This window comes from Silurus aristotelis, assembly GCF_946808225.1.
Source record: "Silurus aristotelis genome assembly, chromosome: 5".
NCBI classification, from domain to species: Eukaryota; Metazoa; Chordata; class Actinopteri; order Siluriformes; family Siluridae; genus Silurus; species Silurus aristotelis.
In genome coordinates, this window is record NC_139578.1 from 9,380,306 (window position 1) to 9,506,721 (window position 126,416).

The following is a 126,416-nucleotide window of genomic DNA, read 5'->3' on the forward strand; positions in this document are numbered from 1 at the left end:
GCAATGCATAAGGTAAAGAATGTCAACATCTTGTTCAGCAGGAAGTGTGGGCAGGCATGGAGGAAGTAAGATCTAGTCGGATGGTGGGTTTGGAACATCAAGGAGCTTGGACAAGATGGGTCAATATTCGGCAACATAAGATCACCTGGGCTGACATCTGGAAAGCAAATTTTCATCTTATCGGGTTCCGTCTATGATGTCTTACCGAGTTTTGCAAACCTCCAGTTCTGGGGTAAAAACCTCCTTTTTTTAATGTGCTTTGGGAAGAGCGCATGGACAAAGACAAAGAAAGAAAGTGGTCTAAGTACCAAGAGCTGGTTGAAGAGTGTAGAAGGCAGGGCTGGAAAATTCGTTGTGAGTCTTTGGAGGTCGGCTGCAAAGGTTTTGCAGGGCATTCACTTTGCAAAGTACTTACGCTATTAGGCATCATTGTGGAGGCAAAAAGGGGGGTGATTAGGATACATCACTGCTGATGTGCCCCATTGCATTGTATCATGTACCTTTTAAATCTGTATCTTTATGTATACGTCTATATGTGTTTGCACAAATCTATATGTTTACAATTAAATACAGCATATGCTTGTTTTAATATTCTAGAAATAAAAAATAATAACCAGAAACATTTTTAAATATTTTTTTTTATACCAAAACAGACAAACAAGCAACACTACAAACCCAATAGCAGGGAATTTTATTTGGATTAATTAAATGTGAGAATCACGTGGGAATCTCTAATTTAACTTTATAAAATGTCAAAACCTATATATAATTATATATATATATATATATATATATATATATATATATATATATATATATATATATATATATATATATATACACATATATATATATATATATATATATATATATATATATATATATATATATATATATATATATATATATACACACATAAATACAGAGATGGGAAGTAACAAAGTACAAATACTTTGTTACTGTACTTAAGTAGATTTTTCTTTACTAGACTTTACTTCACTATTTTTTTTAACTTTTTACTTTCACTCCAAATTTTTTACACAAATATCTGTACTTTTCACTTCTTACATTTCCAAACCAGCTTAATCTATTTGGTGAAATGTCAATATTTCATCTTCTCATTGCACTGTTTTCAGCCCATCAACACCCAATTGCACAGCTTTTTCAATCTAACACTGGTGTATCATCTCCTGGCTCTCACACACCACAGACACAGGTTAGTTTACAAAGCTAAGAATGAGCAAATCAGAAGGCAACAAGAAGTATGGGGTTAACAGGAATGAGACGATGTAAATGATGTAAACATTCCTCATCACCTGATTATCATAATCTTTTCTCTGCTTGTGTTCCATATGGTGGATGTTCAGCCTGGGTACATTCATTGGGTAAAAAAATGTGATTTATTTTTTGTATGTAACATAATATGATGTGAGGTCCAGTGTGACACTTAAACAGATAGTAGTAATGGCTACTTTTTTTTACTTAAGAACATGTCAGAGACCAAACGCCTTTACTTTAATTTGAGTGAAAAAATGTAGTCGTTACTTGAACTTTTACCAGAGACTTTTAAAACGTGAATATCTGTACTTCTACTTGATTGAAGAAAAAAATTTATGTGACTAGATCTAATCATTTTTTCAGAGCTGGCTGAATGGGGTAAAAAAGCTTTTTTATACATAGCTTATCTGTGAGCTGATATGGAGCCACAACGACTGTCGTTGTCTCATTCAAACAAAGATAATATTTGTTTCAGGAACTTTGGGTGGGAGGTGAAGGATAATGTAGTTTTTCTTAGCCCTCCCTCTGAAATTGTGTTACTTACCTCAAAGCTTTTTATTTAAATAAACCCTATCCATATCACACATTCTCTTGTGCCTTTTAATAAATAATTTCCTTTTATCAGTTATTGCCGAACTCATTGCTAAAGGTTTGTCATTTGTTAAATATCAAAGTCCATAAAAAACATGCAGGAACAAGTTACATGCTACAATAACTGCCCTATGCATTTATTAATGCCATAATCAGACAGGAATCAGAAATGTATTAAAATGTCAGTAATGGAATCATACATGGCAAAAGCTATATGCTTTTTTGCCCAACAGTCAAAAATTGTAATTCATTCATTAACTTGATCACTACTACAATAATGGTTTGATACATAGTTATGATTCTTGTGCTTCTTTGTTTGACTGGTACCACCTTCTCTCATGGCAAGAGGTAAGTATACTTCAAGGCTCTTCTCTGTTCTGGCATCGAGGTGGTGGAATGAACTTCCCTGAGATTTCCAAACAGTCCTTGGCTACCTTCAAGCGACAGATGAAGACTTACCTCTTCCTGGAAGTTTGTAATCTAGCGTACCAGAGTAAATTTATTCATTAATAGAGAAAATAGGTGTGTATCATTTCTGTTCAGCCATAAGTCACTTCAAAAAGGAATAAAAATCAAGGCAGAAATGTTTTATGAAAAAACATGTAAATGGTAAATAAAAAACTGTCAAAATGTAGGTTGTTGAACTTCAAACAGATAAGAAAAAAGAGATCCAATGATATTAATATATATTTGCTGATCTTCTGGGGTTTTCACATATAAACACATACTATAAAACCTTCAGGTGAGTAAATGTTCTGTCAAGCGAAAGGCATTATTCATGAGAGAGGTCAGAGGAGGATGGACAGGAGCTGACAGGAAGGCTTTGATAACTCAAACAACCACTTGTAACAAATGTGGTGAGCAGAAAAACATGTCAGAATTCACACTGTGTGGTTTAACTGAAGGCAGCAGAAGTCTACCTAGGGTTTCACTTTTGTCAGCCAAGAACAGCAGCTATAATGGGAACAGACGCACAAGAATTGGACTGTTTAGTTTTCAGGGTTTTTTTTGCTGTGCTGCCACCCTGTGATTGCCTTAATTGACTAAATATTTTTGCATTCATTCCCAGTTTATTCAAACATCTGGCAACCCAGCTCCCATAGTTTCTGTGCTATTTCATCATCCAGATCAGCTCTTGTGCAACTCGAAGGTTTATAATGGCTATAAAGCGACAAGAAGAAAAATGATTACACGATGCTCAATGATTACACGTCATAGGCTTGTGCCTCGTGGACTCAATCATACCACTGGGATTTAGTAAACAACTGGAGACAATTAGCAACCATGTGGGAATGTAATCACCTGCAATAACCACCACTGTGTGAAATCCCTGCACTGTTGTCTTAGAGACAGGCTTGACCTTTTCCTACATGCAAAGGAGCTCAAGGTTCATGTCTTTTCAGTTCAGTGTAGATTTCATATTATATTGATTATATATGGCAAATGCTTCGTATAGCAAAAAAAAAAAAAATAATAATTTCCCAAGTGTCAGGGATTGAGGTAAAGCTGTAAATTTTTCAGGATGAAAAGTGTTTCTTGGTAACATGACGAGGATTGTCTTATTAACCTCAAGAGAGTAAAAAAAAAAAAAGGCTGGTACGAGAGTGATAGAAATTGTTATGAAGGACAATGGCATGCTCTGCAGCATTGAATTCAACTCTATTTGAATATAAAAGTTGTAATCACACTTTGGGACATTACTTCATCTCATCATCGATTATTTTCCAATAATGTCAGGATTATACCGTACGAGACACAGCAAATCCAAAACACAAATCATTAGCACTTGTATGTTTATCCTCACACTTCACAGAACCTCATTTTCTCCCACTTGTTGTTTTATGGTGTTTTTTCTCATGCTCAGGTTTGTTCATGTTTCTGCTTTGTGTTTTATTCATTACTTAATGATTTCTTTCATTTTGCTTAAAATACTTGTTCCCCCCCAAAGTGAATAGAATTGTTAGATATCAGTATATTGTTCATAATTACATTACATGACAATCGAGACATTATGATATATCAAAAGAAAATCTGTAATCAAATAAATTCTTACCTATGGCTTAAATAGTTATTATGCATGTGTTACTCTGCTTTAAAAAATATTTAGAAGAGCAACATCCAAGGAACAAGTGCACAGGATATTCGCTTGAGTGCTATCTATATGCCCTCCTGCCATAGTTACTCCTCTATATTGATGTCATGCAGTTTAATGGCACTCCAGCTAGGAGCCATAGAGGACAGGGTAATAGTTCTTGCTTGGGAAGACTTTTTGAGCAAATCGATCAGCAGGAAAGTTAGCAGGAAGTGACCTATGAAGTGGCACCATCTGTACTGTCAGCGCTAGCATGAACTACATTCAATTATATTTAGGAAGCGACTATAAAGTCTAAAAGTCAACAATAAATTTACAATTACAAAATTTTATAAGTCTGAGGCTCAACAACTCTTTTAAATGAAAAGAAAGGGAATTTAATTTTGTTTTACCCAATTGATTAACTCCAAATTGCATCTCAAAGCCATTTACAGGGGGTATGGGATCATAATGACTCAAGCATTGTTTATTAGAATATGTAATAGTTTCTCTTCTGAACAGGAAAAAAAATAAGAGCAAAAATAAAGATTTTGTGTTCAGTAATATATTTCTCATTATGAAAATAGTTGTATGTATTAATATGTTACATCATAAGATGTTGTAGCCCGTCTTCACTTATAATTGTTTATTTCATCAGCCAATCATTTGACTGATTTGTGTCTGACAGATCTATTTTTCTGATAATCACATTTTAGTTGCTTGACTCAGCAACAATCTCTCTTTAGCTTTGACAACATCTCTGGAAAACATGATAATCCTGGCCCCTGTCAGACAGCATCAAGAAACCTGACTGGCTGTCATGTGACAGGTTGTGATTCTAAACTTTCTTAGATGTTGTCTGATAACTATATAATCTTCTTCTTCTTTGTCTTTCGGCTGCTCCCATTAGGGGTCGCCACAGTGGCTCATCCGTTTCCATACCACCCTGTCCTCTACATCTGCCTCTTTCACACCAACTACCTGCATGTCTTCTCTCACCACATCCATAAACCTCCTCCTTGGTCTTCTTCTTTTCCTCCTTCCTGATGGCTCCATCCTCAGCATTCTTCTAACAATATACCCCATGTCCCTCCTCTGCACATGTCCAAACCATCTCAATCTCGCCTTCCTCACCTTGTCCCCAAAACGTCCTACATGCGCTGTCCCTCTAATAAACTCATTTCTAATCCTGTCCATCCTCCTCACTCCCAACGAAAACCTCAACATCTTCAGCTCTGCTACCTCCAGCTCCACCTCATGTCTTTTACTCAATGCCACTGTCTCTAAACCATACAACATCGCAGGTCTCACCACAGTCCTATAAACTTTCCCTTTCATTCTTGCAGACACTCTTCTATCACAAATCACTCCTGTCACTCTTCTCCACCCACTCCACCCTGCCTGCACTCTTTTCTTTACTTCTCTAACACACTCTTCATCACTTTGCAGATTACTATATAATCTACAGTATTATATCTTTGTACAGTGTTTGGCACCTGTATTAATAACAATTTCACCATAAAATCCTACTGTAGAAGAAGAAAAGAAAAGAACAGAAAAAAAAATGATTATGGGAAATGTGCAGTGGAATATGTTCATTTTTACAGTCTAGGCTAATGTGGCTGTCTATCTCATTATAAAAAAAAACTGCCCGTTTAAACAACTGTCCATGCAACACAACTCAATTAACTAGGAATGCAACGGTACATGTATTAGTACCGAGCCGTTTCCTTACACACCGAATGCAATTCTTTTGTTACTAGCAGAACATAGTCAAAATCTGAGTTCCCTCTTTCATGGACCACACGCTTGTTTAGTCTTGCACTTTGAGCGCAGTGTTACTGTGGTTACTCAATCCATACCGGAAACACGATTAGTAATGACCATGTGTGGAAATTCAGATTTTGTTTTGCGTATGCATGAAATCGCTACCACTTCCTGTCATCGCCATCCTTTTTACCACAGTCTAGAGATATGGATTCTTTATCATTTTGTGTCGAGTTTTAAGAATTTTTCTTAAAGGAGAAAATCCTGACAATTCCACATATCATGGGAGTGAATAAATGAGGAATAGAGAGAAAGAAAACATTTGTTAAAGTATGCTGAAATAAGTAGAACAGTTAAGTAGATCATATCTTTATAAAATGGAATATTAAATGTAAAACACACTATTTCATTACAATCTAATTTTATTGAATCAATTTAATTTGCACCAATTTAATGGATTACTTAAGTTAATCAACATAATGAAAAAAGTGGATTGCATTAATTTGATTGATTTTAATTTGTTTTTATATCTATATTTTTTTTATTCGAACCAAGCAGCATTTTATTTGAAATTGTTTTAAAAATGTAAATTGTTGATGTTCATGAATGCTAATAATAATAAACTGCGTTAATAAAAAATGACAAGCAATTATATATTTGCTATTCCTTCCCCCTTAACCATACCAAAATTAAACCAAACTTTGACTTCAAATCTAAGATACAAACTGAACTGTGACTTTTGTGTACCGTTATTTCCTTAAAATGAACACAGAACATAAGATGCAGAAGCTTAGTATATATACAGTAGTGTATATACAGTATATTGGCCATTTTGTTCCAACAACAGAATATTACATTCATCTAGAGGCAGAAAATGCTTATACACGCTTTCAGAATGTGACTTGCCATGTGTTGGTCTGGATTAGTGTGTATTTTATCCACAGCTAATCTCCAAGAGAAGGTTCAAAACCACTGCCCCTCTGTTCATTAAACTAGTGTGATTTCCAGATACGGCCTGTATCCCGAATGCCTCTGAGATCAGTCAGCAGTGGTCGCCAGCTAATACACTGCAATGTCATCCACAGGACGATTCCAGGCATCTGTGGCACACGGATGAAATAGATAAGGATGATTAGAAGGTCAGTAAAACGTTGTAAACTCTTGATCATGAATGTTTAAATCAAAATAAATAAAGATATAAATGAAGAATGGTGTCATTTAGTGCAGCGTGAAGTGCAGTGGATTATGTGGGATATATTACAGAAGAAACTAAGAAACAAAAGAGTGTTCTGAAAGTAAGAAGGATTATGTTTGTCTTATGTTAATTGTTTTCATACTTAAAAAGGCTAAACTATGAAGAGCATTTATCTGCATTACTTTTTACTGTCACATTCAATTCCACCCCCATTTCAGCATTCACAATGAACGTCTCTAGGTTACGTATGTAATCCTGGTTCCCCAAGGAAGACGTTGCATCAACAATGCTTTGGGAGCCACGCTCTGAACCACGTGTGTAATCAGTCCAACGTAAAAGCAAGACGTCACCCCATCGTTGACCAGCAAACCTCAGGAGCTTCCTGGGTGAAGAAAGGATCGGTATGTGGAAGTACGCGACCTTTAGATATTTAGGACAAACCAGTTCTCTGTAACACAATTTGTTTCAGCGTGAGCATCTTGAACTTGAGCCTAATTAGTGAGCAGTTCAGCTGACGCAGATCCAAAATGATACCCATCCCCCCATCCTTTTTGGGAACTATGAAGTACCGGCTGTAGAAACCGGACTTTATGTTGGGCGGAGGGACCACCTCGATGACCTGCTTTCTTAAGAAAGTTTCTACTTCTTGTTCCATAACCAGAGCCTGCTCAGGCCCCACCAGAGCACACCCCGTTGAATCAAGGCTGACGAGACCCGAACTGAATCATGTAGCCTCTTTCTACAGTGCGCAGGACCCATGGAGACAGGTTTGGCAGGAGTTTCCCGGCTATCTTAAGGGAATCAGTCTCTCGAGATCGACCTCTAACGTGCCTAGAGCAGCTTGAGCAGCCAGCCCCACCAACTCGCTGGAGCCCTGAAACGCCTGAGGTGGTAGGGTTAACAAGCCGATCTCCTGAGAGCACCGAGAAGAGCACTGAGTGGTCAGGACTCATTTGTCGAAGCCCTCTTGCTGAACATGACGGTCCTCAGATCCGTCACTTCCCTGGGCTTCAACCTAGGGCATTGCCTAGAGTCCATGGCAGAGGGAGTGCGAGTGGCAACAGCAAGTCTCTGGACTTCACGATGACCGCTCGTGCTGGGCTGGGGCTGTGCCCATCTAGCAGCCCCGTGAGAGCGATGAGGGAGGAAGTACTGAAATGCTGCCGACCTGCCGTAAAAGGTTGCCCCAGGACCTGGACACCTTGGAAACAGCACGAGTTGTTTCTCCTTGGAGGAAGAGAGGTGGAGAGCTGCATCTTCTCCACAGTGGGAAGAAACCACCAAAGAGTGGGCTCCCAAGCCCTAGGAGAAGGTGCTGGATCTGGCAGGTGAGAAAGAAGAAAGGGACAAGCCCGTCTCCATTCCCTCTGCCAGGTCCATTTGCAAACCCATGACCACAAATGACACTTTGCCTCGACGGAAGTGGGGCCAGAACCTCGAGTAATGCTAGCGAGTATGCCCTCCTCAAAGAGCCGTGAAACGTACACAAGGACATGAGAGAGCATGCTCCACTCTTTTTGCTTTTACTGTCTTACCTATACTTACCTGTGGCAAAACAAACCGACACACACACAGAGCGTTTCCTGAAGAAACAGAAGCTAGCATCCCTGCATGTGCTTTTATAACTTCCTGGTTGTGATGTCACCCTGCCGGTGACGTCACGCTTTTCCGTTGGACTGAATACACATGTGTTTCAGAGCGTGGTCACGCAGAGGCGATCCCAATGCATTGTTGATGCAGCTCGAGTTCCTAAAGCGTAATCTATAACCTAATCCAGGGTATTACCTTATGTTCAGTCACTTGTCGATTTATCTCAACTGTTTGATGTTAACTTCCTCATACATGTGGACAAAGTACTGGGACTATTTCAGCCATATGAGGTTCTTCCTCAAACTGATATCACAAAGCTGGAGGCAAACCTGAATTTACTCTCACCCTTGTGTCTGAATATGCACAAATCTCCACAACCACACCACAAATCTAGGGTTAGGGTTAGAAGAGTGGTTATTAGAAGACCAAATGGGGACTGAATATGGAATGGGGTGTTCTACAAAGTTGTCTACAAAGTACTGCATTTGTTTTAGTTCAGCATGGTGCTGCAGTTAGCTGTGTGTGTCTGTGTGTGTGTGTGTGTGTGTGTGTGTGTGTGTGTCTGTGTGTTGTGAATGTAAATACATACTTGAAGAAATAGTTCATTCACCACATGTCTTTAGTGGAGAGATTCAGATGGACGTGACCTCTAAAAAGTATTGAAAAAAAAATCTTGTGCTTTTGATGAAAATGTGATAAAAAAGAAAACAAATGTTCATTTTAATGTTCAATACAAATACTTTAAGCCCTATAAACAGTGTTTTAGAGCTACACATTTTGAAATGTTTTGGTATATGTATTCTTGCTCATGGGTGGATTGGCATGCTAGTAAAATATTACGGTCATGATGAAACCGATAATAGCGAAACGATCGCATATGGTAAATATATTTTTTATTTGTAAATGTTTTTACTGTCTTGTGGAAATGCAACATTGTTTTATAAATTCAGGATGAATTTGTTCTTCATGTATCCTTATTTTATTTATTATTCTCAAATAGCATCAGCATTGAATGATACTGGTTAATTATGTATACTTTGAACCTGTTATTTAGACAGTGATGCACACTGCTTTAAGCTTCATTCATGGTCTGAATAATGACCTCTACACTAAACTTACATCAGTGAAAACATAAGCAGTTTGTCAAGAATCCTTGCTACTTCCTTGAACTTCAAGTTTTACTGTATGTCCGTATTTATTCAAGATTAGTGAGAACCTTTCTGGAAGGAAAGACCAGCATTTGGATAGGGTTTAAAGTTCACGACACTGAAAACTCATTACTGCCTTATCACAATCTATGTGCAGTATAATTTTATGTTATGTCATGAACACTTGATTATCAGTCTTTTTTCTTTTTTTCCAAAATAAATAAATGTGCCTCTCATAAACGGACTTCTCTTTCAGACTCTATATTTTCTGTGCTGATTTGGTAAAATCACATTATATGCCTTAACTTTGTTCAGTGAAAAGCCATTGTTAATCTTCAATCTTTTTTGCAACACTTCCTCAAGTGCGTGGGGGCTGGCTTATGTCAGGACGGCAGAAAGAGACACTACATACTGACCGATTTGAATGATTTCCTTTTTTATTATTAAAAACACAAACTACTATTTCAAGTATGAATGGGTAAGTAATCTTTAATGTATAATATGTATATAATGCATACGTCAAACCATATACTGTACATTCTAACATATCATTTCATAATAAAATGTATGTTACACTTTTTTGGGTAATATTTGTTAAAACATTAGTACAATATGTGGTTTTACATAATACACTTGTATCTTAAGTATGCTAATTACATGCTGAGAAAATAACACTTTTAGAGACATTAAATGAATGATGTGTTCTGAGAGCAAGGAATGTGAGTATAGATGAAAACACATCAAACACAAGCAAGCCACTACTAAATGAGCTGTATGCACTACATCTTTGTGGGGAAATGTCTTCTTTCTGTTTGGATTTTATATATAAAAATGTCAGTCGATTAAAATATTGAATCACAACTTAATCGCACATTTTTGTCTGGTTTAAATGTACCTTAAATTAATACTTTAATACTCTAATCAACATGGGCATGGACAAATATTGATGCTTAATGCAAATGTATGTTTATTATTAGTGAAACCAAACTCAACATAGAGCACAAAGACAAAATTGTAATAGTTTTAAATTACGTAAATCATCGGGACACCAAACGAAACTTGTGCTATGTTTCCACCCGGATGATTTAAATTGCCGGACGTGTGCATCATGGCGGATTTTGGTGCTTGATTTAAGAGTTGGCCCATCAGTAAAACAAATGTTTAGTGATATATATATATATATATATATATATATATATATATATATATATATATATATATATATATATATATATATATATCCACATGAAGAAAGGACATTGTGAATAAATGTGTGTTGCGTTAAAGGTTTTAACTTCGCCTCTTTTATATTTATTTATATTTTTTAAGAAAATGGTCAAACAGAAAGGCTCACTGTATTAATTGCAAATTAATCAAATTAACGAAATTGCGTTAACTTGTTATTAACGCATATATATATATATATATATATATATATATATATATATATATATATATATATATATATATATATATATATATATATATATATACAGTTAATCAATATAACGGCTATAGCATCGAAAATGTGCAAAAGCTAATACACTAAGTACTGTGTGTATGTATGTATGTATGTATGTAGGTATGTATATAAGAATTTGTGCAAGATCTATGTAAGACACAGTATGTGTAAAAAAATGTCCTTATTGTACTTATTTGTGTACTCATTTATATATACACACTAGTACATGCATATTAGTAATTTATGTGTACATATACATATGTTTACATATGTTAGAATATGTAGTTATTCTACTTACTTATGTAGATATTGAACTGCTGATTCCAGATCTTGTCCTCCTTCACTGTTATAATATGCTCCAAACGTCAGGGAAAAATAACCACTATATTTTGGAGCATGGCTGAGCGGGATTGTGATCATTCACCCACAAGAGCATTAGTAAGTTAAGAGCGTATGTCCTGTAAAGTCTCGGGTGCAGTCAGTGTTCCTTTTTTTTCCTATAGGTATTCAATTGGGTTAAGCTCAGGTCTCTGTGCAGGACACAAGTTTTTTTTAACAATGTTAATTGTATTTTGATAATATGCAAAGACCTCCTATACATTTTATATATATTTTTTTAGAAGAACCATGTATAGGTAAAGCATATGTAATCAGGTGCCCACATACTTTTGATGATACATGTATGTTTGTGATTATTTCAGATATTCAGGTTTCAGTTTGCTTCTGATTACACTAAGCAATGTAGTTGTCTTTTTTTTTTTTTTTTACCAATCTATTGTATACATTTCCTACTGCTTACATTTTTATTAAAATCAGAGTTCCTGATTTGGGATGTAAAGGGAAGTGTATTTTAATGCTCTTTGCTACAGATAATACTCTTTCGTATTTATATTGCAAACAAGCATATAGAGCTCACATTCGACAAGCTGAGTGAGTTTGGTGGCAAAGGAAGTGTTTCACAACTTCCGCTTCATTTTTATTTGCATTATTATTGGCTTATATTTGCATTGTAGTCACAAACGTTTAGTTTACAAACGGTAATTTCCTTTTTTGTTGTTTTTTGAATAAAACACTATGATCTGCTCTTTTGCTGGTCTGGAGGCACTATCCAGGTACATTAAGGGTGTTTTGTACAAATATCCTGTATATTGTATGGGTAAAATGATGTGGACACCTAAAAAGAATGGCACCAATTTTTGCGCTTTTCAAACATCCAACTCCAGATTTAGTCCTATTTGGTGTTCCTCCAGCCTTCCAGGTTTCTCATTAGGATATGTAAGAGCTTCACTGAGGTCTGACACTGATGTTGTGTGAGGAGATCTGGGGTGCACTCACTGTTCCAGTTCATCCCTTAGGTGTTCAATTAAGTTTAGGTCACATTTTTTCATTTCTGTCTTGGTGTACATCTTTAAATCTTCAATTGACAGAGGAAGATCTACCTGTTCATGAAACACTTATCAGGCACGTTTAGCCCCTGTTTTTTTTTTTTTATATGTATTTTTGTTAAAAAAAAGCATGTGATGTGAATGATTTGTGCAAGATCTATGTAAGGCACAATATGTGTAAAGAATATGTACTTATTGTACTTATTTGTGTACTCATGTACATATACAGTACAGACCAAAAGTTTGGACACACCTGCTCATTCAAAGAGTTTTCTTTATTTTCATGACTATGAAAATTGTAGAGTTACACTGAAGGCATCAAAACTATGAATTAACACATGTGGAATTATATAAATAACAAAAAAGTGTAAAACAACTGAAAATATGTCATATTGTAGGTTCTTCAAAGTAGGCATCAAGAGAATGCAAAGAGTGTGCAAAGCAGTAATCTAAGCAAAAGGTGGCTACTTTGAAGAACCTACAATATGACATATTTTCAGTTGTTTCACACTTTATTGTTATGTATATAATTCCACATGTGTTAATTCATAGTTTTGATGCCTTCAGTGTGACTCTACAATTATCATAGTCATGAAAATAAAGAAAACTCTTTGAATGAGACGGTGTGTCCAAACTTTTGGTCTGTACTGTACATATTAGTATTAGAATGTGTAATTACATATTAGAGGTGCATGAGTTTGGTGACAAGGGAAGTCTTTCATAACTTCTGCTTCAGCCCACATTTCTGCTAAATTAATAGCAAGAATGTGAATGCTTAAAGTCTTTACTCTGAATACACAATAAGCTGTGTGCTTCACATTACATTATATTGACTGTTCTATAACATAAAATAGTTATAAAGATATAAGTTATAAATATGACATCTTTACAGTATTTATTATTTACAGTACATGGAATTGGATTTGCAATTGAGCGTTCTTGGACATGCGTTACATAAGAATCTGTTCGCAAGTGTATTATTTTCTGTCAGCTTATACGGTATTCTTATATGCTATTTACAAATCAAATCTCTTCAGTTGGAATTATACTCAATATGAACATACTAAAAATGACAAACACTTCCTGTCTTTTTTTTAGGAGCGAAATAATCAGCAACGGCACAGATTCCCCACCGATTGACCACACCCTACCCATCGAATACAGGATCACGCTGGTGGTGCTCTACCTGCTTGTGTTTATTGGTGGGATCATTGGGGTGATAATGATGAGCACTACCCTTATGTCCACCCTTATGCTGTCTGTCACCAGGGTGTCAATAATCAACCTGCTTGTGGTACACGTGATCTTCCTTCTCACGGTGCCCTTTCGTGTTTACTACTATTCCGTCAATAACTGGGAACTGGGCTTTAGCTTTTGCAAAGTGATCAGCAGCATGCTTCACGTGCACATGTACCTCAGCTTCATCTTCTACGCTATTATCCTGTGCACGCGATACCTAGCCCACTTTGAATGGAGACTCAGACTGGAATTCTACCGGGATCTGCATGCCGTAATAGCCAGTGTGGCCATCTGGGCCATCATTTTGGCTACAGTGATTTCTTCTACCGTCAGCTATGGAGTTGGAATGGCTACAAATAATAACCAGTGTTTTGCCTTTGGAATTGCTCTTTATAATACAAATGTGAAAGTGCTAAACTACATCATTTGCACTGTGGTGCTGTTGATTTGGGTGGTGTTGGCCTCGTGTCAGTGCTACATCCTGTGGCGCGTGTGCCGAAAGCACGGGAATCTCTCATGGGTTCATCAAGAGTTCTGGGCTCAGATCAAGAGTCTGTGCTTTGTGTTGATTATGCTCTTGTGCTTCGTGCCTTACCAGGCCTTCAGGATCTACTATGCATGCACATTTTGGCCAGGACTCGAAAAGGTCAATGAGGTTTTTCTGGCCATCACAGCTTTCAGCTGCTTTGACATGCTTATGTTTGCTGGGAGGGGTCTGTGGCGACCCGTTTACAAAATATGTTGTGTTTCATGATGTGTTAAACTCTGAGAGTGACATACTCTATACTCTTACACACATATACCTTTATATATACATATGTATTGTATTATATTTAATATGTATTTGCATGAATGTGTGTGTGTGTGTGTGTGTGTGTGTGTGTGTGTGTGTGTGTGTGTGTGTGTGTGTGTGTGTGTGTGTGTGTGTGTGTGTGCTTTTCCTCCCTTCAACTGTGAAATATTTGCATTATTAGTTGCACATGTTTAGTTTGCAAACGGTAATTTCCTTTGTTTTTGTTTTTTTGAATTATTATCTGCTCTCTTGCTGGTCTGGAGTTACTATCCAGTTACATTAAGGGTGTTTTGTACAAATGTCCTGTATACTCTATGGGTAAAATCATGTGGACACCTAAAAAATTACACCAATTTTTGTGCTTTTCGAACATCCAACTCCAGATTTAGAGACATTTGCTGTTCCTCCAGCCTTCCAGGTTTCTCATTAGGATATGTAAGAGCATTACTGAGGTCTGACACTGATGTTGTGTGAGGAGATCTGGGGTGCACTCACTGTTCCAGTTCATCCCTTAGGTGTTCGATTAGGTTGAGGTTAGAAAAATTATAATATTATAGTATACTCACAATCTGTACAACTGTGCTCTTTAACCTTCATAGCAGCATATGGTTGTGATGGTGAGGTGTCCACAATATATAGTAGAGTAGGTAAAGTTATTCTCTAATGTTGAGCTTTACAAGTAATACTACAGCCTTGGGTCTTTAATCATCTAGTGTTATGCTTTTAATGTGGTTAAAGCTGGGCTTTTACTGTTGGACTAAAAATGATTAGCACTGATAATGAGAGTGGGCCCTTTTAATCATCTTGTGGTTGGCCTTCGAAAACTTATTGTTGGGTAAAAAAAACATTAATCATCTGTTGTTAATCATTAAGTGTCAGCCCTTTAATCATCTAGAATTCGTTGGACAAAGTACACAAATCATGTGCTTGAGTTAAAGTAGAGATACACTCTGAAAAATTTTTACTCCAGTAATAATAATCGTGCTTTAACTTAAACTTTCACTTGAGTAAAAGTACAGAAGTATTTGCTTTAAATGTAAAGTATCCAAAGTACTATGATTTATTATGGCTATAATGTTTCTATCATCCTTTTTCTCAAAAGACTCTTTGCTTAATCAACTCAATTTATGTGAAAAGACTCTCATGTTATTCTAAGCACACATTAATAGAATAATATTAATGAGTCAAACACTGTTTCATATCTATTAATATTATCATTAGCTGAAAACCTTCTTTTCAACTACTTCCAATAAATTTTTGCCAATAAGGCCATAGGTGTTGTGGCAAGTTCGAGTCAGGAGTTATTTCCATAATTTATTCCATAAATATTCTGCTTGCTGTTGAACTGATGATGAACTGTATGTTTGTGTTAAGTAGAAACCGCAAACCAGCAATCAAAGCAAGTTCAAAACAGAGCCCACACTCTACTCTGATTGGTGGCTTGCTGCGTGCTTAACCAGTTTTTATGCACTCATTAATAAATAAGAACGACTGATTTTGCAAAATGTAGTTGAGTAAAAAGTAAGATATTTGACTGAAATATAGCAAAGGTAAAATCTCCCAAAATGGAAACAGATATAAAGTACAGATATGTGGAAAAAAAAACTACTCACTGTAAGTACAGTAACAAATGACATTTATTTCGATACTGTCCACCACTGGCACTGGGCCTTTAAACTAATCATCTAGTATTGTGATTTTCATTTACATACAGTTGAACTTTTACAGTAGTTTCCTGCTTAGACAGAAAACAAATGTTTAACAAAGAGATCAGGCTGCATCAAAGCATGAGTTTCATTCCCTATACTGACGCTATCCATTCCCTGACACCAAGTAATATATAAGTAATAACTCGCTGTGATCTGTAGGACATCCTATTAGTGTTTATGTTATTTACTTATATTACAGCCTGCATATGATGTGAAGAAAGCTGAAACATACAGTACATATCATTGTAATAATGAGTCAAGTAATAAAGTCAAGCTCCTGCAGTTATTATAAAAAATAATAAGGATTTGACCATTGAGGAACAGACCTGTTAAAACTGTTTAATGCTTATTTTCCTGTGTAGGAGAAATGTCTTACCTTGCTTCCTTTCTCACTCTGTCTGCTGTTTATTTCAATGCACATTTCCTGTTATGCCATTAATAGAATAATATGAGGTTTCACTCTCCAGGAAATGCAACTAACCTCATAGATGAGATGGCAGCTGCATTGATTTTGTTGTAATCATCCTGATTTCCACATCTTTCAACCCTTGTGCTTGATCCTTCATTACCTCTGAACTATACTGATGTCACTCAAAAAACAGTTGATTACTAATTAATTGTACAGCCAACTGGTGCATGCACTGAGGCTCCACTGGGGATTAAAGCTGTACTGAACAGTGGAAATCAAGATCAAATCTTTTTTTTTTACTGTGAATATTTGGTGGAATACACCAACTATAGTATTGTGTAAAGTGTCATCCTCCGTATAGCATGTACAGTGTTCATTGCTGATACTCATGTGTCAGGTTTTTTATCAGAAGCAACAGTATGAGAGTACTAGTAATTTGGATTTGTACTAGAACTACAAATCCACATTATTGCAAAAATATAAAGGAGCCTCGATATTCGCGACCTCGATAGTTGCTGACTCTTCATTTGGAACCGGACTAAAAGTAACTCGTGAAAAATCCGAAAGTTCGGAGTAACATTTCAAAACAGAGTTACATAAAAATGTTTAAAAAACTATTTTATTATTGTATTATTTATTTAAAGTAGTAAAAAAAACACATTTATGACAAATAATTCACAAAACAGTACAGTACATGTACAATTCCCCTTTAAAAAAGGAACCATCAAAGTTAAGGGGTAAAACCTCAAAACCCCTGCGAGTATCGAGGTTTTGCACTGTATCGTAATTAAATAAGTATAAGATATTGTAAGGAATTATCTCATCATCTGCCCCCTGGACAGGAACACCTTCTGTCGTATAGACAGGATACCCCCGAATTAAGGCTTTCCTCTAGATCTCTGCTCTCCAACAAGCGCTTGGAGAATGAAAACACACAAGGCAGCATTTAGAGAGTTCAGTGTTGGTGCGAATAGAGAAACGGCGCAAAAGAAGAAAGCAGAAAGAGGAACTGTCTAGGGCATATGTGCAGATCAGCACATACCAAAAGGCAACAGTCTAGGTATGCAAAAATAGAAAATAAAGACAAGAACTGAATGTTCGAGGTCACAAGTATTATTCTCGTGATTAATGTCTGACTAATACTTAAAGATATAAAATAATTCTCACAATTCCCCTCTTTTATCCATGATGAACAAGAATGGATAAACATAATATAAAACAATCAAACATGTCGCATAGAAATCGAATAATATTCAGAAACACGAGGGACAGGTTGATAACCGGAAAGCAGACGGGTATAAATGATTGCTTGTACTGCCCAGTTGGGGTATTGCCAGAAGGTGTTGTGTGGATGAGCCTGGGCGGGAACCCCTGCCCCAAGGCTGTCAATCACCAGGATGAGGGAGAGATGGACAGCCATACTGGTCACTGGCTGTGCTCCTTTTTGTATGATAAGAGGCTGTTTCTCCGTTCCCTGCAGTTTCACACCGTCCAGTGTTGAGAATGGCCAAAGAGTCAGCACCAGAAGGTCTGAGGAGTCGTTCCTGGGTTGCGGTGCACGGTGACAGAGGGAAACAGGAACCGATAGATGTCTTCTAAAAAATTGGGACATTTCTTGACTCTGGTAGCATGGATCCACTGAGGAAAAATATTAGTTAATATCACCTGTGCGTGTGATCACGACTATTTCTGCTGGCCCATTGTACTTACATTCACCCAATGGCTTTGGTTTTAGAGATTTAATCAAAACCATGTCCCCCACATGAAAGGGATGGGTTGGTGCTAGAGAAATGACAGGTGCAGATTCAGAAATTAATTCGTAATGTTTTGACAACATAACGATCAGGGCAGCAGAATACTCAGCGATGTGCACATCCAGATCAGTTGTACCTATTGCTGGTTTACCTTTTCTCCAAGGCATTGAAAATGGACGCCCCAAAATAATTTCGTGTGGTGATAAATGGACGTCTTTCTCATTTCAGCAAGGACTGCGGGTAGCAAGTCTACCGAATTTTTGTTACCTGTAGCCTGTATGGCTTTAGTATGTTGTCCTCGATTGTCTGGTTGGTTCTTTCTATAATGCCGAAGAATTGAGGGTGATAGGGAATGTGAAAACGCCTTTGTCTGAATCAACAACGTGAGGAACACCGTATCGCGGTATGATTTCTTTTGCCAAGATACGTGTGACGACTTTACCATTTTCCCGCTGACAAGGAAAAGCCTCAACTTATCTTGAGAACTTGTCTACCATAACCAGAAGATATTTAAATGGCCCACAGGGGGGGGGGGGGGGGGGGCATATTTTGACAATAGCCAGAGAGCAAGGAAGATAACAGGCAGTGATAAGGTCCTATACTAATGACAACTGAGAGATAGGTTTCCCTTCAGCCGAACGGAAACCACGAGATTGCCAGATGCGGCCAAAATCATGCGCAATACCAAAAGCGAATCGGGAGTCGGTATAAATCGTGACATCTTTGCCTTCAGAAAGGACACATGCGCGAGTCAGGGCGAAGAGTTCAACGGTCTGCGCAGAACAAAAAGGCAAAGAATAAGCTTTAACAGAGACAGGTAAAGAACAGACAGAGTAACCACACAGAAATTTACCATCATACGGTTTTGAACATGAGCCGTCCACAAAAAGTGACTCACCCCTATATAAAGGTGTGGAAGACAAATCTGGGCATACACTAGTCGAGTGAATGATCTCGGAGCAGCAATCATGTGTGGTGTCGTGCAGTGTGTTGTCTTGTGCTTTAATCAAGCGAGCAAGGGCTTGACCTAAAGTGTCGAAAGAGGAAGTGGCTTTATGTCTAAGTTACTAGTAGAACATAGGATAGTGTTATATCCTTATTTTCTCTGAGCAGTCATGTGTTGTGTTTGCAAATTCTGAAGAACCTGTTTCACCTGATGCGGAGAGTGCAAGATCATAGGATGAGACAACACAAATTTTTCAGCGTCTTGTACCATCACAGCACAAGCAGCCACCGCACGAACACATGCAGGTCAACCCTGAGCCACGGTGTCAAGTGTTTTGGACAGGAACGCACATCTCATGCCCCCCCCATGCTCCTGTGACAACACAGCAGAGGCAGTTCCGTCCTGTTCACACGCATAAAGGTGAAAGACTTTGTGATAATTCGGAAGTCCGAGAACGGGAGCGGAACACAGAGCTGCCCGCAAAGCCTTATTTATCTCAGGTGTCCACGTTAGTGGGTGCTGCATTGGATCGCTGTGTGAGATCCAAGAGCAGTCAGGTATCCATTGTCGGCAGTACTTGATCAGTCCCAGAAAAGCCATGAGAGCATGCTTTGTGGAGGGACGCCGTCTGTTGAGAAAGACCTGTACACGATCTTTAGAGAGCCTTTTGCTGCCTTGAGAAAGTTCGAACCCTTGATATTTCACAGTGGTTCTGCAAAACCGGAGTTTGGTTTTGGATACATCGAATCCCTTTTCAGCCAGATGACAAAGAAGGCAGAGGGAGGCCTGATCACAGAGGTCCTCAGAGGCCGCGGAGACCAGGAGATCATCTGCATACTGCAAGACAACAGAGTCAGAGGGGAGAGCAAGATCACAAAGTGCATTCTTTACCACAGCGGAAAAGACCGCAGGGGAGTCAATGAATCCTTGTGGCAGACGTGTCCACATGTACTGACGTCCCCTGTGCGTGAAGGCAAAAAAAGGCTGCGTCTGCTCTTCTGCAGGAACACTGAAAAAGGCAGAACACAAGTCAATCACCGAGAAGTGCGTATGATTGCACGGAATGGAAGTAATAATAGATGCCACATCGGTTACAACAGGTGCGACAGGAACCACAACATCATTTATTTTTCTTAAGTCTTGAGTAAAGCACCAAGTGCCATCCGGTTTGGGGACCGGATTAACAAGTGTGTTATATGAACTTACACACGGCTTGACCACTCCCTGTTGTAACAGGGAGGTCAAGATTTTGTCTATTATCTGTAACTTTGATTCAGAGAGAGGATATTGTTTGACAAACACAGGGTGCAAATGTTTTAGTTTTGCTTCATAAGGAAGACAATGTACCAAGCCCACATCATCCTTATGATCCACCCATAGAGGAGATGGCAACTCTCCCAGTGCAGAAGGAAGTGGTAATCACTGTGTGGCAGAGAGAAAACAGTCATTAATTTTTATATCAGGTAGATATGACAGCGGAGCAGATTCAGGAACTGAAACCGTGAGTTTAGAGCCAGAAAAGGTTAAAGAGACGTGCAGCTTACTCATGAGATCTCAGCTCAAGAGATTAAACGGACAATCAAACATAAAAAAAACTGATGTTGCAGGAAAATGTACGTGTCTGAGGGACATGTCACAAGCACAGACGGAGTAAATGGTGTCTCCCTTTCAACAATACCCAATATCTTCAATACCCACAGAGCTAATGGAATTACCTGAAATGGGTCCCTCATATTTTTTCCCTACTACTGACATTGTAGCCCCTGTATTGAAAAGAAAGGGGTACATCGTGCCATTGATGCAGAGTTCGAGAAATGGCATTTAGCAATAGGGATGGATTTGGTTTGGTGTTGGCTTTGGTTCGGGGCAGAGACTTAAGTTCTCTTTTGGAGTTTGGTATCGAATGATATTTATCACAGATCGGTTTCATATTCAACCACATTTTTTGATAACTATCACCCATATAAGAATAATCCCAGTTGGGATCACCCAAACGTTCATAAATTTGTGAATGAGCAGACGTCAAATATTCAAATACCACCATGAGGATAAGTCAAAAATTGAGGTTGTGGTTCAGTCCACCCTGCTAAATTGTCTAGCCAGGGGTAGTAAAAAAGGTGAGACCACAACGATTCATCCAGTCCCGAGAGGCTTCCTCAGGATCTGGTTTAGGATATTTTGTTCCAGAATTACCCATGATCCAACCTAAGTACAACTGTCTGACAAGGTTATATACAACGGTTGGAATTCTCTTACAACAGTGGCTACACTTTGAACGGTATGGCAAGATACCAAATCAGCACTTACCTGAATACTTATATCCCGGACGAGCCCCCAAAAACTGTAAGGAATTATCTCATCATCTGCCCCCTGGACAGGATCACCTTCTGTCTAATAGACAGGATACCCCCGAATTCCCCGCCTTTCCTCTCGATCTCTGCTCTCCTACAAGCGCTTGGGGAATGAAAACACACGAGGCAGCTTTCAGAGAGAAGTTCCAATGCTTTTTTGTGTCACACATGAATATATATCACAGATAAAAGGTGACAGAGAGGTCAGTGTGGGTGCGAATAGAGGAACGGCGCAAAAGAAGAAAACAGAAAGAGGAACTGTCCAGGGTGTATGTGCAGATCAGCACATACCGAAAGGCAACAGTCTAGGAATGCAAAAATAGAAAATAAAGACAAGAACTGAATGTTCGAGGTCACAAGTATTATTCTCGTGATTAATGTGTGACTAATGCTTAAAGATATAAAATAATTTTCACAGATATAATAATAATTTAAAAAAAAAATAATGTTTGCAAATTACACTGGATGGATTATATGAGAAAGCTTTGGATATGAGCTGTGTGGCTGTATAACCAAGCAGCTTGTAAACATTCCTATCTTGGCTGCATGCTGTGAATGTAAAAAAAAAAAAAATAGCACTTCCTTCGAGGCTCATTTCATCATTATTGCTTTTCGACCACTGTGGATAATAAAGGCTGTCTAATACTACTTTAGTTGCTGCTGACTACATTGGTGTTAATTCATTATAAAGGTTCAACCTTTGGCATTTGCTCCTTTGTGAAGGATAAAGCACCATTTCAAAGAGTCGACATTTTTTTCATTACTCTCATATTAAAGCTCTGGTTATAGTGCGAATGAATTCTTTGACAGGTCATATGTCGTAGGAATTGTATAATAGACCTAATTTGTAGCCCAAAATATATTGAGTAAATATGTGGTGTGAGCGTTTTTTTTCTTTTCTTATTTGTCTTCAAATTTAGCTATTAACCAGCATGGCGTATGCAAAAGCATGCATCTTATAAAACATGAACCTTATCATCGATTTAAAGTGCTAGACAGCACAGAAAAACTCTTTAAATGCATACCCAATGTACGAGCTGTTTGTGGTGGCTAGTGTCAGTGTAATCAACAAGGCAGAAAGTACCCAAAGAGGATGTCGACAGGAAGTGTCATTGTAATCTAAATCTTTTGCCATCATGTGCTGCAACTTCATGCCAGTTTAAGAGCCAGTTTATTCCAAACACACACAAACTAACTTAAAACATATTTGCTCCGAGCTGACATTTCTCCACATGTTTGCTCTGGCCACTCTTTCGACAACACTGCATTTAATTCCACAGCATTTAATGAAGTTCGAATAGCTTTAGGGGGCTTGGGACTGTGGCCTAAATCCATTCTTTTTTATCTTCTAATCTTCTGCTCAAGGTCACTGAGTGAATAGAGTTTTGTGTATCCGGTCCACAGAGAGCGAGCATTGATCTTCAGCTGAAGTGCGGTCATGGGTTTTGCCTCTCCATGGGCAAGATCAGGCTCGGCTGGGCATTAAAGCTGTTTTGATAGGACACTGCCTGTCGCACATGACATCATTCATTTTGCATTGGAACAAATGGGATTAACAAATGGGTTTCTCCACTTTCTGTCTGTGATCGCTGATGTAACTACTGACATATTGGAAATAAAAAGGATAAAGAAAACTGAATAAATGAGCAAATTTGAAGTAATGTTCACACCGTGGATATTTTAATGACAATATTGTAATCTCTATGCTTGAAATTTTGCTGTGCCATAAACCAAACATGCTTTGTGCTCCATTAAAAAAAAAATTTTTTTTTCTCCTTTCAAAATAATAAAAAATACCAAAATCGAAAAGATGAAAACCAGTCATAACATGCAAACCAGCACACTAATCATCCTAATTATTATATCAAAACTGCGTGCTCATGTCAGGTATAGCCATCCATGCTTTCATACTATTTTTGATCTAGAGAGTATAGTAGCATGCGTGCTTGTCGTGTCCATGGCAACCAGCGAGCAGCCTTCGATCTCACATACTACCTAAGTAAAGTAGTATGCGGGTTTGGTCGTTGCCATGGAGACCCGCATCGCACGCCTAGATATACTGGCTGAGACCAGGGTGGGGGGGAAAAGGATGGTCCAGGGTTGCCAGGTTGTATAGAAATATCCCGTTTGTACGCTATATAAAAAAAATAAAAAATAAAATAAAAAATAAATAAAATAAAATAATAATAATAATAATAATAATAATAATAATAATAATAATAATAAAAAAAAATAATAAAACGTTTTAAATCCCTAAAAGATGGTATGTGATAAAATAATGCGGAAACAAAACAAACGTTTATATTCCGAATCACAAGCGCCGTTTGATTATATTTGGATTAGAATCTGGCAACCAAGAGGAGAAGGTGTTAAATGTGGCCAGAAGATGTCGATGTGGTACCTCGGCGTGCTTTGCTGCAGTGAGGAGGAGGAGAGGAGAGGAGAGGAGAGGGATGCTACAGCATCACTGGAGGAGGAGAGAGCTGTCTCCGTTTCTCATCCCATCTCTCTCTCTCTCTCTCTCTCTCTCTCTCTCTCTCTCTCTCTCTCTCTCTCTCTCTCTCTCTCTCTCCGCAGTTTTTCTTCCCCCAGCTCGTTTCCTCTCCCGGCGGATGTGTATCGGATGCTTTATACGCCTCGGTTCCCCGGTGTTCTTCGGGTTTTAGGTGAAGATCAGTGTAGGGATGCTTAACGGATTCGGCCCCTGGATGAAGAACGGGCTTTAATCAGAAAAAGCGGAGGCGCGTCGTTTTCTCCACTCTGGATAGCAGTCGGTAAGGGCAATGTCATTCCAGCTGACACACACACACACACACACACACACACACACACACACACACATGCACGCACGCGCACGCACGCCCGCGCGCGCGCACACGCTCACCCTAACTACACTGCATTGTCGGCTGTGGTCATTAGACTTGCATTTCTTTTTTAAATGCCTCTTAAAAAAAGGATGCATGGGTTCTGTCCTTTTATTTCCCTAATGGCATTTTTGTCTTCCTTCTGTCCTTCTTCCTAATGGCATTTCCTCTTCCTCATGGTTTCTCGACTGATAGTGCAGACTGATAACGGACTCCATTAGAGGGCTGGTTCTCCATCCGAGGAGATGGAGATAAGGATGGAAATGGAGGTGGGGGTGGGGGTGGGGGTGTTGGTGAGAGACATGAAAATGGGAATTACTTCCCTATTGACCTCGATTGCAACGCTGTATTTATTCAGAGGGACAGACGGTGCACATAATTATACACAGGGTCCGAGCATGTTGTGGCCTTACATATAGCCAGGAAAAGAATCTGATAGTAAGGAATAGGGCATTGGTTTAGACTACAATGAAAGCAAAAAGCCTTATAAAAACAGCAAGCAGTATTTATTTGCACACACACACACACACACACACACACACACACACACACACACACACACACACACACACACACACACACACAAACACACACATCAAAAGTGTAGCATCAAATTCACACAGCAGTCTGGGATTCTCACAAACCAGGCCATATCATGTAATTGGGCTGCAATAGTTATAAGGGTCATGAAATCACACCATATAAGTGTTGTGTTGCTATATATCATACTATGTAATAGATAGCTGAATGGCACCTATATTTACACCCCATCTAACATACTCTGAGCAATGTAAAAAAAAAAAACAGACACGTTTTATTTGAAACAGCAGCATTTGCATTTTTCTCGGTGTTAATGTCTTCCTGTGCATATTCATTACTACAATTGTAGCAATTTGCAGGTTGGGACTGATGAGGACACCGAACAGCATTAACCTCTTTAATAGTGGATCGCGTGAAATTAATGAGGCGAGCTTAAGTCATGAATTTTTAAGATTACTGATGTATGTGTATGGAATTCACGACAGTCTGCTTTGTGTTTGGCAGGTCTAAGACATATCCTAAAATATATATTTTGAAGATATTCTGAAAATATACCAATTGTGCCGGGTTGTTTCATGCATCCTTAAAAAATAACATAATTATTAGAATTTTTTCATTACCATATTGGCTGTATAGAGTAGATAAAAAGCTGTTGCTGGAGATTGGGGCAGCAGCCTCTGTTGGGAGACTGATGTAACTGCTTGACCAGATGCACCTTAAGAGATGAAGGATAACAGACGGAAGCTCCGATCAACAATACAATTGCGAATATTTTAATACACAGGGCTGTTATGATCATGAATTATTTAAATAATGCATTCGCACCAGATCAAAAACACATTAGGGTTGAAAATAGGCATTTTTCCACTAATAACCTGGATTCATTCCCCATCGCTATTAGTTTCTCAGCACTACTAGTTGTTGTTTTGGGTGGATATGCTTGGATGAATGTGTGAAGATTTTGTCATTCAGTTCATTATATAGTGTATATCAAATGAATTACTTAGGATCCTTGTTGCAGTCAAGGCATTGGTTTAGTTTCTTTAAATGTCTTTTACCATAATCCAAATGTATTATGCTTTTTGACATCTTGTTTTCTGATTAAAGGAATTGTTTGGCAGTTTCCAATAATAGAGCTAGACTTTACAGGTGCTTTCCTTTCTCCATTTTTCTGTAGTGTACCTGTGAATATGTTGTTTTCTTTTGAGAGTACTTGGCAGTCTTGTGTGATAGCTTTGACCTGAGGTAAAGGGAGAAAATACACAATATTGGAGTCCAAATCCTCTTAAACAAGGACAGACCTAATTCCACTTGCCACTAGGCAGACGATGGAAATGACTGCTACCAAATTTGGAGCAAGTCGAGCTTAAAAAAAAAGGACTAAACTCTATAATCCATGCATAGATTTTCTGATATGGGACCAAATCCCCAAAGAAATCATCTATTTGATCAGTCCCGTCCAGTCAGTTGGTCACATTATGGTTCTTCTCCTTATTATGGTCCTATTAAAATTCAGCAATGACCATGATGGCTTTCATTGTCAACACAGCTGATTCTCTAAGCAGCAGATTGTCTGTGGCTCGCATGCATGGAATGACACGGCAGTTTTTTTTTTTTTTGACATTTGTGAAACTGTTCCCAATATGTGATGCCAACTGGGCCTTGAAATGTGTTGATTAATTTCAGAGCTTGCTTGTTATTTTTTGTCAAAGCCTTCACAAGACAAAGGGCTGTTTGAAACCAGAGCAATTCTTCATATAGATGAAAAAAATAATTTTTTTGTAAAATGTGATATCTAATAATATGGAGTTTAACGTATGTTTAATGCTTGCAAATTTATTTTATCCACCATCCTCCTGTTTTGTTGAAATGCCAGGAAAGTCTTCTTCGATGTCTTACCTCTTTTGGGGAAATCATTTCCATGCACTGTTTAATGCCCAGATCGAGTGCCTGTAGAAGATCTTCTTACCTGCTTTCATTTGATCAGTGTACCTTGGAAACATGCAATTATACCTATACCTACTTATGCTCTGCAGACTCAGAGCTAATTTTGTTTTTACGCAAACTGCCAGTGCTTAAGATAGTGCCGAACGAGAGATCAGAGGCAATGCGCACTTGGCTACCTAGAAAGAGGAAAAGCAAATTTTGTGCTTAGCGAGCTTTTGTACTTGCACAGAAACCCACTGACACATGAAATGTGAATTATGAGAAACAGCAGGGAGATTGCGGGTGTATTTATAGCTCGGTTGACCTCTACAGGCTGGTTTGTTCTTTGTTGTTTCGGAAAAAGTCACATTAAATGTAAATCCCCATATAGGTCGTTCTAAAGGATGTGGAAAGATGAGTGAGGAATGAAATTGAGAGTAGGCTTTGATGTCGTGTCTAACACTGAGTAGGACTCGATATATAAGAAAAGCAAAAGATGCTGTCAAATATAATAAGATTAAAAGGCTTTACATGCATTTTTTTTTTTTTTATACAGGTATTTATCTCAGGTGCAATTAGTTTTATGAAGAAATTAACTGGTACATTTTACTGAGCACGGTTTGCTTGGAGTTTGTATAAAGTACCACAATAAAAATGGCACACCTGAGATCTTGAGTTCTTTTGTTTTCTATATGACCCTTTTTTTGCATTCGGTTCAACCGTAATGTTAGAGTTCCTGCTTTGTGACATTGATTTCCGTGGCTGTGGTATCAATGCAGATTTATTTTCTTTCACTAGAGTTGTTGTTTATAAAGCCTCTATTACTTCGTAATTCCTGGGCACCTTGTTAATACCATTGTTAATCCACCTTTTAAGTGAACATTTAGAGCGTTTCATTTTTATTTCTCAGCCATTATACCACTCCTTTCCATCGATCAGCAATGGACTAAAGGCCATGTTTAAGTGTCCAACAGTGGGAGAACTGAACCCACACCCTCCTTGTTGGGAGCCTAGACCCATTACCACAGTATGACATCACGGCTAACGTTGTCACATGTAATATATTGCTACTCTTCGGGAGGATAACGAATTACACCAGGCAAAGTAATTACTTGTCGTGTAGAATCTAAGCACCAGTCTTCCAGCTCTCTAACTCACTTGGGTCTCTCCAATCCGGCAGAATAATTGATATGTAGGTGTAGAGAAGATTCCTAAGCCATATTAGACACTCAGAGACATTTCTTACCCACCCCATCAGAACACATTTTATCAGCTTAACTGCTATTTTATCAGCTCAACTGTTGTTTCGCTTATAATCCTATAAACCTATATTAACATGAGGCTTATGCATTGTTTGCCTAGCTCTGCTACAGCTGAATTTAAAGGGGTCGCTATGCTACTCTCTTACCAACAGGAGGAGTCTGTGCCAAAACTCCTTACCATGAACAATTACCATGACGCTAATCTTATTCTAGCCAGCTAATTTGTTATCTCCCATAAGCCCAAAAGAGCTTTAACGAAGCAAATGAAGGGAATATTCAAGATTCAGTGCAAGTATTTGAGCAAGATTTAGGTACCAATAATACCCAACTGTTATTGCATTGCCATTGGATTTCTCAGCTTCCCTCAAATCACTTGGAATAATTTATTGGAACACAAGGTCTCTCTTCATATGTGGAGCCCTTGGTGCCTGAACAAACTAAAGGCCAAGGGATCTGAGCCCTGTGCCAGTTCATAGATAGAGTATTGCTTTGAGCCATGTCTCAAAAACGGAATATGGTCATTAATCTAATGCATGCCAAATGTTCTCATAACAGAGTTGTTTGAGGCTATCATAACTTGATCCAGAGCTTACAGGTTTGCAGTTAAAATCCCACATCAGATTCTTGTAACAGTTTTAATTGGAGTTTAAGCCTGGAAGACTTAGTGCAGCAATTAAGACTGTGAAAGCAAGAGCAAGTATCTTAAAGTAGGTGGAAATCTGACAGAAACCTGATCGTTCGATTTCTATGCGAGTATGTGACACAGAGCCGGGATTTCTGCATCACTGCCAAACGACAAAGAGTGTCCTCTTTCGATTGGCTCAATTTGATTGGTTTAAATGATTCCTTGTACCAATGGTATGTGCGTTCCAAAAATCGTATAGCTTCCCAATTCATTTCCAGGTAAGTTTCATAATTATACAATAAAATAGATCAGATAGAAAACAATTGATATCGTGGGAATGATCCAATAAGGAAATTAATTTTGACAGTGATCCTGTGCTTTTATTTCATAAAAAAAAATATACAATTGCAAAAAGCATTATATATTGAACAGGCAATAATGCATACACTTTTTACTAACAAATGTTTGAAATATCTGACTAAAGTGGCAGTCATGTTAAAAAAAAAAGTAATGTTGCTAAAAAAACACTGTTATTTATCTGTTATACATCTACATATAGATAATGTGATGAAATTCTTTCTTGAAAAAACATCCAAGGAACAGCCAGGTCTACTCCTTGAACAGCCAAGGAGCATATGATGTCTTGCCCAGTTGCCCAGTGGTGGTATCTTGGCAGTCACAACATTTTAATCATTATCCCAAAACCTTAATTCAAATGATGTCAGTTCAGTGCATAGTGTTACAATATAATACAATAGAAACCTGTACAATGGCTAAATGTTTAAAGCAAAAAGGCACAAATATGAGTTTTGGTGTTGATAAATTCTAACAAAAATTCCATTGAAAACTCCACTGAGGATTTACAGTGCAACACAATTTAGGTGAAGACTGTAAAAAGCCTTGGGCCTCATTTGATCACAACAAACCCCACGTAATTAGTCTTTATCACCAATGTCATGCTCAGCTGTCCTTTGAGAACATTCCTGGAGGAGGACATTAATTGCCTTGGCTTTATCCTTTTTTTTGCAACATATCTATGACATTTTGGCTAGGTGGGCATATCTTGTTTAAACCTTACATTGCTCTGCCAAAGGCTTAATAGTCTGTAATTTGTTATAAGCAAAGGTTTTGAACAGAAAGTGACCATTTGTGTGTTTCTGCTATGGTACTGTATTATACTGAAATCAGAAGTGTAATAATATATTAGATAATTAATTTGAACATACAGTATTTAAATATGTTATTAATGTACGCCTTTTCCGGTATTATTTTAACTTGTTTATTTATAAACTGTAGTATTTTACAAGCACTGTGAATTATGATTTTGATTATGATGGTTATTAATATTAATACTTTTGGTTATTTTATTAGTAGTAGTAGTAAACATTTTACTGAATTGAAACCAGATAATATAACATTTTAAGTATACAGTATGTTTGCAGTATGCTTGTGGGCTGCTTCTAAGCTCCCATTTTGTTATTTAAGTCGTTAACTACATAATAGTCTTTAACAGCATTTCTTTTTTAAGGTTTAGTGTATTACTAAATCTAATCTGACATCTATGGCCAGGCTATAAATTCTGCATTATATGGATTATATTATATGCATTATACAACAGGAAGAGCCTTACAAATTGTCCTAGGCTTTCTAGAGATATCAGATATGTACATTTAGGGAAAAAAGAGCAAGTAGAGCATCACTTGCCAAATGTCGTGCTCCGGTTTGATTCAGGGCTTTGTGCAGGTGCTAGGGACAAACATACTGTCTCAGGGTTAGGAAGAGAAGGTTAGAATACTTTAAGACCTTAGTGAGCATTTTAATCCTTCCCTGTTCTATATCGCTTTTTTATTCTGAGTTTGTCTGAATAAAACCTCTGCACTGAGTACAGTGTTTGAAGTAGTAAATCTAACTCATTATTGGCAATCATTTTAAACGTTAGTACAAATGAAGTGATATTTTGTGATACAGCGATCTCTTCAGTCCTGCCTTACAGACTGTGTTCATTCTTAGCCAAATATGGAGGAGAAACAAGAGGTTTGTTCATCACCAGAAAAAAAATCCTCCCAAGTCTTGATTTGTGATTTGAGATCAGGGACCTTAGTAAGACACCTGACAGTACGGTGTGAGAAATGTTTAAATAAAAAATTCTGAGAATCTACAACAATTATCTAAAACCCTTCAATGAGAGCAGGGCATAGGAACTCATGGTCCACCTGTACATAGAGTTCTATTTCAAAAACATTCAAAACATTCGAATTCTAGCTCACTTAAGAATCCACCTGTTAATGCGGCACCAGTCTGGATCGCGTTGATTGATCGTAGCATGTAGAACCTTGTAATTGTCTTTTAAAAATTTCAACCCTTAAACATCCACCCCTGTGCTAAATAATCCATCCACTTGATTAGCTAGCTCAGATATACTGGATTAGGTTTGGATTCTCCAGGACATTAGATCTCTGGAAACAGGGTTAGCGATCGCTATACAAAGGCAGAAAGTTTTCGTTATAAGATCACACTCGCTTTGACGGACGTGTAGCATTGATACAACTTGGCACATTCACTCAGTCCCAGTGATGGTCTCGCACTGATGATTCTGGATTTTTATCTGATGTACTGCACTACACCCGGTGGAGTTTTATTCCACCGTGCTGCGGTCTGTAAGCACACTGGAACATCTGGTTTTATTGGAGCAATGCAGCCCTGAGTGCGAGACAAAATTTGGTGAAGTGGATTCACAGCTTGCTAAAAGACGAAGCAAACGCTGCCAGCAGAGACTAATTTGTTGTCAAAAGCATATGGCTAAGGCCTTAATAGGAGGTACTTGGGATAAAAACCAGCTCAGGACAGCTGTATCCAGCGACCAACTTTTTCACTAATAATAAAACAATGAACTAGAAGAAAATGCCACATACAGTGAATATCCATTCATGATTGCTTATCATCTACTTATAGTCCTTCTTCTTCTTCCTCTTTCAGCTTCTCCCATTAGGGGTCGCCACAGCGGATCATCCGTCTCCACACCCCCCTGTCCTCTACATCTGCCTCTTTCAACCCAACTACCTGCATGTCTTCCCTCACCACATCCATAAACCTCCTCCTTGGTCTTCCACTTTTCCTCCTTCCTGGTGGCTCCATCCACAGCATTCTCCTACCGATACACCCCATGTCCTTCCTCTGAACATGTCCAAACCATCTCAATCTCGCCTCCCTCACCTTGTCTCCAAAACATCCTACATGCGCTGTCCCTCTAATAAACTAATTTCTAATCCTGTCCATCCTCATCACTCCCAATGCATATACTTATAGTCCATATTAGTCAAATTTATTCACAGTGTGAGGTAAGAATGCTGCTCTAGGATTCAGGATGCTGTTGTTATTGCCGTTGTTGTCGTTGTTGTGTTCAGCTTGTAATTGGTATGATTTTGGCACTTGTTGTTTTTTAGAGCCCTATCCTAGAGGGCTTTGCAACAAGTCTTTTGGGTAAGCTTATGAGAGTCATTTGTATGGACTGCTTTAACCTTACCACCTACAGTAAAAAAAAAAATCTAAATCCATCACGTTGACTGTTTGGCGAGAGGATTGATTTATAAAGACTTTTTTTCTAAAGAAAGAAAAGATTTTGTAGACTGCAGTTAGAATGCTGTCAGAGCTGTCAAGAATCGCAGCATGACTGTGAAGTCATGCGTCATGTCTTTTAGAGGATCTGTTAATCATTTGGGCGATAGCGTGCTGATGGAGAGTGAGATCACCTGCAAGGACTGTAGCACAGGTCTTGTGATTCTGTGTTAATGTTAAAATGACACAATACACCTGTAGATAGCGTTACCTTTTTAGAGAGTGTGACATGTTCACGTTACAGGCCTTAAGGCTCAATACCGAATTTTGGCTCAAACACATTTTGTTTTTAGCCCTTGTCAGTTGTAAAATCATGTTTTTTTGGTGTGAAATTTGGCAGACACCCTTATCCAGAGCAACTTGCAAGAGTGCTGTGAGGTCTATAGCAATAAATACACTCTGATACTGGTTCATTAGGCCACAGCCTAAAAATACTCTCCATCTATAAACTCTGTTGGGAGAGAATATTGTTAGAAAAAGGAAGTTATTATGTAAGTAGTTCTGGAAGTGGCAGTTCTTTAGACATTGTTTGAATCCTGCTAGTGACTCAGACATCAAGGGCAACCTCCTGTGTGTCAGAACAGAGCAGAATCTTGAAGCATCTCTTCCTTGTACCCTGATAGATGGTGGGACCAGTCAAGCAGCAGTGGAGAAGAAAAATGACCAGCCAGTGCAGCTACCTGTTTAATAGATGTTAATGGTATTTAAAAAAAAGAAATATATAGATTGAAATGATATATATATTATGCCACCAGATTATATATACATCAAATTTCACATTTTTAATATTCACACTTTTAGGTCATTCAGATCCATGTGGTCTGTTAGTCAAAGCACTTAAATTTGAGCCACTTGTAGACATGAATTGAAGCTGTGCTTATACTAGGTAGAAGAAAATGCTAGCACTCAGGTGCAGTCAGTCAAGCTGGGAATGATACAATCTTACAAGACAAAGAAGGATTATTGACAACAATGCATGTAGAATAAAGCAACACAGGTCATTGATTATCTGAAGAGGCACATCAGCATGCAAAAAGAGTCTGCCTGGATCAACCTGTTATGCACTGAGATGCTGAAAGTGCTGCTTCCTCGATATTCATGTGCTTTTAGAAGCACTTGTAAGTGGTTCTTGACATATATGAGTCAATCTGGGTTGAAAATGAAGCAGGATGATTGACTATGTGCAAACACAAGGAAATTAATCTGGATTTACACTCGGTACCACACAGTCAATTGCTAAAAGGCACAGATCTGTGACTGTTCTTTTATCTCCATGGAGAGAATAAGGACGTAAACATTGTGGTCACTAGAGAGGAAGATATAAAAATACGAGTTTCAGAAGAAAAAATAGCCACATACATAATAAGCAATAGATAATAGTGTACACGATTCCTGCTTGTGAAGCAATATTAAGACCAAATCACACTGTAGAAAGACATAAATGAGTTACTGAATACTAAATAACGGTGCATCTCTGGATTCTGCAAGAGCCAGGTACTGTATCGTGTGTACCTGGTAGCTCTTCCTCCTATAAGCAATTTTCTGCTTTCATCATTAAAGCAAGATACTCAAAATAAAATGCTAAACCAATTTTTTATTACAAAAAACAAAATGGTGGAATTATCTATCTATTAAAATTGCATTCTCTGGTTTCCGATTGATCGCACAGAAAAGTATTTATTGCTCTTTTCGTCTGAGTGGATTATGCTGCCTGGTGACCCAGCATTAGCAGCAATGTGCCAAGAGAAAATGGAAAGAAAAAAATACTGTATCTCTTAAGTTTGCAACCGATTCGCTCTAGAATGAGGTGTTGTAAGCCCTTTCGTAAAATTTCATTTCGAAATATTTCATTACCTTTCTGGGTTTTTTTAGGAATGAGGTGTTCCCTCATTGGACATTTTTTTAAATCAAGATCAAGACTCTTACCAGTCACAGTTTTTTCCATAGCATTGCTTCATTGCTGTGTGCTTATAACGAGGTGTACCAGTGAAGCTCGGCTATTTCCATAAGCTTATCAAGGACTACAGTCCTATCAAGGTCTATCAACAAGACCCTAGTTAAGTAGAAATAACATCAGCTGTTTTTCAGCTGTTAATCTTTCCCAAAATACAAAAATATGGAAGAAATGGTCAAAAGATACATGGATGGATAGATGGATAGAGGAGGAAGGAAATATAAAAAATTAAACGTCAAAAATGGATGAATGGATGAATGAATGGTTAAATAGATAAATGAATAGATGGATGGTCAGAATGCAAGATAATTAAACAACTGGTCAAAAAAAGAATAGATAAAGAGATAAGCTCATGTTGCTACTTATACAAAATATTATAGATGTGTGATAGTGGCGTGCATTCACACCATCTGTCCTGCGTTCACATGAAATATCTGTGTTATGTCAGTCAACATAACACGTTAACAGCATCATCAATGGGGTGAAAAAAATCCCTTATTCACAAGCATATTAAATTGAATTCACCCTTTTCTTATTAGAACGTTTTTAAGCTCATCATTGGATTGTATTCATTTCCAGCTTGAATTCCTTTCAGATAATCTTTCTTATTTTTATTATTATTTTATTATTTTTTCCCAGAAAGAAGCTAAATTACCTGCCGAAAGAATAAGAAAATTATAACATTCTTCTTCTTTGGGCTTCTGCCATTAGGGGTCACCACAGCAGATCCTTCTCCATACCCCCCTGTCCTCTACATCTGCATCTTTCAAACCTAAGGAAATTCTAAACTTGAAATGGTAAAATATGCCTAGAAACATATATATCTTTTTATTTGTTATATAATCTCATGATGAGATACATTACCTAAATGTTCCTTCGTTAAAGATTACTTCTTAAACACTACTTCATTACTTGCTGCGATACTTCAACCCCGTCATCTCACGCCTCATTGTCTGTAATGTGCAACAGCACTATTGTATGGTGCAGCTTTCTCCATTTTGGATCTTCCTCAAGAACAGCATGCTCTGCTTTTGTCTTCCTTCTTGCTTGTGTCTGTCTACAATAAAGCTTGTAATAATCCTTTGGAATGGAATGGAAGAATTTCGAATGAATATATTTTAATGCTACTGGTCAGGAAACAGAAAACAGCTAGGATTAAATTACCAGGAGACAATCTAAAAGATTTGAACCGAGTGACATACCTTATATTTTCTATTTTCTATAATCATGCAGCTTAAGGGACTCAGGAAACTTAAATTCTGGTCAAAGAACAGCAGATTGCGCCCGAGTCTCCATTTATAAGAGATATACAGCAGGTTCTGTGTAGAATATGAAGAGAGTTTAAGTCGTTTTCAGCCTTTTTTCCTATTTGGTTACTCACTGCTCACTATTGCGAAATACCTCACATTTATTTGCCACTGAAAATTCATCGGAGTGAAATTTCAGACGGCAAATTTGTTTTTAATGTTCATGTACGGGAAGTGTGCGGTGTGAGTTGCCTGATTCAGTCATTTGGTACATTCTTGCAGGTTAGATAACCTTGTTAGGTGGGTCAATCCGACAGCAAAGCTGGTTTTCGGCTTCAGAATCCCAGGTTCAGCTCGGATTACTACCTGTGTGGATTCTTGCATGTAATTTTTGTGTCCATCTGAGGTTCCACTGGGTTCTCATGTCAGAAGGTGGACTGCTTGTTCTAAATTGCCCGTAGAAATGAATGGGTGTATATGAAAGTGTGCACTATAATGGAGTGAATCAAGATATATTGCTTCAATGGATTGGGCCAACTTGTGCTCAGAGGGGATCTAATTCAAATCAATACTTTAGATTAAGCAGTTTTATCCTATAATGAAACATTTCCATTTGGATGGGAGTGGTCACTTTTGGGATGGCAAGATCACAAGGGGTCACTGACGATACATTTGTGGAAAAAAATATGTGGATCAAATTCTGTGGTCTTCAGATCTTAGTCTAACTGTTATAAAAATGTGGCTGAGTGTAAAGAATGATTCATATGTAATGAATGACTACATTTTTAACAAATCTGAACTGGTGAATTAAGGATAAAGAAACAGCATTGTTTACTGTAATGGTTCACCAAGCAATATACTTCTGTATGATTTGGTTCAGAGTGTTCATTAATCTGAAGGGGAGGAGATGTGCATGGTCTAGCTATTTATCAAGAAGAAAAATGATCTGCTGTGCTTCTAGGTGCAAAATAATTTAATCAGTCCTGTACAACATCCTACATTTTTAACATAGCAAACTGGGGTTTTTTTGCATTGCATTGCATCGGCCCAAATCTACTTTATATAAAAGGTATCTGCTAAATATTCCTTTCGCATATTCTCTGTGTTATGTATATATTTTTAATATTATCAATCAAGCAAAGGTGCGTGATTAAGATTAGCACCGAGACGTGTAATCCATCAAAGCAACAGCTGGTGCTGTTATTAGTTAAAGCTGCCTTGCTTGGACACATTCAAAATGATCACATTTAACTGGTGGCAAGGCATCAGTTTGACCTAGAAATGTCTCTCTGTGCCTCCCTACGGACTACAAGGCAGGGAGAAGAGAGCTTTCTAACTTTGTATCGTCTCACTTAATCTTTCTCGGTATACACTTGTACAACGCGGGCTGTTTTTTTTTTTGGTAGCTTGACGTGCGCTAGCGACCCTCACAGGTGCACACGTTCTGCACATGAGCGGCCATTTTCTGGGCTGATGCTTGTTCCGGGGAGCTGACATTTGGTGAGCTAATTGCGAAAAGAGGGAGCAGTTAGAGAAAAGAGGAGGCAACGTGAAGAAGGTGGAGGAACATAGAAAGGACAGGGAGAGACATTAAAGGGGGAAATGCAGGAGAGAGAGAGAGAGAGAGAGAGAGAGAAAGAGAGAGAAAGAGAGAGAGAGAGAGAGAGAGAGAGAGAGAGAGAGAGAGAGAGAGAGAGAGAGATGGTGTTCATTTCCAAATACTGAAGCCCTTCAGGTTTTCAAAGGCTTTAATACCTTATGCGGAGGCCACTAGATATAAAATCTGTATGAAATCTCATCACATGGCACCAGATCAAATACTCATATCAATGAGTAAGAATTGTGTTTAGGAAAGAATATGAAATAGCTGAAGGAGAATCAGCATAACAATCTTTTTGTATTTTTTACCCTGTTTTAGCTAGTCTTCTAGCAACATATCCTATATTGCCAAAACGTGTAAGAGGTGTGTGTGTGGGGGGTGCTCTATTCCGTATACATGATTTAACAGTGGGATCCCATCCCATCTCTCCAACCAACAACCCAGGCCATATATGCTCTTTTTTACGCTGTGCTTTTCCAGGATTTGAATTTACATCCAATTTTAATAGGACTCTTGCTTAAACTATTAGCCTGTTGCATACTTTTAATAATATAATGCATTTCTCTTGCAGCAATTACAAAAATGTGTTGCTTTTTTTTCTAGGAGTAATGCCAGTTCCAGACCAGTCCTGTGACAGTGAGAACTCCAACATGCTGAGCCCAGTACTAAACGCCTCCAATGGAGATGGATCTGAGACCGAGACGACCTCCGCCATCCTGGCCTCCGTCAAGGAGCAGGTCATTCTGTTTCAATGGCTAATAACTGGCTTTATAAGTAACCTCACTTCAAAACACTGACACCGCCAGGGATGGTTATTTGTCCCTGTACTCCGCTGAACAATCGTGTGCATCAACTCTCCCCAGGCCCTGTGATTAGCTAGATTAACCAGACGTAGTGTCCAACCACTGTATTCAGTACCTTGTCATTTTATTTCCAAACACTTTTAGAATAAGCTCCCTAATGATCAAAGCTGTCACTGCATGCTGTAAATAGTAATTATGTGGGCCATACCGTTCCTGAAAACTTAGAAGCACATGCATCAAATTGCACCTGAATGAGTATGAGAATGTGTATGTAAATGTGAATGTGTGTGTGCCTGACTGATGGGCTTGCATCCTATCCATGGTGTATTCCTGCTTAGCTGCGTTATGTGTATAGGGTTTACAGCTGTACCCCTGTTCTTTAATGAAATTAGGCATTCATGTGACAGCAAAGTGTATATAAAACAGGCCAGAAGTTTCAGTTAAAGTTCATATTAAACACAAAATGGGTGAAAAAATGTGATCTTGACATGGTTGTTGGTGCCAGGCTGGCTGGTTTTAGAACGTGCAGCTCTCCCAGGATTTTATGCACAGCAGTCTCTAGAATGATGCAAAAAAGAAAACCAAAAAAAAAAACGTGAGTGGCAGCTCTGTGAGTGGAAATAGCTTGTTGTACCCCATCCACCCAGCCATTGACATGTCTTGTGCTTTTCTGCTCAATAAGGCTACAAAGACTGGTACATTTGAGTTAGCATATCCTTCCTTCTCAGCTCAGTTCAGTCTGGTCATTCTCCTGTGACTGCTGTCATGAACAAGGCTTTTGCTCTTGTAAAATTGTTGCTGTCTGGAATAGGGTTTTTTTTTCTGTATAAACTGTTGTGTCTTGAAATCCCTGTAAATACTCTTACCAGCCCATCTGGCATCTGGCAGCATGCCATGCTCACTGTTTTCCCTCATTGTAATGTTTGGCACGAACAGTAACTGAAGGTACCTATTTTGTTTCTGCATGATTTTATGCATTACATACATGCCACATTGATTGGATAATTGCATGAACGAGCAGGTGCTCCTATTAAAGTGTCACAGTGGTGTAAATGCAGGCAGCAAGTATCACATATGTATAACTTGTAATAACTTATAATATGACAAACCTGGTGTAATACATAATGTATCAGGTTTCACTTGTTCTTATTTGTATTACATTACTGATGGAAGTGTATTGTATGTATATATATATATATATATATATATATATATATATATATATATATATATATATATATATATATATATATATATATATATATATACGCTATCCTCCGAATGTATTAAAAGAGCAGAACCAATTCTATAGCTTTTTTCTACTATACACTAGGGTTCAGGTTCAAGGATAGATAGGTCACTAATTCCATCTATAGTCCAGATCAGGAGTGCCCAATACGTCGAACGTGATCTACCAGTCGACCGCAAAGGTACTGTGGGTGTGACATAAAAAAATATGTGTACCCCTGGTCTAGATACACTATATGGACAAAAGTATTGGGGTACCTGACCTTTCCTGCTATATTTGTTTCGTCTTCATACTGTTGCCACAAAGCTGGAGGCACACAATTGTATAGGACGTCTTTGGATGTGGTATAATCAATTTTGCGTTCACTTGAAACCCAAATCAGTTCCAGCATGGCGATGCCTCTATGCAAAAAGTTAGCTACATGAAGATTTACATGGTTTGGAGAGGAAGATCTTGAGTGGTCTGCTATAGAGCTCTGATCTCAACCCTGCTGAACACCTTTGGGATGAATTAAAATGCTGACTGCACCCCAGGCCTCCTCACCTCACCCACACCAGTACCTGACTTTAATAACACCCTTGTGGCTGAGGAACACAAATGTCCACAAGCACATAAAAAAATATAGTGGAACATCTTTCCAGAAGAGTGGAGGTTATTATAAGAGCAAATTGGCACTAAATGTGGAATGTGATGCTCAGGAAAAAACACACACCATACATATGACCAGGTGTCCGCAAACTTTTGGCAATATAGTGTATATTATACCATTTAAATCATGGCCCATTTAATGGCAGACCAGCCATCCAAAAGCATTGGAATTGACTTAAAGTTAATAAATTTTTTTAAAACCAAACAAGCAAAAAAAAAAAACATCTAACATTTCACATATACTGTACTTTGCTTGCACTGACTGCATCGAACCAGAGAACTACTGACATTATCAAAATGTTGCACTTTTCTTTTCTGATGCATTTCTGATGGCTGAAATTCTGAACTACTGTCTTGTATTTATCCTTTGATTTCAAATCCAAATGTCTTCAGGGTACAGCAAAAACAAAATAATTGACCTTGCTATTCTGATACCACTGGAGGTGTTTAACTGTTTTATAATTATAGCTGTACTTTGTTCATATTGTAATGACATTGTTTAGTGTATGGGCATGAAAACAAAGCATCCAGGAGTTCTAGTTTTATGCCTTTACACAACTAGGAACTAGGATAGTGTCTCTGTCACCAACTGTATGTAGGACAAATATATTCTCCATGTTATTGGTTTAGTAATATCATCAGCTGATGTCACAGATCCCTTAACTGGCATGATTACTCATTATCTGTTGTGCAGTTTATCATAAATTATCACAATTTTTTTGGGTGACATCAACCAACGCAATAGAAGCGAATTGACAGTTTGTGGGAATGTACAGTATACGGAGTTGTTGATAATATTTAGTGTTTCTCATGTTGTAAGAAATGACACACAATCATGTGTAGGAATGGCTTGAATCCTTTTTTTAAACACATTAACCCATATGAAGATTGAATTGTTCATGACAAGACCTTCACTTCGTGTCCTTGTTTAACTTGCTTTGGCACGTTTAACCACAGAACGGAAAAAAATACTTGACACACTCTCTGAGTTTGGAACTGACATGGGGAATGGTAAACTAGGCCACAGCCATAGGCTGCTATGGGCCAGTCTAATAGCTCTCTTATTAGAGAAGAGAGATAAAAATGTCAGCCATATTACTTTGCTCCAGGCTTCCGATTTTCTCTCTCTGGCTCACAGAAGAGCCAGATTTCCATCCACACCCCACTGGACTACAATGTCCTTTTATTTAATTTTTTTTTGTACTGTACCAGGCTTTCTGTAAATGTTGAGTTCATGTAAAATTCCTGTAGCTGTATATATTCAGGGTTTTTTTTTGCCACCAGGATGTCTTTGTCTTAGTATAAAAATGGTCCATTTGCTGCTTTATCTTTGTCGCATTTTTATTCAACAGTCTTTACTATAACTGCTTAAATATTAGGCAAAAAAAATCCAAAACAATTGTGTTAATTTGTTGCAGCAATTAACTTTCCGCTCTCACAAAAAAAAACCAGACCAGTTGCATCATTTTTAGACACATAAATGTTATAATTAAATAGTTATATGGCAATTTAAGTAGGTTAATTAAGTTCAAGTAAACAGAAAATAATTATAACATTTGCTCATGATATTAAAAAAGAAAACAACAACAACAACTATGACGTGGAAAACATTTAAAGAACCATGGACCAAAATATTCTCTTGCCCTCCTAATCGTAAGTATTCTCCTTCAACCAATAGAGGGCATTGTTCTGTTTTCTCTCGTTTGAGATGTGGGTTTTTAACTGAGGTAATCGGAAATTTGTTATTAAATTAAATATTAAAATAAAGTCAGTGGTTCATCCTATAATGTACAGAATAATATGCCAACTTGTGTTGATCTGTCCCTTCTGTTTTAAAAGTAGTATTCAAGAGAATGATACAGCAAATATTGAGGTATCTGTGGGTTCTCTCACAATGCTAAGCTCGCCTGCACTCCCACACTGTAGAATTGTTATAAAGTTTGAGTAGGCATATATAAATATTAACCCAAATGATAAAAATGCAAGGGCTACCTTTGCATTTCCACTTTATAGACTTTTATCCACAAAAAGTTATATCCTGAGAGCTAATAATGAATGATTTTATGCGAGAATATACTTCTTTTGTGTTAGGCAATAATATAGGGGTTGCTAACAATGATCAGGTTAAGAATTTTTAAAGATACTGACATACAGACATTTAACCAGGCTTTAATTCTTACTAGTTTATTCGTATGTTACACTGTGAAAATTTTTTCTAAAAGCTACCCCGAGCTAACAGCAGCCGTTTGTAATGTGGGAATGAAGCTGGAAATTTTTTTTAGCTTTGCAGATACCAAATCACAGTCTTTTCTACTGTGTTTAGATTTTCAAATTGTCACTCACAGTCATTTCTTTATTGACATGAATAATGATCTTAACAAATGACATTTTTTCAGAGCTTGAGGTAGTGAGTGTAGATCCTCTAGAGATTCTTTAATGTTCCATTTCATTCAAATGAGTGGGATAGTACATGGAAAATTGATTTTAACTGTATCTTGAGGATCCACCATGTGAGCTGTTTTCTAAAAGAAATAGACTTGTCAGAATTCATACTTCACTTTAGAGAAGTACTTTGTCTGAAGCAGAGAATTTGCAGCTAACAAAAGAAGCATTAAAGGAAGAAAAATCTGCCAAGCTTAGGAAAATTCTTGCACCGACACTATTCTGCAAGTTTGCTCTTCTCTCAACCTCCTGACAGTTTTCTTTCTTTATGAACTTGATAAAGACCATTCAATGATATAACAAAATTATATAATAAAACAAATTTCTAAAGTTACTTTACAGTGGTGCAATCTGCTGAACCATCACAATGATGCACCATCACCATTTAGTTCCAATAACACTTCATTTTCTCTTTAGTATTACAGTGTAGCTGTGTGGCTTAAGTGATTTGCTGGTGTTCATCTTTCCATTTTCTATAGCTCTTATCCGATAAGAGGTCATGGGGAGCCCGGAGCCTATCTCCTGGGAAAGGCAGAAGACAATCTGAACAGAAAATGTCTGTGTCCTTATGAAACTCGGGCAGAAAAAGTCTGAATGTAGCTTCGATAGTCAGTACCAAGGAAGTATACAATTATCTGTTGCCTTCAATTTTTCAGACATTTAGACATTCTCTGTATTAGTACAAGCCTTATAGCAGAGGCTGTCTACTTGATACTGTGTAGAATATGTAGGGGATTGCAGTTCCACGGTAAAGAATTACAGTCCAAGTAAATTCGAAAGACTTAGCAATAAACAGAATGTAATAAGTAGAGCGAGTACCAGCTTTATGTCTCTTAGCAGCACATTAGACAGTAACAAGCACAATGTGCAATGCTTTAATGCTTTTATAGTTGTTCTTTTAGTCGCAGGATTGCAAAAGCTGGTTTTCATGTCCACTAATGAGAACAAGAACCTTCTTGTTGAACTGATACAGGTTCCATAGGTTATTCTGCAAGATTACAACCACAGTTACATACTTACATATAATTATATCTTATCCAATTCTAACAGCCAGGAGAAGTGTACAACAACTGGATAGTATTTGCCACCTGTCATAAGTGTCAGGAGAATCAGGACTATTAAGGTGCTCATAAACTACTGATCTACCTACCACTGGGATAAGCTAGTAAAATCTGCATGGTGACACCTACCTGGACAGAGATACATAAATGGTAAAGTTCTAAATAAATGATTTCCTTAAAGAGACAGTGAGCAGTATGTCATAGGGATGGGTGTTTATGTTCTAAGGATCCAGCACAGATAGAAGCTCTTTGCCATATAAAGAAGGTAATAAGTCCATGGGACTCCACAGACATGCCGTGCGTTTTGAGGAGATACAATAACTGCTAACAATATACACATTTTGCATAGATAAAGATCCAGATGAAGATCTCCACACAAACCCTAACCAGACTTTTGCTTGAAATGTCCTGCACTGCTAGTGGGATCATTTTTGAGCTTCCTTTTACAAAGGCACATTTTAGTAGTGTTAATGATTCAGTCCATGACCCATCTCTAAAATGCCTGCAGTTCTAGCAAGATTAGGGCTCATTACTGATGTAGTCTTCATCATCCATCAAAGCATTCTAATAAGAGGCCGGCAATGACCTGGAGGAAACTCACTGATGAGTATGATGTAACCACATGCTGCCACAAACATTCTTGGTAAGCCTGGCTTCATGCCAGTTAACTGTGTGATTCGCTTCGATGTTGGATCAATGTGAGCTTGAGCATCACACTGTAAAACAGTGGGTGGATGTGTTCGGAATAGAGCGCTCCTTGGTTAGACGGCACAGAAACCAGTAATGTAATAGCAGTGGCCATCAGAGGAAGGTATGTACACATATTCCGAAAATACTTTGGAGAATTGGAGTGCTTGACCTAACTAAAGGCACACAATAGAAAACTGCTCCTGTGATATAAAATAAGCCTCAAGCAGGTCCAGAAATGTGAACTGCTCTTGTGAACACTTTGGCAGGCGATGTAGTGTCTTTTTTATTGAAACCACTAGTGGCACAACATTAACAGCAGGCATATGCCTAAGACTGATCTGTTTATGATGCATCATATTAGAAAAAATGTGCCAAGGAGTCGGTGTGTGTGAGCTGGAGCCATCAAAAGTGGTAGTGTCAGTTGTGGTGACTCAATGAGTAGGTAATCATCAGATTGCGGCCACTGAGTTATAAGTGGCACTGCGATAAGGAAATGCAAGTGTCTGAGTCAAATAGTCTAAGCTTCTGGGTAATTGATTTCACTCAAGCCATGTTAGATAAAAAAATTTTTTTTTGTCTAAATAGCATCTCAAGCTGCTTTCTTGTAGGTGCTTGTCAGTTGTCACTGGGACTAGGTTTCAAGCCACAAGCTGTTTAGACTGAAGGCCTGGGCCAGTATCAGCTTTTAGCCAGAAGTTAAATCTGACAGCCTTTGTGTGAGTAGTGACATTGTTGCACAGTCTATGTAGGAGATAGACATAGAATTAGACATTCACATATCTTCTGCTCAGAGTGTCTGTAAGATATTCAGTGCCAAAGCAGTGTGCAAATATCTGATGCGTTTCATTTTTTTTTTCTAAGGGGTTCGGGCATTGCCTGTATGAGCAAGAGCATTGTAATTTAGGAGATTAAACAAAAAGCTGCTTACTTGGTACTTTGTAGAATATGGAGACAATGCAGTTTTTTTTGTGTGGTGCAATACAGTCCAAATTTGCAATATTCTTAATTTATCAGGATGTAGTAAGAAGAAGAAAGTACTAGCGATATGCCATTTAGAAGGTGGAAAGCTTCAAGGCGGTAAACATAGAAGGACCAGAGGGGCAGAAAGAAATGAGCAATATATTCTCGCTCACTTGTAAGTAGCAGCAGTTACTCAGCTCAACAGAGGCTTCCCATGGTGAGTGTGGAATAAAAATATAGATAGCACTTAATAAACAGAGGGCAAATAGGCTCAGTGAAAGTATCGAGTAAATAATATACGCATGGCAAAGCCAAGGCCACCAATACCGTCATGATAACAGGAAGCTCTCAAAAACATGGCAAGATAACTTTCAGAATATTACATTTACTATAGTAAGAAGTGAGTACAGAGCTTTGGGAAGGTGGACAATGCAATGTTTTGCAGCATTTTACAATAATGCTTATAATATCTATCTATCTATCTATCTATCTATCTATCTATCTATCTATCTATCTATCTATCTATCTATCTATCTATCTATCTATCTATCTATCTATTTTTAAATAATAAATAACTGTATGTTATGTTGTTGAATTTTGTACGTGATGTTGGCCCATACAGCAGGTTATTCGGGTATAATAATAGATAATCTCATGAAATAGTAGATTTGGCTTCTGCCATCTTATGACTTATGCATAATGGACTTGAAATGACCCAGATTTTTACAGGCATAGAGCTGAGGTATTCATAATCATTCAAGGACAGCAAAAAGTCATTCATAAAGTGACCAGTTTATTAGACGATTGCGATAATCGAGCGCTAAAGCAGCCCACTCGAGATGTCCCACTCTAACTCATGTAATCCATATCTTCACGCAGCTCACTTTGTGCACAGGGGTATTGTCATGAGCTGGAACAGATTTGGATCTCCTCATTCAAGTGAAAGGAAAATGTAATTCTATTGCATTACATAATATTTAATTGTGCATATCCAACTTTGTGGTAACAGTTTCGGGAAGAAACACATACGGCTGGAAAATTCAGACGTCCCAATAATTTAATATACAAACTATCTCTAGTTTCTCTTTGTTAATATGGCAATTATATCACTGTAGCTAGAAAGACCAGGTTCTACCCATAGGTGCTAAAAAGATTCACTAATATGTTGCATTTCTTTTCTGTCATGACAATTGGAAATGTTTCGAAGTCACCAAAAATGGGCAAAATCTTTTTTTTTTACATGTAACCCCAACACTCGCCAAATAATGTTATTGGTAACATATTTAGTCATTGGTTATTATAATTAGCCAGTGATTATAAACACTGGCAATTTGAGAAGTAGCTTAATAACTCTTACTAATAAGGACTGTGCATTTTCTCTCTTCAGGGTTGTCAGGTATTATTGTTGTATTACAATAAGCAGTGGTGGAAAATCTACTTTGTTGCATATCTGTATTTTACTGAACTATTTCCATTTGGCTGGACTTTTATCAGTCGTTCCTATTCATTTATGAGTGGATAAAAATGTAACTGGTCAAGCATGCAGCAAGCCACCAATCAGGATGGAGCACGCGTTTCAAACTTGTTTTGATTGACGCTTGGTGGTATCTGCTTAACATGAACATACATTTCAGCGTCAGTTCAACAGCAAGCAAAATATTTTGAGAGGAATAAATGATAGGAGAAACTCCTGACTCTAACTTGCTACAACACCCGTAACCTTATTTGTACGATTTTTTTTGACGTGATCAAATTTTATTAGATATCAATCAGTGTTTGACTCATTAATATCATTCTTTTAATGGATTTATGTAAGAAGAGTAGAATCTTTTCAGGGAGTTTTTCCTTGCCACAGTCGCCACAGTTCCTTGCTCATCAGGGACAAACTTACTTATAAAGAACATATTTACTTTGAATCACCACATTATTTGTGTAAAGCTGCTGAGACAATATTCATTTTTAAAAGCGCTATAATAATAAAAATGAATTGAATTGAATTGAAATTGAATTTCAGACTTTGTACTCAAGTTAAAGTTTAAAGCGAACACGTTTGCTTTTACTGGAGTCCTATTTCTCTTAGTGTATGTATCTCTAGTCAAACTCAAGGGGTATAAGTTGCAATGTGTCTTGCTTAGTGATCGAGTGTTTAATTCATCAACTCATCATTTTATTACTTGGCTGGGACCAGTGACCTGCTAGACTCTACCTCTCTAGGTCCCGCAGACGAACATCTCTGGCTTAGTACTGTATGTTGTTTTTTTTTTACACCTTAAGGGTCTCATTAGTCTCTTAAGGGGTCTTGTTAGTCGGAAAGAACAGTGACAGTAATTGCAATAATTTGTCGACCAGTGACTGGTCGTCGCCTCTGGACTTCCTGAACTGAAGGCTATATTTACTCAGCTCCTGCCACCAAAACCCAGGCTATTGTAGGCCGCCGAGGCATAATAGGCACTTAGCATCCTCAGAGCGAGACCTATGGACCAGAGTGCTGCTGCTCTCACTCTCTCAACCTGGAGGAAAAACGCATCTTAGTCTCTCAGCTACAAAAGTCTGAGGAGCGTTTTCAGTTGTTTCCCCCATACTATAGTTCAGACTGAGCATCAAATGGCGTCAGAAAGGGGGCGGGGAATGTGAGCGCAGGTGGGCGGGGCCTTCTTTTTTGTAAGGCAAGCGTTGCATAAATCATGCCGAAGGGGGCTCCGAAATTGTCTGTTGCCATGGCGACCTTTGTGCCCGAGCGCGCAGCACGTCCTCGCGCGCTCCGCGAGGCTTTCAGCTCTCTCCGCTGTTGTTGAGTAGATGTTAAAGCGGTGTGCAGAGCAGTGAGAGAGGCGAGTCTGCTGCTGCTGCTGATGCACACTGTCTTGTTTCTTTATTATTATTTTTTTTAACTTATATATATTTGTAACCTGGAGTTTGTGGCGTGTGCATCGCGCGCAGCTACTAACGCGGCTGCATTAAAAAGCACGCGCCTGAAACAACAGGTGCTCGGCGTTAGTTCACGGCGCGCGCAAAAGAAAGCTTTTTGCAGAGGTCAGAATTGCATGCTTTTTTTATTATCAGTTTGCACTTGTCGAATATGTATTTATTATTTTGTGTGGGTGAGAGTATGCGCGCGTGTGTGTAAAATTATTTTTCTGAGGCTTCTGCATAAATAGCTACACTCACCCTGAATATGAGCTGGGTGTGTGTGTGTGTGTGTGTGTGTGTGTGTGTTGGGGGGTGTTAATACAGAAAGGGGTATAATAGAAAGCCTGGAAATCATGTCTGACTGTTTGCACAGTTGTATTTTAATTTGATTACCATCCGACCGGTTTCCGTGCTTGGTCAGTGGTGTGTGTAGTTTTCTCCATCCCAGTTCCGCAGTTCTGTGTGTATATAGAGAGCTCTCTTGTTCAACAAGTTGAATGGACATTTCTGTAGCCTTCATCTGGGTTCCTGCCCAGAAGAGCAGGTGATGAATTCCCCAGCACTCTTAAACTGCACACTGAGAGAGTGTGTGTGTGTGTGTGTGTGTGAGAGAGAGAGAGAGAGAGAGAGAGAGAGAGAGAGAGAGAGAGAGAGAGAGAGGATGGATGGATGGATGGATGGATGGATGGATAGATAGATAGATAGATAGATAGATAGATATATAGATAGATAGATAGATAGATAGATAGATAGATAGATAGATAGATAGATAGATAGATAGATTCAGTGCTATGTAATTTATATGCAGCCAAATCTACTGTATGGCTAATGTTTTGCTATTTTTTACTAATAATTATTACCTTGCTACACTGCATGCATTATTATTATTATTATTATTATTATTATTATTATTATTATTATTATTATTATTATGTGCATTGTTATACTAATAGGAAGGAAAGAAAAGGGGGTTGACCTTGTGGCAAAATGAAGTCATTTAACTCTTTCTTCTATGCCCCTCTCCCTCAACATGCCTCCTTCCCTTTTGTGTTCTCTCTCTCTCTCTCTCTCTCTCTCTCTCTCTCTCTCTCTCTCTCTCTCTCTCTCTCTCTCTCTCTCTCTTTTAAGCCTCCTTATTGGAAAGACTGACTTTCCCCTCCATATGGACAACTGGAGAACACAAAGTAATATAGTGGCATTTTTATTAACTTTAATGCCAAAAAAAAAGTAAAAAATAAAAAAACCAAGAGCGGAATCTCGCAGGGCTTTGTGTTTATGCGGCTTACATACCGTTCCTAATATTGTGTCAGCCCGCTACATACTGTCCTGCTAAAATCACTGCTGTTTTACACATTTCTCCTGACACGCCGGGCAGTTTGTAAGTGTTGGGCAATTGGGAGATTTGCGAGTGTGTGATGTGAAATTTCTCAAAATATATTTCATGCTAGGGTTTGAAGTTGATATACCCTCTCTCTCTCTCTCTCTCTCTCTCTCTCTCTCTCTCTCTCTCTCTCTCTTTCTCTTTCTCTTTCTCTCTCTCTCTCTCTCTCTCTCTCTCTCTCTCTCTCTCTCTATCTCTCGCTGGCTGTCTCTAACTGGATTTTCACAGTGCTTACTATAAAGAGGCACTCTGGGATTTCAGTCTGATATGGCATTGACAGCTTTGTCATTAAATGTTATGTGGTGCATATCCAATTAATATGGGAGAGGGAAAAATGTTGAATGCAGCCACTGAGCTTTTATTTTTTTTTTTTTACATTACATTGCATCGAGACCAAACATTTTTATATATGGTATTTATTGCAAGTGACCACTTTATAAGAATGTAGTGCATACTTTCAAAATTAAATGACTCAATAAAGAACTTGTCCTTGTTCCACTGTCTTTTTAAACAATGTTCTTCTGTAATAGAGAACCCCCATTGGAAGCTAAGACCCCTTAAGTACCCACTGTTTGGATAAAAGTTTGTGGACATCTAACCATAATATTCATATGTGCTTTTTAAACATACCATTCCACATTTAGTCTCCATTTGCTTTAATAATAACTTCCACTCTTCTGGTAAGATGTTCAACAAGATTTTGGAGTGTGCTCGTGGAGATTTGTGCTCATTCAGCCATAAGGGTGTTTGTAAAGCAAGGTAGTGATGAGAAGGCCTGGGGGTGCAGTCAGCGTTCCAATTCATCCCAAAGGTGTTTATTAGGGTTGAGGTTAGAGCATCTTCATGGAGCTCGCTTTGTGCATATAGGCATTAGCATGCTGGAGCAGGCTTGGGTCTCCTAGTTCATTTGGCAGGAAAGTCACACAATACATTTGGCTATATAGTGTATATGAACATTAAATTGAATACAAAATTGTATTTTTTGTGTTGCTGTTTATAAAATTCAACAGTAAATCAATGCACATCAGGGTACCCACTTTAATAAAGCAAAGTATTTATGTTCTGTTGTAGCAAATGTATTTGTTCGTTTCATTACATTACTTACAATTTCCCAATGGAATCGAATCGCAATGACTTGAATTGTATTTGTAAGCACTCGAATGTCTGCACATACACAAATGCAACGAAGCGATTTTTATATTCAAGGTTAGGGTGCACATTTATTGTGTATTCTAAACATTTGTGTCTGTTGCATTTCTTTTCTCTATGCAGGAGCTGCAGTTTGAGAGACTGACCAGAGAGCTGGAAGCCGAGCGGCAGATAGTGGCCACCCAGCTAGAGCGATGCAAATTGGGATCTGAGACTGGGAGCGTGAGCAGCATCAGGTGTGTGTATATCAACAGGCGGCTAGTGAACTTATCCAGTACTGCAACATTAGCCTAAGAGTAAAGACTCATGAATCACGTCTTCTAGCTTGACCTACACACTTTGTGTCTTATGCCAAGCAGCCCTTGTAAAGATTGCTAATAAAACGTATCGGCTTGTCAGTTGAATTATTATTCTTTTTTTGTTAATAGTTAAAAGTGATTGTGTGTGTGTGTGTGTCCTGAGTGACACTGGAAACAAAAAGAAAGGCTTCTTTTCTAAAAAACTAATTAGTAAGTATTTCCTAGTAATCTCTGTCTCTTCTGCAGTGTAGGCACCGAGTTATATTGTTCAACATTCCCCGAAAAGATGCTGACAAGATCTGATTCAGCACCCGAACACGATTTAGTCCTTTAGAAGCAGCGTTAATCAGTGTCTTTCGATGCAAATCGCTAATTGTATTTTAGCAACAAAGTCACAAGTTATCAACATAATAAATTGAATTCGAATGAAGAGTCTTTGTACCTATTTGTAAAAGGCAAGTTTTCCTTCATGTGTCTGTGCCAAGTTTTATACACTTTTAAACTCAAACACGTTTCTCCGAAGTTCGGTTGCTCTCTTCCACATGACGGCTGTGAATTTATTAAACCGAGTTCGAGTTCACAATTTGAGAAAGCGTGTCTTCGAGTCGAGGTTACTGAGCATTTCTTGTCATTCATTTATCGTAAGGATAATGTAGGAATCCATGATTTGTACAGTACATTAAGGTTCCGTTAAGATTTTCGGTTGACCACGAGCCCTCTTTCGGCTTAGCGAGTCGCGCAAGTTAATTGACAGAAAGCTCAAAACCGCAAGCATGCTGGCTTTTTGCAGATAGATTCACTCGACATCAGCCATTACTTGGGACATTGTATCGTGGTGGGTTTTCATGTCCTGCTGTCATAGTCAGCAACTTTTTTGACCTTCTAAGCTGAAATAATGTCAGTTCATGGATTTTATTAAATAGCATGTAGTTGCATGCACGACTATTGAGAAAGGTGTCTAATATATCAGGTTTGAATTGTGAAGCTTCAATATTTTAAAGCCTGAGTTGGTAAGTTTGCATAAACAGCATAATAATGATAAAATATTATGTTGGGAAAATATATTCTGGTCCTTTCGCTTCATTTTAAGTAGGTCACATTGGCTTATTTTGCACTATAGCGCTGCAAGAGGCCAAATTGTCGGCTATGTAGTCGACTATGAGTGCAAACTATTATAAAGAAAACAATGTTTTTGATGAATAAATTATAATCGGATTCTGCAAACATCATCTCACGTGAGCACGGCCTTCAACTTTCGGTTAAATGCTTTCTGTTGAGCTTCATCCTGCCATGTGGAGCTGTCTCACTAAATAGTGTCTGCCCAGCACAGTGAGGGGGTGTATTAAGCCAAAGCTGTTAGACTGCTATGCTGCCAGATAAGTCCAACAGGCTCTTGTATACTTGCATATAGCGACTCTGTGAAAGCACAGCACTCTGGGCTAAGGAAACTGGGATTGACAGGAACAAATGATTACAGTACACAGTGTTTTAGGAACTACCTATATACTCGGGACTTTAAGAAATAGAACTTTTAATGTGTTTCGTCTTGCCACAGGTAGAAGTCTTCACAAACGGTTAAAATGAGTGCACCTAGTTAACCGGTGTTATAAATATTCTTTGAGTGACGCCTGAAGGAATTAACATTTTCCATTTGAAGAGAATGGTTTATTTAGGGCTCTGTAAAGGTTAAGTTTGCAGCGGCTTGTAGTAGTCTGTTACTACATGCCCCGAAATGTAAACCCACAGCCAGCTGTTTAAAATAAGAATGTGGTGGTAACAGTCTAAAGTACACTATATGGATAGTGTATTAGTTTAATAAAATATTCACACACCAGACATTTCCAACGATATGTTTTTCTTCCCCAAACTGTTACCACGAATTTGGAGGCCCACAATTGTATTATGATGTCTTTTCAATATTTACTTGCTCCACCTGTTCAAACCCTGTGCATAAAGCCAGCTCCTTGAAGATATGGTTTACATGAATTGGAGTGGAAGATCTTGAGTGGCCTGCTATAGAGCGCTGACCTAAAACCTATTGAACACTTTTGGGATTCGTTGGAACGCTGACCACACCCCAGGCTTCCTCACCTCACCTACATCAGTACCTGCCTTTAGAAACGCCCTTGTGGCTTAATGAGCACAAATCTCCACACCCACACTTCAAAAGCTACTGGAACTTAATGGTAGTATTCGTCAGCATGGCTGCATTCCTAAAATATATTATAAAGAGTTCAGCCATCTTTATGCTTGGATGATGCATTTCATTTGTTGAAGTGATGGACTGTGAATCTGACATGCAGATGGCATCACAAGGTGACAACAGAGGTCACTCCACAGGATAGAAATACTACTCCGTTCCTTATAATTTGACACGCAGACTACGTAAACAAACTACCGATGAGCAGACACATGGGCGCGATTGTATCGAAGCACGATGTACCTTTTTTTTAATTACACTTGCCACACAGATGGCACAGTTCAGGCTTTTTGCTATTGATCTGAGGATGTGACAGGTTTGAAGGGTGCTGCGTTTGAAGTCCAAAAAGTAGGTGCTGAGAGCAATAAGAGCTTCGCAAATCCTCCCTTGTCTGCCTGCCTACCCCGGGGTGTCTGCACTCTGGATATTAGTCTTATTAAGACTGTCTGCCGCTCTGCCTGACTCATACTAAGTGCCTTGCGTACAGTAAAAGGGGAGTCAGAGCATATTGATTTGGCAGCCGATCTGTGTTGTTTAAGAGGAGATGAAAGCCTGGCTCTTACCAAGCTGAGTGACTTCAGCTTAACATGGCTGATTTAAGCCCAGTCTGTCTGCGAGGTAGCGCAACAGACAGCAGTCTTTCCAGCATCCTGTCTGCAGGGGCAGCCAGAACTGTGTAGAGTTGAGCAATAAGGTTTTATAGACTATAAGGTGTGAGAAGCTTTTAGAAAAAAATTTAATGAAATTAAATTAGTGACAAGGAATGAAAACAGAACAGTGCAGTGATAGTATAATAAAAAGAGTATGGTAAAAAGCCTCCAGCTTCATTTTACTCCTTATTCCTATTTCTCAAAATGTGTTTATTTAATTTTTTGTACTGATTTGAACAAAATAGTTCAACAAGTCTATAAGTATAGGTCTACTATGACCATCCACGAATGACATGATACTCAGAAATATAAGCCTTCTAACATTAGACCGCTTTAACAGCTCATTATCACGTCTGAAGTCGAGCCTTCAGTGGCATGTAAGATTTGCAGAGCGTGAGTCGGCAGCACACACACGGAGGAGTGGGTTGTGTGGTTGTTTGATAGCTTTACATAGCGGGAGCATGCCAGCTGGAACATCACTGCAGGGTGATGGCATGTGCCCTGCTTGCCATGTGACAGCCAGCGAGAAGGATTTTGCGGCGTGAGACAGAGCTGCAGCAGAGTGCCACAGTTCGAACGATGCCTGGAGAAGCCGTGAGACAAACCCGCATAGACCAACTGTTCGGACCAACTGTTCCTGTCCTGCATATAGGACAGTATCGCATAAAACTGTTTCACACCAGTAAATGATACCTCTTACTGCGCACATTGCTCGAAATGTTCCACTCAAAACAATTGAAGAGACGAGCATTTGTTTGACGGTTTCATCTCATCATAATTTATTTAAACATTAATGAATTGTCAATGCAAGATTTCACACAAAAGACACGACCAGCACAAGCCAGGCAATTGTTAAAAGGATGAAGCGGTAAAAAATATTGCTAAGCACGTTGAAAGCCATGATAAAAGGTTTCAAAAGTTCTTCTTCTTCTTCTTTCGGCTGCTCCCATTAGGGGTCGCCACAGCGGATCATCCGTCTCCATACCACCCTGTCCTCTATATCTGCCTCTTTTACACCAACAAAAGTTTCAGTATCAACTTATGCAAATCCACTGCATGTTTGGTGAATGGTATTGAAACACTCCCTATGTAAGTAGCTCATCATTGGATGCTGGTAGTCCAGTAACGTTTGGCAATTGGGGTCTTTTTACAAATGAGTCAAAATAACAAAGGGCTATTTATAATTTTAACGTTTAACCTTATTAGACATTGCCGAAAGCAGCTCAGTGATGTTCTCCACCTGATATAAATGGTCAAGCTGCAAAATAATGTGTTTAAGCCCTTAACCCTTGTAGCAGACTATTGATACTAATTCCAGTCCAAATCCAGCCTCATAGTTCTTGAGTTGCTCAGTAACTTCATGGATCTTTCTAAGGAACTTTCATGGAACTTCACGGTTCATGTCTAACCATTCCAAGCTGCACAGAGTGGTCTCTAATTGAAGAGAGCTTCATCCAGAGTTTGGATGTTGGCATGAATCATGCAGAGCCGAAGAGAAGAATGTACAGGAGCACTGGTCAGCTAGCTCTTTATTTGGAAAACCTATATGCTTGTTCATGAATTCAGTTATACAATCAGCCAAACATGTGGCAGCAGCACAGTTCATAAAAACACGTCACAGTCCAAACAGCCGAATGGAGAAAATGTGAACTCCGTGACTTTAATCTTGGCACGGTTGTTGTGTTTTGCTAAACTCCTCAGATTTTCACAGAGTTCCACAAAATGGTTTGACAAAACAGACCATATTTACGGCATTTCGGCAGGCACCCTTATCCAGAGCGACTTAAACTTATACATTTGGCACACGCCCTTTCAACTGAGAGGTTAAGGGTTAAGGGCCTTGCTTAAGGGTCCAGCAGTGACAGGTTGCTGGTGCTGGGATTGGAATTTGCAGTCTTTTGTTTAGAGGTCTAACATCTTTCCTCTGGTAAACACCCAGTGAGCAGCGGTTCTACAGTCAAGCACATCGCCAATGAGATTTTTGAGAAGAATGGCAGACTGTCATCTGTCAGGAAGGCTGTGGAAGCTTAAATAATCACTCTGTACAACCATTGTGTGCAGATGAACATCTCAGAACACACAATGCATCAAACGTTCAGGCACATAGACCACAAAAGCATGAGGCCACACTGACTTTCTCTTTTGTCAGCCAAGAACTGGAATCTAAGGCTGCTTTGGGCACAGGCTCACCCAAACTGAATATATCAAGCTTGGGATGAAAAAAACACCTGATTAACTGAATAATTCTATAAAGCACTTTATTTTCAATGCTGGCAATCTAATGTGTTTATGATTTTACATTGCATCCATTATTCATTCCAAAATGGATCAAATTTATTATTTTTCTTAAAGTCTAAAAAAAATACCCTTTAATGACAATATGAAAGGACTGTTTTTAAAATCTTTGCAAATTTATGCAAAATAAAAATGGAAAAACATCATGTACATAAGTTTTCACAACCTTTGCTCAATACTTTGTTGAAGCACATTTGGCACCAATTACAGCCTCAAGTCTTTTTGAGTATGATGCTATTTTGGGGCAGTTTCTCCCATTCTTCTTTGCAGAACCAGTTCCGTCAGGTTGGATGTGGATCATTGGTGCACAATCATTTTCAGATCTCTCCAGAGATGTTCAACCAGAGTTAGGTCCTGGCTGGGGCTCTCAAGGACATTCACAGAGTCGTCCCATAGCCACTCCTTTGTTTTTTTGGCTTTGTGCTCAGGGTCGTTGTCCTGGTGGAAGATGATGTCGCCCCAGTCTGAGGTCCATAGTGCTCTTGAGCAGGTTTTCATCAAGGATGCCTCTGTACTTTGCTGCATTCAACTTTCCCTCGATTCTGACTGGTCTCCCAGTTCCTGCCACTGAAAAACACAATGCTGCCACTACCATGCTTCACTGTAGGGATGGTTTCGGCCAGGTGATGACGCTTGACATCCAAACAGTTCAGTCTTTGTATCATACCAGAGAATTTTGTTTCTCAACTCCAAGTGGGCTGTCCTGTGGATCCTACTGAGAAGTGGCTTCCGTCTAGTCACCCTACTGTACAGGCTTGATTGCTGGAGTGCTGCAGAGATTGTTTTTCTTCTGGAAGGTTCTCCTCTCTCCACAGAGAAACGCTGGAGATCTTTCAAAGGGGCCATTGGGTTCTTGGTCACCTCCCTGATATAGGTCCTTCACCCCAATCGCTAAGTTTGGCTGGGTGGCCTGCTCTAGGAAAAGTCCTGGTGGCTCTAAACGTCCTCCATTTATGTATAATTCAGGCCACTGTGCTTATTGGGACCTTTAATGCTGCTCTGACATGCACTGTTAACTGCGGGACCTTATAAAGACAAGTGTGTGTCTTTCCAAATCATGTTCAATCAACTGAATTTACCACGGGTAGACTCCAATCAAGTTGTAGAAACATCTCAAGGATCATCAGTGGAAACAGGATGCACCTGAGCTCAATTTTGTGTCATGGCGAGGCTCTGAATACTTATTTAGATGCGATTTTACATTTGCAAAGATCTCAAACAAGGTTCCTTTACATTGTCATTATTGGATATTGTTTGTAGAATTTTGAGGAAAATAATTATTCCATTTTGGAATCAGGCTATAACATTACAAAATGTGGGAAAAATGAAGCGCGGTGAATACTTTCCAAATGCACTTTATGTTGTCATATTTCCACATGACAGTCAGGTGGGAAACATTTTTTACAACGCAACGGTCATGAGTTTGCACAGACAGTGAAGCCTGTTGATCGATTTTGATTTGCCAGGAATTTATCTTCATTGCCAAAAGGAAGCAGAGCTAAAGAAGATATAAAGTGTTGTGGCCTTTTGTTCTATAGCACATCATGACACAGTGGTGTCTGCCTTATTCACTGTTTAGCTCCTATTTTACTGCTCACATTTTTTGTGCTCAATAAGCATCCTTAGGTTTTTTTGCACATTTTTCTTCTAATCTTTTTTGTTGTATCTCGACCATTAAACAAGAGCGAATCCATCACTCACAACACTGCGTTCTCTGAAGTCTTGACATTTTGATCTTTGTTGTCTGGGTTTTTAAGAATGATATGTTCACACTGTTGACCCTGCAATTCCCTGTCCAGGAAACCGAAGCCTCGTTCTCAGAAACCGAATTATTAAATGGATTAAATGCTCGGATTTATAGTTCTGCTGGCATATTGTTCTCCTGGCATGCTTTCTGGTAAGCCAGTGTCCACATATAGCTCTCTCTCTCTTTTTCTCATACAGCAGCAAAACCCTAGACTTGTGTATCCTGCTGATCCATTGCTGGCTGATGGGTGGCCTGGCTTTGTTTTTCTCGGATGAAAGCTTTACTCATTAGTGCCATTATAAGAATCCTCTTCACATGCTGTATTAGGCACCAGTGGCTGCTGTGTGTCGAGCTTTAGGGTGGTTCAGTCAGATGTGACATAAGAAAGAGACTCTACCTCCCAAAGTATTGTTAAAGTCTGTCTTCTTCACGCCGATTATATGATCGGCAGATGAGTGTGCCATTCTCAACTGCATCCACTAGTCAAATTCGCTCACTTTTTTTCTGGTCGTTGGCACTCAGAGGCACTTTCTGCAGCTGGTCAGTTTTAGAATACGCCTCCCTCCATTCTTGTGTCTCCCTTTCTCTTTTTTGTTGCTAAAGGACCTAGTGACCCCTAACGGTACTGGGCCTGACTCTTTCTGTCTCCTTCTCCCTTATCTTCTTTCTCTGCCTTTCTCTCTCCCTTCCTTTTCACATGCAGTAGGAGCTTTGCCGTGGCTTGTCATAGCATACTTTTCTATTTTTTAGTCCTTATTCTTGTGCTTCTCCTCCCTTTAGCTCTTTTAGGAGTTAAAAAGGCACTTTTTTTTATTCAGTTTTAAGTTGGTAGCAGACAATAGGCTTTGAGATTTGCTAATGGAAACGCGATATGAAATTATGTGGAATTATTTAGAATGAGAACAAATTCTTTAGACAGAAATAGTCAATTTTAGTTTCCTTTCAATGTAAAATTGTGCAATTTTATATATCCAGTATTGTGTGTAAGAATTTGTCCGTGTGTTTATTGGAAATATCAGAAGTGCCAACTGACTTTTTTACAGCTGCAATACTCATCTAAACCTAAATATTATAGCTCTAAGTGGCTTTTGTTTTCGTGGAAATGAACAATGAATAACTGCTGACCACATAGTGACCCTCAGCGGGCCGGTGCTCTTATCTTATAAATAAATACATTATCCGGATAAAAGAAAAGAAACATTTTTAGCAAAAGACTTAGCGATTCACATATATTAAGCCGTATTTAGAACCGCTGACCTGCTCTCCCAGATGCCCAGATATTGATTGCTGGAGTAAATGATTATGATTCATCAATTTGTGTTCAGCACTGTTCAAACAGGCAATTTAGAATTTTTTTTTTGCATCTTTTATTGGCCAAAAAAAAAACCCCAAAAAAACCCATTAAGCATTTCTCATTAAGCCCAGTGCGTAAGCGTTTGGCGAAATTGCTTGTAGCTCATCTCTCTTCATGCAGGCAGGCTGTGTGGGAATTGTTGACTGCATAATTACTGATAAATAGCTGAACTTTTGGGGAGGCATGCTCCACAGACTTATTAACATGTGGCGTTTTTGTTTTCTCAGAACCCTCGAACAATTACGGAAAGCCTTGCAGTGCAAATTCACACGCAACACACACTGAAAAAAAAAATCAATAACGTGATTTAGCATCTGCAGCCTGGCTTAGGGACAATGAGCGAGTGTTTAACCTCTCAATGGCTCCTGAGCAGAGTTCTGTTAACTGTACACCCTTATTACAAATCATTGATCAGCAGTATGGTGCTCCTCAACCCCACATTTCCTTCTAATCTATAATCATGATTACCTTACCTACCTCTATGGGCTTTCAACGTCCTGTATTGATTAGTGAGTGGTCGTGTTTGAAAAAGTGTTCTGTACAAGAACATCCTTATTTTATGAGTCTCTTATACATAATCAGCATTTTTTTGGTATTTAAGTTGAATTTCTTGGATTCATGTAGACTATATGGACAACAGTATCAGGACACCTCACCTGTTTTTCCCCAAACTGGTACCACAAAAATGGAGGCACACAATGGGATAGGATGTCTTTATATGTGTTAGCATGATATTTTCCTTTCACCCCATTTCGCTCTATGAATATATGGTTTACATGGTTTGGAGAGGACGATCTTAAATGGCCTGCTATAGCGCTCCGACCCTCCCGACTCCCAACCCTACTGAACACCTTTGGGACAATTTGGAATGCTGACTGCACCCCAGACCTCCTCATCCTACATCAGTACCTGACTTTACTAACACCCTTGTGGCTAAACAAATCTCCCAGTCACACTGCAAAATCTAGTGGAACATCTCAGAAGCGTGGAGGTTATTATAAAAGCATATGAGGAATAAATGTGAAATGCAATGTTCTAAAAGCACGTAAGAATTTAATGGTCAGGTGTCCACAGACTTTAGTCCATATGCTGTATCATTATGCACCAAATTTGACTTGTTTACTTTCTCTTTTTTTTCTGCAGTTCTGCTGATGAGAAATTTCGCTGGAACAACCAAGGTGAAGTAGATGTTCTTTGTTACCGTTAACGAACAAATCCAACTCGTTTTGTACACGCTCAGGAGTAAAAAGTGAGACTTATATGTCATATGTTAAACGAGGAAGTGGTTAGCATACTGCTTGGAGCTGAGTGCTGACAGCTGTCACCATCTGTCAGGGTCACATGACAGCTGAACTGTACTCGTCAAACCCAACCACAGTCCCTTCTGAGTGAATTGATTGGATTATGGCAGAAACCTTAGCCAAAGACAGCAAAACAAGAGCACGGTCGAGACATGGCGCATGCCAAGCGTGTGAATTATTTATGAGAGCGAGTGGGTGGTCAACTCCACACTGTTTTTTAACTCTCAGCCAGGTATAGTGAAAGGGGCACATTAATCAGTGCAGTTATTAAGCAAAATAACATAACTGATGGGAGCTAGTGTAGCAAATGCAATTACTGGAACAGGATCCTGTAATGTCTCTTCCTAGCAGGTATGTAATTGAACGCCGCCATTTTTGAGGAGCTAAAGATTTCAGTAACAAATAATATCTGCTAATGTACTTTTAAACTTATAGCTTAATCCTTTTTAAATTGGCAGGATAGCAAATCCTTTATTTATAGGATTAAAAAAATATATATTATTTTAAACAGCAATATAAAGGAGCAAATCAAACAAATTAATAATCTCTGCTAATGTCATTCATATAAACAATTTTCTTTGCATTTATCTATTGGAAAGTTTGACACCCATTGAATCCTCACATTGACTCAAGAGTCCACTTATTTAAAAAAAATAAAAAATAAAAAATTCTGAATGACTGTGTCCCTAAAGCAATGCTTGGAGAAATCGTCACATTCATGATTTTTCGGCATGATTTTTACCGATGCCAGTTAGTTTGTAAAAACATAATACTGACCAATTTGATCAGTCATCCAATATATCAGTTGGGCCATTTTTTTTTTTGCATACACACTATATTGCTAGCTTAGATTCTTTTTGTGGTGATATTGGCTGGTAAAAGTTAAGTAAAATTTCATAAGAACTATTTTTTTCCCCCTACTTTTCAATTTTGTTGAAGTCCAGCCCAAACACCAGAACCGTTGTCATTTCCTTCTCTTCTTCTGTGACTTTGTGCATAGATGGACAAAAGGACATAGAAGAAGAGCTCACTACTGGCCTGGAGCTGGTGGACTCCTGCATCAGATCACTGCAAGAATCCGGAATTCTGGATTCCCAGGAGTTTGCAGCAGGTGAAAGTAAGAATTGTACCTCCTATGAAGTGATTCTTTCAACAATGCATAACATAGTAGTTAGGTTAAGGTTGTAAATGTTCACTTGGACTGCGATCCTGTTGGAACCAAGTTTTTGTTTTATTTCTTGTAGACTGGTGGTTGACAGGATGTCAACACAGAAAGGCCATGTTTATTGACACAAGAGTGTGCATCGTGGTTTTGCCGCAAAGTGTGATAGATTTTTTTAATTCAGAGGAACAGAAAGTGAATAAACACCTGACTCAAATGATGTAGGCCAACACATGCACATAGAAATGTAAGTGTTTTAAGACATTTTTGGTAGAATGAGGTAATCAGGTAGAATGAGTTTGAATGGCAGAGCTAACAAACATTTAGTGACAATAGAGGTTTGTGGCAGTAGTGATGTCGACACATTGTTTAATGAATTGAAGGTTGAGTAGTACTGCGGTAGAGATTGCATGGTAAATGGTAGAGGTAGAGGTTGTGTGGAATCAGTAAGGTAGTAACTAGAAAGCAGACGTGGGGTGGAGGTTGTGTTACAGTAGAAAATAGAAAACTAGTAGCAGCAATGAGGTAGAGGTTAAGTGGCAGTACTGAGGTAGCAGCTGAGTAGCGGTACTAAAGTAACCATTGCATGGCAGTACTAAGGTAGAGCATTGGCAGTACTAAGGTAGAGTGGCATTAATTCAACTCAAGCTTTATTTTCATTCTATCACATACACAGTGCAGGTAGTTGGTGTGAAAGAGGCAGATGTAGAGGACAGGGTGGTATGGAGACTGATGATCCGCTATGGCGACCCCTAATGGGAGCAGCTTAAAGTAGAAGAAGAAGAAGACATACACAGTATACAAAAGAACGAAATGTAGTTACTAACGGACCAAGGTGCATAGACTATGAACAGTAAGAGTAAACATTAGACATAAATAAAGAGTAACCATGAAACAAAGCAGAGTTAAAGTTCGATAAATATGCTGTAATTGGGATAAATATGTGGTTGAAATGTAAGTAATGTAAGAACAAAGGAAATGAAAGTGTTACTGCACAGTCAGGTGATCGTGTACAAATGTGTGCAATGTCTAGTGTGCATATTTTGACAGAATGTAAGGATGTGTATAGTAACCATTAAACAGGTAAAGTCCCTAAATGCAGCTGTCTGCATGTGTGCTACAATGTGCATTTTTAATGCGTGTGTGTTTTAATGTTCATTGAGTGACCATTAATGTCCATAGAGCTTAGTTAAGGAGGTGGGAGGAAGGTCGTGGGTGGCAGGGCTCTGACAGCTTAGTGAATTGTTCTTTGAGAAGCAGCAGTGAGAAAGAGGTTGAGTGGCAGTACTGAGGTAAAAACTTGGTAGCGGAAGGAAGGTAGAGGTTTTGTGGCATCAGTAAGGTTACTAAGGTATTATTTGAGTAACAGTAGTGAGGCAGATTTTGAGTGGCAGCAGTGAGGTAGAGGTTGCAAAGTCAGTATAATGGTACACATTGTGTGGCAGTGATGAGATAGAGATTGAGTGGCATTAGTAAGTTATTATTTTAGTAGCAGCAGGGAGGTGAAGGTAGAGTGGCAGTAGTGAGGTAGAGGTTGAGTGGCATTAATTAGGAAGTAATTGAGTAGAAAACATTGAGGTAAAATGTGTGTGGAAGAATTGAGGCGTAATTGTATAGCAGTACTGAAGGTTGAACAGCAGTAATTAGGGAGCAGTTGAGTACGATTAGTAAGTTAGAGATTGAGTGACAGGACAGCAAACTGGACTATCGTCCCGCACCTCCAGAACAGGTCCTATGTGCACTTACCTGAAGAGCTATGGTTATAATCTTTACTTATCGGTGGATATGTTTAAAGAATATCATATAAAATGAAAACTGAATCTGAGTGATGGTAGTGAGAATTGAATTTGCCAGATGCAAGCAGGGATAATGGAGGCTCGCAGGTGTTCGCCTTTCTGGGCTTGCTCTCTATGCAGTTGCTATTCACCTCTTTTCACTGAGAGAATCATCTGCCCTCTGCTGTATTCAGAGCATGTGGCACGCAGCACTACCTGTTATGCTACATTATGAATGTCAATAGCTTCATGTGTGAATTGCTGCTCTTGACCGTAAGTGGGCTATGACATTGCTCTCAGTTTGTGGCTTTTCTTCATGCCTACAAATCGGGGCACAAATAATATCATTCCAAAGTAATCACATGTGCATTCATTGCGCTGAAAAGATTAGGCTGGTCTCATGTAAAACAGGCAGATGCTTATAGCGCAGCATGAAGGGTAGACATTTTAGAAAGGTTCAGAAAAGTCTTCAAATGTTACTGCTTGAGTTTTGTGACTATAGGAAAGAAAATAAATCTTCTCTTTAAATGCCATTCCTGAGCTAGTACCTTTATTAATACCTTTAACATCATATTTACACTATATTTTCAACAAGTTCAGTTGTTTTGTATGAGAATGTAATTGTCCAGATGGTCAATAGAAAAAGAAAAGAAAGCTGATGAAATCTTGACAGGCTTAAATTTGAAAATAGGTCAAGCAGAACCGTGATCAAATACCACAGAGATGAAACTTAGGTAAGTCATGCCCGGTCAACAGCTACCTAAATAAACAGGTCTCACAACTGCCATTCTATATGACAGCAGGAACTCGGCACAAATGGACTTTGTGTGAGCGAGCGAGCGAGAGAAAGAGAGAGAAAGAGAGAGGCAGCAACCTAGGGTTAAACATTTATGAATCCCGAAGCTTACTTCTTAAAAGCTCCAGGGAGTGCTCTCTACAGTGTCTGAAGTAGTTTAATAGTATAGCAAAGCCATTACCAAAAAAAGCTACAGTTGAACTGCTATTGTGTTTTTGGGCTGGTTTAAAATGATCTAGATGCCTTTGTCATGTGATTTTGAAGTATGCTATTAAAAATGCAATATTGAGTTTGCCGATTGTAAACCTGAGTTATGGTAAATGTGACAATTCCAGAATGACTCTAGCAAGGCAGACAACTCTCTGCTGACCGGTTTTTGCTTTTTCAGCTTTGTCAATAAAGTCATTTTGTACAGCCATCTTGTCAAACAGAAAGCCCTCTGTGGCACTGCCTAGCACCTATCATTTTTGAAGCATGGATTTCATTCGAGCAGAAGCTTTTGTGGCCGAGTTTGTGCCTCCGGATCAGCATGAGCCCTCAGAACCAGCCGAGCTGCTCAGTTTCCTTCTGTGTCTGAGAGGAAGAGGTGGATTGGCAAACGTGATTTCTGCTCCTGCTGGGCCCATTCTTCATGACATGAGCTCACTGACTCCTCCAGTCCTGATTAATTATACATGCTCACTACATCCATCTCCATTCCTGAAACCTGCAAGGGAGAGGGCTGAGAGAGGGAGAAAGAGAGAGGGAGAGAGAAAGAATGCATCAAAAGAAGCAGGGTAGATAATAGTGAAAAAGAGTGAGAAGGGAAATAAGCACAGGGATGGTGAGAAAGCAGCAGAGTAAAGTACATGATGACAGTAGCCTGCAAATCTAAACAAGCAAGAAAGCAAAGACATACATGTTTTTTCTCCCCCACCCAGGAGCCGGCATCCTGTCCCAGAGTGCTTTACAGCTCAATAACCAGGAAGGCACCTTCCCCTATACTGCTGGTTACCATAGCAGCCAGACCCTGGCCCTGGGAGACCCGGCGACCTCCCAACCCCTAGCACGCGGTGCTCAGGTGGGAGGAGCCGTGCACTGCTACAATCAGGTAAGATTCTGAAACTACTACAATGCTAGTTTACACCCCCAGTCATCTGACTCAGGGATGCTTTGAGTTGCCTCTGTAGGGTTCCTTTAAAACGTCCATTCAAATTGTAACGATTCAGCATTCAGCATCTGAATGAATCTGAATAATAATAGGCTTACTATCTAATGTCATAACACTTTATTTTGATAATCCACATTAGACAATCAACCTAAAACTTGAAGTTGGCATCTGTAGACCTGTCAGATGGCTTTCATTAAGCAAACTCTTAGCGCATTTTCAATATGTTAATGGTTTGCGATTGATCTTCAGTAAAGAAATCTGTACACACTCTTTACATTATGAAATTATTTTCCTCAGTGCTCCCTGGAATTACTTGAGTTGCTCAAGGAATCATTTCAGCCCTTAAAAATAACCTTATCATGAGATTTTTTATTAATTTCAGCTGCAGCTACAAAAAACATCACATCACAGCATATCCATGTTTATTTCTCACTTTATCTTTTTAAAATGTCTTTTTTTTTCCATCAAATTTGTCATCTGGTTGTGACCTACTTTCATTCCAGTATAAGTTCATTTTGTTTGTAGAATTGCTTGACTCTGACTGCTTTATGGTTTTAAATAGCTGCCTAAGATTCACATAAAACTCATCAAATTGCCTTCATGTAGTAATCATATCTATTTAACCTCATTTGTGTTTAACACACAGGCTGAAAGGCAAATCTTTATTTATTATATATGCTTTCTAGACACAGCACAAGGCCATTACATAATCAGAATCATCCAGAATCAGAATACTCTATTGATCCGCTAGGGAAGTTGTTGGGTTGCAGTTTAAAGGTTGCAAATTATAATAAGAATTAAAGTAAAATAAAATAAAAAATAAAACCATTTGAAAAAAATATACATATTAAATGATCTATTAAGTGAAAAAGTGTAGCAGCTTGAAATCGAATTTGGAGCAGCAGTGAAAACAGATTCTAGAAAAGTCAGACTTCAATGATAGCTATACAACTTATTGCACATATTAAAAATTATTCTTGTATTATAGCACTAAAATTATTGCACATAATAATAGTTATTAATTAAGTAATAGATAGATAGATAGATAGATAGATAGATAGATAGATAGATAGATAGATAGATAGATAGATAGATAGATAGATAGATAGATAGATAGATAGATAGATAGATAGTTCAAGGATTCACTGGTGGGTTTTTTTTTGGTGTTCAGTTTTCTAATGGCTCTGGGGTAAAAACTGTTCCTGAGTCTGTCTGTGTGTGATGTGATGGACATGTATAAAAAAATATTTTATTAATAGCACAAAAAGACTATATGTAATTAAATAATTAAAATAATAATGGATATGGAAAGGCTCATTATCTAGATCCATTTCTATGTCCAAGTGATAACGGTCATTAACTCGAAAAAGTAGTTTCATTTGAATATGCAAATATTAAATTCAGATCGAATTTGAATTAGGAAATTTTTCTTGGCAGGTCTGATACTGTGTATTCGATTTAGCTCATTATCTAATTATATAGACCTTCATGAGTCGAGTCACACATATCAGAGCTGCAAAATCACAAACTAGCAGCTTTTGACTTTCACTTGTGTCGATGCAAACCCCGTCTGTCCTCTCTCGTATAGTATGTTTCACCATGGTCCTAGAGACATGGTAGTTCTTTTTCTAACTTCGCTCGGTGTTTTACTATGGGAATCGCTTTGGGCGTGACCAACTACGGAAGCTCTTATGACACCACGTCTGTCTTGACAGACAGGTCGACCTGAGATCAGGCTCCGCCCCACCTTTATCCCTCAGGTCGACCCCTCCTAACATCATTCGCGCTTTCTTCCCGTGAGGGACTACCCTAAGCTCTCTCAGCACTTCCAGTTCTCGGCTGATTTCGCTTAACTGTTCATCGTGCGGACCGTCATTGGATTCCGCCACCGAACGCGAGGTCAGTCGTACGGAATCGTGCTGAGCAACGTCACGGAATAGCGTCCGCGTTGAGGCGAGCTATTCCTATTCCAACCTGCTGGGTATTAAGTTACACGGTAGGGACGTAGTAGCATCAAGCTATTACAAGCTTAGCGCGTCAAGGCGAAGCCTTCGGAGGGCTAACTACCCTGGGAACATCGGCAGACTAACGTGTTGTGACGAGTCTAATATTCCCCGTACTCAGCCATGTCGACGATCACCCCCCCCCACCAAAGGGAATGAGTCGAAGTTCAGGGAGGTTGCATCCCGCCCGTGTCCATCATCATGTGGAGCAACCATCTCGGGCAGGGACCCTCACCTGATGTGCATCACGTGCGTGGGCCCGAAGCACGATCAGACGTCGCTCGCGGACCCACGAGCATGCGCTCACTGCACGTCGATGCCGGTGAAACATTTGGAGAGACGGCTAAGAGTAGCGGTGGCTAACCAACAGGACCCGTGTCTGTCCGGCGCCGCCGCGAGGTCTACGGCCATCGAACATCAGCCGCAAGCTACCACGAGCTGGGCAGACCTGATGGAGGCCGAATTACCGGTCATGCCGCCTCTGTTTGATAACCTCCTCGCGGAGGATGAGGAACGACCGTGTGACGAGGACGCAGATGCGAACTCAGACCTCCTTGACTTGGATATGGAGGACGAGGATGAGGACGACAGTGGTCCCTTCCCGGCCCAACAGTCGAGACCCCAGAGCGCGGGCGATGCAACCTCACAGGCTGAAGGTAACCTGCACGAGGTATGCAAACGAGCCGCAGCGAAGCTAGGACTAGCTTGGCCCGCGGCCCAGGACGCGGAAAAGGCTGCCGCCTGCTCAACCCGCTGCTAGACAGCTCCTGTCCGCCATGCCAGCTTGCATGAAGGAGATGTCTCGTTACTGGTCTAGCCCCTTCAAGAGCAAGCTTCCCGCAAAAGGGTGCTCCAAGCTGGAAATTCAAGGGATGGAGGAGCTGGGGTTGGCCGGACCCCCAGCTGTGGAGCCTTCGGTGGCTTATCACCTCCATCCGAACCGGCGTTCGATATCCGCCTCCTCTCAAATTGCGCTGCCTGGGAAAATCGAGAGATTGACGGCGTCCATCCATCAGAGGATGTATAAATACACAGCGCAGTCAGTGTGCTTGCTAAACGCGGTGACTTTGCTGTCCGCGTACCAGGCGGAGATTTTAGAGGAAATAGGACGACAGCTCGACACGGGAGTACCTAACCCGGTACTTTGGGACGAGATCTGTGTGGTGAACGACCTAATTTTCCGCTCTTCACGAGGCGCAGTTTAGGGCTGCGGCCACGTGATGGGCTTGGCTGTGTCAGGTGAGAGAGCATTGTGGCTTAACCTGTCAGGCTTGGTTGACACACAGAAAGCGGAAGTCATGGATGCTGCCTACGACCCCGCTAAAGGTCTGTTCGGTCCAGCTCTAGAGAAGATGAGAGAAATCAGTACTCTCAGGAAACAGGAGGACGAAGCATTCAACCTCTGTTTGCCTCGTAAGCTGTCTCAGAACACGCCCCCTCAGCCAGCGCGACGGGGTTTTGCCGCAGCCGCGGCTGCGAAAGGGAGACCGATGAACGTGAGGAGCACAAGATCGGCTCTCGGCGGACAGCAAGCTGATCAACGCCCGAGATCGGATGGCTCGGGACCATGGGGAAAGCATTCATTTGCGGCCGTGGCAGCTAAAAACTGTCCGCCCCACCCCGAGGAGCGGAAGAAGAAGCGTGCGACCTGACACGCGAATGTTCTCCTATCCTCCTTTCTCCGCTGGCGAAGAAAAGGAGAAGAGAACGCAGCCCGGTTCTAAGTTCCGTAAGGGCTTCCTCTATAGTTTCTCCTCGGTTTCGAGGAATGAGGGAAATTTTCAGTGTCACCAAGCACTCCCGACATTTGTTCACTCGCACGTCAGTTCCGACGATTGCACAATAAATCTCGAGAATTCGGCGTGCACCCCCCCCCAGTTTTACCACTGGAGTGCGCGCTCGCTCTACCACCGGAGCCCAGCGTGGCGACGGTTGTGACGTCATTAACGCGCGACCAGAGTTGTGTACGCGGGGGTTCTCTTTATGCGCTGTTCCTTCGTGGGTCTTAAGCACGATTTCACGGGGATACAGGCTTCAATTCGCAATAAAACCACCCAGATTCAACGGTGTGTTGGTCTCGGTGGCCGAAGGGGAGTCGGCTCGCGTCCTAGCGACCGAGATCGACTCTCTTTTGAGCAAAAGGCCAATCAGAGTTGTTCCGGAGGCAGAAAGCCGTCAGGGTTTTTACTCCCGGTACTTTGTGATCCCGAAGAGAGGAAGCGCATCTCTTCGTCCGATCTTGGATTTGCGTGTGTTAAACAAGCACCTGAGGGAATGTTCATTCAGAATGTTGAAACACAAAGCACTCTGTCAGTCGATCCGTTCAAACGATTGGTTTGTGACGATCTATCTATCAGACGCGTATTTTCACATAGACCTTTACCCGTCACACAGAAAATATTTGAGGTTTGCGCACAGAAGCACTGCCTACGAGTTTCAAAGCATTCCGTTCGGACTGTCTCTCGCTCCGAGGACTTTCAGCAAGTGTGTGGAGGCGGCACTTTTGCCGTTGAGAAACAGCGGGGTTCGGATTTTGTCTTATATAGACGATTATCTGATATGCTCCTCGTCAAGAGAGCAAGCGATCAGAGATGCAGAGAGCGTAGTCACACATCTCTGCGACCTGGGTTTCAGAATAAACAGGGAAAAGAGCCGCTTGTGTCCTGCGCAGTGCGCGGAATATCTAGGGCTCAGTATAGATTCCCTCTCCTATCGAGTCACGCTGACAGAGAGGAGAATCGCATCTCTCATTCAGTGTCGCTCCCGTTTTCGGGCGGGGACTATGGTCCCGTTCCGAGTATGCCTACGAATGCTGGGTTTAATGGCCTCAGTGATTTCTGTGGTGCGTCTGGGACTTCTCATGATGAGAGAGTTTCAGAGATGGGTCAAAATAACACATGCTTGCGTCTCAGCGCTCCGCCAATGGGGACGCCCCGCAACACTTCGGTTGGGGATTCCCTTGGGGGCGGTGTCATCGAGGGTTACTATGACGACGGACGCGTCTATGGCGGGCTGGGGTTTGACCCTTATGGGCAGAGCTGTGATCAGCGTTTGGCCTCCACAGCTAATCCCGAGACATTTAAACTACTTGGAGTTGTTGGCAGTATTTCTAGCGCTGAAACAATTTCTGCCTTTTATAAAGGGCCGACATGTGTTGGTGAAAAAAGACAATTCCACAGTGGTCGCGTACATCAATCGGCAGGGAGGTGTGCGCTCCCTCCAGCTGCATCAGTTAGCGAGGAAACTGATAATGTGGTGCGACACGAGGCTTTTGTCCATCAGTGCGACTCATGTTCCAGGCATATGGAACAAGGGTGCGGATCTGTTGTCCAGGGGAAACCCCCTGTACGGGGAATGTAAACTGCACACCCATGTGGTGGAGCAGATATGGCAGAGATACGGCCGGGCTGCCGTAGATCTCTACGCCTCGAGAGAAAACGCTCAGTGTTCTCTGTTCTTTTCTCTAAGAGACGAAGATGCACCGTTGGGTGTGGATGCGTTAGCCCACCTGTGGCCAAACGTTCTTCTCTACGCTTTCCCTCCACTGAGCTAGATTTCCCCCACCCTGGCCAGGGTCAGAGAACTTAGCTTGTCACTGATTCTGATAGCGCCACGTTGGGCATCCAGACACTGGATCGCAGAAATAGTTCAGCTACTGTCAGATCAACTGTGGCCGCTCCCTCCACGGAGGGACCTTCTGTCCCAGGCGGGCGGGGACATTTATCATCCGCACCCGGACAGGATTGCTCTCTGGGCCTGGCCCGTGAGAGGTGGAACTTGAGTGTGGCAGGTTTACCCCAATCGGTTATACACACTATCCAGAGTGCCAGGGCCGTGTCTACTCGCACGCTTTATGACAATAAATGGCGAGTTTTTGAGGAGTGGTGTGGCCGTGGTCACATTGTCTCCTTCCAGTGTTCTGTGGGAGACATTTTGTGCTTTCTCCAGGATTTGCTGGATAAAGGGAAAGCTTTTTCTACTTTGAAGGTGTATCTGGCGGCTATTTCTGCGTGTCATGTCGGGTTTAATAACGAACCTGCGGGTCGGCACCCTTTGATTAGCCAGTTTATGAAAGGTGCACGCCGTAAGAGGCCGGTGTCTCGGCGGTTAGTGCCTCAGTGGGACCTATCTTTAGTTTTGGAAGCCCTTTCTCATCACCCCTTCGAGCCGGTGGACGGCGTAGGGCTGAAATTTCTTTCTCTTAAAACGGCGCTGATTGTGGCTCTAGTGACTGCTAAGCGTGTGAGCGAGCTGCAAGCCCTGTCTGTCAGTCCGTCCTGTTTACAGTTTGCCCCTGGGCTCACGAAAGTTTCCTTTCGCCCTAACCAGGCGTTTGTACCTAAAGTGGTGGATTCTTCTTATAGATGTCTCGTTACGGAACTTTCGGTTTTTCACCCACCTCAGGAGGAGGAGGGATTGGGTTCCTTGTGCCCAGTGCGGGCCCTCCATACGGATGTCAAGAGAACAGCGGGTTTCAGGAAATCTGACCAGCTGTTTGTGTCTTGGGCTACCCCTCACAAAGGGAAGCCGTTGTCAAGACAACGGCTGTCCCGCTGGATTGTGGAGGCTATATCTATAGCGTATGAATGTTGTGGTTCTCAGGCACCTGCGGGTCTGAGGGCCCACTCTACTAGAGGGATGGCGACATCATGGGCCCTACTTAAGGGAGTTTCTTAAGGGAAATTTGTGCGGCGGCTGGCTGGGCTATGCCACACACCTTTGTGCGGTTTTATAGACTGGATGTGTCTGAGTCATCCTTGGCACATGCGGTGCTGAGTGCCAGATGCTCTGAGCCCATGTGATTGGCTTGTGCAATCCGGGAGCTGTCTATATCTCCCATAGTGAAACACAGAGCGAAGTTTAAAAAAGAACGATGGGTTACTTAACGTAATCCCGGGTTCTTTGATAACAGAGTGAGGTGTTTCACCAGCACTTCCCTCCTTGCACTTGGACGGGAAGAAATCTCGCTGCAATGATGTTAGGAGGGGTCGACCTGAGGGATAAAGGTGGGGCGGAGCCTGATCTCAGTTCGACCTGTCTGTCAAGACAGACGTGGTGTCATAAGAGCTTCCGTAGTTGGTCACGCCCAAAGCGATTCCCATAGTGAAACACCTCACTCTGTTATCAAAGAACCCGGGATTACGTTAAGTAACCCATCGTTTATCCCAGTGTATACACTTATACTACATTGTACTATGTTTAATATAGTTGATACTTGTGTAAAAAATCAAGTCAAAGTTAATGGCAGTTTACTAAATGAATGATTATTTATTGTATTTTATGTTGTATTTTTTCTTGTGTAGTGGTCATGAATCTGGTTTAATGATGAATGGTGGGATGATTAGCCTAGAGCATGTCTTGGTATTATATATTGAAAGACAAAACAATGCAATGCTTCTTTGGCACTCTTAGATTTTTCAGTTTGGCTGCATGTGCCAGTCATTAATTTAAAATAGACAACCACAGAGAACATAACAGTTTCATACCTTGTACTTGGATTCGTTTTTTGTTTCATTTACAAGAGCAGCTGAATGCTAGCAAGGCTGATAAAACAAAGGCCTCTGTGAAAGTAGTATGCATGGTGTAACTCGGCCTAACTTGATCATATTAAGGTTCAAATTTAATGAATGTTCTATTTCCATTTTTTTTTTTTTTTTGGTAAAATGAAAAAAAAATAACGAAAGAAATGAATGATATGTGAATCAGTAATGTGTAAGGATTTAGAACTCCTAGTGTAACTCTTCTCTTACTGTTCACTCTGTTAGGTGACATCTAGCCGTGCAGTCCAGCTGGCGGGCAACGACCCGGGCACACATGCCCAGTCCCGAGACTCACTGGCTCAGAACCATGGCAGTGCTTTCCACTTGCCCGACACTCAGCCCTCAGTCTATTACTCATGTGCCACCCTGCCAGCCCAGCGTGTGAGCTCTCCACTGTCCATGCAGCCCCTGGGTTCACCCTCCAAACTTCAGAGGCTTGGCTCTGCCTCGGATATGCCCAGCTATGCCACTCTGCAGCGGGTATCCTCACCCAAGCAGTCACCCAGCCGCCTAGCCAAATCCTACAGCACCAGTTCGCCCATTAACATGGCGGCTGGAGGGGCAGCTTCGACCTCACTTGGGCAGGCCAATGCCACTGGCTCCTCCCCCCTCCACCAGCTCAGCTCAGCTGTGGGCAGCTACGCCACACTTTCACCTGCTAAACGCATGCTGCATTCCTCCGACCAGTACAAGATTTCCCATGAGCTCTATGCCAATGCTACCCTGCAGAGGCCTGGCAGTCTTGCAGGTATGCACTATATCCCTTACAGCACATACAGTGTACATACATTAATACCTGCCAACTCCATAATACATTAATTTGTTTGTGTGTATGTCGTGTCCAGGTTCCAGGGGCTCATACAGCAGTCAGCACAGCCACCTGGGCACAGAGCTGCGCCCCCTGCAGTCTCCTGAGCACCACATCGATCCCATCTATGAGGACAGGGTCTACCAGAAAGCACCACTGAGGAACTTCACCCAGGGTCAGGGTAAGACAGCACATGACAAGTCTTTCAAGTTTCTCTTTTTTTATTTATTTATTTATTTTTTACTTACTTTTATGCAAATGTGATGACAAAAGAATTCCATGCTGGCTTTCAGTTTTTTTTTTTTTTAAACAGAAATCTCTTTCACACCTCAGGTAGTGACAGGTAGTGTTTGAAGCTGTCTGAGCAGCGACTACAAACAAACTGACTTTATTACTTCAGCATCAACATATTGTGCAAGAAGATGATTTTTGTCACAGTTTTTCTTTTTTTTTTTGGAAACTGTTAAGCTCTTACATACAAATGTACCACCTGTGAGTATTTATTATATATTATTATCATATGATTTTGTAAGCCTATTTTCACCGCACAGACGCAACAATCATAGTATTTTCTTAATAATGTTTCTACCAGCAACCAGTTGTTGTGACTTTCAATTGAGGTTTTCGTTTGCTTCTTAAAAGGTCTTTTTTTTTTTTTGGAAGGGGGGGGGGGTGAATTGAAGAGGCAAGTTCAGCTTTAAAAAAATCCATCCAAATTGTTTTTTTTTTTTACTTGCGCACAGCTTGAGTTTTCATTTCTTGTCCGCCATCCAATAGTTTTCTGTTCATTTTTTTTGTTACATTAGGTAAACAGGGAGCTGAATGCATGTCATACTGCCACAATTTATTTTCAATACATTCAACAGGCCGCTTAATAAAATGGTGTAATAAACTCGGCACTTAATCAAGCATAAACTTTCCTCTGAAAACGAAGCTCCCTCTTTATTTCGAGAGGTTTAAGGGTTCAATTGTATTTTTTAAATAATTGCTATTTCTAATCATGTCATGTTTCACGAACTAAGCATACTACCTTGTGCTAAAACTTTACATGCTCTCTCTCTCTCTCTCTCTCTCTCTCTCTCTCTCTCTCTCTCTCTCTCTCTCTCTCTCTCTCTCTCTCTATCATTCTCTTTCTACTGCTTTAAGAGCACATTTGCTGGCTTATTCAATCAGGTTAAAGAAAGAACTCCATTGATACGCAAGGTCAGCAGCAAATATGAGACAAGTGATTTAAAAACTCCATACTACATAATGCTGTGGGTGGCACAGTTTTTATATCATGATGTCGATGCACAGCTTTTTTATTTGTATATGGTGCCAAGCGTCTGATTAAATCTGCATACTGATATCAGCCTTTAATAAAACGTACATTTTAAACGTTCGCAAACTCTATGCAAACATAGTGTCATTAGTTTCAATGATTGTTCTTCGATATTTAAATCTTTTCATAAAGAATACCTAAGGCACGTTCAGGCAGTGTCTATATTTCCATTGACAATGCAGAAATCGCTCTAATGTATTGTATTGAATTGTGCACTGTTATGCTCCTGCAATAGTGTATAATGACATTTGAGTTCACAATCAGGTGCACAGATTCTTGTATATTTTGTCTCTCTTTTTTATTTCATTTTATTTTTTTTACGTTGTGCGATAAAGTTAGCTTTCAGACCCCTTTGTAAGACCTGTCATGCACCTATCATTATGTGCCCCAGCTCCATCGTCCCCTGGCGTCGAGCCCATCCCCCTGCAGCGCACAGGCAGCCAGAACGCCACAGGCACCTTTCCTCGCTCCAATTATGCCGCCGCGCCCGACTACGCCAACCCATATCGCACGCTGCAGTTCTGCCCCTCGACTGACTCGCCCTACAGCAAATCAGGACCTGCACTGCCGCCCGAGGCCACGCTAGTCAGGTCACCCTCTGTGGACAGCATCCAAAAGGACCCCAGGTGAGTAGAAGCCTCCATTTCACATTCAGTCGGTGACTGAAGAGAGATCATATGGCCTTAGCAATATTGTCTCTCTCTCTCACACACACACACACACACACACACACACACACACACACACACACACACACACACACACACACACACACAGTATAAATGAAATGCTGAACAGCACAACTTACTTATTAATTCACTCTCCAGCTGCCTTGAGGTCACCCTATTTTAACTGCACAATGCATACTCGCGTGACGAAAGTCAGCTAGTCAGTATACATGATCCTTGCTGCCCTTCTTATTGCTGTACAATGTACATTAACGCCTTATAAGAGCTACAGTAATTCCTAAGCATCAAGGGGTGAAAGATATAGAAGGGGCTTTGTTTTTTTTATTTTTTATTTTTTTATTGTTTTTCCTTGCCCTTGTTTGTTTTGTTGATTTTTTTTTGCCATCTCTTTTGTTTACCCTTCATGTTTAAGTTTTTATCTCGCGCGCACAATGTCAGTGGAGCGGAACCCGAATGGCGTGTGATGCGTTGTATTTATCGAATGCAGCCACAACATGCACATTTGATTTGCTACTTTTTTCGAAACGCTCACCAAGATTTATATTTAAAAAAACTTTGCACAAAAATTTAAGTACAGATACACTATTTGGACAAAAGTATTGGGACACCTGACTCTTCCAGCCATATGTGGTTCTTCCCCAAACTGTTAGCACACAGTTGGAGGCACACAATTATAAAGGACGTCTTCGGATGGAGCAGCATTAAGTAATTTTTTTCCACTTGAAGACCCAAACCTGATTAAGCATGACAATACCCCTGTGCACATGGGTTGAAGTGGAAGACCTTGAGTGACCTTCCTCATCATACATTAGTTTGTGACTTTACTAAAACTCGGTGGCTGAATGAACACAAATCTCCACAGTCACAGCTTCAGTATATAAAGGAGAGGTGGATGTTGCATTATCACTTCTGTCACAAACGAATCCTTATAAACTTGCAGGTCTTACATAATTAACACATTAATTTATAAACCTATTACTAAGTTTTTAAAATTGCTATATTAATAATACCCATATGAATTAGGTTTTTAAAAGAGAGGAAATTACACTGCACAAATGTCATTTCGGCAGCTAATAGACCTTTTTCACACTTCTGTGTTACGGATGAAGAAGCTGGCTGGCTTGTCGAACGCATTTTGGCGGGACAGCACATGTTTAATCTGTTCATTCAAATCGAGAGGGTGTATTTCCAAGTTTATGGCATTTACACCCAGTGGTTTTTGAGTATTATGATTTTTTTTTTTTTTAATGACTACAGATTTGCATATTGCCTCTTAAAATGTAAAAATGCTGATCTCATGAAGGCGTTTCTTTCACACAAGAACTCCTGGTGGGAAAGGGGCGAAAGCCAAAGTACGAATGTTTGCGTGTATTATTTGTGCATTCAGGGGCACTGCAGTGTTTTCCGAGCCGTGTTCGCTGGCATCGTTTGGAACAGTACTATTTCCCCTATTTGTAACACAGAAGTATTGAAAAAAGTCTTGGTACACAAAATACTCTTTGCTTAAATTGTATTTCAAATGTGCTGTTCTTCTGCTCACTAATGGTCCAGTTGTGTAATAATTACATTTCAATTATCCTTGGGCCCCCACACTGTGTGTGCAGTGCAGTGCACATCCCACCTCTACACCACTGGTGAAACCTAATTGCTTTGAGGTGTTTGTGATTCTTGCATCCAAACGGTGCGCTGTGTGTTTCAGCATTTGTCGCAAAAAATCGTTCAATTCTTTTCAGCTTGATGGAGTCAGTTTGGTAAGTCGTTACCAAGATTGAACATCAGTCAGGGTCAGTCTGATGCGCCATCCTACGTTTCCTGTATCTTTAATGTTTAGATAACTACATATACTCAGTAGAGCACATACACTTCATTATTATTTATTATTAGGGTTATTGCAGGGACATCTTCAATAAGCCAAAACACACACTGGCAGTTTTATTGATAAAGTTGTAGTAGTTTTGTATACTGAAGACTGTAGTCCATGTTGTTGCTATACATTGAAAACTTATTGGAAAGGGAGCGAACCAGGGAATTGGGCCACCAGGTTTTATTGAGGTAGAGGATTATTCTCAGCAAAGCAGTGACACTGGATCTGAAGTATGTGAGTGTGGGTGTGTGGAGTGGGTTTATAAGGTATAAAGGTATAAGATGGTGGAAGTAATTAGATTTGAAATCCTGACACCGCCATCAAGCATGCTATAGGATATCCCACACCAAACTACAAATGACCGTCCACTGCAATGATGAGATCTTCTTGTTTAAACACGCAACCTGATTGTGCATGCCCAAAGCCAATTGTGTGCAAGTGTGGAAGAAAGTTAAAATCAATACCTTTTTTTTTTTTTTTTTTTTTTTTTTTTTTTTTTTTCTTTAAATAAATGTCAAACCCCTTTGTGCTAGCCACCTACCCTTTCTCTTTTTTTCTCTCTCTCTGCCTGTCTCCTGATAGGTACGACCCCGAATTCCTTGTCTGGAATCAAAATCAAGCCGAACAAAGAATGACAAAGTAATGCAGCTTTTTATTTTACATTCTCCTTTTCATCTATTTTCTCTTCTCTCCTACTCTAAAGCTGTTATATAAAAGGCACACTGTTGGAGCACACCACTGCATGTAAAAGGAAAGAAAACAATCAAATACACGAGTCCATTTATAAATGCAGAACAGATCTGAAACCCTCCAGTGTGTCTCCAGCATTTTGAATAAGATTAGGGATCAAATCACTCCTAATGATGTTAATTAATGTGAGTAGATCAGAATCGGTAGACTGAAGTGAGGTTTTATGGATGGTGTTTTGGATCACCTAAATATTTTTTTTTTTGCCATACCATCGCAATAGCGCCATCGTGTTCTCCATTGTTTCTTACCATTTCATATTTTAGCATGATTATTTGCAAAAATGTGTAAATATCTATTATTTTGGAAGTACCTCAACCTCAAAATGTTTGAATATGTATAGCAGAAAGAATATAAATAGTCAAGTAGTGGAGTTGGTGATGTCAATTTTGATGCCTTGCAAGTTTCTTTATAGTTTTTACATTGAACTCATTTAAGCTGACCTTTACTGTTGGTAAGTCAATATTTTGTGTAGAGTGCTATTACATTCTTTAGTTACTGTATTTTGTTCTTTCTCAATCACGCGTAACTTTATGACTACTGAGAGGTGAAGTGAATAACACTAATTGTCTCTTCATCGTGGCACCTGTTAGTGGGGGGGATATATTTGGCAGGAAGTGAACATTCTCAAAGCAGGAAAAAATGAGCGAACGTAAGGATTTGAGTGAGTTTGATGAGGGCAAATTGTGACGGCTAGATGACTGGGTCAGAGCATCTCCAAAACTGCAGCTCTTGTGGCATGTTTTGCGGTCTGCAGTGGTCAGAATCTATTGAAAGTGGTCCAAGGAAGAAACCGTGGTAAACCAGCGACAGGGTCATGTGCGGATGAGGCTTATCGATGCAGGTGGAGAGAAAAGGCTGGACCGTGTGGTCCGACCCAACAGACGTGCTACTGTAGCTCAAATTGCTGAAGAAGTTAATGCTGTTAATGATCGATGGATCAGAACTGTTTTGACAGCAAGAGGGGGACCAACACCATATAGGCAGGTGGTCATAATATTGTGCCTGATTGGTGTATGTAGTCTGCTACATAATAAAGACAAATACACCATTGTTTTTTTATTCGTCTTAAAAAAATTACGTTTAAAATATAATGTTTCATGGTAGAAATGCTGCGCCACGCATCCATCCTTTCATGTGGGTTTTTGGTTCGGAGTCGGTTCAGATTATACATGGCATCGAAAGGTAATCCCTCACAGTTGACAGCCTGATGGAAGCTCAGTCCTGATCACTTCACTTGAACAGTTGCCCTGTGGCACTGTTTACACGTGTACTAAATTGCCCATGGTGTGAGCTTCTCCATCTCTTAAAGAGGGGTCAGGGTGAGTCAGAACTTCACAATGCACCCGAATCACTTCTTCTCCTGCCAGCTCCGAGCGTTCAGAATAATAATGTGTGTTTCCCCTGGGAGAAACACTTGTATTCGTGTACACTACTAGGATGGAGTTGAAATGAAGAAATCCGGCTGTGTAGACATTGAGCATTACATGAATTATTCAGGAATTGATACAGTTGTGATATACAGCATTCAGTACTTGAAATGACAGTTAGCAAGCGATTTTTTGTTGTTATTGTTGTTGTTGTTGTTGTATTCTAAAATAAATACATTTACTGAGCATAGAAATCTCGAGCACTAAATAATGTAGGCAGGTTGTGCAGTAAACCGGCAGAGTCACCAGACAAGAGCAGCCACATGCTCATTAGCGTGCTTGTTTCTACACTGTGCTCACTTCAGCGGCTAAACCACAAGGCACAGTTTCAGCAATTACATGGACTGATAAGCTCTCTCCTGTTTACCATGTTAAGTGTATTCAGCGTGTCGCTCAGCATGACAGATCACCCCGAGCTAGTTGTACATTTGTACGACGCACAAATATTTTGTTTCCGTCAATCCGCCGTCAAGTGCGTAGTAAATTTTCAGAACATGCACTCATGGCTCGAAGTGAAACGACAAACCAGATGTCAGCACTATTTACCGTGAGAGAGAGAGAGAGAGAAAGAGAGAGAGAGAGAGAGAGAGAGAGAGAGAGAGAGAGAGAGAGAGAGAGAGAGAGAGAGAGAGAAAAGAGCAAAAAAAAATTTCAAATCATTGCCTTAGTGATTCAGCTGTCTATATGCCTTTTTATGTTCAGAAAAGGCATATCTGAGTGGGACGATGATTCATCGAAACATTTTTTTTTTGGTCTTTTCTTTGCTCATTTTGGTGTCTTTTAGCATTTTTTTTTTTTCATCATGGCTGCATCAGAGCATTTGCACCCACCCCCCTTCCCCCAACCCCTCATGCATCCTCCCATCCAGGCTGCTTTTGATATACATAGACGTTGTCCTTTGCAAAATATCGCTCCATTTGATCCATTTCTAAACATTATATTCAGTCAGGCATCTTCCAGACATGCATAAAAATCAGTCGCACCCTGCCGGAGCCCCAAGGGGTTGTTTAGGATGACGGGATGCAGTCTGGCAGTGGGTATTGTGTTGATAATGGTTTGGCTATGGGGCTTAAAGATAGGCTCACCTGACTGAACCTGAACAAAAGCCTGAAACAAAGAGCTGCTACAAACAGAAGAGTTAGTCTCAACCCACTGGCTATCCAAATGTTTCATTAGTTTATGCTCAGGGATTTCAGCCTACAGGCCTGCCCTGCCTACTGTTGCACAGGTCTTTCCTCTTTCACTCCCTTCCTCTCTCTCTCTCTCTCTCTCTCTCTCTCTCTCCCTCTCTCAGTATTGTCTGTCTCTCTCTTTCTCTCTCTATCTAATCAGCTGCTTTAATAAGAAGCTGTGCTTAATTCAAAATATGCTGATAAGAGGACTCCTTTTGTAATTTGGTCATAATTCAGACCAGGCCAGCATAATTGTAGTCTCCGTCTGGGAGGCTGAAAGGACGTGACGCACTTCTGGTGCGCAAGCAGTCTGCTAACCTTATCTTTTGGGAGGTGAGGTAATGGGAGTAGCTTCTACCAGCACACAGAGCACTTACATATCCGACCGCAAGAGAATGAAATCAGCGAGCCTGTAATGAAAAAGTGCTCGGCCCTCTGTAGCGTGAAGATGCCATTTCTCAACCAAAGTGCTCCCTGGCCACCAAAGAGGAATGCCATCATGGTGGGACTGTGTTCCCACATGGCATTCGATTTTTCATGCGTGGTTCATCTTTCCTTCCCGGGCCAGTAGAACAGCTTTGGATTGGTGCTGCTGTGGATTGGATTGGTGCTACATTTACAGTAGAGAGAAAGAGTAAGAGAGTAGAAGAGAGAAACAGAGAGGGGTCTTGCATCACCTTTCTGCTCATGTTATGCATGTTTCTGTTTGGCTCCTCTGCTTGAGAATGACTCAGCAGTCTGCTTTATAATATCAGACAGAAAATACAGACTTTGTCTCTGTTTTGTCTCAAACTAGACACTAAAGCAACAATTACAGAAGATTGAGCATATAATTATGCCCATGGTAAGAAAAGTATCATATAAGATGATGTTGATTATGATTACTCTGGCTAATAACCTTCAGAATTGTAATAAAATGTGAAAGGTCAGCAATTATGACTGTGTCCTTTTTGAGAGCTGTTGGACCTTCTGTAATATACCAATTATATATAGTATACGATACGATTCCTTGAGTAACTCAAGTAATTAGAATACAATAAAGCTCTGGGGTCTCATTTATAAACGTGGCATACACCTAAGGATGCAAAGGATGTCCACGCAAAGGATGTGCACACTATCTTATTCTTTTTTAGAAATCATAAAAATAGAAAATACATAAATAAATTATAAATGAGACCCCTAGACAGGTAAACGAAGAAAATAGAAAAATAGAGGAACGGAGAGAAAACAGAAAGTTTCCAAAGTTTTGGATCATTTCCAACTTAAACATAAAGAAAACACTGTACAGTGAGTTTACTTCTTTTTTTTTTTTTTTTTTTTTAAAGTAATTGGAAATTGAATTGTATATATTCTTTTAGATTTTTTTTTATTTACATATTTGTATATTCATTTTGATGTAATATGGCAAATAAATGCACTAAATGGTTTTAGTTTTCACAGATTGCAATTTGAGCAATAAAAGTGTAAATTTTTCTAAAAAAGGAAAGAAAGCACAAGTACTTGATTAATCTATGGACTAATCGGTAGAATACTCGATTAAAATAACAATCTAAATAATCGATAGCTGCAGCCCTAATATATACTCTATAAGTGTTTATTCACTTAATTAGTGCATACTTACTTTTCACAGCATTTAATGAGACAATAATAACCCCAAATTGTCGCATGGATTCACACCAGTACTGATCTCTATCTGGAGACCATCTGGTTCTCTAACCCTATTTTCTACTCTAGATAATAATTTGGCCTGTTTGATGTAACTGGGTCACAGTGTGATTGGATAATTTATCAGAACTTATTTACTACATTAACATTGAACATTTCCCTTTTTTGCGCTTAGTGACGCCATTTTGACGGCCCCCAATTCTTTGAAGCCCAGTTCAATACAGTGGGATCGTGTGCCAAATTTAATTGGATTTATTCAAAACCATGCAGTGCATCTCGACTGTTATATCTAACCAGTAAATTGTGGCCCACATGTGCACTAAACCCTGCATTCAATAAGATCATCATTTGTATGTTCGAAATGTAGCTGAACTTTAAAACACACGCTAATTCAGCAGGCTACATTAAAAAATATAAATATAAATTCCTAGACTAGATTATGGACAAAATGCATAAATATTGTATTTTGTGTTGTTTACAGCATGACATAGACTTCATTTAATGCTGTCTATATGCATTCAATTACATTATAAACAGTGGTGTAAAGAAAATCTCCAGTGACCCCATCACTATTCTAGTGAGGTTGTGATTTTTTGAACAACATCTGAATGAAAGTGTGTTTGTGCCACCGACACTGCCATGCTGTCATACTCTCATCAGGTTGCCTGCAATCTTCACTAATAAGAACTGTGAGCATGAAGCACTCCTCTGAGTTCAGCACACTGGCTGCTTATCACTGTGTGTGATCCTGTGTACATGACTCCGAGCAACACTGCAGGGTCTCAGGCCTCATTTACATTGCTCTTTATAGCCAAAGGGTGGAGTGTATAAGTACATGAAGGAGAGAAAAAGAGGGAAATTAATCCCACGTGTATTTTATTTGCTCTGTTCCCAATAGGTCATTTGTCGTTTATGGCTGCAGTTGAGCACTCAGAGTAATTTTGTTGGATGGCAGTGAAATGGGACACTAGAGTTTTCCCAGGGCTCCTGTTAGCTGTTGGTCCGTCTTAAGGCTTTCCTGCAAGCTCACATCCTCTGAATCAAACAGGATGACACTTTTTCTTTTTTTTTCTCTTTTGTAATCTGTCCATACCCCCAACCCATGGCAGTTTTTCTCTCCACTGAATCTCCTTTTCATTTCTTTTGCTTTCTCTTTCTGTCAGTCCAGATTTTTTGCACTTTCACTCACACTTTTTTTTTTAATGTAAATTGCAACTCCTTGGAGTCTTTGACATGGAAAAAGACTGTTTTGTCTGCGAGCAAAGCAGGAAGAAAGACAGAGAAAGTGAAAATGAGAAAACAAGAAAGGAAAAGATGCCTTGTCCTGTTGGTGTACAGCATGTGTGTTTCTCTGAGCAGATGTCAGAAAGGCATGTTGCCATTGTCTTTTCAGCCTGCAGTCTGTTTCCATTAGAAAGATACAGGTACATGATCATGGGTTCTGTGCTGCATTGCTAGTACCCTGTGCATACAGCACCAGTCAGAGGCTCAGCCACCTCCAGGTTGCTGTGGGAAATGATGAGGCTAGCAGTGGCAAGGAGCAATCATACAGGGCTAGTGCAATCAGCAGTGATGGAGGATGTCATTGCTGAAAGAATGTTATACCGTGAATAAAATTTTCTCCAGAGAGGAAAAAAAAACGTTGTATGGCACATTTCAGTTACTCATGTCTTTTTTTTTTTTTGTCTTTAATTGTTACCCAAATTCATTCTACTCCATGTTCACAGCTTTATTGGTTTTGTTTCTTAAAACCATTCCTGTATCAGTTTGTTTGGCATTTATTTATTTATTTATTTTTTAACTGCAAAGGAAAGTTAGAGTCAAGTGCAAACGCCTAGCAGCCACAGGTACCTTGAGATGCAGGCGAAAAAGAAAAAAGATAGTCCTTTATGAGCATTCCTTAAAAGACAAATGCGCCGATTCGTTCCATCACAGTAATGTTTTGCGTATTTGGCACGGAGCTCTTCAAATTGTTGCTGTTCTTTAATGGTGTGGGATTCCTCCACATGGTGTGTGTGTGTGTGTGTGTGTGTGCGTGTGTGTGCGTGTGTTGCTGTCTAGGGAGTTTGGCTGGAGAGATCCTGAGCTGCCTGAAGTGATCCAAATGCTACAGCACCAGTTTCCATCTGTGCAGTCTAATGCTGCAGCCTACCTGCAGCATCTGTGCTTCGGAGACAATAAGATCAAATCAGAGGTAAAGCACACAGACACATACCGCAGACGACATGTTACGATTTCCTCTTTCGGCTTCAGAATTTTTTTAACTGACCGAATTAAGTAGTGAATTTATATATAATTCATTACTCAATTATACTCAATTTGATACTATAATTAGGTCCTCAGTATGAGGCCTAAATTCATAGATTACATTGTCGAGTGTCTGTGTATCTGTATTATAACTGTTCCTGGTGAGCCATGCCCTTTGTCTTTCATTTAAATTGTCAATTGGGTATATAGCAGCAACCTTTTCACTTCATTTTATCGGGTCAATCTATCATATAGTAGGTCATTTTTAAGATATACATTTACTGATCGATGCCTATCTGAACACCCTATGCAATATTTATTTGGGTGGTGGAGCATTTTCAAAACAGCAGTGATAGATATGAAAGTGTGTGTGGTGTTTGTACAAGTGTATCAGCCACAGCAGTCTGTAAATAAGTGGTCTGATGCACTTATTGCAGAATGCTCTGAGGATATTATAAACCCTCCCACGGATGAACAGACAGAGGTTGATTTTGGAAGAAAAATGGTCCGGTAGAAAAACAGTAGTTTTTTAGTAGTGTGCTTTCATGTACTGTTTGCTTCAGATACGAAGACAGGGAGGCATCCAGCTGCTGGTAGACCTTTTGGATCATCGTATGAGTGACGTGCACCGTAGCGCTTGCGGTGCGTTGAGGAACTTGGTCTATGGCAAAGCCAACGACGACAACAAGATCGCACTGAAGAACTGCGGGGGCATCCCAGCCCTGGTGCGCCTCCTTCGCAAAACCACCGATGTGGAGATCAGAGAGCTGCTCACAGGTATCTCTCGCCATCTCACATCCCTAAATCTCTTAGTCTTCTATATCACAATGCATTTGTGTCATCATCCCAGTATTGTGAACGAAATGCATTTTTTAAAAAAATGCCTGATTTGTTCATAAGCTCTCTAAATTAGCTGTAGCTGAGCACAGCAACCTTTCGATGCATAGTTAATGTTCTGCTAATTAGTGACAGTTCTGGAAATTACTGACAGATAATACATGTACTGAAAGTCACACCTTTTAAGAACATTTTTCTAATGTGTGCAAAAAACAGGCATTTTTCTTAAAGCTTTGTTTAAGGATTTGTGTAAAGGTCAGTCCTCTGAAGTGGTTCTTTAAAACATGAAAGAAAACACGGCTTTATTTTTCTAGAGTAGACATTTCGTAAATGTCAAACACAAAATTAAAAAAACACTCGTGCAAGAGAGCATCCTTCACAAGGGTTTAACACGGGCAGTAATCAACACGTCCATCAACATAATAATGAAGTTCAGAGCAACAGTCAAGGCACTTAAAATTGATAGAGGCAAAATGCATCTGAGCCAAAGGGCTTCGTTTCATTAAAAATCCCTGCAGCGTTTAACCACCGTTTGCAACACGGCACAGGAAATTGTTTTTATATACAGTTTTAGCTGATTGAGGTCTTTTTTACAGACTGTCAGGCGCTTTTCAAGCAATCAGTGCTTTGAGCACCAAAGAAAATGTAGATAAAGTCTGTTAATGGCATTTACAGTTACATTTTGAAAGTACTGGAATGGCAAAGACAATTTTATATGTGTGTGTGTGTGGACAAAAGGTTGTGGACCACCTTGACCCTAAGATTTGTTTGCTTTTTAGCATCCCATTCCACATTTATTCAGTATTTGCAGTTATAATACCCTCCACTCTTCTAGAAAAATGTTCCACTAGATTTTGGAGTGTGCTTTGTCATGCTGAAATGAAGAGAAAATGTAATTCTACTGTATCCAAAGCCATCTTTTATAACTATATGCCTTCAACTTTGGGGAAGGACCATATATATAGCTGGGAAAGTCAGACGTCCAAATACTTTTGTCCTTTAAGTGTATATAAACAATTGTCCAGCATTTTAGCTTTTATTTCATTAAATTTACATCTAGATGTATTGAAAAACTAGGACTTTGCCACTTGTAGTGGCAGAATTACCCAATTTTTAGGTAAGCAAAAGTATTGGAACAGATAGACAAATATAAATAACACTTAGTAGTTGTTTGCACATCCTCTGCTCACAGCATTATGCTGGTCATTTACTGACATCACCACACTGTTGTATTATTCTTGTCCCTTAGCTTCTTTCAGTTGTTTGTTTTAGGAGTTGGAATGAGTTGAAATGCATGCATAGTTAAATTTGGGCTTTTTCTCCCTAATGTTGTGTTGGCAGCGTGTTTTCGGTCATTTCTTGCTTCATGATTAAGTTCCTCCCGATTTGATTATTTTCTCTGTGAATTAGTGGACATGTTTCTGTAGACGTCTGAATTAATTCTGCTGCTACAATCACGAGTTACATCATCTAAAAAAGACTAGTGAGCCTATTCCAAAAGCAGCCAGGCAAGCCCAAGCCATGACACTACCTCCACCATGCTTTACCAGCAAGCTCATATGTTTTGGATCTTAAGCAATATAATTTCTTTCTCCACACATTGGCAGAGGTTAATCTCAGTCCCAGAATTTTTGTAGCTCATCTCTTAAGTTTTTTGAGAATTTCAATCTGGCCTTCAGATTCTTACTGCTGATGAGTGCATTTTATGTTTTGGCCTCTATAAATCTGCTCTCAAAGTCTCTTTCAAGACCTGTTCCATATCCGGTTGTTAGTGCACCAGTTTTTCTTTTCCTTTTTCAGGACATTCCAGTTTGGTATTGGCTTTTCTCAATGCCTGTGCACTACTCTGATTGATTGTTCCTCTTTTTTTTAGCTTACAAATGGCTTGCTTTTCTCCCACTGACAGCTTTCTGTTTTTTTTATCTTGGTTTATCCATTTTAACGACAGGTGAAATTCGGGGCATAAAAACAAAGTAGTCATTTAGAGCTACTAATTGTTTAAACAGTCAGTCTAACAGGACAGACACCCAGGACACAAAGAAATGCTTGTCAGTCACATTGTCCAATTTTTTTGATCACTTGAACTATGGTGGGTTTTAAAAAAGTTGTTTACACATCTAGATTAAAAATTAAAAACAAAAAAAAAACTCGATCTTATCTCATACTAATCTTTTGTTCACAAACCCAAATACCTTGACCTTATTGTTTCAATACTCTTATGTGTGAGCTGTAAGTCTTTTATGTTGTATTGGTGAGATTGATATATTTGACTCATGGTTATTTTGGGCATGGCTATGTGCAGGCGTGCTTTGGAACTTGTCTTCATGTGATGCGTTGAAGATGCCTATAATCCAGGATGCTCTAGCTGTGCTCACCAACACCGTGATCATCCCTCACTCTGGCTGGGACTCCTCCCCACACCAGGACGAGCGCAAACTGCACCTGCACTCTTCACAAGTGCTCCGTAACGCCACCGGATGCCTCAGGTAGCATTTCAAATATGCAATACACACACGAAAGAGTAAGAGATTTGTTATCCACACAATTATAAAACTGGAATCTAAAATGGGTTGTGAAGTAAACCATTATGATATTGATGATATGATTCATACCACATAACCTCAAATATGAGCAGAAGGTACAGTATTTAATAATTCCAGCTGTAATTCAAGATACAGGACTGCATTGATTGGCTAATTGCAATAGTTGTTCTTATAGTTACCACTCATTCAGGTGTCACATGCGTATTTAACTGTCTTTATCTGAATATTGATTTACCTCAGACACTATTACAGCACTGTTACAGATGCACAAAGTGAACAAAACACACTGAGAGTTTTTTGTTTTTAATTAGATCTGTAGTTTAAATAAATCCATAGCACCAACAGAAGATTTATGTAGGCAGTGTGTAATTGGAAATCGTCTTCGCTGTGTACAGCTTTGTACTACTGCTTATCCACTAGCTTACTGGCTTAGTCATTGTTGTTCTATTAGGTGTGATTTTGGGTGTGTGTAAGCACTCTGTACATGGAGTCCCTTTTTTTTTTAAAGCTAGTGGTTTATACAGTATTGTGCCTGAGAGAAATGAACTTTGTACATCCGAGAAATGTCACTGTGTATTGAGTTCTCATTGTACATTTTACATTCGCTCAATAGTGGCTCTAATTTGCTAATGAGCTTGGTGGCCTTTAGGAAACACTGCTGCTAAATGTAATTGGTTTGACTAACTATGTTTAAGCCACATTTGATGGCTTGTCTCAGCATCGATTATGATGACAATCCATTTTCATTGTACGTACGAAAATATAAGCGATCAGTAAATTGGTGGATTGGATCAGTAGTAGGTGGTATCTGGGGTAATCCAGTTCGCCAGTTCTTCATAAGGTATGTATTTTTTTTCCATTCCATTTATAGTAACACTTTTGCAAAAGAGACTAATGTGAACTAAAATTGTGTGGTTTTTTGGTGGGTTTTCCACACCGGTCGTGCACAATCAGGAACATATAGTGCGACATCACTCAGCTGCGAGAAATAGCTCATCGTGTCCATTTTGCACTTGTCTAAACTGACCTCTATAGTGCTATAATTAAGGAATGAATAATCAGATGCACTGGATGCAGTGTTATATAATTGTATATTGTAATTGTATTCATATTGATGGGAAAAAGCTAATTGCTACTGTATGTAGTCCGGCTCCATGGCTGCCATGAAGTCTACCGCTTTAGCTGAAATCATCACAACACCCAGTGCCAGATATGGCTCATGATATCTAAATATGTAAATGTGAAATCTAAAAAAGTATAGGGTTTGGCTATTCTTTTTGATAACAAGAAGACCATTTCCATCAAACTGTCCAATTAAACCAGGTTTGAGTGTGTTAGTAGGCTAGTGGATTAGATGGTCAGTTATATTAGCCAGGTTCATGTAAACTATATGCTTTACTTTTTCTCTCTTTACATGACTAAAATTAGAGTATGCTCTGAAGGTCACCAGACACCAGCGCGGTGTTCAAGATCAGGAGGGGTGATTACTTTCAAATCAGTTTGTTGTTGCTTGATTTTTTTTTTTTAGTCAGGTTTGCTTTCAGACATCGAAGATGATGTAAAATGTACGTTTATTCCAATGTATTAATTTTTTATAAAGTTCATTGGTAAATATTTGGCTTGTTTTTATCAGAGGTGGAAAGAGTAATCAAATATTCTACTGAAGTAAAAGTACTGTTAAATCCAGGGCGTGATTTTTTTCTTCAATTTTTTTCCAATTGCAACATTTAGATTTAAATTGTTTAACTCAGTAATGGATAGGATTTAAAATAGAGTTAAGTACAATACTTTAAACAAACATAAGTACAAAAAAAAAAATTTTACGCTGTCAATCGATTATAATATTTAATCGAAATTCATCGCATGCTTGTCACGAGTTAACTCGCGAATAATCGCACCTTAATCGCACATTTTTACCTGTTCTAAATGTACCTTAAATTAATACTATCACTATTAATTAATTACTACTATTAATAGTATACTTTAGAAATACTCTAATCAACATGGGCATGGATAAATATGGATGCTTTATGCAAATGTGTGTTTATTATTAGTTACACCATCCTCAACATAGAGCATGAACACTACACATGCTTTAAAGGTCATAGATATTTTTTTAAGGAACTTGTTCATGTCTATTATACACATAAAAAAAAATAACAGAAATACCAGGTTTCTATTTTTTCTTTCTGTACACTGAACCAGTTGCTCAAACTGACAAGCTTGTTTACATTTTCAGATGACCGGGCAGCTCGTAAAAATATTCTTGTACATGTTTTAAAGTAATTATTCATTCATCCTTTCATTCATTTTCTCCCGCTTATCCGTAATTCGGGTCGCGGGGGCAGCAGTCTAAGCAGGCCCCCGCCTTCGACTGCTGCCCAATCCTCACAGCACCGTCCCTTACGGTCCCTTCTGCAGGTGGTGAGCCCACGGGAAGGCGGCCCCACGTCACTCCGACACGTCACTCTTGATATTTCCCTCGTAAGGGACCCCCGGAGCATAGAGGGTTAAGGGCCTTGCTCAAGGGCCCAAGAGTGGCAGCTCGGCGATACCGGGGCTTGAACCCCAGACCGTGTTTTAAAGTAATTATTGTGTTTTAAATGACTTAAATCGACATCAAAAGGAACTTTTGCAATGTTTCCACCCGAACTGTTTTAATCGCCGGATGTGTGCACCGCGGTGGATTTCGGTGCTTGATTTGAGACTTGGCGCATCAGTAAAACAAATGTTTATTTATTATTTTTTAGGAGGTTTTTAATAGGAAAGGATGTCGTGAATAAATGTGTGTTGGGTTGAAAGTTAGAATTTTGCCTCTTTTATATTTTTTTATAAAAATGGTCAATCGGAAATGCACGCGTGTTAATAAAATCAGTGCCGTTAAAATGAATTACTATTAACGCTTTAATTTTGACAGCCCTATAAAAATTACATTGGGAAAAAAGCGACTCAAATTCACTAATGCGAGCTGATGTCATTTGTTACTTTCCACCGCTGTTTTTTAGAGATGATCAACTACAAATGATTCTGTTCACTTAAACACAGAAAATAGTGTCTACACAATGGTTAGCATAAATGGTTTTTATTTATAAAATAAATCACATTTTTGTCTTTATTTTTGCAGCAACCTCAAGCAAAAACATTTCTAACTTCACTGAGATAAATCTTTTGCCCTCTCAGTGTTTCTTTCCCCAGATTTAGGATGTTTCATCCTCCTATGAGATCTTCTTCAAATATTGGATAGCTTGCTTGAACGCTTTTATTAGCTCACTATTGCAGCACCTGCATGCGTTAGGGGCTGTTTTGTTGTATATGAGAAGAATTCATATGCCTTATGCATATGAAATTGAGAGATATGACCAGCGGCTGGATTCCGTGTTGCTGATTTATTATTTGCGCTCACATCACAGATTTCATGTTGTACGACAGCGCTCATTAAGCAAGGCACGCGTTCTTTTGTACGTCATTCGGCACGCGCAAATCTGCATTTGTTTCTGGGCAGCTTTAATGAATAAGGGCCAATGTGATTATAGAGCTGGCACTGGGAATCAATTGGCACTCTTTCAGGCATTTTTTCGTTGTTGCTGATATATGTGGGCTGGCCAGAATAGCCTGTCTACAAAGAACAATGAGATCACAGCCAGTGCATTTGCCTGCTTGTGCATTTTTTTGTTGGGGGGGGTTATATGTTTTAGCCATATTGAGCATGACTGCATTTTTTTGATGCATGATCATTTATAATGCGGTAGGCATGTGTACTTTTTACATTCTGGCGTGTGCATAGCGTTTTCACCTATTGATGTTTCGTTTTAGTGCTCAGTTTACCAATCAGATACTTTTACACATAAATTTGTGCTTTCCTAAGCTTCTGAACAATGCAGAAACAACAAAGTCCATTAAAGACAGCTCCCATTAAGGTTTGAGGCAACTGGACAGTGGCAGAGGAAATGCAGAGTCACACTGGAAGTGAGCTGGCTGGCCCGAGCTATCCCCTAAGCTCTGTGTGCTAATTAATCTGTTTCACGGTTGACCGAGGCTCTGGGAAACCAATTGAATATTTAACAGTCGAGCGCCGCTGCCACAGCACCTGCAGGAATGGCAGGATTTTTCTAGCGCCAAAGGAATGATGATTTAGCCTTTGATTTGCCACGTGGTAGGCTGTACACTAATGAGCCCTCCAGGACCACGCACCCTCGAGATTAACAAAATATTCAGATTGCAGTAGATACCACGCATCTTTTCAATCACAGATTCCAGCACAGCAAGTTATTTTTTTTGTTTGTTTTTTTAACTGTATTGGGGCCCATCGTATATAATTTATTCCTTGTGACTTGTTGGTGTCTTGCAGCACATGAAACACTTGCTCACTGTCGGAAGAAAGGATAAAGACTTCACTGATGTTGAAAGGTAGTTGCACCAAACGCTGTTACGTGTGCTCCGCAGGAACGTGAGCTCCGCAGGAGAGGAGGCTCGGCGCAGGATGAGAGAGTGCGAGGGGCTGACGGATGCACTGCTTTACGTCATTCAGACCGCACTGGGCAGCAGCGAGATTGACAGCAAGGTCTGGAGCATTATTGTTTTTTTTTTGTTTTTTTTAACATAATTCTGAACACCAGGTACATTAATCTTCATTCAATCAATTAGTGAATCAAGATAAAAGACAGTGAGGTTGAAGCACAGATTTGACATATAATAGGCTAAACAGAAGATTCAGGATCTATTAGAGGCATAGACACAGATATATACACGTCTAGACATTATATGAACCATTTAGAGGGAGATTTGAGAGAGATACAGCCTCAATATGTTTTACTCATTCCAGTAGTAATTAGTATTGAGTGTTTGTGCATTCCTTCCTCACCATTGTATTCATAGAGTATTTCAAGAACACAATGGTAATTGGGCAGATTAAGTTGAAGGCATGTTCTTCTATTCAGTCTTCAGCTTTCTTTGCATCTTAAGAGCTCTTAAAAATTTCTGTAATACATGAGACCAAGTCAGAGAATTAGGAAAAAGCAGACTGTCAAGATATTTAAATCCCCAAAAGCAATTCAAAGTCTCTTCCATTGCTTTGTCCTGCATCAATGCTCAGCAGAATAGGATTAGCTCTCAATCTAATAAAAAAAACTATTAACAACATTGTTGCAGTAAAACATCGGTTTTGCAAATGTCTGAAAAAACTTTAGTTTGTACTAAAAATTCAATAATTTGTTAACCATCACGTCAGTCATCAAGTCAAATCGGCTTTATTGTCATTTCAGCCGTATACAGTGCAGTACAGCAAACAACATAAATCAACAAAAGGAACACAGAAGTACACATGACTTTAAACTAACAAAACAAAGTGCACATGTGCAACATTTAGTGCAAAAAAGGAGAGGGGGTTTTATTTAAAAATAAAACAGACAAGAGACAACCTGAGACAAGTAAAAACAGTTACACAGTAGTGCAGAGCAGTACAGTAGGTTGTGCAAGAAGGATTGTCCATAGACAGTATGAAGGTTGTGTGCAAAAAAGGTTGTGCAAAAATACAGTACAGAAGGTTGTGCAAAAATAATTGGCCATATGCATCAAAGAAGATCGGTTGCAAGCCTCAGAAAATGCTAATTCCAGCCTGGTCGTCATCTTTTTATCCTGGATTTCTTTCTTCTTTGTGTCATTTTTTTTCTAAAAGACTGTTGAGAACTGCGTGTGCATCCTGAGGAACCTGTCCTATCGGCTAGCAGCAGAGACGTCTCAGGGGCAGCAGCTGGGCTCAGACGAGCTGGACGGGGTGCTATGCACCGACGCCAGCGGGAAGGACGCCGAGAGCTCTGGCTGCTGGGGCAAGAAGAAGAAGAAAAAGAAGAGCCACGATCAGGTGGGCCACAGGCACGAGCACCACAGCTGCTAGCAATTAGCGCCACTTAGCAGCGCTGCCATTCAGGCAGCCTGCGTCGCCAATCAACCCTCTTCCAGTAGATAATTACTTACTTTAGAGAGCTGATTTCATTTAGGCTCTGAAAACAGTAGCAATAGTGGGGCCATTGGCCGCATTCTCCCGCAGCCACTAGGGTTCAGCGGGAAGCTCCAAGGTTGCATTATCTTCTAGCCCGGTGGCTTTTAAATTAAATTGCCAAACGCAAACGCATTTGAAGTGATTTACTGTGCTGCACAAGCAAATCTGAGAATGTGATGATGCAGCAGCTGCCTTACGGTACACCTGTTGCAGCTAACTTCGAATGGTTTTGGAAAATCTTTTTTCGCTTTCTGTTTACTACTTTCTATCAATAAGGCACTGAAGTTGCTGTTCTTCTCTAGGGTAGTTTATATAAATCGAGGGTTTAATGAGGTCCGCTCTTCCTGTGCTCTCAGTGGGACGGCGTCGGTCCTTTTCCAGACTCCGGCGATCCTCCAAAGGGGCTGCAGATGCTCTGGCACCCGTCCATTGTGAAGCCGTACCTCACGCTGCTGTCAGAGTGCTCTAACCCGGACACGCTTGAGGGGGCTGCAGGGGCTCTACAGAATCTGGCAGCAGGCAGCTGGAAGGTAGGCCCCACCCCGAAGCCAGTGAGTAATGCCACCCTCTCAAAACCACAGCCACACTGGGTCAACTTGCACTCCTATCGACACAAACACATTCGCATAACTTGAGCTATGCCTTCGCGGTGCTCCAACACGCATCCTAGCCTTCCAGCCTTCTTTCTGTATATTTAATATTATCTTCTTTTCAGCTAAGTTAAAACTACTGTTATATAAAAACTATGCTAGCAGTTAAAATTTCGCTTATTCACTTATACTCGCTAGCCACTTGGGAAACAGAATTGGCTGCGCTCCTGCTCATTCTCACAATTCTTCAATCAGCCAATCCTGTGGCAGCAGCACAATGCCTAAAATCACAAAAGTTGAGAGGAAAGTTCACGCACAGCACTATAGAGTTTACACAGAATCCTATAGAGCTTCAGTTCTGCTGGTGGAAACATCTTGTTGATGAAAATGGTCAGAGGAAAATGATCGGAATGTTTTATTTCTTACAAGAAGGCCACAGTTAGTTACATAAACACTCTTTACAGCCACGATGAGCCGAAAAGCATTTCAGATTTTTTGGTGAACGATCCCATTAAGCTAAAAATTATTTTATTGGCTGTAACAGGGAAGAGAGCCTCATACACATAAAACCTTTAACTAGCCTTGTGCTGTTGTCACTCATCCTCCTCAACGGTTAATGCGTAGTGCATTTTGAGATGCTTTTTTAGCACACCGCAGCTGGGAAAAGTGATTATTCGAGTTGCAGGTACAGCCACAGCTCGAACCAGTCTGGCCTCTCTGCCATCAACTGTTTCTGCCGCTCACCGTATACGCTTAGTTTTTACAACATGCTGCATGATCCCTGGAAACTAGTGTGTGGGTAAAAATCCCTGAAGATCACCGGTTTTATGGAAAACTCAAAACAGCATTTCTGGCGGCAAAAAAACCTCCCCAAAAAACGTGCCATTGAGATCACATTTTAATGTGAACTATAAACTGTTTTTGACCTGGATGTGCATGATTTTACATACTGCTACCACATGATTAGCTGAGTGAATAAATAAATGAATGTGCAGGTTGTTGGATTAAAATGGCTTGCAATTTTATATATAAATACAGAAGCTTTTTTAGTCTAAGAATATTTCAGGAGGGAACAGGAAGCAGTTCAAATAAATATTTCACATTTGCATATTTATTTGAAACTGAAAGGCTAATGTAGCTAAGACATAATGGAATCATATATATAATATATATACCGTATTTTTTGGACTATAAGCCGCTACTTTTTTCCCACATTTTGAACGGAATCGGGAGAAAAGAATTGTTTTTTTTTAACGCACGACGATGCCAAAAGATAAACTCTAAAGAAAAATAGTTGTGAAAGGAAGGAGAAAGACAGTGAACAATGACTTTCTTGGTAGGCTACTGTTTAGATACAAGCCGTTGTAACGCGTTGAGTCTGGGTGAAGGGAGAGCTCACTAACTCCAGTTGCAACACAAATCATATAAGCACAGACAGGTTTCCAAAACTCGTTCTTTTTGTTTTTCTTGGCAACAGCGTTATGGGTTAGTCAAAGAAACTTAGAAATGAGCATCAGAAAATAATAAGGACATAATCCTCGTCTTGAACACATGCAGTAATAGCGGAAAAATGCAGTGCCAGGCTATTCCCAAAATACCGCTATGCTCCTAAAGGAAGCGCAACATATTTCACTCGTTACACCGTGTGTAACGTGTCTTTCGTTAAAGCCTGTGTAAAGTTCATTATAGACAGGTGCGGCTTATTTATGTTCAATATAAAAATATTTGTAAAATTCAGTGGGTGCGGCTTATATATGTCCGGAAATTACGGAATATATAAAAGCCTAAACTATCATGCACACACTAAAGAGGATCTGCTGTTTGAGTGGCTCGTAAAATGCCTTTTTTTCCCCCAACTGTGTGTTTTGTAGTGGTCAGTGTATATCCGGGCAGCTGTAAGAAAAGAGAAGGGCCTTCCAATCCTGGTGGAGCTGCTGAGAATCGATAACGACCGCGTGGTGTGTGCCGTGGCCACGGCACTCAGGAACATGGCTTTGGATGTGAGGAACAAAGAGCTCATCGGTACGTTTAGGCATTGAAGAGCTGAATACTTTCGACATTTTGTAGTTGATTGTTCGAAGGGTGAATCGTGCACTCATACAATAACGGTTCTTTGTACCACATTCATTGTATTTTCTAATTACTTTTGCTCTGTGGATTGTAATATCTGTGAGAGTGCTCTGTGTGTGTGTGTGTGTGTGTGTGTGTGTGTGTGTGTGTGTGTGTGTGTGTGTGTGTGTGCATAGCAAGTAATCTCTGTTATTTAATAAATCCAGCAGGCAATCTTGGTTATTTAATAATCGTATTCTAGCATAAGAGGTGCCACGTTATTGTTAGAAATGTTGCAGCAACAGACAATTATCGATCTTAGCAATGGTTTGGGTGCCGAGGTGCGCCTCGGCGTCTCCATGGCAACCAGTCAGTCTGGTCTCGGTCTAAGGCAGAGGCATGTGTGTCATGTGAGAAATAAAGAGCTCTGAAAGCATGCTGAAGTGGAGGAGCCTCTCCTGAAGTATTCCATTACTTAGTATGCAGAAATAATAACGTTATGAAGCACTTTGGTGCACTCCGGAACATAATTGGCTCATAAACACATGAAAATGTTTCACATGATGTTAATACTGTTAATCGCATGGTTGTGCCTCTGCAGTCTGAAAGGACTTAAGAGCAAATGTGGAACTATTCGGACTTGAATTGTTGAAACGTGTCTCGGGAAAACACAGATTGTACACACCCACCTCCTCAAACGGTCTCTGTTCCATCTGCCTATAAACCTCCCTCTCTCTTCCTGCTCCCCCTGAAGGCAAGTACGCCATGAGAGACCTGGTCCACCGCCTTCCAGGAGGCAACAATAACAGCAGTGGTGGTGGCGTGGGAAAGAGCATGTCCGACGACACCATCACAGCCATCTGCTGCGCTCTTCACGAGGTCATTACCAAGAACATGGAAAACGCCAAGGCCTTACGTGACGCTGGAGGCATTGAGAAGCTTATTGGCATTGCACGTAGCAAGGGAGATAAGTATGTATCAGAGCTGCCTCACAGATCATGTACATACAGCACACAAGGGACATTTTGCATGCATTTTCATACAAAGGCTTATAGAGAACCAAAAAAACTTATCAGAGCAGCTATTGGAGTTATTATACATATCTTGATATACAGAATGCTTGAACAGGCTATTTGTTATGAGTGTTTTCTTAAAAGGGCTTTTAAATAAAATATTACTTTAATGCTAGCTACAGATTTAATGTCTTCTCTAGTCTGTAACTCGCCCACGGTGCTTTTCTCATTGCAAGGTGCTGTCTTATCTCCAGCTCGAATCGTTATGGAGAAGTGCCTGGTAATTCGTTCGCCTCTGGCAGAGATGTTAACATGCGAGACCAATGAGAGCGTGCTGTTCCATCATTTGCTTTAAGAATTCCAATAGATTTTTTTCTTTATAGGAAGGAAAATTACTTTTTACTGGCCCATGGGCACAAGTCCAACTACAGACAGGATTGAAGTCATTTTTCATTTATCTTTGTCAATTGTGCAGTGAACTGTGGGTGTTTCTTTCGAGAGCATTCTCAGTGATCTATAGGACTTGAACGACAGACGTTTCTGGCAGGCTTTGGAAACATTTCCATTAAGTAATTAAAGCTAACATGAGCTCAGGTTACTAAAAATAATCAAGTTCTCTGCTTTACTATACTAAAGCATGAGCCACTCAGTCCTGGCACAGTCCTACATATACACTATATGAAGAGAAATACTGGGACACCTGACTTTTTCCAGCAATATGTGGTTAAATGCAACTTTCCGTTTGCTTGAACTAGAAGACCCAAACCTGTTACAGCAGGACAATACCCATGTGCACGAAGTCAGCTCCATGAAGATATCATTTACATGGGTTGAAGTCTGAGATTTTGAGTGCCCTGCTATAGAGAATGAATTGAGTGCCCTGCTATAGAGAATGAAATGAGTGCCCTGCTATAGAGAACGAATTGAAACACTTTCATGTTTCCATACCCTACATCAGTACCTGAGATAACTATCACCCTTGTGGCTGAATGAGAATCCATGAGCACACTCCAAAATCTAATGGAACATAAAAAATAAAATAAAAAAAATGTGGAGGTTAATATAACAGAAAATTTTGATTAAATGTGGAATGGGATGTTCAAAATGCACCAATTTTGTGGTCAGGTGTCCACATACATTGTTTATAAAGCGTACATGCATGACCTTCCATTTTTTCTTACTGGTTGACTATTATGTAGGTAAATGTGTAGAAATATTAAAATGTATCATGTCCATTTCTCTCACCTTTTTTATATTTTTTTTCTGTCTTGTACAGTCTCTAAAATGAACTTACTGTTGTTCTTTCGGTTTTGCAGAGTGTGCGGTTTTTAACCATTTTCACCCAAATGTTCCCCTCTAGACACTCCCCTAAAGTGGTGAAAGCCGCATCTCAAGTTTTAAATAGCATGTGGCAGTACCGGGATCTGCGCAGCTTGTACAAAAAGGTAGTAAATTATGAATTATTAGTAAATATATTATTAAATATTATATACATAATACAGTGCCCTTCAGAAATATTGGCTCCCTTGGCAAATATGGGCAATGGAGTGGACTCAGATCTATTATCTTAGGCAGGTAGCACAAATGATAGACTAATTAAAGTGCTGATAGATAGATAGATAGATAGATAGATAGATAGATAGATAGATAGATAGATAGATAGATAGATAGATAGATAGATAGATAGATAGATAGATAGATAGATAGATAGATAGATAGATAAACAGACAAGTCTTCTATGATCATATTTACTAAGGGTGCCAATATTAATGGACCGGCACTGATAATACATAAAAATCTATGATCCATGATTCTTAATTTACAGCATTTGTCAGACACCATTATCCAGAAGCAAGTTTTTTTTCAAAGGAAGTGGATTTGTTATGTAGATATAGTTTTGATTATCCATGAAAGGACAATGCAGTGTTAAGTGCTGCAGTATTAAACATTTGCTTATGCAGGATAGCTGCTAAATGTGTTGAGGACACGTCCGTTGATTTGTTTCATCCCATCCGAGGCTCTCATCACAAGTACAAAGATAGATAGATTTCGTAGATGAAACGGGTTTTAAGAAAAGATGCAGTGTAAGGCTTTTCCTGATTGGGACAGTCTAGTGACCACTTTATAGGATGATGAAGAGAGCTGCTACAAAATCTGACCTGGGCTGCAACACAATTGGGAGAAAATTGCTCCACGAAGTATTTCAGAGGGACTTCAGTGTTTTATTTCGAGTTAGTTAAAAGCAACACTCTAGCTGCCACATTGACTGATTTGCATTGTTTGCAGGATGGTTATTCCCAGTACCACTTTGTGGGCTCATCCTCTACAATAGAGAGAGACAGACAGAGACCTTATTCTTCCTCTCGCACTCCATCCATCTCTCCGGTGCGGACTTCGCCCAATAACCGCTCCGGTGAGTAAACGTCTGACATTTAATGCTAAATAAATATGAATAAAAATGAAAATAAATGTTATATAATGAATACAGAATAAAAATTCGGTAGCAATACTGTATCTGAAACGTGCGTCTTCATTGGCATTAATTGCGTTTGGTAGAAGATGCCTCGCAGGAGGAATTACTAATGTAAATGTGTAAATAGGCAAGTTGTCCTACTTGCTATAAACATTGGGTTATTTTAAATTTTTCATAGCAGACCTAAACTACAGGAAGATCTCGAAGCAACTTTGATTTATGCATCCTAGGCAAATTTCACAATGGTCATTATTCACCTGGAAATTGATTTTGACTTCAATATTTTTCACACGAGGCCCCGTTTTATTGACACATATAAATGGAGCCACCGGGAGAGTTCCCGTTAAGAAAACACCCTACATTTCCTCTGGTATATACTCTGATAAATCCAGTTTTAAATGAAATGTGTATGTAAATGTTTTTTGTGTGTGTGTGTGTGTGTGTGTGTGTGTGTGTGTGTGTGTGTGTGTGTGTGTGTGTGTGTGTGTGTGTGTGTGTGTGTGTGGGAACTAATCTTTGAAAAACTTTTTATTAAATATTGCCTTCTGCAAAGACTACATTACTATATGAACAAAAAGAAATTGCTGCTCAGTCAGAGCGGAAATATGCCTATAGACTGCCTCACCTAAAATGGAATTATTCTATATTTTCACCAGTATGATTCAGAGCTAGATAGTGCAATCTTTACAAAATAATAACATGTACACCCATGATGAATAGGTGTCTGTATAGAGTTGTATTTAATCTCACCAGTCCTGGGACAGCATACAAGCAGTCAATTGTCTTCAGTTTTTAAGCAGATGGTGCAATCATTAAATTCACAAGTAAGCACTATATTAACCATCGCATACATTCTGATATGTAAATAAATACATGTATAAAATATGTGGACAAATGTATTGGGATGCCTGATTTTTCCAGCTATATGTGCTTCTTTCCCAAGCTGTTACCACAAAGATGGAAGCACACAGTTGTATATGATGTCTTTGGATGTAGTAACATCAAAATTTTTCCTTCACTCGAACTACGAGACCCAAACCTTCCAGCACGACAATGCACCTGTGCACAAAGTGAACTCCAGGAAGATATGGTTTACATGGATTGGTGTGGAAGATCTTGGAATGCTATAAAGCTCTGACCTCACTTCTGTTGAACAACTTTGGGATGATCTGGAACACTGACTGCACCCCAGGCCTCCTCACTCTACATCAGTAGTTGCTTCTTAGTTGCATCTTGTTGCTGAATGAGCACAAATCTCCACACTCTAAAATCTAGTGGAACATCTTCCACTAGCACATATGAATCTTATGGTTAGGTGTTCACACACTTTTCTCCATATATTCAGTAGAAAACTTTGTTCATTTAGGATTTTTGACCACACAATGATACCGGAGATACCTAAAAAACTTTATTTTTTTAATCCTCTACTTTTTCTAAATCAGCAATCAGATCAAACGTGAATGAACGATGATACAGCAAATGGTTCAGGGCACAGGAATTTAAAGGGGTGCCTTTGCTTTTGATTAAGGTTAACTGTATATTCATTGATATTTGACTAAAAGGCACATTTGGAAAAAAGCATGCCATCCTGTCACCATCCATTTATACAGAACTTTGGAAGCCTGATATAAAGTAAAAGATTGCGTCAGGACAGGACAAAAGTCACGGAGAAAATGTAACTGTGACAAACACTGAACAGTCTCAACTCTCTCTGCTGTAGAACTTCCAAGTTCTGAGATCTGTGCAAGGGGTTGTACTTCTACCTTTCATAAGACTGTGGCAAGGTTTATCTGCTACCCTGGCTATATATCAATGCCAGGTGGTGGATCACCACCTCTTCTTACCCTACCTTACATGATCCTATTGGGCCTTATATGCTTATGGCAGGCTATCAGATTTTCTGGGGGAATACGAACTTTTCTATTAAAACAGCGTGAAAGTGGATTGAGTGCGCAGAGAGTTTTTTTTTTTTCTGTCGACAGCTGCAATACACTTATTTAACTCATTCATCGGGTAAACTTCATTCGTGGAAAAAAAGGTAATTATACCTCGCGAAAAGAAGAGAAATCTCAATGTGCTCTTCTGTTGCACATGCTTTCATCATGGAGAGGTCACTAGAGGTCACCGATACCCTGTACACCACTGTAACCCTTTGTTAGACGACGAGTCAGCGTAATTAGCACGCAAAGGGATGAAGCATCCTGCCAAATTGTGTTACTACTTTGTGGAGATGATCTGAGCATTTGTTCTTTTTATGTGGATTCCAAAACTATCCTCCTACATCTCCCCTGAGAAACTACAGTCGGAAGATTTAGATCATACTTCAAGTCCAGCTTAAATGAAATGCTTATGACATTATGTGGATTATATCTAGATCAGGTTGATTTAAAATTACCTTTATACACGATACGGTTAAAAGTATATGGACACCAGACCATCACACCCTTATGTGGTTCTTTCTCAAACTGTTGCCACACAATTTCCTATCCAATTTGTATGCTGTAGCATTACAATTTCTCTTCACTGGAATAAAGAGGCCCAAACCTGTTCCAACATGGCAATATTCCTGTGCTCAAAGTCAGATAGATGAAGACCTGGTTTCACAAGTTTGAAGTAGAACACAGAGCTCTAACCTCAGTCAGACTGAACACATTTGGGGTCAACTGGAACGCCAACTTCACCCCAGTTCTCATTCCCTGAAATTAGTACCTGACCTCACTAATGCTCCAAAATCTGCTGAAAAAAGCCTTTTCAGAAGAGTGAAGATGATACTAACTGCTAAGGAGGACTAAATGTGGAATTGGATGTGTGAACAACACAAATGGGTTTGATTGTCAATGGTCTGTTAGCAATCTAGTGTATTTTTTGAACAATAGATCAGCTATGAAGAGACAAAATAGCCCATATGGATAAAAGTACTGGGACACATGAACATAGACTTTATGGACAAAATAATTGAAACCTGACTTTTTTAGCCATGTGCGGTTATTCCCTAAACTGTTACCACAAAAAATGGATGCACGCAGTTGTATATGATGTCTCTGGATGTGGGAACATTAGATTCTCCATCAATTTTGGGAGGATCCCAAACCTGTTTCAGCATGCCAATGCTGACAATGCCCTATACACAAAGCAAGCAGCATGAAGATATGGTTTACATGGGGTGGAGTGGAAGATCTTGAGTGTGGCCTCTTTAAAGGTTCTGACCTCAACCCTTATGAACACCTTTAAGATGAAATGGTAACTGCACCCCTGGCCTCCTTATCACTACATCAGTAAATGCACACTCCAAAAATGTGTAAAAATGTGCAGTTGCTTAGCTTTTGCTTCACTTTAAGTAATTTTCTGGTAGATCTTGTCATTGTTACTTCCCTGCAATGTTTATCGACATACATGTGACGAAAGAGATGAGAGCCAGGGAAAGACAACCAAAACAGCTAATAGGTGCAGATAATATTTATAGACTGATGAAAGTAAATAGTGATAGTAAACAGTGATATCTGCTCATCAGTCTTCAAACATCATCAGTCTCTTCTCTGCACTGGCAAAAGAGCAGCGCTGTTCCCACATTCACATGTGTAGCTTGTGTAAATCTAGAAGATAAATAGTCACATTTACTTTCCTTAATATTTATATAATATATATAATCTCCTGAAGACTGGTATTGACAAATTTGGCAAAAAGGAGTTTTTTTAAGCCTTAACCCTCAATGAAACAGAAAAGCCTAACTTAAATTTTTTTTGGCCCAAGATATTTGTTCCCTATACATGTTTATTGTACGGGTGTTGACCCGTTTGTTTGTCTTTTTTTTTTTTTTTTTTTTTTTTTTAAGCGAGTGCCCCCACCTCTCCACGAGAGATGATGAGCCTGAAAGAGAGGAAGACAGACTACGAGTTGACTGGAACTAATCTCGGTTACCATGGCAACAAGGGCGAACACACCTCCAGGAAGGACACTATGGGAGGTAAGGCTGAGGCAATACCGACTTGTTCTTTCTCAAAGAAAGAAAGAAATGACACTCTATGGACAATAGTTTATGACCGTAAGATTCATGTCCCATCCCACACTCAGCTGTGTCTTGCTTTTATAATAATCTCCACTCTTCTGGGAAGACGTTCCACTAGATATTGGGGTGCGGGTGGAAATATTTCTGCTCATTCAGACACAATGGCATTAGTTCAAGGGTCAGGTGATGATGTAGATGGAGTCTTCTACTAATGTAATGGGTAATGGGGAAGAACCACATATGGTTGGAAAAGTCAGGTGTCCCATTACTTTTGTCTATATAGTGTCTCGTATTTCTTAAACAGATGATAAGCAGGTATCATCAGATATTCATTCATCTGGGCAGCTTCATGCAGTAACTATTTCTTGCTGCTTGTTCATTTCCCTGCATTAAGGCAGATGATCTCAGCCAATATATACACTTTAAATACATTCACGAACCTGTCCTCGTATGTTTGCAGCTCAAATTTCCAGCGGGACTGCCACGCTGTTCCGGGGTGCTTACGTGTCTCCCAGTGACGACCTCAAACATAACCAGGTAAGCAGTTTTTACCAGCTGGAAATACACTCTCCACCACACTATTGCAGATCTGAATGTGCAAAATGGTCTGAAGATAATACAAAATATACAAATGTTCAGCAAATGTCCTGAAATAGCAAACAAATAATAAAAAATGCAATTCTAACTGAAATTCTTTCAACTGAAGCATTAAAAAGCAGCTTTAATGTTTTGAGATTATGTCAGGGACAAAAAAAAAGCCGTTGAAAACCATTAAAAGTTTTCTACATTTTGTAGTGTTACTGTACAACCTGTAAGTAAAATGGACATAATTGTTATTTTTAGTGAGTCTACACAAAATACAAATAATTCTGATGTGGGAAATTTCCAATATCAATTGCTAAAAAAAAATTCACAAAATTATTTACATATTTAGATTGAGAAATTATAAAATATACCAGGTTGCATATCTAAAATACTTTTCAGCCTCATTGTTGCGCAACTGATAAATGCAATCTGTTGCAACCAGCTGGCATCAGACAACACAAAATTACTGGAATGGAGACCACCTGTGTGCAGTTAAAGTGTCAAGTCACCCCAATATAAATACACCTGTTTCTGGGAGACGCAAAATTATTTTAGAGGACATACCTAAACTAAGAGCATCATAAACACTAAGGATCTACTGAAACAAAGATATGGAAAAGTATTAAAGTTTAGTTTAAAAAACCCCTCGATGAGAAACCCTACACATTGAAGCATGGTGAAGGTAGCTTTTTGTTAAGAGGATGCTGTATCATACAAACTACCACACTGGTTGGGATTGAGGATAAAATAGTGGACGCAAATGCTATCAAATTACCATATGCAAATTACAAAACTGTATATTGGGTTTTTTTTGGAAGGGGTTAAACACACACATCCGAATTCCTGCCCAGTCCTCAGTCTAGGCAAATAAAGTAAATGCTCATGTTTATTCCTTTTCGTCCAAATGCTTATCAGGTGTCTGCTCAAGGTAATCCATCAGAGGCCTACCCTCCATTCCAGACTCCTCCAGGAGCAAATTTTGAGGAGAATTATTACGAGGACCAAGCGCACCAACGCCCCCCTGCCACCGCAGACGGAACCCTGCACCTCGGCCTCAAGTCCACTGGCAACTACGTGGACTTCTACTCAGCGTCTCGGCCCTACAGCGAACTCAACTACGAGACGAGTCACTATCCTGCCTCGCCCGACTCCTGGGTGTAGAAGCAGCAGGCAGGGCCGAGGGTTCGTAGGCACGAAGACATGCAGACAGAAACCAGCCCGCATGTGCATGAACACTATCGGACACAAACTCACACACCGACACACACTTTCAGTTTGAATAGAAGGCACCTACTGAGCTCTTGATTCACAGTGAAGACACTCACAGAGAAAAGAAACTGATGATAAATGCAAGAGGAACGTCTTAGTAAAAAAGAACATTTGACTTTGCAAGGACGGTCCACGAGGCAGAAATGCGGGGAAGCAGCGAGGGAGAACCTGAACTGTGGGATGAGGGGACATGAAGCACAAGAACATGTCACACTACAACACAAGCTGAGGAAATACGTAGATCTGACACATTTTTAGGACATCTCTTTTGCGTTTGACCTGCTTTTTATGGAGTGCTTTCTTCACAAGGAGATTTTTATCTTTTTTGTTCATTCTCTTTTTTTTGTATCTCCTCTTTTTAACTTCTAGTGTAAAGTATTTGTTGTATATTGCAGATGTAGATACAAGTTACATTGTGTATATTACAGAAGAAAAAAAAAAAAACACTGATGTGTCCTCCCCCGTGGCTCATTATATAATTTTTTTTTTTGGGTATATCCGGAAAACAGACAAAAGGATACTCGTACATCGTCTTCTATCAGTAAGGTTGTTTTCGGCACCACAAAACAGTAGGCTTCAATTTTAAACGTGTGGTGTTGAGAACAACTACGGTGATATCAAAGAGCATCATCATTCCATACACAGGGTGCTACACTGCCTGGCAAGAGTTTACCAATCGACATATTACGTATTTTTTTCGCTTTTTGGGTTTTGTTAATGACCATTTAGTGACCGGTTGCATTTAAACTCTGTCGTTCCACTATGCTTCCAGTGATCTGTGCTGTTTTTTTTGTAAAAATGTGCCAAATGCGGTCGTCCTTGAACCAGCGGATCACCACTGCGCCGACACTGACGTTTACGTTCAATCCCATCATCGCCGATTCTAAAGATATTCTTTTGTTATTCCATTTATTTTTATTTTTTACATAAAAACTGCAAAAAGGCCCGGATAACAATCGGAGGGACTCGGCCTTTCAGTGCTGGCGTCCCTTTCAAAGATGTATCATTCATATATGCTGTGTTGTAAAATAGATGACTGAGAAAAGCAGCTTTTTTTTTTTTTTTTTTTCACAGGAACCAGTGGTTTTTAAGTTCATCGTAGGCTAATCTGTCAATAGATTATGAATATATATTATATAAATACAAATCTCTCTCTCTCTCTCTCTCTCTCTCTCTCTATATATATATATATATATATATATATATATATATATATATATATATATATATATATATATAAATATATATATATATATATATATATATATACTTTTTATGTGCCGATGTGGATGTCACCTAATGCAGAAACCTTGCAAAGGAAAAGAAAAAGAAAAAATACATGTAGGATTTTGTTCAAGTTACTTCTGGTCTTAAATTTCCTCCAGGCTGTTGCCCTTCTGTTGTCATGTTGTTGCTGTGTGTGGAAGGTGAGACCAGGGCTCCAGACACCCAGAGCAATTATACAGCCAGGTTTCTAACATGGAAACGGTGCTAAATCACCCCACACACACACACACACACACACACACACACACACACACACACACACACACACACACATGCACGTCATTTTTAGCATTCAGTATAATGTGTTTGCTATTTGATGTCACTCTCTTACAGAAAATTTAAGCTGATTTCAAACGTGTTTCATCTCCAGAGTAAAACTGTGGCGCACTTTGTGACTGCGAATTCATGTTTCTAAAAAACAAAAACAAAAAAAATGCAACATTGCAAAAAACTTGCCGCTAGTCTAGACATGCCCGTAGAAAGAGTTGTTTTCGGTCACAGTTGCCCCTTCTCTTTTTTATCTCAGGACATCTCAAATTGGTTCTGTAGTGGCTCCTGGGAAAGATCCCTCTGTCAGAAAGCAGGCCAGACAGAAAGACATGGAGTGCAGCAGTCATGGCCTCAGATCAAGCTCTTATTAAACCTGAAGTAGTCGAGGACGAGTTCTGAAGTGTGGTGGTACGCCCTGGTCTTCCCTCCATATCATTTTGAGCTTAGAGGTAACTGTCAGAGGCAAGGAACCAATTGATAATCTCTTGAATTTGTCTCACATATCTTTCAGCACTATCAGTAGTAAACATCGGGGAGAAAAAAAAAGGAAAAAAATAAAAATCATGCACAAAATATTTGTGGAGAAAAAAATAAAGTAGACATGTCTGAAGAAGGAAATGTAAGTACATTTTTCTGTTGCTAGACAAAGTGTTTGAGAGAATTGTGAACCTTTTTATTGCCAGATTGCAACTGCTATAAGATATAAACTGACTATCAAATCATTTTTGTGTGAATCATTATTACTAAAACAGTTCTTGGTGAGATTCGTCCCAAAATGGACCTCTGGCACCTGTACCATACTGTGTTTGTAGTATTCGAAGTATTCTTTTGAGTGGAACATTTTGGAAATGGTTGTACAGTCCACTTTAGGTAGAGTTTTCTATTGGGAAATAAAGTGCCAGTGGAGCTAGCAATAGATTTCCAATAGAGCTTTTATCATATGGCCAATAGTTTGTGGACATCTGACCTTTATACTCATATGTGATGCTTTACAAGAAAAAGCAATTTATAGTTAATCTCTTTACTGCACCTAATGAACTCGAACCTGTTTCTGCATGACACAAAGCATTAGTCATTTTCACTCTTTACAAAAGTACATTGTGCAGACAAATGAAATTATGTATTTCATGCTATTGTTTAATTATCCTTAACTATAGCACGTAAAGTTCTGGCCAGTAGTAAGCATCGGTGTAAATGGTGTGACGTACACAGCCTGAATTAGGGTACAATACGCGACAATGCTCTGATGAGGTACATTAGGAATTATGCTTGATTATTGCCCTTTCTAATTGCCTAGATATTCATCTTTGTTGTTTAATTTCTGTGTGATAAGAACATACCAGAGAATATGAATTAAGATATAATTATAGGGCCACCCACCAGGAGAATGTAGATGAGAATATTTCTGGGTTAAATGCTTCCAGGCTTTGTAGCAATCTCTAGGTACATTAGCACCCCCTGCTGGAGCCACTATACACCACATACTTTGCTATAGGTGGAAGTGCAAGCCTGTACAAATATAACATTTGCATAGCTAAATACAAATATCATTTATTTGTCACATATACATTAGAGCACAGTGAAATTTGTTCTTCTCATATCCCAGCTTGCTTGGAACCTGAGGTCAGAGCACAGGGTCAGCCATGATACGGAGCCCCTGGAGCTCAGAGGGTTGAGGGCCTTGCACAAGGGCCCAAGAGTGGCAGCTAGGCGACACCGGGGCTTGAACCCCTGACCTTCTGATCAGTAACCCTTAACCACTGAGCTACCACTCCCCAATTGCAATACCCCAGTCAAATTTGCACTATATGGACAAAAGTACTGGGACACATGACTTTTTCAGCCATATGTGCTTCTTCCATAAAAAGGTTAGCACAAAATTGGAGGCACACAATTGTGTTAGCATTATATTTTCCCTTCATTGAATGACGAGACCCAAACCTGTTTTCTTTCCCTTGCTATTGGGCTCTGACCTCAACCCTACTAAACACTGAATTGGAACGCTGACTGCAGCCCAGATCTCCTAAACCTACATCAATACCTGACTTTACTAACAAATCTCTACAAGCACACTCCAAAATATAGTGAAACATCTTCCCAGAAAAGTGGAGATTATTATACCAGCAAGTGGGGACTACATGTGGATTGAAGTGTTTAAAAAGCTCATGTGAATCTGATGGTCAGGTGTCCACAAACCATGAGAGAAGTTATTCACAATGAGAGAGCAAAAAAATTCATCTGCATTGGTTTCAAATATATATATTCCTCTGTAATGTGTCTGTTTTGTTAGACAAATATAAGCCTAATCTTTAATTATATAGGAATCATTAGCTTATCTTTGGTAAAAGACGAGAGTTTCCCCTTGCTATTATGCGTGAACAGATAAGAGAAACACAGTGGAAGATGAATCGCATGAAATGTTCGGCTCTGCCTCATCTCTTCTTCACAGTAGGAAGTCTGAGCTTGTCATTTTGCTTTTCCTGCTCTTTCAATAGCTTGTACTTCCACCTGGGCACCTGCAGGTGCTGTGAATTCTTGCTCCTGCACCGGTTCCTCTCAGGTATGTAGGTTGGTGGTGGAGCCTTGCACATGCGTACCCTGGGCACCACAAGACCTGGGCACACGCTTCTCCTGCGTATCATGTGCAGTGGCAGCAGGCTGCTCCTCCACAGTGTCATGCTGGGCGCTAGTACCACATATGGCAGCGTTGGCACTTGCTGGCAGGAACCCTTTTCCCTTTCCTTGACAACCAGTGGCATGCAACCATTTTGGAAGAGACACTTATATTTTTCCATTCCCTTAAGATCCTCCCTTCGCTTGTCACTGTCCTGGAGCATATCAGGAACAGCTGGTCGATGTTTGCCTACACATGGGGGGCTGCCTGGGCATACTGTACTGCAGGCAGTGGCCACAAGCGGACTTGCCAGCGCTGTGGTCAGACGCACCATGTAGTCTAACGCACCCTCCTCCAGAGGGTCCATCCTCATCCTGAAGTTGAAGCTGCCGCACATGCGCTCCGACACCTCCCTCCAGCATGGTTGGGGCTCCTTGGCCTGGCACACCAGTTGAGACAACTTGGGCCACTCCATACAGAATGAGTCGCAGAACTGCTCGGCACATGGCCGGTCCATGAGCTTCTGCATCATCCGCGCTGTCTCATAGCGACCTGTGAAAAGTGCCCATTCAAGCGGCATCAGCTTACGCCCATAGTCCCTCACCTTAATATCCGCACCTGCAGGGGAAAGCCAGGGAGTCGGAGAAAACAAGATGCCAAAGAAATATTCACTTCTTAGGAAATGTTAGTGACAAGGAACCAAGAACTAGACATGGAAGACTGAATAGGTAGAAAATATTGCACTATATGGACAAAAGCACTGGGACACCTGACCTTTTCCCTCTCCAAACTGTTACCACGAAGCTGGAGGCACACAATTATATAGGATGTCTTTGGGTGCGGTTTAATAAAATGTTGCGTTCACTCAAACCCAAACCAGTTCCAGTATGACGATGCCCCTGTGCACAAAGCAAACTTCATGAAGATATGGTTTACATGGTTTTGATAGGAAGATCTTGAGTGGCCTGCTATAGAGCTCTGATCTCAACCCTACTGAACATCGATGGGATAAATATGAACATTGACTGCACCCCAGGCCTCCTCACCTCACCTACATCAGTACCTGATTTTACTAACACCCTTGTGGCTGAATCTAGTGCAACATCTTTCCAGAAGAGTGGAGGAAATTATAAGAGCAAATTGGGACTAAATATGGAAAACGATGCTCAAAAAGCACATACCATACTTATGACCAGGTGTCCGCAAACTTTTGGCAATACAGTGTAGTTAAATCTTGAAAAGGATTCTTAGATTTTTGCCTTGTGGTTGTTTAATGGATCGTACAACAAAGGGTTTGCTTTATAGAAGGGTACCAAGTAAAACCACCTTTTTAGGAAGCAAAAGAACATTTTAAATCAGTAAAGGTGTAATTGTAGGTGCATTGTAGTTGTTTTATTTGTTTATACAATGGAGTGACATGGAATTGAATACAGAAAAATGATTTTCAAAGCATTAACAACCTCTGAACTAGAAACCAATGACAATGCTAAATAATTATGTAAAAAAAAAAAAAGATTATAATTTAAATAATGTTAAAGTGACCACGTGAGAAGAGTGACATACAATACCTGACATCATAAGGGCACGGACACAGTGGGCGCGGCCCTGCATGGCCGCTTTCATGATGGCCGTGAAGCCGTGACAGTTCCTGAGTTCAATGTCCACCCCAGCATAGTAGTTCAGCAAAAAGTTGGTAATCATAATGTGACCTAAATTTACAAAAATGTAGACAAAAAATTAAAATAAGCAAAAACAATTTCTTCCTGGTCATATTGGGTCTGCCCACGTAATTCAGCAAGAGCAAAAAAAAATACAAATTCTACCAAATATGTGTTTTATTTGCATCCATTGATAAAAAGTTGTACCTGCTTGTGCAGCTGTCATTAAAGCAGTGTTGCCCTCGCTGTCTTGCCAGTTTACATTTACGTATGGACACTGTGAGAGGGCGATGACGACGTCCACGTAGCCCTGATAACACGCCACAATCAGACCAGTCTGGGAATCAGAAGCAAAGCACTGAGATGGCGGTAAGATAAGGAATGCGAAACCTAACCATGACATTCAGGATTTTTTTAAAAGTCCACAATTTAAAAATCCAAATTTTAAGCATCAAAAGCATTAAATTCGCTGTTTTGGGTTTAAAATAATTTCAAACAGGTTTTTATTTCCTGATGTCCAAGTAACTCTACCTCCGATTCTCATAAAATTGCTTCTGCAGCACTTTAGAAAGTTTGTTTGTTTCTATGGTGTAGTGTGATTTTCTTTCACTAGTCCAAATATAATTCACTGTATTAAGACTACAAATAACACCAACATGCAGCAGCCAATCAGCTTTCTGTTATTGGCGCGAATCTCTCAAATTGTACCTCAGAAGTCAAATGGATTTTTTTTTTTCAGCTACGGGAAAAGCAAGTTTAGCGATACTTTACTTGACTTGGTTAAGGCCATTTGCTAACAACATATTTGTGTGTTTTTGAGGTCTTAAAAAGTCTACAGTGTTTTAAAAAGAACCTCAGAAAATGGAGTAAAAATGAAGTGTTAAGTCAGTTGAAGCTCACATTTTATTCCATGAATAAATGGCATGCAGGTATGTATGGTATTCACGGTTACTCAGCTGATTAATCAATAGCTTTTAAGCTATAATATACAGTATATGTTTTATCCAGGGGACTTGAAGTTAAAGCATCTCTCCAGTGCGAGGCGAGTAGGCATGAAGTGCAAGAATTACAATAGGTGAGACTCAGAGGTGGGAAGTAACGGAGTACAAATACCTCGTTACTGTACTTAAGTAGACTTTTTACTTTTACTCATTACATTTTTACACAAATATCTGTACTTTTTACTTCTTACATTTTCAAAACAGACTCGTTACTTTAGTTTTAATCCATTGATTTGGTGAAATATTTTTTTTATTTTTACTGCGTGCCGATTTCAGCAGAACAACCGATTTCCTGTCATTGCGCGTTCAATCCACTGGTGTATAAAGTCCTGACTCTCACTCACCACAGAAGGCAGTAAGAAGTTTGGGGTTAATGTGGATGAGACAGAGGGAGTCAGTGATGTAAACATGACTGAGAACAGACACATTTCTGATCATCATCATCTTTTCTCTGCTTGTGTTCTATATGTGGATCTTCAGCCTGGACACATTCATTAGGTAACAACATTTTTATGAGTTTTGTATTTATATATATATATATATATTTTTTTGGCTGTCAAAATTAAAATTATTTTAAACGGCACGAAATTTATTCCTTTCTTTACTTAGATATAAAATAAATAAATTAAATTCAGATAAAAATATTTTTATTCAGTAAACTTTTGTTTTATTTCTGAGTCTCAAGTCAAACACCAAAATCCGCCATGATTCTCACAATTTACCCTCTTGGTGGCGTTTTGTGGGTTTTTCCCTCATAATGGCGACACAAACTTAAATTACTGTCTTTATTGATCGTGCAGATAAAAACAATACATCATTTAAATCTGTAAAATGTCTATAATTTTATACATATAAAAGCTTCCTGACTTGACTTGAAGAGTGCATTTTCTCCAGTATCACCTCATTAACTGTCCGTGTGGAAACATAGCAAAGGCTCTTAATGATGTCCACACGTCTCTGCACTGATACAGCCTTTATATTTAATCACATGCTGTACATATGATACATGTTTAACACCTTTAAGCTGCCAGTTTTGGGCACCTGAGCAAGCCTTTAACTCACTACTGCTCATTTAGTAAATGAGATCATTAAGAGTCGCTCGGGATAAACACTTCCAACAGGAAGTGACTATATCTCGCTAGCTTTGTCTCTCTATTTTCTCTATCTAATTGTCTCTGTGTCTCTTTTAGTAAATGTCTCTGTCTCACTGTATATGTCTCTCTCTTGCTGTTTTTCTATTTGTTTCTCACTCTTTCTAAAGCTGTGTCTGTGTCTCTTTGTCTTTGTCTCTGTCTTTCCTGCTTATTTACATGTCTAACAAAGTTTTGAGTTTTGAAATAATGCCATTAGTGATCTATGATGAAAGACCTCCCTGGTTCGATTCTTACCTCTAGTTTCATATTGAACATTATAAGAAGTTTTTAAAAACAGAACAATGAAAGATCATTAAAATTGGTTGCTGGCAAATCATGGTATATCAGTGGTGAAGGTGTTGGAGATGTGGTTCTTGTACCTGAGTCACTTCTCATAGACTTTGAGTTACTGAGAGAATGTACAGGAAGAAGTTTTGACCCTCTACCATCATGATCTAAGAGAAAACACTGGTCTCCTAACTATAGAAAAGCCAAGAGTCCAATAAGCAAAGGCTTGTTTGCCTCTCCTGTGTTGGTGTAATGGTCAGTGAAGTGGTTGCTGCTATCTGACTTACCTGGTTCGATTCCTACCGCTTAGCTTTACTTTAAATTCTTTAAAAAGTTTTTAAAAAGAACCAAAAAAGGTCCTAAAAATCAGGTTCTTGCAGGAGATCCTGTGGCTCAATTGGAAGAGCTTTACCTCTGGGTTGAGAGGTTGCCGGTTCAAACCCCGGCCAGGGCTCAAAGTTAAGAGTGTGGAAGGTTCCGGTGGCCGTAGTAAGGAAGGTGTCAGAAATGGCTGCGTGAAAGGTTGGATGTGGTTTCGGAGGGTGTATCCTGAAGCAGGGGGGCAATATCCGGGCATCTGCCCCCCCCGGTGTCTGAGTAGCTGAAAACAGGGGGTTATGAAGCAAAAAGGTTCAAAAAAGTATCGACTTAGTTTTGCATATATAGGAAAAAAATTCTGCCAAAAACCTATCACCCTAACTTTTTCTGAGGCTGTGAAGCAGCCAGTATTCACAGCCTTTGTTTAGGGTCAACTACCTCATTGCTCACCAGACACTACTTTCCACACAGCTTACCCAGTGTGGGGACAAGCCAGATTCGAACCAGCAACCTCTGAGCTCAGAGGTAAGGCTTTTATCACAAAGCCATCAAGTCCCACAACACACCTTCTTTTTTTGGGGGGTTTATCCTTCGTTTCATGCTTCAAAGCAAGAAATTCAGACCAGACAGAAACACAGAAAGCAGGATTCGAACCCTGAACCCCACCAACAGCAAAATACCAGTCTTAACCCACTGAACCATCGGGAAAGACCAGCTGCGACGATTGTTTAGAGCAGGTCTTTTCTTTCAAACCATCAACACAAGAATATCATGCTAAAGACAGACATAGGAAGCAAACCCATGACATGACTAGCAGGGACAAAGCAGGATTCAAAACCTGATTCACACCATTAGCAAGGCACCAGCATTAACCCACTGAACTATCAGGAAGGACAAGCTGGGAAGCTTGTTTTGAGCAGGTTTAGCTTTCTTTTTAACCCATCAAAACAAGAATATGAAGATGTAGGAATCAGGAATTTAACCTACCTCATGACTAGCAGACAGAAAGCCAGGTTTGAACCCTGACCACCAACATTAGCAAAGTACCAGCCTTAACCCACTAAGCCATCAGAAAAAAACAGCATGGGAAGCTTGTTTAGAGCAGGTCTATCATTCTTTTCAAACCATCAACACAAGAATTTAACGGTAAAGAAAGATGTAGGAAGCGAATACAGATGTAAGTAGCACAAGTTGAACCCACATTGTAAATAACAGGAAGAAAGCAGGATTCGAACTATGAACCCCACCACCAGCGAGATACCAACCTTAACCCATTGAACCATTGGTGAGGACAGGCTAGGAAGCTTGTTTAGAGCAGGTCTATCTTTCTTTTCAACCCATTAAAAACAAAAATATATTGCTAAAGAAAGATGTAGGAAGTGAATCCTGATCGTGACTGGCAGGCAGAAAGCAGGATTCGAACCCTGAACCCCACCAAAAGCAAGAAACCTGATTTAACCCACTGAACTATCAGGGAAGACAGGCCAGGAAGGTTGTTTAGAGCAGGTCTATCTACCTTTAAACCATCAACACAAGAATATAAAGCTAAAGATAGATTTAGGAAGCAGGAACATAACCTACATCGCAACTAGCAGGCAGAAAGCAGGATTCAAACCCTGATCCTTACCATCAGCGAGGTACCAGCCTTAACCCACTGAACCATGGAAGAGGTCAGATTGGGAAGCATGTTTAGATGAGACACAAGCCTTAAACCACTGAGCGACCGCTGCTGAAAAGCATGTGTGCTTTTTGGAGGGTTCATACTTTGTTTCATGCCAGCGCAGTAAGAAAGAAGGCATGTAGGACTGGCTTTGAAACCTTATCACCAGCATGGACTATATTAAGGACCATGTTCAGGCACAAGCCTTAACCCACTGAGCTACCACAGAAGTGCTTTTTTTTGGTGGAGTTATCTTTCATTAAAGACCAGGAAATCAAGAAATTAATCCAACACAGAAAGGACAGAATTAAATTGATTTTAGAGGGGACAAGGTCCAGAAGTTTTATTTACCAACACAGCAACCAGGAATCAAACTCTCAAACTCATCCTTGTGGGGATACTGACATTAACCCACTAGGCTATTCCATCCATCCATCCATCTATCTATCTATCTATCTATCTATCTATCTATCTATCTATCTATCTATCTATCTATCCATCTATCCATCCATCCATCCATCCATCCATCCATCCATCCATCCATCCATCCATCCATCCATCCATCCATCCATCCATCCATCCATCCATCCATCCATCCATCCATCTAATCATGATGTGAGGTCCAGTAAACAGGTAGCAGTAATAAATACTTTTTACTTAAGTACATGTCAGAGCCAAAACTTCTTTACTTTCACTTAAGTAAGAAAGTATAATCAGTACTTCAACTTTTACCCGAGTATTTTAAAACATGAGTATCTGTACTTCTACTTAAGTAAAGGATGTGTGTACTTTTGCCACCTCTGGTGAGACTACATTTCTCCATGTCCCTGTTATTTTTACATCTGAACGATATGCAGTGAGATTTGTATCCGGACTATTGATTTATAACCCATTACATTATATCTAAAATAAAATTATTTGTAACATTTCACTTTTCCTGTAGGAGATTTGAGGTTATATCAAGCAAAACCCAACAATGGGATTTTACATATATTTTCATAATAGCTTTAGGCAAGCATTATTTAAATTTGGAATGGCAGAAGACGTATAAAAAAAAAATATTATTAATGAAATACAGCTACAGTTCATCAGACAGCAAAAGACCCAAAGGAAAACATTTTAGGGAATAAAATGCCATATTAATCTAATAGAACTGTACAAAGCCATTAAAAAGTATATAAACAGCATTTTAAAACTCTATTAGGTGTCGAACATTTCTGACAGTAGGGTTTTTTTATGATGGTTCTTGCAGGATTAATAACAGTGTAGTATTTAAGCATGAATAAAGAGTGGCTGCTAACACTTTACGGGTGTTACGGGCCAGTCTGAGCGACCCTGGGAAGGGAAATTTCAGACTGATTTATATAAATGGTATTTTGGCTGACACTATGAAACCAGGGACATTTATAATCATCCCATTCATACACGAGCTTCCGATCAGTTACGCCTTAACCAGTGGGCTGCAACTTTGACAAAAAAAAGCAGCTACTCAAACAAAAGGTCACTAATGTGGATTATTTTTAACTAGATTTGAACAGTGTTAGAAAAGGAATTGCTATAAACATGAGCGAATCATCATTTGTTTACATATGAGGTTAAGTGTGCTGCTATGTCTTTGTGATGACTCACACAGCTCAGTGATTTGAATTGCAATCACAATAGAAGGTAACTACATGAGATCTTGGTGGAGAACAACAGATTTGATGCCTGTACGAGGTAGTAAACTGTGAGGGTGATTCATTTACTAGCAGTGCAGATTTTCACTGCAGGACTGTCGAGAAACACAAAGCGGTAGGTCGCGGAGTGAAGCTCCATTTTGCGCAGACAAAGAACCCGTTGATGAAAATGTTAGTTTCCTTGGTGAAAAAGCAAAGTCCTTACAAGTGCTTATGAATCCAATGTGACAGATTTGTTTTCTAGGTGCTACATAGAGGTGGGTAAATCTGTTCCTGGTAAAGGCGTCTCTATGATGTATATTATATGCATGCAGCTGAGATGTAAAGAACTTAGGCATGGATATAATGTAAAGGTACGTGATCCCAAAACAAGGTCTGTCAGATTTCCTGTCTGTTCTGCCATGTAATCTGAATTCAGAACAATAAGCTGCTGCTGACTGCAAATGCCTTCTAGTTAAAGCTAAGATTTAAGGTAGGAGGATTAAGGTCACTTGATGCTATTATTAAACACACCCCATTCCTGGAATGGTTGTGTCAGTTATGTCTCTGTACTAAGGGTGTAATTCAGTGCCACTCTCTGTATGTGTGTTTGTTTAGTGCTCCAAATATCCATATTCGTACCGGGAGTGGGTGTGGCCTAAACCGGAAATGCCCTTGGAAAACACTAGGGACATAAACCCAGAGATAGAAATGCTGACACAGTTCCTCGTTCTCAATGCATTACTCAAGTTGGAAATGTACACTATATGCACATACAAAAGTAGTGGGGCCGCTGACTTTTCCAGCCATATGGGGTTCTTCCCCAAACTGTTACCACAAATGTCTTTGGATGTTGTAGCATTACAATTCCCTTTAACCTGCTGGCAATTCCAGTGTGAACAAAGCCAGCTCCATGAAGATATGCTTTAGATGGTTTGGAGTGGAAGATCTTGAGTGTCCTGCTATAGAGCTCTGAAAACCTTTGAGATGAACTGGAACACTGACTGCACCCCAGGCCTCCTCACTCTACATCAATACCTGACTTTACTAACACCCTTGTGGCTGAATGAGCACAAATCTCCACAAACACACTCCAAAATCTAGTGGAACATCTTCCCAGGAGGATATTATGAAAGCAAATAGGTTGAAATGTGGAATGATGTTTAAAAGGATTTGATTGTCATGATGCAACATGTTGACCTCTAGTTGATTTTGCAAATTATGAACTCATAACCTTATATAATCCACCACTACCCTGAGTAGGCAGTTATTAAGGACTACCACACATTCATGTCACATGGCCTCACATTCTTTGTTTGGCAAGCTTCTGACTTTATATATATATATAAATATATATGTATATATATATATATATATATATATATATATATATATATATATATATATATATATATATATATATATATATATATATATATTGTATCTTTATAGTCTGTCTCCAGTGTAGTTCTATCCTTTAAAAATGGTCTCATACTGTGTTTTTAGTTGAATCCTTTCATCTAGGATTTCATATTTCCATCCCTAATATCATTGTTGCGTTTTCCAGAACAATCTTACGCAAATGACTTGAAGTTAACGCAGGTTATTGTGCAGAGCAGCCCAAAAGGAGAGAAGCAGCATTCTGCATTCTCAAAAGAGCATTCCCCAGAATGCTAGACCTCTTTGATATGATAATAACCTTTGCATAAACATGATGCTGTTATCCACACCTATCATCTCTAACGTCATAATCATAGGCTCCTCAGTGCTTCGGTGGAACAGCAGGACTATTCCCAGTTCAAAACACCATTCTTTAGTCTCTGTCGACACTCACTGTGTCGTAAACAGCTCCTGGAATATTATGCAGTTTATTATTGTGAGATTGTCTTTTTTTTTTTTTTTTTTTAATAAGCAGCCATGTAGTCAAGCGTGTATAATTACACATTACTTGGGAGGAATCTTTATGAGTACTCGGTGGCCATCCGTGTTCAAGATAAAAAAAAAAAAAAAACAATGTACATAATAAATGTAATAGATTTTTTTTAAATAAGCAGGTTAACCTTGGTGATGCCCCAGAGAAGTACTCGAGTTTAGCAGCTTAATCTCTTGATTCCTTCGCTGTTGTAGCCTTCAGCAAGGGCACTTATAATGAAGTAACAGAGGAAAAAGAAATATCTAAATGTCCCAAGTTTGGTGAAGGTCTATGAGACTCACAGGCTTGGGTCAAAGTGTGCAATTTGGTGTAAGATAAGAAATTGGTTTATTTAAACATGAATAGAAAAAGAGAAAAGTTTCTTTTCAGGGGATGCTGGATTATAAAATTAAATATGTGCTGTGTGCCAAAAATCCTATTCCAAGGACCTCAAGTTCATTTGTAATGGCAGAGCAGGTAGGCTAATCATACTTCCTTTCAAACTTACCCTGTTGTTTTTATCCACTTCTCGAACTTCCTCTTTACTGACTCCTTGCCTGATCATAATTTTGACAATGATGGCATTATTACTGCAGCATGCCATGAAAAAAGTGAGATGCTCTGGACCCTCAGGGGTTGGGGATCTCTGAGGGACAACCGAATTATCAGGTGGATAGAAGGAATCGTCCGAAGCGATGCTTTTGGCATCAGGTAACTGAAAGAAGTCCAATTCCTCAAATTCCTGATAGATATAATCATCGTCGTCATCATCGTCGTCGACCAGGTACAAATTGTCGTCGTAGTCTGGATAACAGGAGTCCTCGTTTTCCTCTGCATCCCTGCCGCTGCTGCTGTGTGCAAAGGTTTCCATGACGATGCGGGAGGATCCCCCTGCCATTTTGATCTTGTCCCAAAATTAGGCCTTATCAGCACCATTTAATCAGCGGCTCCAGCGGATGCAGCTGGAGCAGGAACAATTGAATAAATAGAAAGCTGTGAACTACTTTGGAAATGACGAACATTCATGTTCTAGCAAAAGTAAATAAAAAAATGTTCTGCGCTATAGTTCATAACCATTACTTCATGTCTAGTGTGTGTAAAACCAGCTTTTTTTTTTAATACTGATTTTCTCTTTTTGATGCTGTCTGACAAGCTTCACTCCTGATATATGAATTATCCAAAAGATGTCATCAGGTGAATTCCATCGAGGAAGAAAAAAAAAACTGGTAGGAGATACTACAGTCCAGGGAGAAGCCTCTTAATCAGATTAGCTTGTCCCGGTGGAGACAGTAAGACAGTAATCCAGTAATCTGACTGCTGTAAAAATTGCAGCACTTTGTGCTCGGCTGCTCATGTAACAAATAACCACAAAATCACATATTTATAAGGTTGTCCATAAAAGCATCCTTCAAGGGGAATCAGGCCATTTCCCCCCCATAGAGTTGTACAGTCACTGTTTATTACGTCATCATGTTCACTGGAACACTGTTGACTATAAGATGTGATGAATGTACTGGAGATTATGTAATAGAGTGACCTCACACATTTGCATTTGACCCCGATCTGTCACTAGCATCGTCACTAGGAACCAATTGATGGACTAGGGATTAAAATAACATGACAGATTTTTCAATTTACCATTTTAACCCATTTAAGAGAAACACTACAAATACACAACTAGTGAAATCTTTCAGAACTTCTCAGAAGTGTGGAGATTATCATAACAGCAAACAGGGAATAAATGTGGAATGGGATGTTCCAATAGCACAATCGAAGTTTTTCAGGTGACCACAAACTTTAGTCCATTAAGCATACAATAATAATGCAGCTTGTTTTATGTCGAAATATTTCTTAGATATTTTCCTTACAATAGACTGAAAATCTTTTCAATCTGGCGTATTTAGTACTGCACTTCAGAAGCAACATGTTGCTTGCACGTTTTCCAGAAGGCAAAATAATAATACAAAAAACATCATGCAGTTGCACTGGGACACATCATCAGTGATGTATCCTGAGGTCATTGGATGTTACGGGTCTTTCAACATCAGACACCCTCGTCCAGGCGACCCAGCCGGTGTTGATCAGACTGTGTCCCAGTAGCAATTAATAAAAAGCCATCTAATGTCTTTCTCTGCGGCTTCAGTTGCGGTTTTAATCGCCTTCCTCTTTGCCTCCCCAGTAATTCCTAGTAGAGTAAGTACTTTGCAGAGTGTACGCCCTGCAAAACCTCTACAGCCCACCTCCAACAGCTCACAACGAGTTTTCCAGCCCTGCCTTCTAAACTCTTCAACTAACTCTTGGTACTTCCTCTTGTTGGCATCTTCCATGCGCTCTTCCCAGGGCACAGTGAGCTCCAATAAAATTAATTGCTTGGTGGAATCTGAGATAATGATCACGTCTGGACGAAGTTGTGTAGATGTTATTCCGGTAGGGATCTTCAGCCATTTATCTAGATCCACCTGCAATTGCAAGTCTGTAACAGAAGTAAGAAGACCAGACTTTACTCTGGATTGTGGGTGGGCTTTCTCTCCGGCTATTACAAACTGGATGGTCTTCGGCTTGAAATGGCCTTTGTTGACATTAATGGCTATGGCTAAGCTCTCAGCAATTGCCTTAAGCACTTTGTTCGTGGCGCCAACGATAGCGTCCATCTCCAAGGGCTTTAAAGCAGCTGCTGAGGATATGTTCTAGCAATCCCCTTCCCAAACAAAGGGGACAGGAGGGTGTTTCGCTTTTTCCCCAGAGGTGGAGGTTTGGCATACCAGGCATTGGTAAGACATCATAGACACTTTGGACTAAGAACCTGATATGATAGAAATCTACTTTCCAAATATTATCCCAGGTGATCTTACGCTGCCGAACATTAACTCATCTAGTCCAAGATCCTTGTTGTCCCAATCCAACCATCCGGCTAACTGTTACTTCCTCCACGCCTGCCCGAACTTCCTGCTGAACAAGATGTTGTCGTTCTTTACCTTGCGCATTGTCAATTCTCACAACTGGAAAGTAGCCAAAGCCTGCAAGCCCTGTTGCTATTGGCCCCACCAGTGCCTTGTGCCTCAACCATGACTCAGCCACTTCTAGGGATTTCTCTGTGCACCATTTCCTGCCTGTGGGCACCTGCTGCCACCTTGGGTTCCCTAGACTCTCTATACTGCCATGCTTCCCGTGTTCTTGAAACCATGAACTCATATACACACATATACATACATATAGACATACACATACGCATACTGATCAAATTTATTTACACAAAGTTTACACCTCTGACTCTAAATCTACGGTGTTGCCTTCTTCTGAATTTTGCACCTAAGAGTGCAATAGTGTATATTTGTGAATCAGTTTTGTCGAATGTTTCTTACTGCCACACATTGGAAAAAATTGCATCGACAGCTTTGAAACTGATTGCGGAAAATAAGGAGCCAGAGTTTCCACTGTGTCATAACCCGGGCACATATAACTCCCAACCCTGTGTTTAATCATTATAATCATTATAAGCTGCTACTGCTGAAGCGGTGCGAGTTTGTGTGCACAGGATTTTTTTCAATGCATTGCATGTGACAGTGATAAGGTCGAGGTTGTTGTGCTTCCTTGTATCTGACTGGTTTGCAATTCCTTGATATAAAATCAATAATTATAGACTACTAAATTTAGGATTTTATTCAAGCTGATGCAGGGGTATGTGTAGGCATGGTCATGTACAAGAGGTTTGCCAGACAACATAAAATCTACACACCTTTTTTGAAATGGCAAATTTTTTGTTCTGTTCTGATCTGGATTGAATTGGTTGCTTTGGTTCTTATTGTGATTAAAGGGGTCAATTTTTTCAACTGAGAGATTTATTTATTTTCTCTTTTCATGCATTAGTTTTTGTGATTGTTTTATAATGAGAAGGGTATGCACTAAAACTCTAAGGTTTATACTTCTCCTTCTTATTATTATTATTATAGACAGTATGCATTCTAATTTAGCAGTGTCAGTTATTACTCTGCTTTTCAACAAGATTCTGGAAGGTGAGAGGATGCCTGAGGAATGGAGACGGCGTGTACTGGTACCGATCTTTAGGAATAAGGGAGATGTGCAGACCTGCAGTAACTACAGGAGAATAAAGATGATCAGTCACACCATGAAGTTATGGGAAAGAGTAGTGGAAGCCAGGCTGAGAGAAGAGGTGACCATCTGTGAGCAACAGTATGGTTTTATGCCGAGGAAGAGCACCACAGATGCCTTATTTGCTTTGAGAATGTTGATGGAGAAGTATAGAGAAGGGCAGAAGGAGTTGCATTGTGTAGTTGTGGATTTAAAGCCGCCAGAAAGGAGCAAAAGAGGAAGGCCAAGGAGGAGGTTTATGGATGTGGTGAGGGAAGACATGCAGGTAGTTGGGTTGAAAGAGGCAGATGTAGAGGACAGGGGGTATGGAGACGGATGATCCGCTGTGGTGACCCCTAATGGGAGCAGCCGAAAGAAGAAGAAGAAGAAGTAGTTCTTACTCTGCTTCAGCACTTACATTAAAGGATGCAGTAACTGTATCTTTATCTGCTCCACAATCAAACCCTGTGTTAGAAACGATACGCTAATTAAAAGCCCACTGTGAGGAAGTAGCCTGTGTAAAAGACATAACTCTCCTGCAGTGCAACTCAATCTGTTAAACGCATAATGCAGTCATGGGAGTTATAATTTTTTTCACATCACATGGTGGCCCCCTGTGACTGTGTGATACATAAATCTTTTCACCAATTGACAAAGTGGGTCTGTGCTTACCTGATCTGCTTTTCCTGCCCACTTCCATGTAAACTATACGGACAAATGTCTTGGGATACCTGACTTTTCCAGACGTTTGTGATTCCTGCTCAAGACATCTGGAAAGAGAAATAAAGACAAAGAGATGTGGTGGAATGGGGAAGTGCAGGAGAGCATAAGAAGAAAGAGGCTGGTGGAACAGAATTGGGATCGACAGAGTGATGAGAAAAGTAGGCAGGAGTACAAGGAGATGCGGAAGCAGGTGAAGAGGGATGAAGTGAAAGTCAAGGAAAAGGCATATGAGGAGCTGTATGAGAGGTTGGACACTAAGGAAGGAGAAAAGGATTTGTACCAATTGGCCAGGCAGAGGGACTGAGCTGGGAAGGATGTGCTGCAAGTAGGAGCAATAAAGGATGGCGATAGAAATGTGTTGACTCGTGAGGAGAGTGTGTTAAGAAGATGTCTCACCCTACACCAGTACCTGACTTAGATCAGAAGACTGTAGGTTATTATAACAGCAAATGGGGACTAAATGTGAAATGGAATGTTTTCCATTTTCCAAAAAGCACATATGAATCTTATGGTCAGGTGTCCACAAACCTTTGTTCATATATAGTGTATGCTTTAACCCTCTACCTGGATCACACCATGAACCTATAACACATGAAAATGCTGATAACAGTAAATGTCTTGGCGCATAGGCAGAATTATGAAGACAATATAGAAAGTTTGACTTTTATATTTCTACGTTTTTTTTTGTTTTGTTTTTAGCAAAGCCTACACATACCACACATCACATCATAACCTTGTGCTCCAGCACTGATCACATGCACATTATCAACTTGTGCTGTTATTATCATGAACGGCAGCTACGCTAATTCCTCTCCACTGCTTTTCTTTCTCTCCCCATCCCGAAGCATCCTGAGGTTGCTCCAGCCTCAGTCATGTCCCACCTCATGAAGATTGTAGACCTTTAAAGTAGATGCCTCCAAACATCCCGAACCATCTAGAGATGTACCAGCGCCAATTGGATCCCACTTCATGTGGAGTTTTGACATTGGACCTCTTTGAGTGTTTAAAGGCTCTGGCATGGAGAAGCTGGTGTTGGATCTGTGATGATCTCAAATGTTGAGCAATTTTATGAGTTGCTTAGAAGCTCCTAGTTTTATAACCACAAACGACTGTATAAGACTGTAGAAAGGACATTACTTATAATCTTATACTCCAGTGCTCATGTTAGTTCTCTCTCTCCAGTGTTCTGTATTGTTTAAGATTTATAATCACACTATTGATATCACCCAAATAAGGATGGGTTCCACTTTTAAGTCTGGTTCCTCTCAAGGTTTTTCTTGTAGCATCTGAGGGAGTTTTTCCTCACCACAGTCACCATGGCTGCTCATCAGGGATAAACACACACCATTCACCTTAACTGTTAAATTCTGTAAAGATGCTTTGAGACAATGTCTGTTGTGAAAAGCGCTATAGAAATAAACTTGACTTGACTAATGGAATTATAATTTCATAATAATTAACTACTTGTTATATTTAATTAAAAATAAACACCCAATTTAAATGGAGACTCAAGTATGGAAACTGTTCATTTATCAGGGAAAAAACATCTGTAACTACACAATTGCAATGAGTTAATAACATATGTGGGTCTTTTCTCATTAATAGCCACAGAGTTA

At 39.7% G+C, this 126,416-nt stretch overlaps 3 protein-coding genes and 1 long non-coding RNA gene across 11 annotated transcripts; 2 read left to right on the top strand and 2 right to left on the bottom strand.

Annotated features, from left to right (window-relative positions):
• Positions 1-9,982: 9,982 nt before the first annotated feature.
• LOC310726459 (putative G-protein coupled receptor 141) lies at positions 9,983-14,589 on the top strand. The gene is made up of 2 exons (XM_083542045.1): positions 9,983-10,118; positions 13,586-14,589. Exons 1-2 carry the CDS (start codon positions 10,111-10,113, stop codon positions 14,478-14,480), a joined length of 903 nt encoding a protein of 300 aa, XP_083398171.1. The 5' UTR covers positions 9,983-10,110; the 3' UTR covers positions 14,481-14,589.
• A 9-nt stretch (positions 14,590-14,598) lies between these two features.
• LOC310726465 lies at positions 14,599-21,861 on the bottom strand. 3 transcript variants are annotated; one of them, XR_014533765.1, is made up of 3 exons: positions 21,645-21,860; positions 16,106-18,419; positions 14,599-16,010 (listed from the first exon to the last, which is right to left on the bottom strand). It is a non-coding gene; the product is annotated as an uncharacterized lncRNA (long non-coding RNA). The 3 variants fall into 3 exon arrangements; XR_014533766.1 differs by lacking the exon at positions 14,599-16,010 and having other exon boundaries at positions 16,139-18,232; positions 21,645-21,861; XR_014533767.1 differs by lacking the exon at positions 14,599-16,010 and having other exon boundaries at positions 16,139-18,419; positions 21,645-21,861.
• A 2,246-nt stretch (positions 21,862-24,107) lies between these two features.
• Positions 24,108-106,285, top strand: ctnnd2b (catenin (cadherin-associated protein), delta 2b). 6 transcript variants are annotated; one of them, XM_083541970.1, is made up of 23 exons: positions 24,108-24,462; positions 37,925-38,058; positions 50,738-50,850; positions 60,303-60,337; positions 61,461-61,577; positions 65,114-65,283; positions 73,112-73,634; positions 73,732-73,875; positions 75,407-75,641; positions 78,151-78,207; positions 84,644-84,776; positions 85,393-85,606; positions 87,969-88,152; positions 92,653-92,770; positions 93,884-94,069; positions 94,564-94,758; positions 96,669-96,819; positions 97,601-97,817; positions 99,220-99,304; positions 100,146-100,272; positions 104,165-104,296; positions 104,799-104,875; positions 105,839-106,285. In XM_083541970.1, exons 2-23 carry the CDS (start codon positions 37,930-37,932, stop codon positions 106,082-106,084), a joined length of 3,588 nt encoding a protein of 1,195 aa, XP_083398096.1. In that variant the 5' UTR covers positions 24,108-24,462; positions 37,925-37,929; the 3' UTR covers positions 106,085-106,285. The 6 variants fall into 6 exon arrangements, with proteins under 6 accessions (XP_083398096.1, XP_083398099.1, XP_083398098.1 ...); XM_083541972.1 differs by having other exon boundaries at positions 24,111-24,462; positions 94,564-94,737; XM_083541971.1 differs by having other exon boundaries at positions 24,111-24,462; positions 61,461-61,571.
• A 3,163-nt stretch (positions 106,286-109,448) lies between these two features.
• Positions 109,449-121,166, bottom strand: ankrd33bb (ankyrin repeat domain 33Bb). Its single transcript, XM_083542026.1, has 4 exons — positions 120,497-121,166; positions 112,229-112,358; positions 111,932-112,072; positions 109,449-110,981 (listed from the first exon to the last, which is right to left on the bottom strand). The coding sequence occupies exons 1-4, from the start codon at positions 120,884-120,886 to the stop codon at positions 110,182-110,184; spliced, it is 1,461 nt and encodes a 486-aa protein (XP_083398152.1). The 5' UTR covers positions 120,887-121,166; the 3' UTR covers positions 109,449-110,181.
• Between the last annotated feature and the right edge of the window lie 5,250 nt (positions 121,167-126,416).

What these genes read in the sequence shown, in the direction of transcription:
- ctnnd2b (XM_083541970.1), top strand. Translation starts at nt 37,930, where the DNA reads ATGCCAGTTCCAGACCAGTCCTGTGACAGTGAGAACTCCAACATGCTG. An exon ending in CCGTGCACTGCTACAATCAG is followed by an intron (nt 65,284 to 73,111) that starts GTAAGATTCTGA and finishes TCACTCTGTTAG; the next exon opens with GTGACATCTAGCCGTGCAGT. An exon ending in GCAGCGAGATTGACAGCAAG is followed by an intron (nt 92,771 to 93,883) that starts GTCTGGAGCATT and finishes TTTTTCTAAAAG; the next exon opens with ACTGTTGAGAACTGCGTGTG.
- ankrd33bb (XM_083542026.1), bottom strand. Translation starts at nt 120,886, where the DNA reads ATGGCAGGGGGATCCTCCCGCATCGTCATGGAAACCTTTGCACACAGC. An exon ending in AAGTGGATAAAAACAACAGG is followed by an intron (nt 112,359 to 120,496) that starts GTAAGTTTGAAA and finishes TCTGATTCCCAG; the next exon opens with ACTGGTCTGATTGTGGCGTG. An exon ending in AATGACAGCTGCACAAGCAG is followed by an intron (nt 112,073 to 112,228) that starts GTACAACTTTTT and finishes TTGTAAATTTAG; the next exon opens with GTCACATTATGATTACCAAC.